The sequence below is a fragment of the Chiloscyllium punctatum genome, chromosome 17, assembly GCF_047496795.1.
Source record: "Chiloscyllium punctatum isolate Juve2018m chromosome 17, sChiPun1.3, whole genome shotgun sequence".
NCBI classification, from domain to species: Eukaryota; Metazoa; Chordata; class Chondrichthyes; order Orectolobiformes; family Hemiscylliidae; genus Chiloscyllium; species Chiloscyllium punctatum.
In genome coordinates this window covers 103,282,044-103,409,690 of record NC_092755.1, presented here as the reverse complement: position 1 = coordinate 103,409,690, position 127,647 = coordinate 103,282,044, and the positions used below count along the sequence as shown (strand labels likewise).

At 41.5% G+C, this 127,647-nt stretch overlaps 1 protein-coding gene across 1 annotated transcript; it reads right to left on the bottom strand.

The window, feature by feature from the left end:
* Positions 1-22,929: 22,929 nt before the first annotated feature.
* On the bottom strand, positions 22,930-85,917 carry LOC140488193 (cytosolic arginine sensor for mTORC1 subunit 2-like). Its single transcript, XM_072588085.1, has 9 exons — positions 85,213-85,917; positions 72,911-72,981; positions 44,825-45,018; positions 42,828-42,960; positions 36,485-36,608; positions 36,075-36,182; positions 33,333-33,415; positions 28,093-28,187; positions 22,930-23,949 (listed from the first exon to the last, which is right to left on the bottom strand). The coding sequence occupies exons 1-9, from the start codon at positions 85,323-85,325 to the stop codon at positions 23,884-23,886; spliced, it is 987 nt and encodes a 328-aa protein (XP_072444186.1). The 5' UTR covers positions 85,326-85,917; the 3' UTR covers positions 22,930-23,883.
* Positions 85,918-127,647: the final 41,730 nt, after the last annotated feature.

The following is a 127,647-nucleotide window of genomic DNA, read 5'->3' as shown; positions in this document are numbered from 1 at the left end:
CCCCCCCCCCCCCCCCCCCCCCCCCCCCCCCCCCCCCCCCCCCCCCCCCCCCCCCCCCCCCCCCCCCCCCCCCCCCCCCCCCCCCCCCCCCCCCCCCCCCCCCCCCCCCCCCCCCCACCCCCCCCCCCCCCCCCCCCCCCCCCCCCCCCCCCCCCCCCCCCCCCCCCCCCCCCCCCCCCCCCCCCCCCCCCCCCCCCCCCCCCCCCCCCCCCCCCCCCCCCCCCCCCCCCCCCCCCCCCCCCCCCCCCCCCCCCCCCCCCCCCCCCCCCCCCCCCCCCCCACCCCCCCCCCCCCCCCCCCCCCCCCCCCCCCCCCCCCCCCCCCCCCCCCCCCCCCCCCCCCCCCCCCCCCCCCCCCCCCCCCCCCCCCCCCCCCCCCCCCCCCCCCCCCCCCCCCCCCCCCCCCCCCCCCCCCCCCCCCCCCCCCCCCCCCCCCCCCCCCCCCCCCCCCCCCCCCCCCCCCCCCCCCCCCCCCCCCCCCCCCCCCCCCCCCCCCCCCCCCCCCCCCCCCCCCCCCCCCCCCCCCCCCCCCCCCCCCCCCCCCCCCCCCCCCCCCCCCCCCCCCCCCCCCCCCCCCCCCCCCTCCCCCCCCCCCCCCCCCCCCCCCCCCCCCCCCCCCCCCCCCCCCCCCCCCCCCCCCCCCCCCCCCCCCCCCCCCCCCCCCCCCCCCCCCACCCCCCCACCCCCCCCCCCCCCCCCCCACCCCCCCCCCCCCCCCCCCCCCCCCCCCCCCCCCCCCCCCACCCCCCCCCCCCCCCCCCCCCCACCCCCCCCCCCCCCCCCCCCCCCCCCCCCCCCCCCCCCCCCCCCCCCCCCCCCCCCCCCCCCCCCCCCCCCCCCCCCCCCCCCCCCCCCCCCCCCCCCCCCCCCCCCCCCCCCCCCCCCCCCCCCCCCCCCCCCCCCCCCCCCCCCCCCCCCCCCCCCCCCTCCCCCCCCCCCCCCCCCCCCCCCCCCCCCCCCCCCCCCCCCCCCCCCCCCCCCCCCCCCCCCCCCCCCCCCCCCCCCCCCCCACCCCCCCCCCCCCCCCCCCCCCCCCCCCCCCCCCCCCCCCCCCCCCCCCCCCCCCCCCCCCCCCCCCCCCCCCCCCCCCCCCCCCCCCCCCCCCCCCCCCCCCCCCCCCCCCCCCCCCCCCCCCCCCCCCCCCCCCCCCCCCCCCCCCCCCCCCCCCCCCCCCCCCCCCCCCCCCCCCCCCCCCCCCCCCCCCCCCCCCCCCCCCCCCCCCCCCCCCCCCCCCCCCCCCCCCCCCCCCCCTCCCCCCTTCATGCTCCAGGGAAAACAGCCCCAGCCTGTTCAGCCTCTCCCTACAGCTCAAATCCTCAAACCCTGGCAACATCCTTATAAATCTTTTCTGAATCCTTTCAAGTTTCACAACAGAATTTCACACAATATTCCAACAGCGGCCTAACCAATGTCTTGTACAGCTGCAACATTACCTCCCAATTCCTGTACTCAATACTCTGACCAATAAAGGAAAGCATAGCAAGCACCGCCTTCACTATCCTATCTACCTGTGACTCCACTTTCAAGGAGCTATGAACCTGCACTCCAAGGTCTCTGTTCAGCAACACTCCAGAGGACCTTACCATTTAAGTGTATAAGTCCTGCGAAGATTTACTTTCCCAAAATGCAGCACCTCACATTTATCTGAATTAAACTCCATCTGCCACTCAAGACATTGCAAGTTCTAAAAAGGGTCAATGGTTCAGTTTGGTGGAGGCTTGAAGGTAATGACCTCAGTTAAGCCACTAACTGATCAGATAGACAATTAAAACACTTCTGAGAATCATGAAGCAGAGAATCATAGTTTATGGTTGGATTAACAGTGCGATAGCACAGCTTTAAACATTTCATCCATCCGTTCTCTGACTATATCAATCTGATCTATCTTAATACAAAACTGCTCAAACCTCAGAAAATTACCCTCAAATGATAAGGCTACATTAGTTGATAAAGTATTTCACAATAGTCCTTACACAGTCATTTTAAATCAAATTATTACAATCTAAGGAAGGCATTTCTGTTTCTGCAAAAGCATCACTGATTGATATAGCACAGAGGGCAGTCATTTGGTCCATCTTGTGCCAAGCTTGTGAAAGAGATGTCCAGTTAATTTATGTCCTTTCAATCTGTGTGCACATTCAAACCTTATGCTTCAACTACTTAATCACAGCCTGGATTACATTGATGGCCTTGGGTGGACAATGACAAAGGTGACAGAGACAACAACCAGCTAGAAGAACAGAAAATGTTGGAAATATTCAGGATGGCAGGCAGGTTCTGTGGAAGGATGGAGTTAATTTTTTTGGGTAGATGACCTTCTGTTTCAAATGGAAAATGTTGAGAGCTACAAGTACAGAGGCAGAGAAAGGAAAAAGGGGTAGTTAAAGAGCAAATAGGTGGACGACATGAGAGATTAAACAACGGAAATGAAAACTGTGTATTAAGCCAAAGGGAAGTGGCCGAGAGTAATAATGATGACTGCAAAGTGAAGTGAGGTTTCTCGAATTTTGTTGAGCTTCACTGAACTAGCGAAGGAAGCAGAGGTCACAGAGGATCAGGGTGGGAGTGAAGTAGAGAAAGAGTGAGCAAGTAAAATGCTAGCATTACACCGATTGTTGAGTGGAGTCATTCAGCAATTAAATTACCCAACTTCCATTTGGCCTTTCCAGCTATGGCACGTGAATATGCAAAGAATGGAGGGAAATGGACAGAGAGCATGTAGAGGGGATTAGTTTCATTTGGCATCACGTTTGGAACAACATCATGGGCCAAAGCCCCATCCCTGTGCTGTACTGTTCTAGGTTCTGTTTTACGTACTTTATTCAAAACAACTGCAATTAAATTGTTTCACTTGGGACTTGCAACTCTGGCTCTGGGGAAGGGACCACAGGAAAGGGGCATTGAACATGACGGACCAAGAGGTCATGAAAGGAGTGGCCCCTTCAGAATGTTGAAAGGGAAGGGCAAGATATATTTAATGGTAGCATCAAGCTGGAAGTAGCAGAATATGATCCATTCCGCTCGGAAGTTGGTGAAGTTGAAGGTGAGAACCAGGCGATCTTTATCATGGTCCAAGCAGGCACAGAATGAAGTGGACACGGTTGAGGGCCCCTCCTAATCACAGCAGTGAAAATCCTCAGCTGAGGGGAAAAAAAGTAATGAAGCGTTATCTGAATCACAGTTTTAGAAAGTGTCGTTGTCAGAATAGATGTGGCAGAGGTGGAGAAATTATGAAAACTGGGAGTTCTTGCAGGAAGCAGGATGGGGAGGATGAAAGCTGAAATCAGTTGTGGAGCTAAGACCTTCCATGCAACATGAGACTGCCTCCAGGAGCTGCTCTCATTCAACATGCTCAGCAGCCAAGTAGGTTTATTTTGAAGCGTAACCCCCACCTTTTCTTCCATTTAAATTGATTATGACTTTTATCCATAGATTTCTTTTCTGAATTTCCTTGATAAATAACCAGAGCACAGGATATTCAAAGGACAGAATTTTCTACTCCCTCGAGCAGCGTGGGTACTGACAGGGAAGTTGGGAAAATACAGTGGCAATCAGACTCCCCATGTGGAGAAAACAGACATTCCCAGTTTTCCCCTTAGGCTACAGAATCAGACTAATGAGTGGAGACTGCCTTATAAGGATTTGAACCTTATTAATAGCCCATCTACCTCATTTTGATGTAACTCCCAAGCCTGTCCTTCTGAGAAACTAGACGGAGCCAATTTCCACTAGCGGTGACCTAGCAGCAGCTAGCTGGCCGTCTGCTTCTCAAGACTTCCATCTAATGGTGTCCAACTCTAGTATTGTGCTCCATCTACACAGCTCTCCTCCACCGTTTTGTCCAAGTGGTGACAAACCAGCATCACCACCACATTATCGCATCTCCTCTCCAACCAACTCACTCAACACCTCAGTCCTTCAGAGCCTGACTTTGAAACTCAGAGACAATACGACCTTAGTGTTTCTGCCAGTTCACTTTGTCCACCTGGTCACACACACCAATCCCATGCATCTACACATGATGCATCTGAAGGCTCTGAACTTAATTTCCCAATGCTCACTCTTGTGCTAATTTGGAGGCTGCCTGGGTAACATTTTTCTAAGCACTGAGAAGTAAGGTAGCACGTTATCACAACTCAGAGCATTGAACAGTTAAGGGGGAAGTGGACATAATACTGCACTGTCAGTGTTACACCGACAGCATGTGACAAAAGCTTTGGCAGCAAACACACTACACTTGCTTCAACAAAATGGCCAAGCCCGAGAGAGAGAATCAAAAGCAACTACCAAGCATTTGTGGGATCTATGGTCTATCGGGGTCAGTCAAGGGTGGCTTGATTACAGTCCAGGGAATTAACCACATTCAGCCCTGAAGGTCCCCAAAGCTGCGTCAGTCTGAATGCTGTGAAAATATCAGTCTGGGGGGGACAGTTTTCCTGCAATGAGTCTGAAAAGGATGGACTGAGTATGAAGACAGTTTTTGGGAAGAGCAGTCAGTGATGATGTACCAACAGGAAAGGTAATAAGGAGCTCTCAGTGAATAAATATCAAACACAGAAGGCAGGGAGGGAGTTTGGGAGAATGAGGTGTGAAAGAGCCATTAGGTCAATCTGACACATGCAGGAGTGCAAGTTGTAGGCCATGCCTTGGTGAGAGGCATGTACAGTGAGTGAATGTCCTGTGTGTATAAGATAGCAGTGGGTAGAGAGTGCTATTTGGCCTTGCAGAAAGCACAGTATCATTAATCTTCCTGTTGCTGTGTATTGTGTTTCAACTGGAACACTACACTGATCCAGTCCGTTATCTCAGTTCAGGCTGACTGAGTCAGGTGCAAACACAGAATGCTGCAGATCTGGCAGCATCTATGGAGAGACAAACAGAGTTAGCATTGTTCACAACTGACTCTGGCTTTGGTGCAATTTCCTTCACCAATCAGCAAGCGACAGTAGTATCCTCTTCTCCACCAGCACCTCCAGATACCGGTGATAGACCGAGGACCTACCTGCGGTAATGGGACCGGACCATAGAGTGAAGGCCTTTCCCTGCAACATCCGAAATAGGTTTTAATACAGTGTGGGAGGCTGAACTTCATCAAATCCCTGCAGTGGCAAGCAGTTCTACCTTGACCTGCTGCACAAGTCCATGGGCTGGGGCTTCGAATGCTGGCTGCATAACTAATGAGCTGAAGAGAGAACAATTGCACGAGCAAAGGCAACATGAGCCACAACAGACCTCCTGCCAGGAATCTCACCCGAAATCAACACATTTTACTAAAAAAAGGAAACTCAGACCTAAAATGGCAAAGTATTTTACAACTATTAATGACATTTCAGTTGTGTCACAATAGCACACACCATCACTGTCAGTATGATATGACTCACATCTGAAAACTGTTGCCTTGAACCAAATTGATGTCACATATTGTTCCTATCTAAATGTTTATATTTAATAAGTGATCAGTAAATCTCACCACTAAATTCTTAACGCGTCAGCCAACAGCTCAATGTGTTAGCCACATTCTACACAGTATTTGAAGATCAAGTTTACCTGGTGTTGATTCATTTAGAATTGGATTGAGTGATGTCCCCACTCAAAGCATTTTAAAATAAATGGAAACTATTCATAACCTCGTGAAATGCTTTAACATACAAAGAATTTCCAAGATCTGCCCAACTGTTGTCTTTTTTTTTCTTCATTCTGATCAAATTATATTCTTCAATGTCCAAGTGAGAGGTTATAAAGTTATTCACATCAACCTTTGGGGCAGCACTATTCCAAAATTTGAGAATAATTATCAATGGATAATTATAATGGTGTTGCTCCAGGGTACCTTTGTTTCTCAAAATATAAAACTGATCCAAGATATCCATTCATATTACTTCCTGTCGTTTTTTTTCCCCTTTTCATATCCATATACACCAAACAGCCATTAACTGCAGCCAGTATTCTACATTTAAAACAGGCAGGTAGTGTAGACGTCCACTAGGGTCCTACTCACAATCAGCTTTCCATGTTGGGAGCTGATGAGGGCACTGATTCATCGGCAAAATGCAGTCAGAGAAGAGCCATGTTGTGGCACCAAAAGTGTTTCAGCTGTACAGACAGAGACAGGAAGGACAAACAACATTGAAGGGGGAGCAAATTATTGCAGATGCTGGAATCCATACCAAAAACAACAAATGCTAGAGAGCAAAGCAGGTCAAACGGCATCCATAGAGAGAGAGAGAGAGAGAGAGAGAGAACTCTGATGAAGACTCATTCAGACTTGAAATGTTATCTTGCTTGCTGTCTACGGATTCTGCCTGACCTGCTGTAATTTCTAGCATTTATTGTTGTCAATAGTGATGGGGGATTGATTCATTAGAGAAACAAACCAGCATTCCTGTGTTGTCCAGGATGACAGGTTGCCTCCCTGGGGCCAGGGTCAAGGACATCCCAAAAAACCTGCTGTTCTTCTGAGGAATTGTAAATGGCCAGAGTTTGTGGTCATTGTTGGTACTAATGACTTAAGCAAGAAGTTGAATGTGATCCTAGAATTGGAATGTAGGGCCCTAGGTAGAAAATTAGGGAGCATTAATCTCCAGATTACTCCCAGACCATGTAAAAAGAGAAGGCAGAAATGGGAAGTTAAGGCGAGTGACTGGAAAGATGGCACAGGAGAGAATGATTCCAAGGACACTAGGGCTGGATCTGGGGTAGATGGTACAAGAGCTGCGACTGGATACCTTGTGGAGCAATTTTCTAGTGCTGCTGGAAAGACTTTAATTGCAGGGAGATGAAAACCAAAAGAGAATATTCAAGTAGAACACTAGGGTTCACAAACTACTTAGAGAGACAGATAGGACCAGCATTGAAAACAATAAGTGAAGTCAGAGTACGGGAGAAAGTAATGAAATCTAAACACTACACAAACTTATGGAATGTAGTCAATAAAATAAGATTGGAGGGTTTTGGGGCAAGATCACCAATTTGGAAATATGCTGTTAAGGCAATAACAGACTTGTTCAAGGAAGGGCGGGGCCAGATGTTAGATGTTCCTGGGGGCCTGGCATTCAGCAAAGGGGGAAAAGGAATAATTGCTGGTACATTCAGCAACACTCATGTCCCACAATGAATATATAAATGTAAGGAGTGGTGGTTGGGGGGGGGGGGGGAGGGGAAAGTAGCTATAACCGGATAAGGAGTGTGTTGCAGCACTGCAGGGAGAGAATGCTTCAGCAGGGTCCAAGCGTAGACTCAATTTGGAATAAGCATGAAGGGGAAAAAAGAAAATCAGAGGTGCCAACATTATGGAACAGTTAAAGCCAAAACCAAAGTCATCCCAACCAGTTAAAAATCACAACACCAGGTTATAGTCCAACAGGTTTAATTGGAAGCACACCGGCTTTCGGAGCGACGCTCCTTCATCAGGTGATTGACCCCTTTGCTGAATGTACCAGCAATTATTCCTTTTCCCCCTTTGCTGAATCCCATGTCCCCAGGAACATCTAACATCTGGCCTGGCCCTTCCTTGAACAAGTCTGTTATTGCCTCAACCGCATATTTCCAACCACCTGATGAAGGAGCGTCGCTCCGAAAGCTAGTGTGCTTCCAATTAAACCTGTTGGACTATAACCTGGTGTTGTGATTTTTAACTTTGTTCACCCCAGTCCAACACCGGCATCTCCAAATCATCCCAACCAGTGTCATCGAGCTGCAGTATGCAGATGATGCTTGTGAATGTCCTCCAGACCATCTGTAGGGAGGCAGATGAGAGCATGGGTCTTACCCTGAACATCCACAAGACAAAAAGTTTCTCCACCTGGCATTGTGGACTGAACTTCTGATCAAGGTCTGTGGGAATGCCTTGAGAACGTTGACTACTTCCAATACCTGGAGTGTCCTGTCGGCCAAAGCATCTACTGAAGAAGAGACCCAGCACCACCTCCAGTGTGCTACCACAGACTTTGGTTGCCTGAGGAAAAGGTTGTTCCAGAGCAATGACATCAGATCCTACACCAAGCTCATGGTTTGCAGACCTATTGTGATTCCCACCCTCCTATATAGCTTGGAGATGTAGAATGTCTACAACAGACACAAGGCACTGGAGCAGAACCACATCCTGCAATTCCACTGGGAAGACAGACACATCAACACAAGTGTCCTTGATCAGGTCAACATCCCCAGCTTCAAGGCACTGACCATCCTTGATTGGCTGGGCACATTGGAGAAAGCGAGGACTGCAGATGCTGGAGATCAGAGCTGAAAAATGTGCTGCTGGAAAAGCGCAGCAGGCCAGGCAGCATCCAAGGAGCAGGAGAATCGACATTTCGGGCATAAGCCCTTCTTCAGGAATGAGGAGGCTGTGGCAAGCAGGCTAAGATAAAAGGTAGGGAGGAGGGACTTGGGGGAGGGGCATTGGGAATGCAATAGATGGAAGGTGGTTAAGGTGAGGGTGATAGGCCGGAGAGGGGTTGGGGGTGGAGATGTCGGGAAGATGATTGCAGGTCAAGAAGGCGGTGCTGAGTCTGAGGGTTGGGACTGAGAAAAAGGTGGGGGGAGGGGAAATGAGGAAGCTGGAGAAATCTGCATTCATCCCTTGTGGTTGGAGGGTTCCTAAGCGGAAGATGAGGTGCTCTTCCTCCAGGCGTCATGTTGCCATGGTCTGGCGATGGAAGAGGCCAAAGACCTGCATGTCCTTGGCGGAGTGGGAGGGGGAGTTAAAGTGTTCAGCCAGGGGGCAGTTGGGCTGGTTGGTGGGTGCAGGTATCCCAGAGGTGTTCTCTGAAATGTTCCGCAAGTAGACGGCCTGTCTCCCCAATGTAAGGAGACCACATTGGGTGCAGTGGACAAAGTAAAAGATGTGTGTGGTGACGGAGGGTCATACGATGTATCCGGAGGTGACGGATACACCTCCTTCCACCTATTGTATTCCCAGCACTCCTCCCCCAAATTCCCTCCCCCCTACCTTTTATCTCAGCCCACTTGGTACACCAGCCTCATTCCTGAAGAAGAGCTTATGCCTGAAATGTCGATTCTCCTGCTCCTCAGATGCTGCCTGGCCTGCTGCGTTTTTCCAGCACCACATTTTTCAACTCTGGTCTCCAGCATCTGCAGTCCTCACTTTCTCCTAGCATCAGTCTGCAAAGCCACCTACAGACTCCCCGAGAGTGGAAGATACTCGTCCTCATCTAGGAGGAACCATCAATGATGATATGATGTGATGTGATGTGATGGACCAGGTTCTTGGAAATGAGGTGAGTCAAGTCGCACATGAGTCAGTGGCAAAACATTTAAAATAACCTTTCACAAGAAACTGAACTGGACTTTCCATGTAAATAGAACATGACATCAGGGGTTAGAAATCCTGCAGTGAGTAACTTACCTCCCTATTCCTCAGAGCCTGTCAACAAGGCACAAGTAGGAGTATGAGCAGCTCCAATAACACTCTAGGAACTTGACAACACCCAGGACAAAGCAGCTTTGCTGGCAACTCATCCACAGACATTCAGTTCCTCCACCGATGGTCAGTAGCAGCAGCGTCTACCATTTACAAGATGCACTGCCGAGATCCACTAAGTCTCCTTAAACAGCATCTTCCAGACCCATGATACTACTACCTAAAATAACAAGAACAGCATATACTATCTGTTTCTGCTATAATGCAATAGTTGCATTCTTGTGCAACCTCATGTTGTAGAGAATCATGCAATAGAAATGACACGGCCTATGGGACAAACAGGGTTAGAGACAACCAGCAATAATATCAGTATAACTTAAAACAAAAATAATAGTTAGCCTAACACAAATGATGGCACTAAGTAAATGTTAAAATTGTATTTTAATTAAATACTGTAATAAATTTAACACTAAGAGGTTTCTGAGTTTGTTGAGTTACAGTACTGTATTAAGACAGGGAGGGTCATCAGTTGCATCATCATTACTTTCAGGTGCAATTCTGGATGCAGAATGACAACAAAAGGAAATATTTAGTCCAGAAGTGGATGGCTGTGGTTCATTGTCCACAGAGTGTTTTCTTGGAGGTTGGCTTAAAAAAGGCATCTAGTTTTTGCTGCTTTGACATCTTTCTCTTTCATGAAGAAGCTGTTCACAGGCTGCCAGGTAAGACTTTATGCCACAAACTGCTCTCCTGCTGCATTCTGCATTGTAGTCATTGTCTAAGAGCTGCAGCTGCTTCTCACCTTCTGTTAGGATAGAAGACAAAAGTGGAAAGTTCTCATGGTGCTGCATCCTGGACTTCACCTACAGTTTAAGCTTCCATTTCCCCCTGCAGCAACATGTTGTTGGAGATCAGTTTCCACTTCTTCAAATCCAACTTGTTTTGTAAGAGTGACACAATGTTCTTTGACTGCTGGAAGCTCCTCTAACAGTTCAATGTTTTTAAAATCATGAAAATCTGGGAGCAGCTTCTGCCAAACTGCATGCAAGCAGTCCTTACTAACATCACCCCAAGCCTCCACAATGATGTCAAGAGCATTCTTAATGTTAAAGCTCTTCCAACATTGAACAGCACTGTCCTCATTATCCCCCTCAGCAGCTACAATCAGCTTCCTGAATGTGCACCTTGAATACGAAGCTTTAACAGCTGCGATTGCACCCTGGTCCATGGGTTAAAAAGAGATGTTGTGGAAATAGCACTTTAACGTTTTCAGAAAGCTCAACAGTGGTGGGAGGATGGCTTGGTGCATTGTGCAGAATGAGGAGAATCTTGAAATCCAGATCTTTTCTCCTGCAATAATTTCTAAAAACATCCTCAAACATCAATAAGGTCAGAAAAAAATTGCCACGTCATCCAATCTCTCTTGCTTGACCTGAAGTAAACACCTAGAGTGGACTTAAGGTAACCGGGGATAGAATCATGTAATTGCCAATGGGAGTTCACTTTTTTTTTTAAAATTCCCCAATTCAACAATCACGTTACAGCCAAATGATGAAATACACATTATAAGAGAATGACCTGTACACAGAAACATCTCTATCTGCAAGCTCCCAACAAACCATTGGCTTGGAAATACATCACCATTCATTCACTGTCAAAATTCCCAAATGCCCTGCTTCCAGCATTGTGGGACAACCGAAGTAACATGGACTCATGTTCAAGAGGCAGCCCACCACTACTTCAAGAGCAACGGGGAATGGGTAATAAATACAGGCCCAGCCAGTGACCTCCATGTACCATGAATGAATAAGAAGGAGGATATTGCAAGAACATGATTAATAATATGATCTCAAAAAGGTTATCATAAAAGGTTTTGGATGATAACAGAAAATGACATTGTTGTTGCTTGGAATTGACCAATCAATTGGCAGAGAGCAGAATTCAATTGATGAGAAGGGAGCTAGATTGGCGAGATAAAAATGAAAAGGTTGGTGGGAAAAACAGTATCTGAAACAATGTACAACTTCCAAAATGGAGATCATTCAAGTGCAAACCATGTATATTCTTTCAAAAGAGAAATGTGGGACAAACAAATCCAGAGATCCCTTAATGACAAGGGAGATAGAAATTACATAAAGAACAAAAAGTGTTCTTTTTGAAGAATATATCAGCAAGAAAATACAATTCAGAACTAAGAAATAATGACACTGAACCATCAGCTTCATAGAGCACAGAAACAGGACCTTTGGTCCATGCCAACCAGGTTTTCCAAACTAAACTATACTGGTTCCATTTGCTTGTATTTGGCCCATGGCCCACTAAAGCTTATCTACTCATGTACCTGTCCAAATTTCTTTTAAATGTTGTACCTGCAGCGGTCTCTACCAGTTCCTCTGGCAGTTCATTCCATATATACACCCTCTGCAAGTCACTTTTAAACCTTACCCCGTAACCTTAAATCTATGCTCTCTAGTTTTGAACTCCCCTACCCTGGGGGAAAAGGCCTTTGCCATTCACCTCATCTATGCCCCTCGTGAAGCCAACATAATGGGATTGTCAAAGTCCTCTATGTGCGCATCAATAGCAAAAGGAGGATCTATGCAACAAACTGTGTGATTCTGGGCCATGTTCCAACCAACTAGTGGTACTGTGCTCAGAATTTACTGCTTTTTACCATTCAGTTACAGTATGGAAATATTAGATCCAGATTGGGAAGACAATAGCCATGTGCTGGTATTATTATTAGACTATTAATCCAGAGACCCAGGCAATATTCTGGTGACCAAGGTTTGAATCCGGCCATGGCAGATAGTAGAATTTGAAAAAAGTCTGGAATGAAGAATTCAATGATGACCATGAATGATCGATTGTTGGAAAAACCCATTTGCTTCACTGACGCTGTTTAGGGAAGGAAACTGCCATTCCTCTCCTGGTCCTGCTTACATGTGACTCCAGACCCACAGCAATGTGGTCGACTCTAAACTGGACTCTTGGGTGGGCAATAAATACTGGCCTAGCCAAGGATGTCCTCATCCCATGAATGAATATACAATTGAACAATGCAGTTGTACCTTCAAAACACTAGCGGTCTTTTCAAGATTTTTCTCCCCTCCTCCAACTCACCTCCGCATTTATTGTTGCTTCATTTTACTGATGCCCACATGCTGAGAGCAAGACTGAAGACCCAGGATATCTTTCCCCATGCCAACATCATAGTGGGGGGAGGGGGTAAACATGTGGAAGCAAAAATAAAGCAAAATGGCAAAAGGCACCAACCTAGTATAGGAATGCAGCCCCCTCCCACCTGAAACAGAAAGCATGGGTGAAACAGAAAGCTTCCAGGGTGGGGGCTGCGTATTTAATAACAGCGATTGTCGAAAACTGTCAATGCCCATCTCTGACCTTCCCCAAAGCTTCTGTTTCACTGACTGATAGTGACAGGTAGAGCTGGCAGTATGATGTTGGTTTTGGGACTCTCTGAAGTGTCAGATCAATCAGAAGTCTCCCTTCTCCTCTGTCTTTTAGTGGAACCGTTCACATGTTTCTGGCAGGAGGCCTGAGAGAAGAGGGGGAATGATGCCCCTGCTGGGTAACATGCAAAATAAAATGAAGAAGACTAATCTGCACTCTCCCTCTGCTGGCTCCAAGTGCTACCATCAAACAATGTATAGCTCACCAACTTCTTTAGTAAAGCTGCATGTAACTCCCTCTGGTGGCAAGTAATAGAACTTTCCAATGCAACCACATACTGAGGATTTGGAGATGCTGGTGTTGGACTGGGGTGTACAAAGTTAAAACTCACACAACACCAGGTTATGGACCAACAATCACCTGATGAGGGAGCGGCACTCCAAACGCTAGTGTGCCTCCAATTAAACCTGTTGGACTATAACCTGGTGTTGTGTGATTTTTAACAACATACTGAGGAAACACTGAAGAAAATGAACCAGTATCACAGGATGGGTTTTTCGTACCTTCACAAAGGGTCATCAAACATAGCAGAAACTTGCACTGTGATGGTATTACAGAGTCAAAGTGGGACTTTAACATTCATCTGTGCCCATGAAGTGATCAGTAAATAGCCAAAAGGTCACAAGGGATCTTAGGCATCCAAAAAATTACGGATATTTTGATTCAGCCTGTCCAGAAGCATGATGACATACCTCCTGAGCAGGTGAGACGGGAATCCTGGCTCAGGTGTAAGGACTCTAACTTAAGTAGTCTCAGAAGGAGACGAGTCCCTAGTCTGAGCACAAACAGGAACTGAATTACACTAGTCAGAACTACACGTAAACCATCTAGCCAACAAGCTAACCTGCTCCTCCTTTTTAACCCCTACCCTGATGAAAAAGAACAAATGGGGAAGCAATTACCTACCTGTGCTAAATGCGATAGATTCACATCATATCTGGCAGCTCAAAGAGGAGATAAACAAGGTGATGTAGGCCATCAGCAGTAGCAGAATTATATTCAACTACAGTAAGGGTGATACTAAGGCTGTGGAGGAATGGAAACAAGTTGAATTAATGGGAAGAATGTGTCAATTGGAAAGTGCAAAGTTCTCCACTTTGGCAGGAAAAGTACAAACGTTGATTTTTAAATGGTGAAAGACTGGTGGGAAATGTTTGCACTCAGAGGAACCTTGGACATGAATCACAAAGCTGACAAGCAAATGGTATGTGGGCCTTTAATAACTGGTTAGAGTGCAATAGTGCAACCATATCTTGCTACAATTATACACAGTATTGATGAGCCATACCTAGACAAATCAGTTTTGTCCTTCTTACCCAAAGAATTTGTCCGATAAAACATGCAAGAAAGGTTCACTAGATCAATTCATGGGATGTGGTAATGTCCCAGGAGGAGCAATTTGAGGAGGCTAGGCCTCCTTCTCTGCAGCACAGAAGAATTAATCCAATTGAAACACACGGATTTTTAAGGACTTGGACAGAGGCAACATGGTTGCTCAGTGGTTAGCCTCACAGGACCAGCGACCCTGGTTCAATTCCAGCCTCGGGTGACCGTGTGGAGTTTGCACATACTCCCCGTATCTGCATGGGCTTCCTCCCACAGTCCAAAAGATGTATAGGTTAGGTGAATGCCATGCTAAATTGACCATAGTGATCAGGAATATGTAGGCTACATGCATTAGCCATGGGAAATGCAGGCTACAGGGGATGGGTCTGGGCGGGATGCTGGTGTGGACTCGATGGGACAAATGGCCTGCTTCCATACTGTCGGGATTCTATCCTTAAAAAAGGATAAATGCTGAGGAAAAAAAGGTTTCCCCAGCTGGGGAATTCACAACAATGTTAGAGTTTTGGAATAAAGCCTAGCCATTCAAGACTGAGGAGAAATTTCTTGACCCAAAATGTTGTGAATCCTTGAAATTTGCCAGCAGCTCAAAAGGGTTTAGGAGACAATAATGTAATTGGTGATATCCAAAACGTCTGGTCACTCAAAAGTGTTAAGCACTGAACAATGTAGACTGATATTGTTAGGGGTGGCAGAAGCGGGAAATGGGAAAATGGAGTTGGGACCTCAACCAAATCGTCCATGATCATATTGAAAGCTCTAAAAGGGCGAAGGAGCCTATTTCCTGTTCTTACGTTCACAATCCTCCTATTCTGTATGCTCTGGCATACCTATGTTGGCAAACTGCACAGGGCACATCTTAAAAGAGCTGTAAGTTAATCAGTCAGTCAACATTCGAGTCTCTGGGTTCTTGTCCTGTCAGCACCAGAACTATGGAAACAATCTTTGCAGTTTTCTGGTGTCCAGGAAAAAATTCAGGTATTGTTCTTGAAGCCTGTACATAGCCCTGGGGGAAACACTAAGGGATTGGGAACATTGCTCACTGCACATTTAAAGCTCTCAACTACACTTTGGTCTTCTGTGTTACCTCTGCAGCCATCAATTTACACTAATATCTGCAGGTTTCATGGGGTAACTCCCATGAAAAACTATTACCCCACATGAAATAATACAAACCCTCAGTTAGAATGTACAAATTGAAATGAGTAAAATCTGTTTCATGTCATTCCAGATCAAATTTTAGAAAAAGACATTGATAGCTGCGATCAGTTGCATTTATACACCATCCCAGGGCATTTAAAATTCTACTGAAAAACTTTTTCCATGCTTTGTGTGCACACCCTTCTCCAGAAAGAGCCAGTGAACAGGAACTAAACATTGCCAACGTACAAAACTGCATTTCCATTCAAAACTGTGGCTTGGAATTTCCCTTCCGCATTGCGATGCATCTCCCAACTTTCCCCATTACCATGGCAATTCAGCCAAATCAGGGTAAATGATGCTAAATAAAAATTACACAATTTCAATCACAAATTACTCGCTGCAAATCAAGTTTCCACGATCTTTTGTGCCAGTGTAAAAAGCACCATGCTGAAAGTGATCCTGTCCACAAACGTTTTATTGAATTAATTACCAGTGGGAATTCCTGCTAATTGTTGTGGAATCACACCAAATGTTGGACACTAGATTCTGAGTTTTGTACGTATAGGCTACTTGAGTGCAGTCAACATTTTGCTTGTTGCAAACAATTGAAAGCATGGAATGTATGGCTTACATCCTGAAGTTCATTTCCACGTTAATTTTGTTTTGTTTTTAATTCATTCATTCATGGGATGTGCGTGTCACTGGCTGGACTGACATTTATTGTTCATCCCTAATTAGCCTTGAGAAGGTGGTGCTGAGCTGCCAGCTGAGAATCATGTAGTACGGAGGAGGCCCTTTGGTAATTGTGAACTTTCCAGGAAACTCTTAAACAAGGCACACTGTCATTCTTTTGTTAAAACTCAAAACCTTTTCAAGTTTCTTAAGAAACGGATGATTAGTCACTTGGTAATGCAGAATTTGAGTACTGTTCAATTAAAAAAGGACATGCTACAGAAACGTCTTAAGTGACAAATGCAAGAACATCAAATTCCACAGGTACCAAGCGTTTATACTGCATGAGGAAAAGAATTGCTTTTGAGAATGCACCAGGAAGCAATTCTCCCCAAGTTTTTGTTTAAATTAAGATAAAGGTTTGTTGCTCTCACAAACTCTGATAGATCTAAAGCTACTACTGTTCAACCTGAAAAGTGCCGAATTATCCCAAATTACTCTAATGGCAAGGTATCTCAAACCTGTGACTAACAGTGAAGCCAGCAGCAATGGGCGATATTCTCCACACACAGGATGCTGCCATCAAGCAAGTATCATCTAGCCCACAAACTCTTTCATCCAGAAGGACATCAAGTTCCTCTCGAATCCGCTTACCATCCTGACTTGAAAATACCTCACTGCTTCTTCAAATGTCATTCGTGAAAATCCTGGAATGGCCTCCATAGTGGATCTTTGAGTCTAGCTAAACCAAATGGATTGAAGCTATTCATGACTTGGCATGCACTGGTGAGGTGAGTAACCACACAACCTTTAAAAAGTACTCAGGTGAGTATTTGAAATAGCATAACATTTCAGGCTATGCACTGAGAGCTGGAAAGTTGGACGAGTGCACAATTACCAAAGGGCCTCCTCCGTACTACATGATTCTCAGGTGGCAGCTCAGCACCACCTTCTCAAGGCTAATTAGGGATGAACAATAAATGCCAGTCCAGCCAATGACACCCACATCCCATGAATGAATTAAAAACAAAACACAATTAACATGAAAATGAACTTCAGGATGTAAGCCATACATTCCATGCTTTTGATTGTTTGCAACAAGCAAAATGTTAACTGCACTCAAGTAGCCTATACGTACAAAACTCAGAAACTAGTGTCCAACATTTGGTGTGATCCCACAACAGTGCAGAGCTAACAGAATAATCCTGAATGTCTAAGAACTACACTGACAACCAATTTAAGATTGTCAGTCAAGTCTACAATGTCACTCACTCACCAATATGAACTAGAAGCTACATAAATTCATATACAAGGCTCTATCTTCTGCAAACATGGTGTCTTTCTTAATTAAACAAAAGCCTGTTTATTTCAGTTGGGGGGGGGGGGGTGAAGGGAGGTGGTAGTGTGCAGTGCAAAAAAGGGTGCTTTGCTTTAAAAGTTAAAGTCAAAGTCAGCTTGCCAACTCCCATCCCAAAGATTTTCTCACTGGGACAACAGTGTCAAAACTTACTTCTCAAAACATCAGTACATAATACAAATTACTACTTCTTAGACTCATTTACACAAACAAACTTGACTACAAACAGACAGAATAAATTCTATATGGTAAATAGAATAGTATTCTAAAACCTAGTTTCTAGGTTATCAGTAAAGCTCATTTCTGTCGTAACATGAGCAATGCCCAGGTAGAGCTTCAACAATAGAAGCATTTGTCAAACATATACAGAACATTTAGTGCTGCTATTTTCAAGGGTTCAATGCTACCCAGTGGCATGTATAGATTGAAATATTCAGCCGATTATAAACTCTCGTCACTGAAAATATCAGCGTCCTGCATTTGCAAAAGGATTTTATTTTTTATGAGGAACACTGGGTAACCTACTATTATTTCCAGCCAGTGTTAATTAGGTTCACAAAAAGTCTTAAAACATTCAAGGATGCGGCGTGTGGGGCTCAATAATTCTAAATCTCTCAGTATAAATAATTCCAGCACAAAAATTGCTAAAGATTGATCACAGAATAACAAATCCAGACCAGGAATCAACCTCAAAATATAGTGATTTCCTGCTCATGCTGGACTCTCATGCTATCTCCTTCCAAACGATCATCAGTATCTTATACACAAAAAAAAATGATGATTTGGAGATGCCGGTGTTGGGCTGGGGTTTACAAAAAGTTTAAAAATCACACAACACCAAATTATAGCCCAACAGGTTTATTAGAAGCACTAGCTTTCGGAGCACTGGTCCTTCATCAGGTGATTGAGGAGAAAAGATTGTAAGACACAGAATTTATAGCAAAAGTTTACAGTGTGATGTAACTGAAACTATATATTGAAAAGGACCCTGGTTGTTTGTTAAGTCTCTCATCTTTTAGAATGATCATGTTGATTAGAATCAGTCAGACCATTGTGGTACAGACAGCCTCACAGGGAGTTGACACCTTCAGTACCTTATCTGGGCCAACATGACACCAATTGTTAAAGTGCACTTGAGAATGTAATTTATAAAAAACTTTTGCAATTTACATATGAAAAAAGTGAAACCAACATGGTCATTCTAAAAGATGAGAGACTTAAACAATATGGGTCTTTTTCAATAAATGATTTCAATACATCACACTGTAAACCTTTGCTATAAATTCTGTGTCTTACAATCTTGTTCTCCACAATCACCTGATGAAGGAGCAGTGCTCAGAAAGTTAGTACTTCCAAATAAACCTGTTGGACTATAACCTGGTGTTGGGATTTTTAACAAAAAATGATCTTGGGTCAAAACAAAGCAACAAATGGCTTACTCCTGCTCTAAAAAGTTGTATGTTCACATATTGTCCCAGCTGCAAACTGCATCAATATGCTACTCTGTCTCACGAAAAAGAGAGAGCATTGTACAGTGGACATGTTCACCAGTTTCTGAAATTAGCTCAAATGAGCCCACCAAGCACTTGCCTGCTACACCATGCTCCAGACAAGCATTTAATTCACTGACAAACACTAGATGGGCTACAAATGGACTGAAAACAAAGTTGCAGCTCAGATGTATATGGTTACATTTGAAGAAATTATTGGAGGTGAAGAGTTGTCAGATCAGTAATGAATTTACAAAACACCTATAATCCTTAGCAAACAAGAAAAAAATGTACTTCATCCAGAATTATTGCAAGTCCTTTTAACATGTTCTCTTCTTGCACTTAGAGGAGGACAACTTTATGAAACTCTGCATGTGAAATATATTTAAAACTTACTGTCCAAAATATATTTCACACCAAAATTACATTGAATCCACAACACTGAAATGGACCACTCAAGCCAAAATGATATTTGTGAAATGTTACACTCTATGCAAGATTCCTTTGAGTCCAATTATTTTTTCTGAGCCAGCTCCCATGTGCTTTTACTTTCTTCTCCCTTATATACCCAAGTCTCCTCTTAAAATTAATCATTGCTTTCTCCTTCAAGCTCCAAATTCTGTATTAAAATAAAAACATTCAGCTGAAATTAGTCATGTGATTTTACATGCAAGGAAGAAACAGATGGATCAAGTAGTTTGACTGGACAGCAAAAGCTTAATGCAAACTTATACTAAATTGGGTAGCAAATGAGACGTTTTGAAACTGCATACTATGATGATACATGGTGTTGAGAAAGTCTTGAAAGCAAATAAAACATTGAGCATCAGTAATATCCTTCATGGAAGGAAATCTGACATCCTCACCTGGTCTGGCCTAAATGTGACTCCAGACCCACAGCAATAATTCTGGATGAAGTACATTTTTTCTTGTTTGCTAAGGATTATAGGTGTTTTGTAAACACAGCAATGTGTTTCCGACTCTCACATGTCCTCTGAAAGCCATTTAGTTGCATCAATCATTATGAAATTTCAATGAAGAAATTAAACCAGAAAGACCTGCTGGCATTGATCTCGACAGCAAAAATGACAATGGCAGAAACAGGCCTGTCAATCCTACAAAGTCATCCCTACTAAAATCTGAGAGCTGGTGTCAAAACCAGGAGACCTGACTAAAAAAAAATGCCATTCAATTTTAATAAGGCCTCACTTTATATAGGATATTGGGGGAAAATGGAGTGGAGACCACAATCAGATCATTTATGACATTAAAGCATGGCCAAGCAGGTAGGAGGAACCAAAGACCTAATCCTGCTCCAAATTTGTGTATTCACATGACTAGTCTGAGAGACAAGGTAAAAACAATGACTGCAGATGCTGAAAACCAAATACTGGATTAGTGGTGCTGGAAGAGCACAGCAGTTCAGGCAGCATCCAACGAGCAGCGAAATCGACGTTTCGGGCAAAAGCCCTTCATCAGGGTGCAAAATACACTTTGGATGGAGGATTTCCATGTCAACCACCAAGAGTTGCTCAGCAGCAACAGCAATACTGATCGAGGTGACTGGGTGCTAAAGGACTTCATCTGCGGCAGGTGGTGAGGTATCCAGCAAGAGAATAAAAAACACTTGACCTCATCATTGCCAATCTGCCAGCTGCAGATGCACCCATCCACATCAATAGCAATTAAAGTGACCACCACACAACTCTTGTGAAGACAAAGTCCCTCCTTCACATTGAGAATAAATCTCCATTGTGTTGTGTAGCACTACTACAGTGCTAAATAGGACAGACTTCAAACAGATCTAGCATCTCAAGACTGGACATCCACGAGGCAATGTGGGCCATCAACAGCAGCAGAATTGTACTCCAGCACAATAACTAACCTCATTGACAGCATATTCTCCACTCAACCATTACCATCAAGCCAGGACATATACCCTGGTTTGATGGGAGTGTGTATAAGGGCATGCCAGGAGCATCAGGCATACCCAAAAACAAGGTGTCAACTTGGAGATGCCACCAAACAGCACTACTAGCATACAAAACTTTTAGAATACACAATTAGGTTCTGGTCTCCCTGCTATAGGAAAGATGATGCTGTGAAACTTGAAAGGGTTCAGGAAAGATTTCCAAGAATGTTGGTAGGTTTGAGCTTTAGGGAGAGGCTGAATAGGCTAGGGTTATTTTCCTTGGAGCATCAGAATCTGAGGGGGAGCCTTATGGAAATTTATAAAATCATGAGGGGCATGGATAGGGTAAATAAACAAGGTCTTTTTCTCCAGGGTTTGGGAGTCCAAAAGTAGACAGCACAGGTTTAAGGGGAGAGCGGAGAGATTGGAGAGACACCAGAGGGGCATCCTTTTTGCATAAAGGGTGGTGCATGTATGGAATGAGCTGCAAGAGGAAGTGGTGGAGGCTGATACAATTACAACATTTAAAAGGCATCTGGATGCATACGTAAATAGGAAGGATTTAAGAGTGATACGGACCAAATGCTGGCAAATAGATCTAGATCAATTTAGGATATCTGGTCAGCATGGATGATTTGGAATGAAGAGTTAGACACCATGGAAACAGCCTCTATGACTGACCTTGCTGGTGTAAAAGAACTGTTAAAAATAAGATTTCCTAAATAAAAATATAGTTTGACATAAGGAGGAGAAAGTGAAGACTGCAGCTCAGAGTTGATAGTGTGGTGCTGGAAAAGCACAGCAGGTCAGGCAGCATCCGAGGAGCAAGAGAATAGTCGTTTCAGGCATAAGCCCTAAATCAGTAATGAAGGGCTTATGCCTGAAACGTCGATTTTTCCTGCTCTTCTGATGCTGCCTGACCTGCTGTGCTTTTCCAGCACCACACTCTACACTTGTTTGACACAATTCACCAGTTGTCAGATTGGAGGCACCTCCAACAAAAATATTAGAGATCCTCAAACAGGATGACATAAGAGGTTAGAAGAATAATGAAAAGGGGTCCATTTTCAAACTGCTTTGTGATTAAATGTGCATTTTTTTTTAAAAAGGGGGTAGTGTAGATGGTCTGCATATCAAATATGAAAAGTGGTTACTGAACGATAGCTTAACGCAAAGATATTGAATGTTTGAATTATGCTTGAACAATTAAGTAATTGTTCAAGCATAATTTAGCTTCAAACGTTTCATTTGAGGGAATCTATTAATATATGAAGTAGTTAACAAAAAGATTAGGGTTAATTAACTAGATTGATATAAAAAAGGAGGAAAATAGGTGGGAATGGTGCACTTTAAAGAACAAGACTGAGCTGTCCGTAAACTCCTTTCACAAAGAAAGACATCATGCTCTGTCTCACCACCTAGCTTGCATCCACTTTGGCATAGACAAATTATCACTATTCAACATAGGAAATCTATGATGATCTTTGAAGGCATCTGGATGGGTAATATGAATAGGAAGGGCTTAGAGGGATATGGGCCAAGTGCTGGAAAATGGGACTAGATCAATTTGGGATATCTGGTCGGCATGGACAAGTTGGACTGAAGAGTTGGACTCAACATTGCTGCAATTGAGCAATTTCATTCAGAAAGAAAATGAAATCTTGTGCTTACATTCACCATGTAAACAGTTTCACAACAGATCATGTTGATGGGGATATAATCTATTGAAGTCAGCTCGGGGAAGAAAGAAGTATACAATGACATTTTAATTGTCCTACAAATATCCACAGCTATTTCGCGGAAATGTCCATGTTAAAAAATAAAGCATTTTATAGGATCAGAACTAGAAGCTTCACCCTTCTGGAATCATTAACTAGGACAAAGCAGTTGGGGAAATATTATTAGCAGCACGTGGAAAGAATTACCAATGATTTTTGAACAACCTGCCGACAACCGAACAAGACTCACAATGGAAGCCACTTGAAGTGAGCATGTAAATAAAAGTTCGATTGCGTGAGTATAGGATTGAGGAGTAGCCAACATTGAAAGTACTCCACATAATCGGCTACTGCTTCCTTCAATGTTGCGCTGTACCTTTTTCTAACTGATTCGTATGTTCAGGAACCACACAGACACTTTGTTTTCACAAATTAGTTCTAATTTTAATAAGACTTAAACAATCCCAAAGAAATAAGTTTACAGTCAGCAACCAGATATCTGCTCAGTAATTAGCTTCACAGTTACAGCTTCAGTTCCTGAACTGAAAGTAATAAACTTTTAAATTTAAAATCACTCCTCAGCATATTCTGGTTGCCGTGTGACTAAAGCACCTGTTGAATGTTTTCATGAATAAAAACCACAAGATGCCAGCTTTCAAATTCCACATTCCTTGATCACATCTTTTTGGCCTTCAGAGATGAAGGAAGCTTGCTGTAATGCAAGAGTAGCAGCACCACTTAATTACAGATCAAGGAAGATTATAACTGCAAGTATATGAAAATACTTAGTAATGAATTAGATAAGATTTTCATGGAAAATTAAAGTATAATTCTTTGCAGCCTGCATCAGATTAAAAATTTATCCATGGACTAATTCCAATAGTTGAATAAAGCTTTTAGCGTCTTCCCCTCAACAATTCCCAACGTCCTCCAATTTTCTTCAGGCTTAAAGACAACCTTGGGTTGGAGTCTTCTAAAACTCAAATGTTTCAAGGTTTGTGACCAGACTTACTTGCATTATATGTTGTTTTAAACCATTCTGCACACAATATTCACTTTACCCTTATGAAGCAAAACAGGAACATTTTCCAGGTCTTTGAACAAGACCACCCACACATTGAAGGTCTTAGTGCAAAATGGTAATGCAAATTTTCATGGCTGTGCATAAGAGTTCAATCATTGAAGTAGTAAACAGAATTCAACTAAAACCTTTCTGAAGTAAATTAGCGAGCGTTATTCTAAGTAAATTGTTCAAATATTAAATATTGTAGAAAACCCAGTCTAAATGTCTGCCTTCTGCTGATAGCATAGGTTTTTGTGACACAATAATTTCTGGTCTCCGAAATTGACACATCAACTTGATGAAGACATTGTAAATATAACGTCGAGCAATCTCGGCTATCTTTCACCATTCTGACGTCTATGCAGCATAGTAATAACATTATCAATATCTTCTTCAGGCACCTGAGGGATAAGAAGAAAATAAGTAGATTAATCTGGTTGAACCAAAGCAGCTTAAAGGGAAATTGCCTTTATAAAAAGGCATCTTCCCAATGAAAACCTCAACTATGATTATTCCTCACCTGTTATGCCACCCAGTCCAAACCAAAATGTTAAAAAGGTAAGTGCTTGCAATCAAATGTATGCAATTTTTAGCATTACAGCTCTACAGCATGGAAACATACCCTTCGGTCCAACTTGTCCATGCCGACCAAATATCTTAAATTAAGCTAGTCCCATTTGCCAGCATTTGGCCCATTTCCCTCTACACTTTTCCTATTCATGTACTCATCCAGATGCCTTTTAAATGTTGGGATTGTACCAGCCTCCACCATTTCCTCTGGCAGCTCATTTCATACACACACCACTCTGAAAAGGTTGCCCCTTAGGTCCTTTTTCTATATTCCCACCACCCCCCTCACCTACGCCCTCTAAGTTTTGGACTCCCCATCTCTGATAACACCTTGCCTATTCACCCTATCCATGCCCCTCATCATTTTAGAAGCCTCTATTAAAGGCCATCTCTCAGCCTCCAAAGCCCCAGGAAAAACAGCGCCAGCCTTTTCAGCCTCTCACTATAACACAAACCCCTCAACCCTGGCAACATCCTTTTAAATCTTTTCTGAACCCTTTCAAGTTTCACAACATCTTTCCTATAGCAGGGATGCCACCCGAGTGGCCTAACCAATGTCCTGTACAACCGCAACTCCTGTACTCAATACTCTGACCAATAAAGGAAAGCATACCTAACACCTTCTTCACCATCCTATCTACTTGCGACTCCACTTTCAAGAAGCTACGAACCTGCACCCAAAGGTCTCTTTGTTCAGCAACACTCCCCAAGTCCTGCTAAGATTTGCTTTCCCAAAATGCAGCACCTCACATATATCTGAACTAAACTCCATCTTCCACTTCTCAGCCCATCTGAACAAGATCCTGTTGTGCAGAGGTAACCTTCTTCAATGTCCACTACACCATCAATTTTGTAGTCATCTGCAAACTTACTAACTATACCTCCTATGTTCACATCAAAATCATTTATATACAGGACAAAAAGCAGTGGGCCCACCACTGATCCCTGTGACACATCATAGGTCACAGGCCTCCATTCCGAAAAACAACCCTCCACCAACATCCTCGGTCTTCTACCTCGAGCCAGTTCTGTATCCAAATGGCTAGTTCTCCCTGTTCTCCATCTGATATAACCTTGCTAACCAGTCTCCCATGGGGAACCTTGTTAAACGCCTTACTTAAGTTGATATAGATCATGTCCACTGCACTGCCCACATCAATCCTCTTCATTACTTCTTCAAATTCTCGATCAAGTTGGTGAGGCATGATTTCCCACCCACAAAGCCACGTTGACTATCCCTAATCAGTCTTCATTCCAGGCTAATTTTCATCATCCGTGACTTCCAAATCCCTTTCCATGTTGACGTCCCATCTACGACCAAACATCTGGCTACTCTTCCTAATAGCTCCTTATTTTAGTCCTTATGTTCCGAAGGTAATACCCAATTTTTTTTTTTAAAAGATTTTTAAGCCAGCAAAATATATGACTATAAATGAGACTTGAGAAGTTAGTTCTGTTCACCTTGGAGTTGTTTTCATTTAAAGACATTAAAGGAGTGAAATATTAAAATAATAGTTGGCTAGATGGCTGGCTTGTAACGCAGAGTGATGCCAGTAGCACTGTTATCGACTGAGGTCACCACAAAGGTCCCACCTTCTCAGCCTCTCTCATCTGAGGCATAGTGGCTCTCAGGCTAAACCGTTTCTAATCATATTACTCTATGACACAACAGCGCTGTCTCTTCTGGGGCTATGACAACTTTACAGTGGGGTACATTCCTGTTGGTAGATACAAGAGTCATGCTAAAGAAGTCAGGAAAGGATTAAATTATCTTAGATTACAAGTAGTTTAGATTAGAGTGGTGTTGGAAAAGCACAGCAGGTCAGGCAGCATCTGAGGAACAGGAAAATCGATGTTTCGGGCAAAAGCCCTTCATCAGGACGGGCCCTTAGATTACAAGTAGCTCTTTGCTCTGCTGCCCCAACCATACAGCAGACCTTTGGACTCTGTACCTGTTAAAAAAAAAGAACTGGACCAGATCCAGTTGGAGCAGAGTTTACATCTTATATAAAAAAGGTAAAATGAGAAACCAAGTCATTCAAACATGACCAATGCAGACTTGAGTTAATTTTGTCAGCCCACAGAGGACAAGAGGCATTTTTAATTTTTTTTAAAATAGCTGATTCATTCTGGAATACACAACTTTTTACACAGTTGCTGGAGAATAGGGAGTACCTAAACTAAACTAATTGAGAAATAATGGATGGCTGATGAGGATAGTGCAATTAATGTGTGAACTTTCAAAAGATGTTGTTCGCTAAAAAGGCTCCTTTGTGATATTTCATCAAAGCTAGTGGGATGAAATGTGGATAGGAAACTGGTTGAGGGATAGAACACAACAATTTTGAACAGATTTTCAGATTGTAAGCAGGGTTCACTGGTGAGGTAATTTCTCCTTTTGAGTTACATCAGTGATATCAATCAATATTTATTCAGAAATATAATGAAGATGAGGAATTTAGGAATAAACTTCAAGACGGATGATTGGTGAAACAGACAGATACAAGACAGGTGAAATGTCATTCTGAAAAAAAGGTGAAATGATTCATTTTGACTGGAAAAATAAAGAACAAATTAGACGTTATCATGTTAATGCAGATATAAGAGCAAACATGTCCAAGAGTTAACATGTATCTTAAACAAAATCAAAATCTTGGATTTAATAAAAATATACTATGCAAAAAAAACTCCAAGGAATTAACACTTCTTTTTGAAAAAAAAAAGACTCAAAACTGGTTATGGCTCAGATGGAATATTTAGTCCAATTATGGGCACCACATTTTAGGAAGATGTCAAGCCCTTAGACAAGATGCTATATTACAATCATACCAGAAGAGACAGCCAAAAATGTCAATCTCGTGGAGATCAGAAAAACTGGGATCATTGCTTTTAAAGTTGATGAGACATGGCGATGCAGGCTAGGTTAATATTTGTTGTCAATCCCTAACGGCGCTGGAAAAGGTGGTCAACTGCCGACATGAACTACTGTGGTCCTTGGGGTGTAAGGACAATATGGTGCTGGTGGAAAGAGTTCCAGGATGTAGACTCAGAGACTGATTGAATAGGAGTAGTTCCAAGTCAGGATAGGGTGTGGCTTGGAAGGAACCTTCCAGATGGTGATGTTCCGTATATCTGCTGCCCTTTTAATCTGGTTGAAGAAGCCTTACAAATGAATGGTTAAACCAGTTGTTCACTATAAAATATTCCATGCTGAGGAATTTTAAGCCATTAAAAAAAAGGTTGAAACATGCCCTAATTTGTCAGTATAAAAGCACCTCCCAAAGACTTGTGAAAATTGGCAAAAAACATTTTCAAGGTTTAATTGGTTGAAAAGTCTACAAGATTCAGATACATAAACCACATTCTAAAACAGGATGATGTTATTACTGCATTTGATGGACAGATCTTCACTTATTGGGAGGATGAGAGAATTCGTAGACAGTTTATTCACTATTGGGTGACAATTCCATGATTGCTAGTGTTACCATAGATAATAAAAGAAATTACAAAAAAAAGTGGTGGGAGGAGGCTGAAAAAGAAGATTTTCAAAAGTCAGAATTTTAACCTTTGCCAGTTCTTCCCCATGCAACAACTTAGTTTTCCATCAGTTTGTGAGAATACTGTATATTCTTCCAGCAACAGGTCATTCCACAATGACCCAGTTCCACATCATCCAATGGTTCACGCTGATGCATTCCAAAAAGAAATACTGCAACTTTCTAAAGGAAGTGCTCATATAGCATTCAAGACAAAAAAAAAAATTCCTTAGCTAGTGCCAGTAACATAAACAGAGCCCACTGCAGAGAGGAAACAGTAAAATAAACTCAAGCACCAAGTCAAGTCAAGAAAAGTGACTATGCTCCACCCACTACTTTACAGAAAAACATCTTTGTTTCCTCAAACCAATAATGACCATATGCTCTTAAGCATATGGTCACCATATAAATGCAGACAGAAAAGAATCAAACTCTTACCAGCGCATGGTCAAAATTGAAGGTGCTGATATAGTACGCAGAAATGTCAGCATTTGCTAGAGGCTCGGAGATTTGTGCAACAATCCCACATTCATCTGAACAGACAAATTTAAATTAAATCAGGATTTGCATACAACAGATGGATTAAACAACCAACACTACTGCGCAGTAAATTTACAATAATTATCTTCACTGCATTATGCTTACATTCAGACAGTCCTTCCATTACATTAGGCCCTGGAAATAACCTGGTGCTCTCAGCTACAGCATTTAAACATGATACACAAGTGTCACCTTTGCGAGTGAAGGTCAAATAGATGAGGGGCTTCCCCTCTGCATTGGAGTTCAACAAGCTGCTAAATAGACAGTTAATGGGACTTTTTTAAAAAAACACAAAAATTTACAGACCCCCAACAAATCAGCCACACAGATTAGATTTGCACTAAAGAGTATAGAGAGAGACACAGTAGCATTCCAAATCTGAAATCTAAAGCCCAAATTGAAAGAGATCAGAATTGAAAAGTTGCCCTTTCCCCACTGGAGATTCATCTTGATTAGTGATGTGCTGCTTATTCAAAAGGAGTAGAAACAAACTGCAGCTGCTGGAAGAACACAGCAAGCCAGGCAGCATCATTCTAACTCGAATTAGAATTAGAATTCCTACTGTGTGGAAACAGCCCCTTCATCCCAGCAAGTCCACATCGACCCTCTGAAGAGTAACCCACCCAGACCCCCTTCCCCAATACTCTACATTTCCCCCTGAGTAATCCACCTAATCTACACATCTCTGAACACTATGGGCAATTTAGCATGGCCAATTCACATCTTTGGACTGTGGGAGGAAACCCGAGCACCCAGGAGGAAACCCACACAGACATGGGGAGAGAGTGTGTCCACAGTCGTCAGAGACTGTAATCGAACCCAGGCCCCTGGTGCTGTGAGGGAACAGTGCTAACCACTGAGCCACCATGCCAGCCAGTGGAGTCAGGAGGTGCAGAAGTCAACATTTCTGGGTGTAGCGCTTCTTCAGGATTGGGAGTGGGTGTAAGGGGAGCTGCCGATAAAGGGATAGTGGGGGAGGGGGAGGTCGGGATAGGTATACACAGGTAGACTGTATGGCCTGGTTAGTCAATGGGAGGAATGAATTTGGTTGGGAGCTGGAAGGAGGGGTTGGTCAGAGGAATGAAAGGGAGCACGAAGGGCTAGGAATGGGAGTCAATGGATGGGAAGGGAGTCTATTTGAATTTGGAGAACTCAAATGTTGAATCCTCTGGACTGTCGGCTGCCCAGGCGGAAGACTAGCTGTTGTTCCTCCAGTTTGCAGTCTGATTTGCTGTGGCAACAGAGCAGGCAAAGGATGGTTACATCGGAAAGGGAGTGGGAAGGGGAATTAAAACAGGCAGTGACTGGGAGGTCACGTTGGTCTGTGGGCCCGGTTGAGATGCTCAGCAAAACGTGCCCGGAGTTTACATTTGGTCTCACCGATGTAGAGAAGACCATATTGGGAGCACGGATATAGTAAACTAGGTTGGAAGAGAGACAGGTGGCCTCTGCCTCACCTGGAAGGACTGTTTGAGGCCCTGAATGGAGATGAGAGAAATGGTGTGCCAGCAGGTTTTGCTGCATTTTCAGTTCCAGGGGAACACACATAGGGGTTTTGGGGGGGGGGGGGGTTGGTGGAGAGTGGCACAAACCGAGGACTGTCTAAGGGGAATGGCCCTTGCAGAAGGCAGATGGGAGTGGGGATGGGAAGATATTCTTAGTGGTGGGGTCTATTGGAGTTGGTGGAAGTGTTTAAAAGGATAATACATTAGTTGTGGAGACTGGTGGGGTGGTATGTTTACAACTGTGGAGCAGGGAACGAAGGAGGTGCAGTGGAGGGCTCTCTGGACGACAGACAGGGGATAAAAGCACATTGTTCAAAATAGTGGACATCTGAGATACTTGGGAGTGGAATGTCTCCTCATCAGAGCAAATGCAGTGGAGGCAAAGGAACTGGGAAAACGGACTGGAGTTCTTGCAGCATACTGGGTGGGAAGAGGTGTAGTCCAAATAGTTAGGGAGTCTGTGGGTTTATAGTAAATGCCAGTCTGTAGACTGGTCACCGGAGATGGAAACAAGGAGTCAAGAAAGGGGAGGGAGGTGTCCAAGATAGGCCAAGTGAGGTTTAAAAGGCATCTGGACGGGTATAATGAATAGGAAGGCTTTGGAGGGAAATGGGCCGGGCGCTGGCAGGTGGGACTAGATTGGGTTGGGATATCTGGTCAGCATGGATGGGTTGAACTGAAGGGTCTGTTTCCGTGCTGTACATCTCTATGACTGTCAGTGAATTTGAAGATAGGGTGAAAGTTGTGGGTGAAGTCGATGAATTGCTCCAGTTCAGCCTGGGTGCACGATACAGCACAGATGCATTAAAAAGGATGACAGATAACTGATGGGCAAAAACAAAATCAGCTACTGATCTTTCGAGACAGAAATTGCACAAAAATCATGTCATAATATGCCATATAAAAAGGGACATTAACTCATTTAACCATACAATATGTAAACTTAAAATAAATGAGATGATAAGACCAATACAAGGCAGTGCAAAAAAATGTCCAGTATTTTAGGAAAATTATCTATTTTGATTCTACAGCCAAAGTCAATGAACAAAAACCAATCTAACCTGGAAATGAGCAAGTCAATCATCACTTGTTACCTATGACTAGTACAGTCTTCCAGAGGTGCAATTGAAGTATCATATTCCCCATTCTCACTTACAGACTATTTTCCTCCAGACATACAGTAGGCAAATTTGTATTTCACAGTTAAAAATGTCCTGGTCCCCATTTCTATCTAAAAGCCTGTCTGAATGACACACTGTATGAATCGTGTTGTTTAATGGGCAGCATTGAGGAGGTTTAAAGATTTAGCAATCCATCACCAGATGTGCTGAGCCACATGCAACTACATTGGTCCTCTCAATACTCCACAGAGTCTAACCCACCCTTATGCTAACCAGAACCTGCAGATCTCTGTGGTTTCACATCTCCCCTCATTTTGTACACCATCAGACCTGACCCCACTGCCTCGACTCCATTCCCAATGAAATACAAGTCAACAAGTCTCCAACCTGGATGCTCTTGTTATTTGGCATTGCATTGCCTTGTACTACTTCCTTGATGTGATCCACAGTCTGCTTTTATTTTGGGTTGGGGCGAGTGAGAGTTTACTGAAATTCTCTTCTTTCGGGGGTTCACATCCTTCTTGCTTCTAATTAGCCATTTTAGAAGTACTTGGCTTTTAATACAGTTATAGTATTAAACATGGATATTTATATTTTGTTTTACATATTGCAGACAAAATGTATGTATTTTCTTACTGCCCAAGATTAGATTTTTCCTATAGGGTGTGGAATTCAATTAAATAATCCAGCAGCAAGCTTTTGAAAGTACAAAAATAAAAAAAAAGGTTATTTATTTGCTCACACTTTAATCAACACAAAATGTCTCAAACATCTGAATTCAACACTATCTCAAACAAGATTCAACACCACCAAGTACATAAATTAGAATTCTCAGCCTTCAATTCATTATCTCTAGTCTGCCATGCACCCGTCCTGTAGCTTCTCAAATGACTTACATATTCTTAATTCAACTTGAAAGTGTGTTGTAAAGCAAGAAATTCTCAGCACACTGCAAAGATTTCGTTATCTAAATTTCTCAGATCGTTTCTCACAAACATGAAGTCAAAAAGTTTTGGTGCTCTAATGGTTTCAATAGTTTTGGTAGTTTTATCTGCAAAGGTGTTTGATTCTTCAAGGTCTTTAAGAAAATATGATGCCTGAAAAGTCATATGCTGAAAGACATTTCCAAGTAAGGGCCTTGCATTCATATAAATTCTAAGCCTGTGCTGTGCTATGGTTTAACCTTTGAAGAGTCAGTTTTCTGTGGATGCAATCCAACAGAAAGTTGATAGAATCTCTCTCTGTTAAATAGAAGGGAATAGAGTTTCAACATTCCCCTTTGTCTAGCATGAAAGAAGAGAGGTAGAAAATCTGAAAGTCAATGGTCATTTTGAATTGGTCAGTCCATCCTTAAATAAGAAGGTGCATGAATTCCCCAGATTTCTGTGGGTGTCCATATGAAAATAAAGTATTTACTTGAAACTTGGTTTGTAGCAGCCATTTTCAGAATATTTAAAATAGGAGTAATGATCATTATTTTAGTGTCATTTTCCTATGCAATACCCATTTCCATTACAATCTTTAATACCTAGAAATCTGTTATTATTGTTCTCTTGAACATAAACAAAATAACTGAGCAAGCAGGCAAGGTAACATTTGGTAATGTCAGCAGATCAATAATTATTTCCACACAGAACAAACAGAAATAAAATCAGAAAATAACCCTGAAACCTTTGCTTGCCACTAACTCACCATGGGAGGCCAACATTATAAGATTAGATTAGATTAGATTAGATTACTTTACAGTGTGGAAACAGGCCCTTCGGCCCAACAAGTCCACACCGACCCGCCAAAGCGCAACCCACCCATAACCCTACATTTACCCCTTACCTAACACTACGGACAATTTAGCATGGCCAATTCACCTAACCTGCACATCTTTGGACTGTGGGAGGAAACCCACGCAGACACGGGGAGAATGTGCAAACTCCACACAGTCTGTCGCCTGAGGCAGGAATCGAACCCAGGTCTCTGGCGCTGTGAGGCAGCAGTGCTAACCACTGTGCCACCATGCCGCCCTAAATAAAGAAATAGGTTTTTTCCTTAAAAATGAAACAGTGTCAGTGTCACCAAGAGAATACAATGGCAGAAAATATGGAGAGATACACTTCTAAGCAAATCTTACAAACAGCAGGTTAATTTCATAAAATGGGACTGTTGACCCCAGCAGAAACTGGACATCCTCATTCCAGTAACCCCAGGTTAGGAAAGCATTTACTGATTACTTTCCCTAGAGATAATCAAATCTTCTACAAACAAAGTTTCATCCCATTTATTTCTGATCAAAGTCTAAAGATTGTTATCAGTCATAATGCACTCATGTGAAAGTAAATGAATTTGTGATCAAATCCTGGCATTCCTCCACTGACATCAACCTGCACATCCAAAGGCATTTTGTAGGGAAATTAAAACCAGGATGATTAGCTCATTAAATCTCCAGTTTATCATCTCCCATCCAACTATTAATGCAAGAACAACAGCAAGCGCAAAAGTTGGCGGCATTCATACTTACCAAATCCCAGGGGCTGTCCACCTATCCGCACCATCCTCCATAACTCACTCGAGGCACTGGTGAGCAGCAGGTTGCTGGGAAACCTGTCAAGTGCAAACAACTGGTCAAGTAGAAATAATGCAAAAGGCTCATTTGGCCTGTTGAAAAGGTCACCATGACCCACATAACATCTCCCATTGTGGATCCAATCCACAACCACTTAAACAAAAATCACTCCTGAGATAAAAGAGCAGCATATAAAATAGGCAAATAATATCTCAAGATAAATCAGGCTTAAGTATACAATGTTCATGTATTCACACATTTGTATTACTTGGCCCTAGCTTATCAACTCTAGACAATTATCCATCCCAATCCTCAGCACAGAAAGCAAGAAAAGGCCATTCAGCCCAAAGCTAAGAATTTGGAGCTTATTCATCCAGCCCACTATCCACTGGACTCATTTTGCATTGTAAAGGAAACTAAAATCAGCCTAGATACAAGCAAAAATCAGGAAAACAGAGCTAATGAGTACATTGTCAAGATTTTGATGGAAGAAAGGTAAATAGAATTATTTAACAAATATTTAATTTGCATCAGCTTTTTAAGAAATACAAGTTACAATCAAGATAATACAAAACAAAGAACTACAGGTGTTGGAAATCAAGCAAAAACCAACTGTTGGAGAAACTCAGCAGGTCTGGCTGCATCTGTGGAGAGAAAGCAGAGTTAAAGGTCGAGTCCAGTAACACTGTCATTCCGAGTTTTTCCAGCAACTTCTGCAATTAAGAATCAGTTAGCCTGCCTGTACTGAAATATAGTGCCTCTCATAAGAAGAAATCAAGGCAATACAATGTTGCTGGAAAACAAGCATGCTATGCTTTCTTACGACACGGTTGCAGAAAGATCAAGACTAGAAATTTTAAAAGCTGCAAGGTATGTTATAATTACAAAAAGTGAAGGACAAAGGGAAAGTGGATTACAGCAGCTACACCTGTGAAAAACATCAGAACAGAGAAGGATGGTGGAGACAGGCTCATTACAATACAAAAATAAAATCCATGTGGTTGAGATAAAAACATAAGAAAAGCATTGATTAGGGTAATCTAGAGGCCACCTAAAATGGTGGAGGAAGAACTGTACAAATAGAATCAAAGAGATTAAGTAGCAGAATAATAATTATTAGGGGCAGAGGGATTTCCACCATTCTTAAAGTAAATCAACTGACTACGAGAGAGAAAGGACAGGAAAACAGGGAAATTCTATTATTGCTCCTATGATAACGTACAAGATTCAATTCTAATTTAAAGTGTTCAAGAAACCGAACAAAGAAGAGAGGATTTACTACTGGGACTAGGAATGGGGTAGCTAAAAGAAATAAATGTATGACCATATCTTATGCTTTTAGATGCTGCTTTCCAAACATCTTCCCACTGCGACCCCATATCGAAGTTTGAAAATGGTTATGGTTGCCAGTGAGAGCGCTGTTAGAGTGACAGCATTTCTGTTGTAACTTTAATCCAAAACTTAAACAAGAGTCACTAGAGTCCCAGATTTCACCACCCCACTTGGGGTTCTGAGCTCCACATTGCAAAGGCCTGCTTTAAGAACAACTACTGAGAAAGACATCATATGTAACAAAGAGCAGGATTGGGGAAATGCTGACCTCAAAAGGGGGCGAGAACAGAACTTGAAAAAAATAAAGAGGATGGGGATAATATCAGCAAACAACAATGTAGAACAGTGGGAAACATTTTAAGCACACAATACTTTAGAAAAGATTCCATGATGCTGCAGATTAGATTCAATTCCCTACAGTGTGGAAACATGCCCTTTGACCCAACCAGTCCACACTAACCCTCCAGAGGAGTAACCCAACCAGACCCATTTCCCTCTGACTAATGTACCTTACACTATGGGCAATTTAGCATGGCCAATTCACCTGACCCGCACATCTTTGGACTATGGGAGGAAACTGGTGCACCCAGTGGAAACCCACGCAGACAGAGGGAGAATGTGCAAACTCCACACATTCAGACACCGGAGGCTGGAATCGAACCTGGGACCCTAGTTCTGTGAGGCAGCAGTGCTATCCACCGAGCCACTGTGCTTGGCACTTATAAAGTCAGTTAAATAGAAAAATGAGTGAAGCTGGAATTATTTTCTTTACAGTAGACAGTATCAAGGGAGACTTAATACCTGTACAGATGCAAAAAAAAAAGGATGATAATTTTTGACTGCATAGCTAAGGGAGAAGACAAACTCAACAGAATTGACAAAAGAGACAGAGGAAAGAGGCAGAGGTTTTTTTTGCATTATGAGTTAGTGAACACAGAGCCTGGAAATACATTGAATAGTAACTTCCAAGAGAGAATTGGTTATGACGTCAAAAATAAATTTTTCAGGAGTATAGCTGAACAGAAATTGGATAACTCTGAAAGAGCCAACATTGGCAAGATGGATAAAAGGGCCTCCTATTTTACAAGTTTCTATAGGTCTAATGAGAAAAAAGGTAAGCAGCAGAAAATCAAATTTCATCTGAGGTTTTGAAGCAGCACAAGCCTCTGTGCCAATTTTTCTCTGTTTTGTAAGTATGGCAGCAAATTGTGACTGAGTGCAGTGCTCATTCTTTTCAGACAATAGTATGCATTGTTTGGGGAAAAAAAAAATCAAACAACATGTAAAAGTATTCCAAAGACTTTAGTATATTCCAAAATCCCGAATGTCACAAAGTTCTCTTAAAAGACTTTCAAGAACACCAACCTCTTCTGTGTCTGTGTGTCCACTACTATTGAAATATAGCCATCGATCAATGAAAAAGAAAAGAAACGAATGTAGTCAAGATCCTGATCAGCAGGCAGAGCTTTCAAACTGCAACAGAAGGATACATTAATTCCTGAGCATTTCCTTTTGAGAAGCAATCGCAAATTCATTTCCATCTTTTGCATTCTATGAAATCAACCTCAGTCAAAAATATATCAGGGTATTTTAGGGATGAAAAGGACTCAATGTTTTTTTTAAATCTGAGATTGATGTTGAATCAAAAAAGTACCACATGTACTTCCCCAAAGTTACTTTAACAGATTATCTATAAAAGGGTTCTCTGGATTACAGAATAAGCAATTACTATATTAAGCACCATTTATCAAAGATTTTTTAAAGAAGTTTGAAACCTTGCAGAGTAGAACATTACATCCATGAGAATAGTGGCAATAGTGGGAAGAGTATCTGGGTCCAAGCTCATTACACAGAATTGGTTCTTGGGACTTAACACTGGATGAACTGTGGGGCTGGCAGCTGTAAACAGAGAAGAATAAAGATTAGGTTCAGGTCAAAAGCTCACTGACAAGAATAAATCATGAAGCTTTTAAACTCCTCCAGGTCTCCGGCCATCAAGAAAAGTGTTTTTTCTGAGTGTCTTCTTCTTAAGTTTTATTTTGAAGATTCAGATAGAGATGTAAAGCATGGAAACAAACCCTTCGGTCCAACCCGTCCAAGTTGACCAGGTATCCCAACCCAGTCTAGTCCCACCTGCCAGCACCCGGCCCATATCCTTCCAAGCTCTTCCTATTCATATACCCATCCAAATCCCTCTGAAATATTGCAATTGTACCAGCCTCCACCACATCCTCTGGAAGCTCATTCCATACACGTACCACCCCTCTGCATGAAAAAGTTGCCCCTTGGGTCTCTTTTATATCTTTCCCCTCTCACCCTAAACCTATGCCCTCTAGTTCTGGACTCCCCGATCCCAGGGAAAAGACTTTGCCTATTTATCCTATCCATGCCCCTCAATTTTGTAAACCTCTATAAAAGGTCACCACTCAGCCTCCACGCTCCAGGGAAAACAGCCCCAGCCTGTTCAGCCTCTCCCTGGCTACATTCTTGTAAATCTTTTCTGAACCCTTTCAGGTTTCACAACATCTTTCCGATAGGGAGGAGACCAGAATTGCACGCAATATTCCAACAGTGGCCTAACCAATGTCCTGTACAGCCGCAACATGAATTCCCAACTCCTGTAGTCAATACTCTGACCAATAAAGGAAAGAATACCAAATGCCTTCTTCACTATCCTATCTACCTGCGATTCCATTTTCAAGGAGCTATGAACCTGCACTCCAAGGTCTCTTTGTTCAGCAACACTCCCTAGGACCTTACCATTAAGGTGTATGTGTCCTAATAAGATTTGCTTTCCAAAAATGCAAAACCTTGCATTTATCGGAATTAAACTCCATCTGCCACTTCTCAGCCCATTGGCCCATCTGGTCAAGATCCTCTTGTAATCTGAGGTAACCCTCTTCGCTGTCCACTACACCTCCAATTTTGGTGTCATCTGCAATCTTACTAACTGTACCTCTTCTGCTCGCATCCAAATCATTTATGTAAATGACAAAAAGTAGAGGTCCCAGCACCGATCCTTGTGGCACTCCACTGGTCACAGGCCTCCAGTCTGAAAAACAACCCTCCACCACCACCTTCTGTCTTCTACCTTTGAGCTAGTTCTGTATCCAAATGGCGAGTTCTCCCTGTATTCCATGAGATCTAACCTTGCTAATCAGTCTCCCATGGGGAACCTTGTCGAACACTTACCGAAGTCCATATGGATCGCCTCTACTGCTCTGCCCTCAATCTTCTTTGTTAATTCTTCAAAACACTCAATCAAGTTTGACAGACATGATTTCCCACGCACAAAGCCATGTTGACTATCCCAAATCAGTCCTTGCCTTTCCAAATACATGTACATCCTGTCCCTCAGGATTCCCTCCAACAACTTGCCCACCACTGAGATAAGGCTCACCGGTCTGTAGTTCCCTAACTAGTCTTTACCGCCCTTAAAAACAGTGGCACGTTTGCCAACCTCCAGTCTTCCGGCACCTCACCTGTGACTATTGATGATACAAATATCTCAGCAAGAAGCCCAGTAATCACTTCTCTAGCTTCCCACAGAGTTCTCAGGTACACCTGATCAGGTCCTGGGGATTTATCCACTTTTAACCGTTTGAAGACATCCAGCGCTTCCTCCTCCATAATCTGGACATTTTGCAAGATGTCACTATCTATTTCCCTACAGTCTATACCTTCCATATCCTTTTCCACAGTAAATACTGATGCAAAATACTCATTTAGTATCTCCCCCATTTTCTGTGGCTCCACACAAAGGCCTTTGCTGATCTTGGAGGGGCCCTATTCTCTCCCTAGTTACCCTTTTGTCCTTAATATATTTGTAAAACCCTTTGGATTCTCCTTAATTCTATTTGCCAAAGCTATCTCATGTCCACGTTTTCCCCTCCTGACTTCCCTCAAGTATACTCCTATTTTCTTTATACGCTAAGGATTCACTCGATCTATTCTGTCAATACCTGACAGATGCTTCCTTCCTTTCTTTTCTTGACCAAACCCTCAATTTCTTTAGTCATCCAGCATTCCCTATACCTACCAGCCTTCCCTTTCACCCTGACAGGAATATACTTTCTCTGGATTCTTGTTATCTCATTTCTGAAGGCTTCCCATTTTCCAGCCGTCCCTTTACCTGCGAACATCTACCTCCAATCAACTTTGGAAAGTTCTTGCCTAATACCGTCAAAATTGGCCTTTCTCCAATTTAGAACTTCAACTTTTAGATCTGGTCTATCCTTTTCCATCACTATTTTAAAACTAATAGAATTATGGTCACTGGCCCCAAAGTGCTCCCCCACTGACACCTCAGTCACCTGCCCTGCCTCCTAAGAGTAGGTCAAGTTTTGCACCTTCGAGTAGGTACATCCACATACTGAATCAGAAAATTGTCTTATACACACTTAAATTCCTCTCCATCTAAACCTTTAACACTATGGCAGTCCCAGTCAATGTATGGAAAATTAAAGTCCCCTACCATAACTACCCTATTACTCTTACTGAGATCTCCTTACAAGTTTGTTTCTTAATTTCTCGCTGACTATCAGGGGGTCTATAATATAATCCCAATAAGGTGGTCATCCCTTTCTTATTTCTCAGTTCCACCCAAATAACTTCCCTGGATAATATGAATAGATAGTTATTCTCACCTTTAATAAACTTCAGTTTCCAGTGAATTTCAATTACTATTTAATTCATTGGATTGAGGATGCCATCATGGGATTAAATGAAATTTGGAATTAAGCCCAAACATGAAACAAAAAGTCTTGTTTGCCTAGCTTGCCCTCTCCAAATTTCTGGCAGTGATCCCTGATACTGGTGCCTTTACAGAGTTAGGAGAGCCTACAAAATTCCTCAAATCTACATGCTCTTTATTTTGTTTTAAAACTACTTTTAAACTGAATTTCAGTTAGACAAACACTCTCAAATGCAGAGACTTATTTGTCGAAACTCGTTTTCTGATCAGGTCTAAACATAAGCAAAACAGCCAGGTTCAAAGACAAACCAGTAAATTCTTAACACAGAAAAATGTAAAAGGTGAGTGAATTAGCTCTTTTTTTTGTCCATTCCATGATAATAGTACAGGGCTGTATTGGCAAATGGACCCAATTCCTTCTAGTTACACAAGTCTTGTTTCAATCAAAATATTTAATCACCCAGATTCCACTGCTGAAGAAAGTAGGGATTGCAAAGGTGCCTGAAAGTGAATGCAGCTCTGAAGGTGCTCACAAAGGTCAAAAGTGACAAGAACTAAAGACAGCAGAGCAATCTGAGCAGAAGCAAAGTCCTTCTGGGAGGTATCGTTTAGAATAGGGCCTGGTCTTTCCTGCCTACAACCACACTATTGGTCCTCGAAGCTTCTGGATTTGATGGACAACCTACCCCATCACTCACAGGTTACAAGTGACCACCTTCATTAACCTGGTGGCCCCCAGGAGGTAGCAAGTATCCACTTATACCCACAATGTTGACAATGCCAGAAAAAAAAATGTTACTTGACTGTCCCTCCGGTTCCCCAGTCATGCTTGGGAAACTTCTTAGGTTGACAGAGAATCAGAGCTCAGCTCTGGCTTGGATTTCTGGCCCCTCCAAACCCAGCCTCAGAAGGGTCACAAAATTAAGACCTTCAGAATTCTAAGAAAGGAAAGACATTCAACCTGAATGGTCATGTATTCTCTGCACAGGCCTCCTTCCACTCCTGTAAGATTAACTTCTATTCCACTCACTCCATCCCTCACTAGCTTCCTTTTAAATGTATCCATGCAAGCTGCTTCAATTGTTCCTCGTAATAATGAGTTTCTCATTCTTACTGATCTCTGGGTAAAGACAATTTGCCTGAATTACCTATTGTATATAACAGTGACTAACATATACTTATGACTTCTGGTCTTGACCCTCCTCTCTGCATATGAAAATAAGACTTCTTTCTACATCTATGATGATCAAAAAATGTGATGGTATAAAGCCCTTTTATCAGGTAATCCTAAAGTCCCTTTTCTAAACAAAGGAGCTTCAGCCAATTCAGCCTTGATCCTCTCAGTTTTGGCATCATTCTTGTGAATCTTAGTCCTTCACCAATGCCCCCACATTCCTTTTTAGACCATCCTACCTGCTGACTTCCAAGTGTCGTTTACTTTCAGTACAAATTCAACAAAATGGTTCTGCCTTTCAACTCTATTCAAAGCTTATTTTATTTAAACCGGTGATTTGCATTTTGTACTTCAAAGATTCCTTTGCTCTTCCAACCCAATCAACCTCCTATCTATCAAGCACCATGTCTTCCCTTATATCTTCCATATAAAATGCACCACTTCAAAAACTTAACCACATTGAGCCTGAAATTGGAAAATTAACTTCAATCTAAAAGTTTTGCGAATGTAGAAGAACGTGTGAAATAGGAGCTAGAGTAGACCACTTAGTCCCTTAAGTCTGCTCCTCCAAAGATCATCATTGATCTCCATGTAAATCCACTTCCCTGCCAGTACTTCAAGGCCCTCAACTGCCTTGTAGGTATAAAAATCCTGCCAGCTGAACCATGAACATATTAAAATGACCTACCTCCCACTGCCTTCTGTATTCATGGAACTATCCAAAGGCTAATGGCCCTCGAAGAAAGAAACTTTATTTCTCATTTCAAGACATAAAAGAGAGACCCCTTATTTTTAAAGGGGTGCCTCTTATTTCCAGATTCATTATTCCAGAACATCCTCCCAACATGAAACCTACCAAACTTCTTCTGAATCCAAAGAATGAAAAAAAACATTCTTACATCATTTCTCGCCTAAGAAAACCTCTTCATTCCATGACCTAATGAAATCTATTCTAAAAACTTTTATTTATTCATGAAATTTTTCTGGCTGGGCCAGCATTTATTGCCCATCTCTAACCTGTGAATGGAGTGGCTTGCTGGGTCAGTTCAGAGGACAGTTAAGAACCAAGTGCATTGCTGTGAATCTTAAGCCACATGTAAACCAAACCAGGTAAGGATGGCAGATTCTTTTCCTGAAAGGAGATTAATGAAACAGAATAAAAACCTGAAAGGACTGCAGATGCTGCAAATCAGAAGCAAAAGCAGCAGTTTAGCAGGTTTGGCAGCATTTTGTTGACAAAATAAGAGTTAACATTTCCAGTCCAGTCACCCTTCCTTAGAACTGTTCTGGCGATGGATCACTGGACCAGAAATGTTAACTCTGATGTCTCTCCACAGATGCTGCCAGACCTGCTGAGCTTCTCCAACAATTTGTTTTTGTTGGTGAAACAGAATTATTTTTAAAAATAGCCACCAACAATGGTTACTGCCGCCAATACAAGCATATCCTGCACAAGGCCAGAACTGTACATAGTATGTTAGCCACAGTCATCTCAATATCCTGTATAACTTAAAAAAGACTGCTTCCTCCATTCTCCTTGCAATAAAGGCCCAGCATTCCATTTACCTTGCTAATTACTTGCTGTACTGGCATGTTAATCTCAAATGAGTACATCCAGATTCCACTGTACCACAGCATTCTGCAGTCATTCTTTCCATTTAGATTAATATTCAGCATTTCTGTTCTTCTTGCCAAGGTGGACAACTTAACATTTTCCCAGTTTAATACTCCATCAGCCAAAGTTTTGCTCACTCACTTAACCCATCTCTATCTCTTTGCAGTTTCTTCTTCTCCCCCCACTATCCATTCATTTTCCTACCTACTTTTGCAAGATTAGCAGATCTGGCTATAAAACGGTCAGCCCCTTCACCAAGTCATTAATACAGATTATAAATAGTTGAGGTCCAGCCCTTGACACTCCATTAATTAGTTTGCCAACCTGAAAATGACCCATTTATCCCAACCCTTTGTTTCCTGTTCTCTAGCCAATCCTTCATTCATGCTCCTTTACCACTTCCAACACAATGTAATCTCGTGTTACAACCGACGTGGCATATTGTTGAATGCCTTTTGGAAACCAAATAAAATACACTCATCTACAGGCTCCCCTTTATCCATACTCCTATCCAGTACTCAAGTATTGTCAAATTCTTCGATATTACAGCCGTCATTCAAATGACAGTCTCACAAGTGGCCTGTACTCATCATCATGAGACAAACAACAGTTATGAATCAAGCCATTTTACCTTACCAGTTTTGGGTTTTATAAAGCCATTTGTGACATTGTTACAATCCACTGAGACTGATTCACCATTCTCCTCTTTGAAGATACTGAATTCTTCAGAAAGGGTGTGAACAACCGCTGGTAAATCACTTTCCCGTACCTGACCATAAAAAGTGAAGAGAATATTAAACTTACAGAGGACACAGTATAGATTTCACACAGAAGTGTTACAGGCTCTAGATGAAATACATGTGCACATATTCAAATCCCAGGTCTCAGTAAGCATCAATCCACGATACTGCACAACATAGTAATTCATAGTACTAACTTTTGGGATGGCACAGTGGCTTGCACTGCTGTCTCACAGCACCAGGGACCCAGGGCAACTGTATGTATGGAGTTTGCACATTCTCCCAGTGTCTGCGTGGAATTCCTCTGGGTGCTCCAATTTCCTCCCACAGTCCAAAGATGTGCAGGTTAGGTGAATTGGCCATACTAAGTTGCCCACAGAGTTTTCGGTGCTTTAGTCAGAGGGAAGTGGGTCTGCGTGGGTTCCTCTTCAGAGGGTCAGTGTGGACTTGTTGGCCCAAATGGCATGTTTCCACACTGTAGATAATCTAACTTAATCATTGCATCAAGGGACCAAGCTTAAGATGTGAGTCAGTGTACAGAGGTCAAAACCCACTGTAATGTAGTGGGCTGGCTTTTGTTCCTGATCAGTTCTGCATGCTTATTTATAACATACCCAAAAATGCTTGGTGCTAACACCACATATATAATTTTAAAAAGGGATGGAATTCCCAAGAATAAACACCAAGCAGTGATTAATACAACTTGAGAAGCATGCATTTTTTTCTCCCTACGTTGCAGCTGGTAAATGGAGTATTTTTTCGATGTCTTAGAAATTATCTCAAGACGGTGCAGCCAAATTTGGCATTCTAGGCCTGACCACTTGCTTGACTTTCCTTCAATTTCACAGGTCGGTCTTTTACGAGGGAAAATGTACTCTTAGATCAAATATACGATGATTATATGTATATAATTCACAACAGAGCCGCATTCAAATTTATAGCATTACTTAATATTTCAGAATCCCTACAGTGTGGAAGCAAGCCATTCGGCCCATCAAGTTCACACTATCCCTCTAAAGAGCATCCCATTCCCCCTACCATATCCCTGTGACCCTGCATTTCACATGGATCATCAACCTAGCCTTCAAATCCCTAGACACTATGGGCAATTTAGCATGGCCAATCCCCCTAACCTGCACATCTTTGGACTGTGGGAGGAAACCCATGCAGACACTGGGAGAAAATGTGCAAACTTCACACAGACAGTTGCCCAAAGCTAGAATCAAATCCAGGTCCCTGGCACCTGGAGGCAGCAGTGCTGACTACTGAGCCAGACTGATACTCACCAATTGCCTAATTGAAGCTACAGACAAAATAAAACTACCTCTTTAAAAAGAAAAAGGACCATGTTAAAAAACAAATTTTAGATTATGACATTAACAGATTCATAAAATAAAATGTGGGGGCATCTTTCTGGTCAGTCTTAATCAAATACTAGTACATTTAGACAACTTCTACTTTCATTGAAAACCTAAATTTATGAATGAATAATTTGATACCTATTTTCACATGAACATCCAAGATAATTTCTTGCAAATGTATACCTGAGACAGCATCACCCCTGAATCAATTTACACTAATATCATGTTGGCTGACTAGATCATTATCCTCGATAATAAGAAACTTTACAGCAATTTCTAAAAGGGCATGCTTTAATGATAAAGCAGGTACAGATCATGAAAGCTATTAAACCCAAGGCATCAAGTTAGATAACACTAGTATTGTGTGTACGACACGATCATGATACTGTACACCTGAGAGAAACACTTGCACTCCAAGTAAACTAACATGTCCGCAAGCAGACATTCCCTCAATATTACGTTGTGGTTCAGTACCACCTGCTGCAGGAGTCACATGAAAAAAGATGTTGAGAAAGACAGATATTGTGCTCACCAGTATGAAATCAGTCTGGTAGGTTGACAATAGGAATACAGAAACATTATGTTGGGCTAGGGGAGCGATCACTGATTTTGCTATCTTTGTCACTCCAATTGTCTGAGAACTGGTTGATGAATGGCCATTGGACACAACATTCAGGGCCAACCATGTTGCTTCTGCCACTTGTAGATAGTCCGTCTGAGGCAATTCTGAAACCAAGGGAGAGGAGGAAAGGGGAGAGATTTTTAGGCTTCCAAAACAGACCAGCTCAAAAGAGTTCCACTTTTAACCTGTTGGACTATAGCTTGGTGTTGTGTGATTTTTAAACTTTGTACACCCCAGTCCAACACCGGCATCTCCAAATCATGTCAATCAATCAACAATGACCACTTTTCTTTCTACAGGTCATATACAAATTCAAATCCAAGGGAGGTAGGAAACCACAAGTAAAATCTGAGAACTAAATTCTTTTCCAAAGGAAACTAGACCGTGTAGAAAAATTCCATGATTGCCAACGATTTTAATGAAATGGAAGATCTGGAGATCAAAAGGATTTTCAAAAATGATAACTCAGAAAGGCAACAGGAAATAAAACAAACAGCCGTGAGAAATTCTAAATACTTCCGTGACCAGCTGAAGACCCAACAATTTATATTTCTCGAAAGCCTTCGATGTAGTAAAACATCTTAAGACATTGCACAAGAAACTTAGCAGAAACAATTTGCCACATACGGCGATAATAGGATAATACATTACAAGTCTGGTTCAAAGGAGTAAGTTTTAAAAAGGAGAATTTTTTTTGTAAATATATTCATTAGCAAATTTTTTTCAACTTTACAAACATATAAAATTGAAAAATACAATCAATAACAAATATCAGTATAATAAAAAGAAAACAAACAAAAACAATACAACTACTGTCTCCTAACTATTAACCTACCCTCTAATACAAAACAAACCCTAATACTGTGCAAAGCAATACCAAAAAGAAAGAAAAGCAAACAGAAAAAAAAAATTCAGAACAGCTATGCTCGGCGCAAAGCTCCCAAACAGAGGAACGGGAGCATTGTATATATACCTGTATTAACTCAGGAGACCCACTCCAGGGCCCAAGGCTTGACAAATCTAACCATCCTGGTTAACCAAACACCCTAGTTAAGTTAGCTGACAAATCAGTTTCCAAATAACTCAGGTAGGGCTGCCATGTCTGTTGTGTGGTGCACCAGGTTTGTAAAAAAGTCCAAGGGAGTGTGGTCCATAATTAATTTCTGCCATCCCAGCAAGCCCGGTGGGTTCTCAGACACCCAGTCCATCAGAATATTCTTCCGTGCACAGAATGCAAGAATATTAAATAGTTAATATTAAATACCCGTCTAAAGATGGTAAATTTGGTAGACCTAAGAGGAGAGATAGCGGGTCTACTTTGACTTGTCCTCAATACCCTCCCTATCTTTCCCGCCACAGCGCTCTAGTAATCACTAAGCCTGTAGCATGTCCAGAAGCAATGAGTAAGAGTACCTGCACTTATTTTACATTTGGGGCACACTGAAGATGCCCCTTTTTTAAACTTCGTCAGACGAGTCCTGTGCAGAATTTTTAAACTGCATAGCCCATGTCCTATTACAAATAGAGATCTTTCGAGTATTCTCCCATCTTTTAGAAGAGATCTCCACTCCTAGCTCTTGCTCCAAGACCTCTCATAACCGGTTAATATCCTGCCTGGCCCTGCCAGCCAGCAGTCAATAGAGGGCACTAACCGAAAGGGTGCTTGTGGAGCGTAGCAACAACCTCTCTGTATCGGGTTTATAGGACTTAGTGAGGAGCGTAGTCTTTTTCTGGATGAAATCCCTTACCTGAAAAAAAAACAGAAAAGGTCTCTGCTGGGTAACCCGTATTTGCAGCTCAGTTGCTCAAAAGACATCATGACCTCCCCCTCAAACAAGTCTCCCAAACTAGAAACTCCTCTCGCTGCCCATAATTTGAACCCTGAGTCCAACATTCCTGGTAGGAACCCTGGCATGCCAACTATAGGTGCAAGTGGCGAAGTATTGGATAAGCAACCCTCACCTCTGACGCATCGCCCTCCATGTCTTGACTGTACGAATGACAATAGGGTTCCGGCAATGGTCCATAACTGTCCTCATTTTATCCATGAACAACAGGTTAATTAAGAGGGCACTTTGCTTGGGGGCCTCAATATCCAGCCATATGGAGTTGGGATCGTTACCTACCCAATCGTAAAAGACAGCAGGGAACTCAACTGATACTTTCTGATGTCTGGGAAATCAACCCCTCCCCCTCCTTGAGGCAACTGTAATTTAGTAAGTTTGATGAGGGGCAGCCCACGATGCCAGACAAAGCAACCAAAACCACCCCATAAGCTTCCGCAGCGTTGACCCGGGAAACATTATGGGAAGCGTACGCATGGGATAAAGCAAACGAGGAAGAACATTCATCTTAATGATTGATATTCAGCCCAGCCATGAAATTGGAAGAGCCTCCCATCTCTGGAGACGTCACCTAATATTGTCGAGCAAGTGAGCAAAGTTAGTCCAACATAACAGATCAAACCTGGGGGTAATGAAAATGCCTAGGTACCAGAACCCTGCCCGTGACCACTTAAAAGGGAACTTAGGGCCACCTTCAACTTCTGACACATCCTTAAGGTTCCCCAAAGGCATAGCCTCCAATTTTGCAAAGTTAAAGTTAATCTTATATCCTGAAATAGCCCCAAATGAATTGATACGTTGCATCAAATGGCGTAGAGAGGTCATCGGGTTTGATAAAAATAGAAGGACATCATCCGCATATAGTGTAATCTTGTGTGTCCTCATTCCCACTTCCAGAGCAGTTATGTGGACGTTCTGACGAAAGAGCCGCTGGCAGAGGCCAATCACTAACGTAAGCAACAGTGAGAGGAGGCAGCCTTGCCGACTACCCCTACCAATCATAAAATTCCCAGACTTCACCCAGTTGGTGATGACCGCGGGAAAAAGGGTGGTAATATAAAACCTCCACCCACCTAGCAAAGACTCCACCAACCCAAACTGTTCTAAGACGTAAAGAAAAATGGCCATTCCACCCCGGGTCAAATGCTTTCTCTGCATCGAAGGAAATCACCAACCCCTGAATTGATCGTTGCTGACATGCTTGGACCACATTCAGCAACGTTTTATTATTATTAGAGGATCTACAACCCCTTATAAAGCCTGTGTGGCCCTCTTTAACAATATGGGGCAACACCCTTTCCATTCTCAGCGCCAGGATCTTCGACAGAATCTTGAAATCCGAATTTAATACAGAGATGGGCCTGTATGAGGCACAATCCTCAGAACCTTTCCCTTCCTAAGGAAGGAAGGAAGGAAATATTAGCTTCTCTCAAAGAAGGTGGTAGACATTCATGCATATAGGAGTGATTTAAATCTCCAACATAGGCCCTGACAGAATCCCTATAAACGCCTTATAAAACTCACCTGGAAGACCATCAGGGCCAGGCACTTTCCCACTCTGAAGCTGCCTAGCTGCCTCCTGTATTTCCGGAACGGTCAAGGGGCATTAAGGGGAGACCCTGTTCCAAGGTTACCCCTGGGGAGGTCCTGGTTCTTAAAAAAGGTCTCCATTTTAGCCCTCCTGTCTTCGCAACCTTCAGATCGATACAATTCAGAGTAAAAGCTCCGAAAGCCTCATTAATCTTTTTAGCATCGTATGCAAGGACCCCAGCACTGTCTGATTGCAATAATGGATTGGGGAGCACGCTTTTTCCTCGTCAAGTACGCTAAATACTTCCCTGGCCTATCCCCATATTCGAACAGCATCTGTCTCGCAAAAGCAAGTTTTCTTTGTGTTTTGTGTCAGTATTGAATTCAAAGCAACCACCTGCTTGGCCTGCGAAGAAATAGTTGGGGGCCCACAAGGCATCCTGTCCACTGTCCGATCCAAAAGAATTAAAATCCCCCTCTGTAATAAATGTGCCGTGTTCCAAAAGCACTCAAACTTAGAGAAAGCACTAATCAAAAATTTGAGGGGATGCACTGGAGGACAGTAGACATTTAAAATGCCATCTTCCTCCCCATGTATCAGGGCTTTAGGCATCACAAACCGTCCATTCTCATCTTTCACCTGCTCTAATAATGTGAACAGAAAATTTTTCTGGATAAGTACTGCCACTCCCCTACTTTTAGTAGTAAAGGATGAAAAGAATACCCGGTCATAACCCCTCTGTTGTAATTTCAGGTATTTCTCATCATCAAAGTGGGTTTCCTGCAACAAAGCAATATCAACCATTTCCCTCTTAAGGCTAGAAAGCACTTTTTTTTTCCTTTTAAACAGGCGAATGACTTCCTTTAATATTCCAGGTGCACCATTTAATAAGACACTTAGCCATATTTCCTTTCAGACACCATTGAACCCCTCAGAGGGAGAACACTGCTTACAAAGCACTGAACATAAGTAAATAAAGACTCAGAATCGAAAAACTATATATACACCGAAACTACTCTATCATAACTATAAACAACTATTACTACCAAAAAAAAAACTCTAAAGAAAACCAACTATAAAACCTTGAATGGAAGACTCTTCCCCCTGCCCATAGGGGGCACTCACCCTATGCACCCCCTCCTTCATAGCTCCTTCAAACCCAGACTGTGCTCCAGTCTTAGGTCAGAAAAAAAACAAGGAGAGGATCGTAAAATCAACAGGAAAAAAAGACACAGTCAGGACGAGTACTCCACCCATCCCTGACTTCATGTCACCCCTACTTGTGACTAAAAGAGAAACAGAACAAAAAATTTCAGGCCTAGGCTCCTTTGGCATAGCATCACTTTACATACACACTATTATTAAAACAGCATACATTTTGTGTAGGGATAGAACATAGAACATAGAACAATACAGCACAGAACAGGCCCTTCGGCCCACGATGTTGTGCCGAACTTCTATCCTAGATTGTGAAGGGGTGCCATTAAAGATGGATTTGAAAGTACAAAAAATTAAAATTTTTAAACAAAACAAAAAAAAAAGGCATTGCCAGTCTAGGACCCAACATAGACAGTCTCGATACAAGGATTTAGGTCTGGATCAAGTCAGGATGACTTAGGAGCTCTTTAAAACTAAACTGGCAGCTTAGTCCCAATTTGGAGATTCCCAAATCTCAGGAGTATCTTGAGAGGACATGGACTGCTTCAAGTTATGAGACTACACCATGCGCTCCCAACCTGGCCAGCTCCACAGCAAAGACAAACAGTCCTCTGTAATTTTCATGGAGTCAGGTCAGCGTTTTAAAGAGCTGTGGTTCATGGTACCTCAGACATCACGAGCCTTAGTCTACACAAGGCAACATTTTGAAAGACAAGTTCTAAAGATCTCCTCAAGCCCCAATGCCAGGACACGCCCCCACCATTGCAATGTCATCTATACCAAGCAATGCAACTGCCATGTCCATTTGGCATGTAATATTCTGGATAAAAATCAACAAACACAAGATAAAAGGTTTAAAAATAAGCTTTGTTTAAAAAATAAAGTTGTTCATTTTTATTTTAAAAAATGATGGAAAGTAAAGTCCTTTCTTTCCAGGACAGTGGAAGTAATAGTCAGTCAGAGTCCCTTTAAAGTATTAATACCAGGAACTCTAAGCAATTTAAACCTCTTAAATTTGTGTAAATACTGTACAATTGACAGCAGGGATGCAGAGTATCCCTAACAGGTTCATTCTTCTCCAAAATACAAATCCTGTCTCAAGAGTCTTCTCCATTAATTTCCCAGCACTGATGTACTTCACAATTCCCTGTATTATCAGTGTTGCCCTTCTTGAACAAAAAGGAACAACATTAACGATTCTGCAGTCTTCAGGGACCTTGTCTGTGGCTAAAGAGGAAACAAGGATCTCTGTCAAGGCCTCAATAGTCTTCTCCCTTACCTCCTTCAGTTTTCTGGGATAGATTCCATCAGGCCCTGGGGGAGTGGTTTATCTTAAATGTTTCTGAAGACACCCAATTCCTCCTCCTCCTTAATATTTGACATGCCTTAGAGCATCAACAAGCCCCTCTCTAATCTGATCATCCATGTCTTTCCCCTTGGTGGATACCACTGAAATACTCATCAAGGACCTCACCCACTTCTTCTGGCCTCAATCTATAAATTCCCTCCTTTGTCAGCAAGTGATCCTACCCTATCCCTTGTTACCCTCTTGCTCTTTATACATATAAAATGCCTTCGGATTCTCCTTAAACCCTACTCAAGTGATATTTTATGGCCCCTTCTAACCCTAATTTCTCTTTCATGTTCTTTTCTGCTTCCTTTGTACTCAAGGGCTTTGATTTCTGTTTCCTAAGCCAGATATATGCTTCCTTTGTCTTTTCAACGAAAAGTACATCTCTCATTATCCAAGGTTCCCAACCTTACCTTCCTTATCTTTTATGCTCACCATGCTGGCCCTGAACTCTGATCAACTGGTCTTTAAAAACTCCTACAGGTCAGATGTGGATTTACCTTCAAAACAGCTGCCCTCAAGTCAACTCTTCCAGTTCTTTCCTTACAAAAGAGAGACACAGAGAGACAGACTGAGGAAATTGAAACTTCAGGGAATACTGGGCCAAAAGGAGGAGAGGTCATTACATTGAAACTTAAAATTCTTACAGGATGTGGCTTGTGAAGACAGATGGGATATTTCCCTAGCTGGTGACTTCAGAACCAAGGTACATAGTCTCCGGACAGGGAAAAAGTGCTATTTGAGACTGATGAGAATGCCAAAGATTCACCACCCTCTAAAGGGCTATGGATTAAGTAGATTCAAGTCAGAAAAAGCAAGAAATTTCTGGAGACCAATGGTATTAAGAGACATGACAATAGTGTGGTAAAGTGGCATTAAAATGATGATCAGCCACTAGCTAAAATGGCAGGGGAGGCACTATTGGCTGAATGGCCTATTCCCATGCTCCAATGTTAACATCGAAATCCTAAACACAGAACTCAAAAAAAATAAATTTGGGGTTGGGATGCTTAGGGAGGTGTAGAGTGAGCTATATTGGAGGTGGTTTAAAAAATTAACTCAAAAATCATATGAAGTGGGTGTGTTACAGAGAGTACAACATCTCACTTTAAATCTGACACTAGATTCAAATCCAGCTTATCCCTGGAGGATGGCTGTCTCCTCAATCCACTTAATATCAGTGTCACTAGTGATAGTGTAGGAGTGTGATAAGTTTCAGACAGGCTCCAGGTTGGCAGAAGTCTACAGCAATGAAGCTGCTGATTTCTATTCCAATGCAATAATCTCAAAATAAAGCCACAAGGGCAGGTGAGTACCAAAAATATAGGGAAAGATTCATGTTCAAATAAGCACTGAAGGCAACCTTTTTATTGACATTACAAAATCTGTCACATAATAAACAATCCTCCTTCTCAGCCATACCCCATCAACTGATTTATTGATCTTATCTGGATTGACAGAAAAATGCTTGGTAGAGCTAGACAGCGTACATACACAACGTATTGGGCTAATCTACGATTTCTAAAAATGTTACAATGTTACAAAAACGCTTTAAAAATGCCAAGGTGTAAATATCCAGAAGAAAATTAAACAGCAGCAATTCACTCCATCTCTGAGCATTCTATAACCTAAAGTAACAAGCATTAGATAACTCACTGATTTATTCCCCACATACTGCTATTGTCGAACGGCTTTTATCTTCGCAATCAACTGGATTTACAATGTAATGATAAGATGGTCATAATTTACTGCACTGTGCAGATTGCCACTAGGGCAGAATAACATGCAGCATGCAATAAGATAAACTTTTCTTCAAAGAGTGCACACAACATAAAGAACACAAGATTAGTTAGTCTTACTTCTGTGGTAGGCAAAGTAATGGAAAGGGTACTGAGGGATAGGATTTACGAGTATCTGGAAAGACACTGCTTGATTAGGGACAGCCAGCACGGATTTGTGAAGGGTAGGTCTTGCCTTACAAGTCTTATTGAATTCTTCGAGGAGGTGACCAAGCATGTGGATGAGGGTAGAACAGTGGATGTAGTGTACATGGATTGTAGGAAGGCATTTGATAAGGTTCCCCATGGTAGGCTTATGCAGAAAGTCAGGAGGCATGGGATAGAGGGAAATTTGGCCAATTGGATAGAAAACTGGCTAACCGGTCGAAGGCAGAGAGTGGTGGTAGATGGTAAATATTCAGCCTGGAGCCCAGTTACAAGTGGAGTTCCGCAGGGTTCAGTTCTGGGTCCTCTGCTGTTTGTAATTTTTATTAATGACTTGGATGAGGGAGTCGAAGGGTGGGTCAGTAAATTTGCAGATGATACGAAGATAGGTGGAGTTGTGGACAGTGAGGAGGGCTGTTGTCGGCTGCAAAGGGACTTAGATATGATGCAGAGCTGGGCTGAGGAGTGGCAGATGGAGCTCAACCCTGCCAAGTGTGAGGTTGTCCATTTTGGAAGAACAAATAAGAATGCGGAATACAGGGTTAATGGTAGGGTTCTTAGTCAGGTGGAGGAACAGAGGGATCTTGGGGTCTATGTACATAGATCTTTGAAGGTTGCCACTCACGTGGATAGAGTTTGTAAGAAGGCCTATGGAGTATTATCGTTCATTAGCAGAGGGATTGAATTCAAGAGTCGTGAAGTGATGTTGCAGCTGTACAGGACTTTGGTTAGGCCACAGTTGGAGTACTGTGCGCAGTTCTGGTTGCCTCACTTTAGGAAAGATGTGGAAGCTTTGGAGAGGGTGCAGAGAAGATTTACCAGGATGTTGCCTGGAATGGAGAGTAGGTCGTACGAGGATAGGTTGAGAGTGCTAGGCCTTTTCTCCTTGGAACGGCGAAGGATGAGGGGTGACTTGATAGAGGTTTATAAGATGATCAGGGGAATAGATAGAGTAGACAGTCAGAAACTTTTTCCCCGGGTACAACAGAGTGTTACAAGGGGACATAAATTTAAGGTGAAGGGTGGAAGGTATAGGGGAGATGTCAGGGGTGGGTTCTTTACCCAGAGAGTGGTGGTGGCATGGAATGCGCTGCCGGTGGGAGTGGTAGAGTCAGAATCATTGGCGACCTTTAAGCGGCATTTGGATAGGTACATGGATGGGTGCTTAATCTAGGTTAGAAGTTCGGCACAACATCGTGGGCCGAAGGGCCTGTTCTGTGCTGTATTGTTCTATGTTCTATGTTCTATGTTCTATGTTCTATGTTCTATGTTCTATGTTCTAAGATTATGATCTTGTCTTAAAGAACCATGATTTTAATGACTCCTTCATTTGCCTGGTAAATCCTGGCTTTGCATGTAGTTGTAAACCAAAAGAAGGATAAAGACAGGAGATACTATCCAGGAGATACTAAATGCATTTACTGGAGTTTTAATAGAGAGCTCTCAGTGCCCATGTAAACTCAAAACTTACTTGCCATTTTAAAAGTGTGCAAGTATTTGTGTAGAAGAGGTAAGTTGGGATTGGTCTTAAATACAAATACATAGTGTGTCAGCTGTGGCTCTGTTGGCAACAGTATCACATCTGCAGTTGCCATGTTCAAAGTTCAAATCCTACTTCAGGGACTGTGCACAAAAAGCTAAGGAGGATGTGAAAGTATTGAATGTATGCAGATAAAATTCACAGGAATGGTTCCAGGTCTGTGTGAAATATCTGCCCAACTGGAATAAATAATCAAGCACCAGCGGACATTGATGAAGAAGGTGAAAAAACAAACGAAGTGGTGATACAAAGGAAAACATTTTTTTAATGCAGCTAGTAGTTGCACTGCCTGAGGAACGTGGTGGGGACAATTTAACACAGAGGCCTTTTATAAAAAAAGGCAAACTAAGAATTATTTGTAGAGAACGAATGCTCATGGTGACATGGAAACGACCAAATGAATGGGACTTACTCTTGCAGATGCTTACCATGGACGTGAAGGCCTAACACACACAGTGCTGCAGCCATTCTATGATTGTAGGTGACATGATATTTTTAGCTTTCCTTTAAAGTTGCTAATAAGCTGGTTTAAGCAAACCAATCTGACTGAAGCTTTATGCAAGAAGTTCATAACGCTCAAATCAGAAAAGAAAAAAAAAAGATTGGATTGGGTGAGACAAAGGAGGAAACGGAAACACATTATGGCATATAGAGGCTGCACTGAGGATTATATTAAATTTCAACAAGAAATGCCATGTTTTTGGAACTTCAGAACCAAGAGTTACCTACAGCACCTTTCAATGCCTCAGGGTGTCCTAAAGCACTCTCCAGGTAACAAAGTACTATTGTAGTATTGTAGTGCAGTCATTGATGGAACAAAATGTGCCAGCCAATATGCTCTCAGCAAATAGCACTGAAGTATACAAGTGTTGTATTTTTAGGTGCAAGCTTGAGAAATAAGTGCCGGATGCCTTGCTTTTGATCAAACAATGCCAGGGTTCTTCCACATCACTTGAAAAGACAGGCAGTGTCTTGTTTTCTTGTCTCATCAGACAGTCAGAATCTCCAATAAAAGCAAATCTGCCTTCAGTACCACTCCAGAGATCGGTGTTGAAAATCTAGAAACCACAACCTTCGGAGAGTGCCATAGCTCAGCCATCTTTTTGGATGGGGATAATGGGGTGGGCGTTACTGAGTTTCAGGCAGCTACCAGGTGTAGCATGCCGGTTACCCAACTGCCAAGGTGGCAACAAGGTTTCCAGAATTAGAGACCAGGACTTCATTAGCATTGGAACAAAATGTTCCAGGCTAAAGTGGCATTCTAGTGCCCATGATTGGCCGTTATTGCACCACCCTCATTGCTGGTGGTTGGAAGTGACAGGATAGGATTTGGGCAGGCAGACAGGTGGGCAGTGGAGTGGGTTATTACAAACTTACAATTATTAGGCCACTTGGTCGCGGCCCTATTGCAACTGATTACACAGAGTGCTCACTTGCAGTTGTATTTGCATTCATGAAAACCACAACTTTCAAGTGAACCATAGGTTCATACAGTAGTCAGTACTAAAGCCTAGGTTTGATTATTTCAGACATTGTTCACCTGGAAAATCAACACACAATTTGAACTAAGATATAAAACAGGTGCAGCATTCTGTACTCTTTCCACTTAAAAATAAGTCACTAACATTAAAAGCAATACTGCATTAATTGGTGGGAAAAAAACATTGCAAGTCATATAGTAGAATTAAAAATGGACACATCTGGTAACTCAGTGGGTAGCACATAGTGTGTTGCTCCACAGCAGCAAGACCAATCATAAAAGCGCTAAAAGCACTTGCTTTTGGTTCGGTTTGTTCCCGAAGAAAAAAAAAAGTGGTATCAAGGCGAGGGCAGGGCAGGGGAAAGGGTCAGAGCCAAAGCCAGACAATTGTAGAGCACAGAAACAGACTTTTCGATCCAATTCATCCATGCCAACCAGAGATCCCAATCCCATTTGCCAGCATTTGGCCCACAACCCTCTAAACCCATCCTATTTATGCACCAATTCAGATGCTTTTTAAATGTTGTATTGTACTTGCCTCCAACAATTCCTCTAACAGCTCATTCCATACACACACCGTCTGCAAGAAAAAGTTGCCCTTTACGTCCCCTTTAAATCTCTCCCATCCTTAAACTTATGTCCTTTAATTTTGGACTCCCCCACCTTGGGGAAGAGACCTTGGCTATTTACCCTATCCATACAGGTTTATAAAAAAAAAGGTTTATAAAATCATTACCCGTCAGTCTCTGATGCTCTGGGGAAAAAGCACCAGCCTATTCAGTCTCTCCTTTTAGCTCAAACCCTCCAATCTCTGCTACATCCTTGGAAGTCTTTTCTGTATCCCCCCCAAAAAAAAAGGAAAAAAAAACTGTGCTGAAGGTAGTTGAGTACAAATAGTTAAAATTTTCTCCCTTTGAACTTAACATTTTATAGACCATCGACTCAAAATTCACATCACACACACGATCATATAAAGCATAAAATTTAACATTTACAGAAACATTTTCATTTTATATTTCTTACCTTTCAAAAAAAAGTGTTGCATTCTAAAATGTAGTAGTTTTCAGGTTTTACACACATTTGAAAATTGGGAGACTCCAATTCTTTGGATGTCCTTAAGTTTGAAAACCTTACAGCTTTAAGTCTCTGGAACTATTTTATTACTATATCTAACATTTCTGCAATAGATCCTGATCAACACTGGTATAAAATTAAAAAGGAATGTTAGGATGCCAGAAAATTGTGGGAAATGTGTCAAAAGTAATTAATTTCTGGAAGAGGGCCAGAATCTCTGATGTCTCTCTCCTCCGCCACCCTCCAACATGAAGCACAGCTCATCACATTCTCAAGGCTGCATAAAACTAGATTAGCTCACAAGCATACCACTGGCACTTGCCAAGACTGCATTGAATTTCTGTAATTAATGTGACACACACGTTATATCCCACAATGACCACCAGTTGTGAAAGTGCAGCTTGGTGACATTTTGTCACCATTTCCCCTCCTGGTAAACTGTAAACTCAAATCATTTGAAATGATGCATTGCACATATTGATCTTCACAAAATGCCACTGTACTCGACTAGGTTATCTTAAAAACTTAGCTGCCTCTAAAAACAAGAGAATTCCCATTTCTTCATCCTGAGGGCTTCTCAAGCCAAAATCTCTGGCAGCAATAAGCATTTAAATGACATTAGGAATTCCGGTTCAGTGCTCCTTCTGGTTATCTTCCAAGCACAAAATGAATAATGAAACCCAAACTGCAATGGCATGCAGGGATTGAAAAACAACTTGCTCAGCAATTCAATGTCTCCGAAACATTTGACACAGCTTCATAAAAGTTAAAAAGCGAAAATCCAAAGCATTTTTCATGGAGAAAAAATGTTCAAAGTTCAGATTTAGTAAATGCCCCTCATCTATTCCAAGTCACAATTCTCTTGTCCAAAATGAAGACTTCATTCAACACCAAAACTTATTTTGCCACAGGGAGAACAAAAGGAACTCACCAGCACCAACTGTTACTTAAAAAGTGTTAAATGTTCCCTCAAACTCTCAGGTTTACAAAATTGGTGAAATCTGCCAGCTGTTTCCAAAAGAAACCTTTTACAAAATTTTCTGACAAAATGCCATTTCTCAATAACTAAAGTCATTCTGTCCTGTGCATCAGTGATGTAGATTTCCTTTAATATGAAGGACTTGCCAAACACTGCTTAGAAATGACATGAGCCGTGAAACCCAAACACCTTTGTGTAGTATCACAAAGCTGGCAGAGGGATAACATACTATTCTTATTAGCTACTGTCTCTGCAGAACGAGGGATGTCAAAATAGCACAGATTATATTCCTAGCAATTCTGAGAAGCATGCCCAATTAGCAATATTCAGGTACTTGAGGAATGGCAACCTTAAGTGTTGAATGGAGATTGTCGAAAGTACTAATCTATTTTAAAACATAATCATACACAACTTCACACATTCAATCCCCTCCTCTATTGGCCTATTTATCTTTCAGATTAAGCAGGGTGATGGTGTAAAACACCAAAAAGGAAAGCAGGAAAATAATCAAAAGCACAGAAAGGGAGTGAAATTTTTTGCAAGTCAATAACACATCTGTTCTCTGCAACAATGACTAGCATACAAATTGGGAAGACTCTCAAATGAAAACAAAGAGGGTATGCTGCAACAAACACTGATTTTTTAAAAAATTATTTCATGGGATGTGAGCACCATTGTTAAGGTCAGTATTTGCTGACCATCCCGTATTGCCCTATAACAGAGTGGTTTGCCACATTACTTCAGATACAGTTTGTGGATTTGGAAAAGACAGGACTTCCTTCCCTGAAATTATATTTAAACCACCACCCCCTGTCTGATCATTTATCATAATCGAAGATAGTTTCTTGGTCATCATTGCCAAGACTGATTTTCAATTCCAGATTTATTCACTCAACTTAAATCCACCAGCTTCCCTGGTGGAATTACGTCCCCTTTAAATCCTTAGAGCATTTTATTACTAGTACAATGACATTACTACTATGACACTGTCTACCCCAAATTAATAATCTCTCCGTACCAAATAAAGTCAGAAGGAAAAGCAAAAGCTTACACTGTTGTAGCTGAGCATAACCGTTTTTTAAAAAACACAAGGAGAAAGTGAGGACTGCAGATGCTGGAAAAGCACAGCAGGTCAGGCAGCATCCAAGGAACAGGAGAATCGACGTTTCGGGCATCAGCCCTTCTTCAGGAATGAGGAAAGTGTGTCCAGCAGGCTAAGATAAAAAGGTAGGAGGGGGGACTTGGAGGAGGGGTGTTGGGAATGCGATAGGTGGAGGGAGGTCAAGGTGAGGGTGATAGGCTGGAGGCGGAGAGGTCAGGAAGAAGATTGCAGATTAGGAAGGCGGTGCTGAGTTCGAGGGATTTGACTGAGACAAGGTGGGGGGAGGGGAAATGAGGAAACTGGAGAAATCTGAGTTCATCCCTTGTGGTTGGAGGGTTCCCAGGCAGAAGATGAGGCGCTCTTCCTCCAACCGTCGTGTTGCCATGGTCTGGCGATGGAGGAGTTCAAGGACCTGCATGTCCTTGGTGGAGTGGGAGGGGGAGTTGAAGTGTTGGGCTACAGGGTGGTTGGGTTGGTTGGTCCGGGTGTCCCAGAGGTGTTCTCTGAAACGTTCCACAAGTAGGCGGCCTGTCTCCCCAACATAGAGGAGGCCACAGCGGATGCAACAGATGGTGTGTGTGGAGGTGCAGGTGAATTTGTGGCGGATATGGAAGTGTCTCTTAGGGCCTTGGAGGGAGGTAAGGGGTGTGGGGGGGGGGGGGGGAAAGGTGTGGGCGCAAGTTTTACATTTCTTGCGGTTGCAGGGGAAGGTGCCGGGGGTGGAGGTTGGGTTGGTGGGGGGTGTGGACCTGACGAGGGAGTCACGGAGGGAGTGGTCTTTTCGGAACGCTAATAGGGACATATTTCCCTCCCCGCCCCTGGTGGTGGGGTCCGTTTGGAGGTGGCGGAAATGACGACGGATGATATGTTGGACATGGAGGTTGGTGGTGTGGTAGGTGAGGACCAGTGGGGTTCTGCCCTGGTGGCAGTTGGAGGGGCGGGGCTCAAGGGCGGAGGAGCAGGAAGTGGAAGAGATGTGGTGGAGGGCATCGTCGACTACGTCGGGGGGGGGGGGCGGGGAAAATAGTTTATAAACCGACCGACTCCCACAGCTACCTAGACTATACCTCCTCCCATCCTGCCCCCTGTAAAAACACCATCCATATTCCCAATTCTTTCGTCACCACCGCATCTGCTCCCAGGAAGACCAGTTCCAAAACCGTACCACCCAGATGGCCTCCTTCTTCAAGGACCGCAATTTCCCCCCGGATGTAGTCAACGATGCCCTCCATTGCATCTCTTCCACTTCCTGCTCCTTCGCCCTTGAGCCCCGCCCCTCCAACCGCCACCAGGACAGAACTCCACTGGTCCTCACCTACCACCCCACCAACCTCCATGTCCAACATATCATCCGCCGTCATTTCCGCCACCTCCAAACGGACCCCACCACCAGGGGCGGGGAGGGAAATATGTCCCTATTAGCGTTCCGAAAAGACCACTCCCTCCGTGACTCCCTCGTCAGGTCCACACCCCCCACCAACCCAACCTCCACTCCCGGCACCTTCCCCTGCAACCGCAAGAAATGCAAAACTTGCACCCACACCTCTTCTCCCCCCCCCCCCCCCCTTACCTCCCTCCAAGGCCCTAAGAGACACTTCCATATCCGCCACAAATTCACCTGCACCTCCACACACACCATCTGTTGCATCCGCTGCGGCCTCCTCTATGTTGGGGAGACAGGCCGCCTACTTGTGGAACGTTTCAGAGAACACCTCTGGGACACCCGGACCAACCAACCCAACCACCCCGTAGCCCAACACTTCAACTCCCCCTCCCACTCCACCAAGGACATGCAGGTCCTTGAACTCCTCCATCGCCAGACCATGGCAACACGACGGTTGGAGGAAGAGCACCTCATCTTCTGCCTGGGAACCCTCCAACCACAAGGGATGAACTCAGATTTCTCCAGTTTCCTCATTTCCCCTCCCCCCACCTTGTCTCAGTCAAATCCCTCGAACTCAGCACCGCCTTCCTAATCTGCAATCTTCTTCCTGACCTCTCCGCCCCCACCCCACTCCGGCCTATCACCCTCACCTTGACCTCCCTCCACCTATCGCATTCCCAACACCCCTCCCCCAAGTCCCTCCTCCCTACCTTTTTATCTTAGCCTGCTGGACACACTTTCCTCATTCCTGAAGAAGGGCTGATGCCCGAAACGTCGATTCTCCTGTTCCTTGGATGCTGCCTGACCTGCTGCGCCTTTCCAGCAACACATTTTCAGTTAAAAAAAAAAACACAAGATTGTCATGTGAAGGAGCCATTCTTAGAGCATACATTCAGAACTCAAAAAAAGGTGAAAAAGCCAACATGCCAAAAGCCAAAGAAAAACTACAGGGAAAAGTGACCATCGTCAAGGCCATTGCCTCAAATGGCAACTGATTTATTTAAATTCCTTTTCATGGTACAGGATTCACTATGTCCAACAAGTTTTTAGGACCACATTCCACAAATTAGCTGTCTTTTGTTTTCTGCGCAAGCTGAAACCAATGACCTCTGCTATGCACTACTGTAAACTAACCTCCAATGGCATCTGTTCTTTTCAGGACATCATGCACATCTCAAATGAACGAACATTGGAAACCTTGGACACATGAAAATATTAGGAACAAAACAGTAACAGACGGTGTATGGTAATTATCTGGCAAGAATTTGAGATAAAACTTCAACATTTGTGGATCATGTTTGATTTCCTGATGTCAATTATTAAGCCACACATTAATATGTATAAATTTATGCTTTCGATGGTTGAGGGCTATTACTTTGTTCCACTGAGCTGTGTTATTATTATTGACATGATTTATTAGTTAGTTATGAAGTATTTATGTAATTAGTGGGTTTCTTTATATAGTTTTGTATTTGTCGCAATACTCAAGTAAATTGTCTCCTTTTAAATAAAAAAAACCTTATGCCAGTTGCCAACAATTTTTAAAAAAAAATTATTTCAGATTTCCAGCATCGGCAATATTTTGTTTTTATTTATTAAAATATGTTGCTCATGACCTGGAGGAAAAATCTACGAGTACAGTGCAAGTTCCCACTTTAAGAAGTGAAAATAGAACTCAGACCCAGCACTGAATTAGAAGCAAGCCATCTGACAAAAGTCACAGTTCATTGTTTTATGCCTTCTGCATACATTGTCTATTATTAGAAGTAACCAATTCCTGTCACCATTTCACACCAAGCATGAGCAGTTTGGCGACTAGACACCATTTGTTTGTAGTGACTTTGTGATCAAATAATGATGTCTTGGTCACCGTCAGCACTTTAGCAAATTGGGGAAATACATGCCAAAGCGCGACATCAAACCCTAAAAGAGCAAGGGCAGCCTGGAGTAGAGCCAACATGGTCTACCATATCCCAAAGTTCTATGCCACCCTGACTTGCATCAACAACCTGGAACTCACTAGATTTACAGCAATGAGGGATTATCCATAACATACTGACTGCAGCTCACCATCACCGTCTGCTCACGGTGAGAGATGGGCGATAAATCCTGAGCTTGCCTGTGACACCCACATACCATGAACCAGTTTTTTTTAAAAAAAAGAAATCCTTGGAATAAAAACACTCATCTGCAACAGTGACCAACATTGCAGTTTTGTTTATCAATCACAAGTTGTCCCAGTTCTACATTCTCAGATACTGTTCTATAAAATTATGTGTTGCATCAATACCAAAACATCCTGCCCTATTAGCTAAACCTTCACAAAAACACAGGCTGCTAAAGCCAGTTAACCTTGCCTTCGTCGGAAAACTAAGTTTCTGTACGCAGCTAATAAGCAAGTATTTAACATTTTCACAAATTTTCTAATATTATAGGTCACAAAGAGAGCTGGCCTATTTACAAAGTTAAACTATAGCTTTAAAACCAGTCATAAACATCACTGTTTACCTTACTAGTCAAAAAGAAAAAAAAGCTAACCATTACAAATCTATGTAATTCTGATATTTTAGCTTTAACTAAATGCAAAACTCATCTAGGGTACAATAATCATAGCTTGGAAATCAAAGTTATTTTTCTTCAAATTATTAGTTTGAAGATGTTATTCTTTTCTGGCTATAAACATTTCCACAGATTTTGCGAACTCAGAATTTGGTGGCTGATGTAGAGATGAAAAAGAGCGTGGAACCCGGGTTCGATTTTAACCTCTGGTGACTGTGCAGAGTTTGCACATTCACCCTGTGTCTTCACGACTTTCCACTCGGTGCTCCAGTTTCCTCCCACAGTCCAAAGATATGCAGATTAGGTGGACTGGCCATGCTAAATAGCCCAACGGGTCCAGGGTAGTGTCGGGCAAGAACAGAGTTGGGCAGGCTAGACAAATGAAATTTTGGCAGAAAAGAAATCAACTGAAAAATGGGCTACCTTCTGAAGGGTAAAGGAAGGAGGAGAAGTAATCTAGAGCACACTCTGGATGAACTTAGAACAGGTGTCAGGTAGAAAACACAACTGAGAACCAAGAGGAATGCAGAAGATTTGGAGGAGAGAAGAAAGTGCATTTAGGGAAGCCAAAAGGATTGAGAAAAGGCTGGTAGCCAACAGAGGAATTCCAAAATCCTCTAAGTATATACATATTAAGAGAACATTAAAAGGAGTAGGGCTGATTCACAACCAAAAGATGACTTGCATTTCGAGGCAGTGGACATAGCTGCAGTTTTATTTGAATACTTTGCATCTGTCTTTATCAAGGAGGTAGAGTTATCCAGGTCATGGTGTCAGATGAAGATGGTTACTGGAAAGGTTGAAAATGGAGAAGCAGGAACTATTGGTTAGAATTTTGAAAATTAAACTTGATAAGGCACTGGGACTGGATAAGATGCATCCAAAGATACGGAGGGTGGGCGTGGTGGGAATAGAAATTGCAGGGGCACTCACCATAATCTTTCAGTCTTCCCTAGACTCTGAAAATACCTGAAAAAAAGTGCAGACTGCAAATTTTATGCCCTTGTTCAAAAAGATTGCAAGGATAAGGTCAGCAATTACAGACCTGTCAGTTTAAAGTTCAGCTGTGGAGAAGCCTTTATTCAAAATCACAAGAGGGCTAAACACAATAGATAAGAGAGACTGTTCCCACTCAAAAGGATCAAGATAGCACACAAAATTAAAGGTGATTTGCAAAGGAAGCACATGTGATGAGAGACCAAGAAAAAAAGATTCACACGAGTGGTTCAGGTCAGAGTTGTACTGCCTGCAAGTGTGGAGGAGGCAGGTTCGATTGAGACCTTCAAGGAGGGTATTAAATAATGATTATTTAAGTAGCAACAACCTGCAAGGGTATGGGAAAGGCAGGAGAATGGCAGAGTCATGATGGTCAGTCAGAGAGCAGTGCAGACTTGGTTGGCCAAATGGTCTCTTTCTACAGCAAAGCACTTCTGTAATTCTATAAACATTGACATCATTGGAGTACACAGGAGGAGTTCAGAAGGAAAGTAAGTAATTTCATTCTTTAACAAGGTCAGAAAGCCTGAAGAGGTTCAGGGACAGAACAGCAGAGTGACTAGAAAGGATAAAAGGTGGTGGCTATTGCAGTGAAATAACAATCAAATTCCCATAGGAATTAGGATGTTGAGTAGCAGAGCAGTACAATGACAGTACACACTAAGTAATATCAGGGCAAGTAATATCTAAGAAAAGTGAAGACTATTGATCAGATGGTAAATGTCTAAACTTAGTGCTGTAAACTTTAGCCAGTCTGACAAACAGATGCACGGCAGGCTTCTTCAGTCCCATGGAATGGATAACCACATTGGCAGATGTTATTGGGAAAATTTAATCTAACTCAGCAAGATAGGAGAAGCAGAATAAAGCATTACAAAAGGAAAATTGAGGTGCACAAAGCTCAGATAGACAAGTACTAGTGAAAACATTAATAGTAACACTAATAGACCACAGTAAGTTTTAAAACAAAAATCAATACACAGGAAAGAATTGAGAGATCAGACCAAGAAGTGCAATGATCCCAAATTAAATTTCTAGCAGAGGTATGCAAGTGCACAGATTGGCTAAATGCTCACCAACCTTATCTAACAAATGTCTGGCAATAGGAAACATGGCTTTATAACATATAGGGATGAAAGTGTGGTGCTGGAAAAGCATAGCAGGTCAGGCAGCATCCAAAGAGCAGGGGACAAAAAAAAACGATGTTTCAGGCAAAAGCCCTTCCTGGCCTGACCTGCTGTGCTTTTCCAGCACCACACTCTAATCTCCAGCATCTGCAGTCCTCACTTTTGCCTCTGGAACATACAGGACTGTGAAGTAAATACTCCTGGCTACAATAGTTCAGCAAAAATAGCAAGGAAAGAAACAAAAAAGGAGAGTATGAAATATTTCACTATTGGAGGATAGAATGGCTTAAGGGGATCTGGGACAGTACCTATTTGGTTAAAGTTAAACAATAAAAAAGGTAATATTACACTCTTGAGACGATACAATAGGCCATTAACCGATGGAAAATATATTAAAGGGCAGACTTGTAGGGAAATCAGAGAGATGTAAAAGCTATGAACTAGTGAGGCACTGGCAAAGTAGTATTTACACTGATCTAGTAATCCAGAGGCTCAAGCTAGTATTCCAGGGGGATAGATGCATATCCAATCATGGTAACTGGTGGTATTTAATTTTTAAAAATCTGGAACTGAAATCCAGTCTCATTTAAACCGAACATCACCAATTGTGTGAAGATCCATCTGGTTCACTTTTGTCCTTTAGGGAATAATACTACCATTCTTATTTGGTTTGATCGAATCTACGTGATTTCAACCTCCAGCGGAGTGGTTGAATCTTAACTGCCCTCTATGAAGGCCCAACAAGGTTCATTAGGAAAGGGCAACAATTGTTTGCTTTGCCAGTGATGCCCACTGCCCACAAAAAGAAGAAACTTGAATTGTCTGAAAAGAATCTGGAAGGGGAACAGAGGAATACAAATGGGAACGGGAAAGGGATATAAGCGAAGCAAAAAAAAAAAGAGCATAAGAGAATGGCAGATAAACAGAAAATCAAAATGTTTTATACACATGTAAATGAAAGGGTGGAAAGGAAAATGGCTGGGGCTGACTGGGAACCAGAAAGACTATATTCTTGGAAGCAGAAGGCAGAGGTTCTTGGCCAAAGATATAGTCAAAGTCATTACAAAAAGCAGTTGAGAAATTGTAGGGCAAAACATTTATGAAGTATTCATTATGTTTACAAGTAAAATAAGGTTGGCTATACATAGGGTTGATGAGTCACCAGAGTCAGATAAACTGCACCTGAGAATGGAGGGAAGGGTGGAGGTTATGAGTGTACAGTCATAGCCTTCCAATCCTTCTTGGATACCATGGGAAGAGAGGTGAACTGTATTTCTTGCCAACAGTCAGTGTTTCAGGTATCCAAGATATTGGCATTGGCTAACAAATCAGTGCACAACAAGCTCTCAAAAATCAGCACTGCTATTAGACATATGTTCCTTCTGAAACTGACCAGACTGAAAACCTTGTCTTAAGTACGGTCTTTATTGTGCTCTTTAAGTACTGTGCTCTTGGCATCCCCGATCCTCTTTGTCCTAACAGTGTGAACTGTGCCTCTAGCTGTCTTGACCATAAGACCAGAAATTCTCTTCAGGTTGCTCTCTGACCTCCTTCAAAACAAGCTTGATGACCAAGTTGCTCCTCCAAATACCACATTATCATAACCCCTCTCCACATCCTCAACACAGCTTCATTCCATTTGACCCCTAACCTTGTATTTTAATACAACAATGGTTGACAGATTAGAATGTTTGGAAGCACATATTTTAATCTAGAATAAACTCTTACGCAATACAAGACGGTGTTGTTATAACCCGGATGGATCATAATGTGATAAAATGATCTATATTTTCAAAAGGTCAAGCTTCCCTGGAAATGAACCAGAATGTTTATATCATTGAAAGTTTAGATTAAAAACCTGCAGGTTTTAATGTTATTTCAATAGGTTTCAAACATAAGGAATAGAATGCTGCATGTAATCTGCAGGTAGACTGCAAACGTTCTTGCACTACAAGTGTCAACATTTCAGGGAATTGGTCAATTTGTCTGACCGTTGTTGTCAAACGCAAATTGCCTTGAATGAGGGGCTTGTTAGGCCAAGTTAAAGAGCAGTTAAGAGCCAGCCACACCATTGGGGCTCTGGAGTCACAGGTAGGCCAGACCAGGTAAGGATGTAAAAACAATGACTGCAGATGCTGGAAACCAGATTCTGGATTGGATGGCAGATTTCCAAAATGGAAATTATTGAATCAGGTGGGGTTTTTTTTGCAACAAATCAGCAAAGTTTTAATGGTCATCATTAGAGAGACTAACTTTCAATTCCAGACTTTACCAGCTGGAATTGAAAGTTATAGGATTTGAAACTATATCGAAGGGCACTGGTCTGGTCATCTGAATGACAGGCCTAGTGACATTATCATTAGTCATTGTCTCCGTAACTTAACACATCTTTAAAGAAGTCTACATGAAAGTCTATGAGAAACTTGCAAACAAATTACACAAAAAGCACATGGAAGAAACAGCTGGGAGTAAACTTTTTTTTCCCCCACACTACCGCCTAAATGCGATAGTGCTTGTTTTTCCCCAGCACCCATGGTGTGTGTGTGTCTGTGTGAGTGCACGCACGTGTGCGCGCGCAGGTGTGAGACACAGTGAAAGACACAAAGTGCACGAATCCTTATTCAATTTCTGCCACCAGGAAGATAGGAAAATACCCGAGTGACCAGTGACAAGCACTGCCCTTCACATCAAGTAAACTTTTTCTTTGTTTATTTTTTTTTCTTTTTAAGTTTTTTTTAAACCCCCACACTACCGCCTAACTGCAGTAGTGCTTATTTTACCCCAGCACCCACGGTGTGTGCGTGCAGGTGTAAAACACAGTGAAGGACACAAAGTGCACGAATCTTTATTCAATTTCCACCACCAGAAAGATAGGAAAAGCACCCAAGTGGCTAGTGACAAGCACTGCCCTTCACATCAAAGGGCAATGCTGTGTGAGCAAAACAGTGGAGGGGAGGATAAGGACTAAATCAAAATAGAGTTGGACGGGGAAATAATACACTCCACTCCATGCGGCGCCCACCTCTCCCTGAACAACTCCAGGGTGTTGGTGGACACCGCGTGCTCCTTCTCCAAGGACACCCGGGCTCTAACGTAACCCCGGAAGAGGGGCAAGCAGTCGGCCGGCCCTAACGACCCCCTCCACGGCCCTCTGCCTGGACCTGTTGATGGCCAGTTTGGCCAGGCCCAGGAGCAGACCCACGAGGAGGTCCTCGGACCTGCCCTCCCTTCTCTGTACCGGGTGCCCGAAGATCAGGAGCGTGGGACTGAAGTGCAGCCAGAAACAGAGGAGAAGGTTTTTGAGAAAATCAAAAAGGGAGTGCAAACGCCCACACCCAATATATACATGGTCCACGGACTCCACAGCGCCACAGAACAAGCAGTTGGGCTGGGAGTCCGTGAACCACCGCAATCTGCGGTTGCAGGGGACTGCTGCGTGCAGCACCCTCCACCCCAGATCTCCGAGAGAAAGGGGGAGGACTCCCGCGTAGAGAGCCCTCCACTGGGGATCCCCACCGCCCGGTGGCAAATGGGCACGCCAAGGCGTGTCCGGACGGTGGATGAGGGAGAAGAGGTGGACAGTGTGCAGCAGCAGTCGATACAGGGCCTTCCTTTTTATGTCCCTGAAAGGGACAAAATTAAAATTCCGGAAGCGGCTCAGGTTGTGGGGCACAGGCTCCCGCGGGAAGTACGGGACCCTGGGGCCAATGTGAAATTCCGTCCGGGCTGGGGTGAGCGCGGACGGGATCCCACCACACACCTGAGCGTCCTCCAACCAGTGCACTACGTCGGGTCCGAGCACCGCCGTTTTAAGGCGTCGGATGGCGGTGGCCACGTACCGGACGTCTACCGCTGCCCTGCTCGCTATGTCCTGTGGCAGCGTCCAGCCCAGGCCCCCGGCACCCAGTACGTCCCCGACCCTGGTCGCCCTCGCCGCCACGGCCCTCCCCTCCGACAGCCACTCGAACCCGCGAGTACAGAGGTGCGGATTCCTGAGCAACGGCTCCCTGACGACAGCCGCTACTCCAGCCGCAACTTTTTCATTTGTAATTCAACAAAGAACCAACAGGTTGAAGTAATTGGACTAATCATTGCATTTGGACTTGACAAAGTTGCAGCACAGGCACCTCAGGCAGATTCCCATGTGACTCATTAGAGACACTTTGGTGGAGTCCAGTTAATAAAATGAATGCCTCAGTATGATGAGACTGTACAAAGAAATTACTTTTCACTCTAATGATCAATGACATTTGCACTATCCTAACTGATAGTTTAAGAGATCAGAATCTCAGCCACCTGGCAACAAATCTCTACTCAAATTTTCCTGATGAATCATTCAACAACAGGGCTCTTTACCAGTTATTGTACTTCATCTGGAATCATTCACACAGTGCATTGTATTTTTAAGAAGGATCAATGTTGCAGTCAACTTTCAAATCTCCCTACATCATGAACAGAATGAAAATAGTTCACATGGACCAAAAAAAAGTAATTGCATGCAACAGAATGACATGAGCCTGAATTGTGTGGTAAAATTAATGGGAAGGCCCTAGTACTCACTATTATTGAGAATTAAGCTAACTTCTGGCAACACAAAATCAGAAAGGCACTTTGTCAGTTGCCTAGCACACTCAAGCTTCACTATACTGGTGTCTTGCCGAGTATCTGGATTCAAATGCGTGCAATGCAACATAAGTCAGGATCATTAAGTGGCTACTCCCCACTCTTGACAAGAATAGTTAAAGACTCTTTCAAATTTACAATTATTTTTCTTTCAGCTCAAATTTTGAAATCTTAATTATTAAAACCTTTCCAGCACCAAAAACAAAACAACTTTTACAAGTACAGTTCTCTTTCAGAAACTAAATTACAGTTTGAGATTACATTTTTTAAAAAATGTAATCTCTTAATTGAATTCCACCTTTAATTTACATTTTGTGCTCGACATTGTCACTAATACTTCCTGGTTAAGTCTTTATACTGCTCAGTGATTTTTCAACCCAAATGACGAAAATGATATCTTCAGACTTCTTGTCCAGACCTCTCTGACAGAGTGCTGCAGACTTCAGGATTTTTTAAATTAATCAGAGCAACAGCTAGTGCAGAATTTCCCAAATTACAGCACGAGACATGTGTTCAGGTATGGGAGAAAAGGGAGCATGCAGGACATATTTTCTAAATGTGGATATGCTCACATGCCTCAGATTGCACTCTCCCCAACATGTTCCCATTCTGCAACAACTTGTCACAAATTTTCATTAAAGTCAGGAGTGGTAAGTTCAAGTCACTAGTATTGATGGCACTATGAGCAATTAAATAAGATGACTTCAGGGTTCGCTGGCAGTATTTAGACCATAAGACCATAAGACATAGGAGTGGAAGTAAGGCCATTCGGCCCATCGAGTCCACTCCGCCATTCAATCATGGCTGATGCGCATTTCAGCTCCACTTACCAGCGTTCTCCCCGTAGCCCTTAATTCCTCTAGACAACAAGAACCTATCAATCTCGGCCTTGAAGACATTTAGCGTCCCGGCTTCCACTGCACTCCGTGGCAATGAATTCCACAGGCCCACCACTCTCTGGCTGAAGAAATGTCTCCGCATTTCTGTTCTGAAATGACCCCCTCTAATTCTAAGGCTGTGTCCAGGGGTCCTAGTCTCCTCGTCTAACAGAAACAATTTCCTAGCATCCACCTTTTCCAAGCCATGTATTATTTTGTACGTCTCTATTAGATCTCCCCTTAATCTTCTAAACCTCAACGAATACAATCCCAGTATCCTCAGCCGTTCCTCATATGCTAGACCTGTCATTCCAGGGATCATCCGTGTGAATCTCCGCTGGACACGTTCCAGTGCTAGTATGTCCTTCCTGAGGTGTGGGGACCAAAACTGGACACAGTACTCCAAATGGGGCCTAACCAGAGCTTTATAAAGTCTTAGTAGTACATCTCTGCTTTTATATTCCAACCCTCTTGAGATAAGAGGTTCATCAGGTTTAACATTTTTCTTCAGTTGAGTTACCATTTGCTTTATCAAGTTAGTCTAAAATCAAAAGGAGACTTGAAGTCACAATCAATTCCCAGGAGACTACCATTCTGACATTGCAAATCTGCTGGAATAGGAACATAAGAAATAGAAAGAGTAGGACAGTCAGCTCCTAAAGTCTGCCCTGCCATCCTGAAAAGTCATGGCTGATCCTCAACTCCTCCATACTCCAAAATTTTCTCTTTAAAATTGATTTTCTCTTTAATTTAGTTACCTATCTCCACAACTCTATAGAATAGAGAATTCTAGACACTCACTATCCGCAGACATGAAATTCTTTCATGAATCAGCTTTAAACAAATGTCATCATATTCTGTTACTGTTACTATGTCCCCAGTTCAAAACTCCCCCACTAGTGGAAGCATCTTCTTAACATTTACACTCAAGCCCACTCAGAATCCTCATTCTTCGAGACTCTAAGCAATTAAAAAAAAACTAACCTGCCATAACCATTCTTGATAAGTTAACCTTTTTATTCCAGTAATTAACCTAATAAGTGTCTTAGGATATATTGGTATTGGAGCATACCATTTCATAAATACAAAGAACCAAAACTATACACAATTCACCAGATACTGCCTCACCAATACCCTGCTCTCTATTTTTAAACTTCAATCTCTAACAATTAACGTGTCAGACTCTCAGAATCATCAGGGCATATAATCAAAGACATTTAAACCATCAAGCTCAAGTTAGATCTCGGACAGGGAATTCCCTTAGAAACCCATCAGTATGTTAAATACTTGAACAAAATGATTAGATTAGATTAGATTAGATTACTTACAGTGTGGAAACAGGCCCTTCGGCCCAACAAGTCCACACCGCCCCGCCGAAGCGTAACCCACCCATACCCCTAATCTACATCTACATCTACCCCTTACCTAACACTACGGGCAATTTAGCATGGCCAATTCACCTGACCTGCACATCTTTGGACTGTGGGAGGAAACCGGAGCACCCGGAGGAAACCCACGCAGACACGGGGAGAATGTGCAAACTCCACACAGTCGGTCGCATGAGGCGGGAATTGAACCCGGGTCTCTGGCGCTGTGAGGCAGCAGTGCTAACCACTGTGCCACCGTGCTGATGTTTCAGAGACCTAAGTACAAGCAGCATGTTGTAGAAATCTACTTTATACACAGTATCAGTTTAGTTCAGTGGCATCACCCACACCTCAGTAGAAAGTATATAGGTTTACGTCTAATGTTAGGACTCCAGTACATCCAGTGAACAATTCAGTACATTACTACAGACTGCTTCATTGTTTGAGTGCCATCTTTCTTACAAGATGGCACAGAAACCTCTTCTGATCATTCTAGAAACATGAAGATCCCACAGCACTCTGAAGAAGTGGGAGTGGGTTATACTTAATGGTCCTTAACCAACATCAAAACGTAGTTTCATTGATCATTCATTTTAATGCCAACAGGGGCCTTTGAAATTAACAATCATATTGGACATCACAAAGAACATTCAATACATTTCAAAACAAGTATTAAAAGAATCCTTGACACTGTACTAAAGGAGATATGCCAATTTAAAATTTGTTTCATTCAGACACTGACTACCATGGAAACATTTAGCCATCTATTTAAAATACGTTCACAAATGAGTTAAAACAGGAGATAGGACAGCACATAAATGTCCACCATGGGAAAATTAAACAGGTATTTAGGATATTAAGCTTATTAAGGTCATGCCAAGGAGCTAAACTTATAAACATTGCTCAAAATAAAAATGAAATTCACCATTATTTAGTACTTAAACTGTTATACCATCAGTAGGAAACTCTACTACAGGGATGGTATAGCATTTCAATTGAGGTAGTGAACTGAAGATAAACATTTCAGAAAGAGAGGTGCATATTTTTGAGGTTAAGGTACCTTTAAATCCCTCCTCATCTAACACTAACGTGTAGTCATCAGGCATTTCGGTCAGGCTGAAAAACTTACACCTGTTGAAGCAAAAGATAGGAACATTAGTACAATGCAATGTAAGCAAGACAGTTCAGAATACATCCCAGCTGAAAAGAAGAGGAAAAGGAAAAGCATGGTCACAGATGTTCATTTCAATTTTCAATTCAATCAGCACCAAGAATGCTTAGACAGTAGGAAACCATTTCAGTCAGTGTTTTATTTTAATGAGTTTGTGTCTCTCATATAGAAACATTACCATTCTGTAAAATACACCAGCAGGGCTGCACAGTGGTTAGCACTGCTGCCTCACAGCGCCAGAGACCCGGGTTCAATTCTCCCAGGGTCTCCCTGGGTTTGCTCTGGTTTCCTCCCACAGTCCAAAAATGTGCAGGTTAGGTGAATTGGCCATGCTAAATTGCCCCTCGTGTTAGGTGAAGGGGTAAATGTAGGGGAATGGATCTGGGTGGGTTGCGCTTCGGCGGGTCAGTATGGACTTGTTGGGCTGAATCTAATCTAAATCAAAGTTCTAATGTGAGCTCATGTGTATAATAATCCCCATCATTAACCAATCACAATATTGTCATAATATTCTTAGATGAGAGTTTAACAAGAAACCATATTACAAACCACTTGCTTTCATCCCTCAAATGGGCAATAATTCTGAAGCCTGCACAAAAAGACCAGTGAAAATGTAGCAGGTGCATGTCACTAACAAAACTATGAACACAAAATTGAACTTAAAGAAATTCTTAAAATTGGTGCAGCACAAATTTATACTATTCTTGCCAAATGTTTGTTTCTATGTGAAATTACCCCAGTTTAGAACCTATCGCAACATTTCTTAAGCTAACTGCAAAAAAAGTCACCTTTGACTGTAGCCTTATAGACTAAAAACTGTAAACTGATGTAAAAGATCAGACACAGGATTCACTACAATGAATGTTTTTATTAATTCTACTATCAGGGTACTTGCATTAAAAAAAACTTTTGGTTTAAATAGGTAATATTACCCTTTATAAAAGTGACAAATCTAACATTCAATCTCTGCAACACAATCCTCAACCCATGCATGCTTTTGTAAAATTCAGATGCAGTATTCTAAGCTCTGCTGGCCACTGAACCAACCTCCACCCTTTAAAGGTTTGAGCACATCCAAACTCTTCTGCACATATCAAACTTGTGATGAACCAGTCAGTCATTTTTCCTGTTCTCACTAACTTACAATGAGTGTCCATTAAAGGCAAGGCTGGTAGATGTAAGGAATGCTGGAGATGACTAGAGAAATTGAGGGGCTGGTTAAGAAACAGAAGGAAGGTTATGTCAGGTACTGACAGGAGAGATAGTGTGAATCCTTAGAAGAGTATAAAAGGCAGTAGGAGTATACTTAAGAGGGAAATCATGAGGGCAAAATGGGGACATGAGATAGCTCTGGCAAATAGAGCTTAAGGAGAATCCAAAAGGGATTTTATAAATATATTAAAGGACAAAAAAGGTAACTAGGGAGAAAATAGGGCCCCTCAAATATCAGCAAGACAGCCTATATGTGGAACCGCAGAAGTTGAGGGAGATTATAAATGAGTATCTTGTGTCAGCGTTTACTGAGAAGGACATGGTAGATATAGAATGTAGGGAAATAGATGGTGACATCTTGGAAAATATTACAGAGGTGGTGCTGGATGTCTTAAAACACAAAAGTCGATAAATTCTCATCAGGTATACCCAACTACTCTGTGGGAAGCGATTGCTGGGCCCCTTGCTGTGATATTTGATCATCGATAGTCACAGATGAGGTGCCAGAAGACTGGAGGTTGGCTAATGTGGTGCTATTATTTAAAGAAAGGTGGCAAGGACAAGCCAGGAAACAACAGACCAGTGAGCCAGGGTTAGTCAGCATTGCTTTGTGCATAGGAAATCATGTTTCACAAATTTGATTGAGTTTTTTGAAGAAGTAACAAAGAGGATTGATGAGGACGAAAGGAGGTTTCCTGCAAGTAGAGCAGGATCTTGATTCTGATGGGCCAATGGGCTGAGTGGCAGATGGAGTTTAATTTAGAGAAAACGTGAGGTGCTGTATCTTGGAATGGCAAATCTTAGCAGGACTCACTCTTAATGGTAAAGTCCTAGGGAGTGTTCTGAACAAAGAGACCTTCGAGTGAAGGTTCATAGCTCCTTCAAAGTGGAGTCATAGGTAAATAGGATAGTGAAGGTGGTGTTTAGTATGCTTGCCTTTATTGGACAGAGCACTGAATATAGGAGTCAGGAAGTCATGTTGCAGCTGTACAGGACTTTGCTTAGGCCACTTTTGGAATAGTGTGTGCAATTCTGGTCTCCCTCCTATCGGAATAATGTTGTGAAACTTGAAAGAGTTCACAAAAAAAAATCTACAAGATGTTGCTAGAGTTGGAGGGTTTGAGCTACAGGGAAGGCTGAATAGGCTGGGGCTGTTTTCCCTGGAGCATTGGAGGCTGAGGGATGACTTTATTGAGGTTTATAAAATCATGAGAGGCATGGATAGGATAAATAGGCATGGCCTTTTCCCTGGGGCGGGGGTGTCCAGAACTTAAGGGCACAGGTTCAGGAAGAGGGGAAAGCTATAAAAGAGACCTAAGGTGCGGCTTTTTCATGCACAGGGTGGTGAGTGTATGGAATGAGCTGCAAGAGGTGGAGTCTAGTACAATCACAACATTTAAAAAGCATTTGGATTGGTATGTGAATAGGAAGGGTTTAGAGGGATACAGGCCAAGTGCTGGCAATGGGACTAGATTAGTTTAGGATATCTGGTCAGAATGGACGAGTTGGACCGAAGGGTCTGTTTCCATATTGTATGTCTCTATGACTCCCAAATACTAACATTGTGATTTTACACCCTCTCATTCAAATTCCTCCATGGTGTTGCACCTCCCTTAACTATGCCAGGTTTCTCAGATACTTATGCAGCCACTTCCAACTTTCCAAGATTATCACATTCTTCCAATTCCAGCTTCTTATGCAAGCTTCACTTCTTTTGCCTCATCAACTGTGGAGGCCGTAGGCTCCAGTATACCCTCAAAACATTCCAATTCACCCTCCATGAAAATGCATCTTCTTGCCCAGGTTTTTTGACGTTAAATGAAAAAGGAGACGACATTAGGAATGGTGATGATAAGTTCCTGATTAGACTCTTAGGTGGTTTGGGAGTCTTTACAACGTTTAAAAGGTGCTATATAAATTTGAATAATTGACATTAGAACTAGGTAGAGTAGGCCATCTGGCCCTTTAAGCCCACTCCGCCATCCAATAAGATCATGGCTGATCTTTTTGTGATTTCTGCTCCACTTACCCACCCACTCACTATAACCCTTGATTTCTTTACTGTTCACAGCATTATCTTAGCTTTAAAAAGATGTACTGTGGAAGCCTCAACCATTTCACTGGGCAGGAAATTCCATAGATTCACAACTCTCTGGATGAAGAAGTTCCTTCTTAATTCAGTCTTAAATCTGCTCCCTCTAATTTCGAGGTCATGTCCTCCTGTCTAGTTTCACCCGCCAATGGGAACATCCTCACTTATCCATTGCCTTCATAATTTTTATAATGTTTCTATAAGATTCCCCCTCATTCTAAATTCCATTGAATATAATCCCAGTCTACTCAATCTCTCCTCATAAGCCAACCCCCTCAACTCCGGAATCAATCTAGTGAACCTCCTCTGCACCACTTCTACCACCAGTACATCCTTTCTCAAGTAAAGAGACCAAAACTGCACACAGTACTCAAGTGTGGCCTCACCAGCACCCTATACAGCTACAACATAACCTCCTTGCTTTTAAAATCAATCCCTTTAGCAATGAAAGACAAGATTCCATCAGCCTTCTTAATTAAATGTTGCACCTGCAGAACAACCTTCTGTGATTTGTGCACAAGGACACTCAGGTCCCTCTGCACAACAGTATGCTGCAATTTCTTACCATTCAAGTAATAGTCCTTTTTACTATTATTCCTACCAAAATGGATGACTTCACATTTATTAACATTGTATTCCATCTGCCAAACCTTTGCCCACTCACTTAAACTATGTCCCTTTGCAAAGTTTCACAGTCCTCTGCACACTTTGCTCTACCACTCATCTTAGTGTCATCTGCAAACTTTGACACACTATGTGGTTTCCCCAACTCCAAATCATCTATGTAGATTGTGAATAACTACGGTTCCAACACTGATCCCTGAGACACATCTGTGGTCACTGATTGCCAACCAGACTAGCTAATGTATTCTCACTGTCTGCTTCCTGTTGGTGAACCAATCCTCTATCCATGCCAATACATTGCCCGCAACACCTTGCACCTCTATCTTATGCAGCAGCCTTTTGTGCCACACCTTGTCAAATGATTTTTGGAAATCTAGATACCCCACATTTACTGGGCTCCCATTGTCCAGTGTTCATAATGTCTTCACAGAATTCCAAAAAAATTAGTTAAGCATGACCTGCCCTTCACAAACCCATGCTGTCTCCCCCCAACAGGGAGAATTTCTACCTAGATACATTGCTATTTCTTCTTTGAAATTAGACTCCAAGCATTTTCCCCACTATAGAAGTTAAGCTACCTGGTCTATAATTCCCCATCTTTTGTCTACCTCACTTTTCAAACAGTGGCATCACATTTGCTACTTTCCAGTCTGCTAGAACTGTCCCAGAGTACAGTGAATTTTGGAAAATTACCATAAACACGTTTGCTATTTCTCCTGCAAACTCTTTTAGCACTCAGATGCATTCCGTTAGGGTCAAGAGACTGGTCTACCCTTAGCTCCATTAGTTTGCCCAACACTATCTCTTTCATGATAGCAATTGTTTCCAGGTCCTCACCTACCTTTGTCTCTTTGTCAACTACTGGCACGTTATTCATGTCCTCCTCCGTGAGGACCGACACAAAATATTTATTCAATGCCTCGCACATTTCCTCATATCCATTACCAAATACCCCTTCTCATCCTCTAAAGGATGAACGTTTACTTTAGCCACTAGTTTTATATTTTTATAGAAACTTGCTATCTGTCTTTAAATTTGAGCTAGTTATTTCTCATAAATGTATCTTACTTTTCTTTACAGCTCTTTTTGTGGCTTTCTATTTACCTTTAAATCAGTCCCAATCTTCTAGTTTCCTACTGATCTTGGCCACTTTGTATGACTTATCTTCATATTTGATAGCCTCCCTTTTTTCCTTAGGCACTCATGGCAGATTGACATTGAAGGTAGAACCCCAATATAGCAAATTTATTACTGAAGAAGTTACAGATCTTGCCACACCCAGAGTTTTTATTAAAAATTACATTGTAAAACATTGCAGCTATTGGAAATCAGAATAAAAACTGGAAGTGCTGGAAAAATGCAGCAGCTCAGGCAGCACCTGTGCAGAATGAATATTAAATGTTTCAGGTGGATGTCCTTTTATTATGAAAGTCCGGAGATACTGTCAAATCACTAAGGTTTTGTGAAAGGATGCACTGTGGAAAACCGTAGTCTGTAATCAATTAGAAATCCCTAAATGAGTAAGAACGCACCTCCTTACAATACAAGGCTTACTGTAAACAAAAAAAATCCCTGAAAATATTTGCTTTATTGGATGATTGGTCACTGGGATTTTAATGGGGTGGTGAGTTTATGATCACTACGGGACAAATGTTGCATGCCATAAAAAAAAATTTAGTATTGGAAGCCAAAATTTGCCTAATAGAATAAAAAATGTAGTAAAATATAAAATTGTAATAATTATGGTAATTCAATACACATCTATCTTAAACCCACATTCAGGTGCCAATTTCACCCAGATTTATTTAAATGCAAAGATGTAGTTTACTCCCTGGTTTCTTGCCTATGAAAGTGTTTCAATATGATCCCTGGCCAACCTGACGCTGGATCCAGAGATCCCCTAGTCTTGGCACTAAATTCAAACACGCATCAGGAAAGAGGAAACCCATACCACAGAAATCGTTACATCTTTGTGGGCAGCTGCGAGAACAATGGTAAATACGAACACTTCACAGCCGACAGAGAAGCTTGGATCAGTACCTGCTACTCCTGCGACTGAAATGTTATCTGATAACTACCAAGAGCAGCTGCATCACATCTAACCAGAAATTGTTAAAGGAAAGATAACGTAACAAAGTGTTCTATTCATGATAGATAGATCTTCTACAAAACTTGTTTAACCAACTAAAGATTTTATCCCAGGCAATCCCTGTACGATCACAATGGAATCCAGTTGAGTAAGCTTAAAAATGTAAAACTGCTTTCTCTATATGCAATGTTCAGAAATAATAGTGAACATATAGGAACTCATTAACAAAAACACTTGAGTATCATAGGTAATTGAGTATTTCTGCTAGTTTGCAGGGAGATGTGACTTGGTAGATTTCTTATGCAACTCTGGAATATATTTATGCCAGCCATAAACAGGCCTGACCCCAAGGTACTGGGTGCCATGCTGATGTAATATTTAGCCTATCACATCCATTACTTCAAATTACACATGAAGCTAGTTAAAGGGAGGAGAATTATGGAGTTAGGTCATGTAGATACCTAAGCTATGGCACTAATGTAAGCATATTTGCCTCAAAAATAGGCATATTATAAATAAAAGCTTTAACATAATAAAATGTTCCAAAGTGCTTCAAAAGAAACATAAAACATGAAATGACTTAAATATTGGAAATGGTAATAAACTGACCACAATCACCCTTCACATTTCTCTCCATGATTAGATGAACATTGAAGCAATCGTGTTCCAGTATAGACCAAGGAAGTAGCTGGTAACACATACTTGTGAATCATTTGCATAAAGTACCTTCATCACAGCTTTAAAATGGTATTGGAAGAATTTGGCAAAGTTTCTAATAGATGCATTTGGACAAAATGGGTACGGCTGAAACCAATAAGTGCTTCTATGATTACCACATAAACTGACACAATCAATAATCTGCCATACCATTCCCTATACTGTTCTTGGGTGATCACACCTACAAAATATAATGACCAGAACAAGATGATTTTGAATAAACAACACCTTGATTGCTAATAAGCAAGACGTAATATCTAGAACTACGAACAAACTGTCCTAGCTGGCCTGTTGTAAAACTAAAATACCACTTAATGTACTATAAAAACAGGAAATGCTGGAAACACTTAGCATATGTGGCAGGAGCTATGGAGAGGGAGGAAAAGTCTCAGGTCTGAGTTCTGGTGAAAAGGTCACAGCTCTCAAACATGTACATTCGTTCTCTCCCCAGATAGATATTGCAAGACCTGCGGAGCATTTCCAACAATATTTTTTTGTTCCAGTAGACTAGTGGCTAAAAACTTTAACAGCTAGAATCAAAACAAAAACTGGACTTTATCAAATAGTTCTGTAATAGTTCTTACTGAATCTGTGGAATTCACTGCCCCAGAGTGCAGTGGAGGCAGACTCAAATTAACAACTAAAAAGAAAGAAATAGATATTTTTCTGATGAAGAGCAGGAAAAAGGGTTTGGGGAGGAGGCAGGAAAGTGGAGTTGAGCCCAGGATGGCAGCCATGATCATGTTAATTGACTGAGCAAGCTCAAAACGGATGAATTGCCTACTCCCACTCCTAAACCCTATGTTCCTATGTCACTGAAGATTTCCTGTTTATGTGTCATTCCTAATTTAAAAAGGACTTTAAATATTAAGTTCCCTCCCTATTCAAATGATACACCACCTCCAAGAGTTCTCTTAACTCTTTCCCTATTGATCTACATTGTGCATTCTTAGGAACAAAATATATTCAACTGCCTCAAATCTCACAGGAGCTACAATGCAAATAATGTATTATATGGCATCATTTACTATTTAAAACCACCAAGCCTAAGTTGACTATTAAATACCATGGGTCAAATAAAACATTTAGCAAAAGCAGTTGCATGCATTTGGTCTACAGACCTTTAAGAGTCTGCAGATATCCTCTATGCTAAATATCCCGAATTCACACTGAATGCCTCTCAGAAAATGAAGCAGTACACAAGGTTTTGAATAGAATGGTGAATGACGATTTATTTCCATAAATGATGTTAATTTTATTAGGAAGACAACATTTCTACTTTTTAGGATTATAGATTGCAGAATTTAAGAGAGACACTAAAAGAGAAAGGACTCTGGAAAAACAAACTTAAATTTATGTAGGACATTTCATGAGGCCGAGGTTCAAGTCCACCTTGTGTATAACAACTTCTCTGGACAGGTTGATTAGAAAATATTTCACAGTGACATACAGACAGTAAATTACGTTTTGGAATTGTAGGTACTATTGAGGATAAACAACAGTCAATTTGCACACAGCAAGGCTACACAAACAGCAACCGGATGGATGATCAAGCGATGGAATCAATTACAGGCTTAAGAAAGGACAGATGGGCCTTTCAGTTTAACATACATATCCAAAAGATGGCAACTTTGATAGTACAGTATTCTGTATGGCATTAGAAATGTCAAATTTGCAAATTTCCCTTTCATGGCATATTTAATTGCACTCATGTAAACCTTGAAACCTGCACTAAAATTTGAGAACAATTGCCTGATTTAACGTACAAGTTCTTGACAAAAACTTGTGTTATTCATTACTCTTGCCAATTATAATGGAGTCAAGAGTAACAAATTGAGAGAGTGTATGAATAAATTAATTAAATTCAATGCAGAAGTTTCAAAAACGAATTTTAATCACCAAGTACATACTCAAGATCAGTGTATTTCAGAAGACTCCATTCAGTAAAATGTTAAAATTAAACATTTCATAATAATTTGTTTGACTGTATTGTTACTCCAGAGGAGGATTACACAGACTCAAAGTCTCTCAAAAACAAACAAACGAACAGTCTGCACAGAAATGCTTGGCAGTATTATTGTTAGGTAACATCATTTTGCTCCAGTCTTTTGGGGAACAGCCAGAAATGGGAAAAAAAGCATACTTAGCACTTAGTCTAGAAAACTCTGCATACTGTTTATTATTTCTCTTTATAATGATTGAATTTCAAAATTTACATTATAAAGCTCATTACATGCAACAATTATTTTACTTTCCTGCTGCTTCAGCAACCTGTTGGAACCTTCAATCCCAGAGTCAATCCTAAGAGATTAAATTTCAATACTAGTCAGTCTTGTTTAGGAGCTTTCAAACAGGTGTCTAGGAACAGAAGAGATATTGATCCAATTCCACAAACACAGTCAACTTGCTCACAAGCCAACTATTAAATCAACAGAGTGGCTCCCTTCCAATTAAAGGTACAATGCATCAAGTTTCCAGCACTGCTGGCTGAAAAATGTGTAGTTCACTGATCACATAGGAGCATCACGATGGCACAATTCACACTAAGTATTCCTCCAAGATGGTGGGCTCACTTAGCATAATTTAAATCTATTTCCCACCACAGCCAATGAAACAGTGAAAGTCTTGCATGTCCCTCGTTCCTACCTGATTGAGGTATGGGTGGGACAAAACAGATCAAACAGATGGTCCTACTGTTAAAAGGAAGAGAGAAGAATTATAGAATTACCAAAAAGAGGTCTCACTAGGTAGAATTAGTAAAAATCTTTTGATCTTCTCTAGTTTACTGAAGAAGTCTTGTGAGCAGTGGGTGGCAATTCTGCTGCTGAGACACAAGCTCTGGCTTCATTCCCAATTCCAGATGTATTGGCTAAGAAAGGTGCTGCCATAGTTCAGCACAAGTAGATCAGGGTTTATCATCACCCAAGGACAGGTGGTGAGAGTGGAGCAATTATTGATAAGATAAGGGAAAACATGACAACCCTGGCTCCCACAGATGAACAGAGGGACCCTGCATGTACACCAGTCCAGGAGATTTTCAGGACAGATGGAAAAGCATCAGGTTTAAGAACAGTGAGGTTATGCTGTAACCATATAAAAATGTTGGTTCGACCACAGCTAGAGTATTGTGCGTAGTTCTGGAATCCACATTATTGGACAGATTTGACTATACTGGAGAGGATGCAGAGGAGATTTACCAGGATGCTGCCTGGGCTAGAGATGTTCAATTATGAATAGAGATTAGACAGACTGTAGTGGTGAGAATCTGTAACTCACTGCCTGCAAGGATCAGAGATGCAGAAACTCTCATAACATTTTAATAGTATTTAGACGTGCACTTGCAATCCCATGGCACACAAAGTTACAGCCCAAGTGCTGGAAAATAGGGTTAGAATGGTTAGGTGTCTGCATCTGGATGGTGCAGACTGGATAGGCCAAAATGGCCATTTTCTGTGCTCTGGCTACACAGGAAAAGGCCACAACATGTTTACACATGAAGTTGCAGCTAGCTATACTCCTGGAGGGCTTGTTGTGTGGACAGCTGGTGTTGATCTGATTGGTGACAACAGCATGAAACTCCAATACTGTTATGGTGGACATGGATTTGGGATCTGCCTCCTTTCCCTATCCTTAGGATTAGATTAGATTCGATTCGATTCCCTACAGTATGGAAACAGGCCATTTGGCTCAACAAGTCCACATTAGCCCTCTGAAGAGTAATCCCGCCCCCCCCCCCCCACACCTACTACCCTACCCTATGTTTACCCCTGACTAACGACTGTGGGCAATTTAGCACAGCCAATTCATCTGACCTGCACATTTTTGGATTGTGGGAGGAAACCGGAGCAAACCCCCACACACACACACAGGGAGAATGTGCAAGCTCCACACAGACAGGAATCAAACCCAGGTCCCTGGTACTGTGAGGCATCAGTGCTAACCACTGAGCCATCGTGCCACCCCATGATCCTTGATGGAGATCATTACGCTGTGGGTCAGACTTGCCTTTGGGTAGAGAACATATTGAAATGCTGTTTAAAACAAAAATCAGTTCACCCACAAGGGTACTGTACAGTAGGCAGTGTTAAAAGCATAGGGTTCACCACCACTGAAAAGTGTAGTCGGGAAGCCTTAAAGATGACAGGTTGAAATTGTTGTAGCATTGCTTTTCAGCGTTTTCAATCTATGCATTCTTAATCCACCTTACAAACGTAACATTATTGTGAGTGCCCTGCTCCCCCATTTCTCAAGGTGGTTTTAAAAGATCTCACAACTACCTTCAAAGAAAAAAAAAGGGAGGAACAGAACTATTCCAAAATGTCCTGGCACGTGCATCTTACTGCAATACCATAAAAACAATATTAATCTTAAATGAAGCCTCGGTCAGCTAGTGGTTAGAATGAGAGAGAAAGCAAGGGAAGGATATGTGAATACAGTTAGATGAAGGAGTGTGGGAAGTGGCTCTTGTACAGCATAAGCCTCAATACAATCCAATTGATTGGAATAGACAGTTCCTGTGCTGTAAATTCCATATAAAACTAAAAGAGGAAACTATGTTAAAACCTGGGGTTCTCCACCATTGGGAAGAAGCTGAGTAATCAAGCATCTTAGATGATATCTTTGGTCTTTTTTTGGCTGCATGCATTAAATATAAACTGCCTCTACCCCACAAGACAGTAAAATCTACATTGTCAGACATAATACAGCCAATCTCAATGATATCCCTGCTGAACATCTTGATATTTAAGAGTTTCTGACCAACTGTAAAAACAAACAAGACCCCAACGACCCCTTCCCTTCACCCTGTTCACAGGGGTGAACTGCAAAATCCCATTCCAATACCTAATTAAGATCATCTAACAACTGGACAGGCCACACAAAAATCCAGGGCCTTCTGGAAATGTGCTGTACTGACTGCCAGAACTTGCCGTGTGCTTGAATTAAAACAAAAAGATGACTAAGCTCATGAAGCCAAGTAAAATAACAAAACTCAGGTTTAACAAAAGGGAGATTGTAGAACTCACGGCAGTTTATGAGCATTACTTGACACGCCCATGAGACTATTTAATACTGTACAAGACAGATAGGTCTACTTTAAGATGTTTAAATCAGGGCACATAAACTAATGATTAACAACACCCATTTTCAATTTCTTTAAACTGTCAAATCTGTTGAAGTAGTTGTGCCCTTGTGTTTGAAATGTAAAAACAGCCTGCCACAATACATAAAGCCACGGCTAGAGTTCCCGAAAACTAATGATCTCAAAGTTAACAGAATAAAAAGGGTCAGTTCGCAGCTGGTTTCCTACTCTCCATTTAAACTGAGTATCAGACATTGAAATAAAGAGTTTCTGAATTCTTAAAAAGACTAACAAGCCTCCAGAAGAACGGACCGTTGGGCTGGTTTGGTTTTTAACACATGCCCCGGAGGAGTTGGTCAGTGTCCGAGCGCCGTTACCTGGTCTTGTCCCGCAAGAAGACGAGTTTGATGAGTCCGTGGGTGTACCGCTCCAGGCCGGCTTTACTCAGGCTGGTCACCCTGAGCCGGTGCTCCAAAATGTGAAGGTCCATCTTTTATTTATAATACCTTCCTAACCCCCCCGCCTCCCCCTCGGAGAGACACACACTGTCCTCAGCTCCCTCCCTATTCTCTTCCTTTCCCTCAATCTCCCTCCTTCCCTCCCTCACTCGTAAATGCAATTTTTTTCCCTTTATCTCTCTCTCTCACACACACATTATTATTTTGGTTCTTTTTCCCTGCCTGTGTGTATTTGTTTCTCTCCCCCCCCGACACACTGTCAAGTCGAATACAATATCCAGCGGTGCTCAGTGAATCGCCTTTGTCAATGTACAATACACTCTGAAGGCAGTAAGTCGTTAGCGGAGAAGGAAACACTACGCTAACTGCCAGCCCAGTTACATTAGGGCCCGCTGTTCCGGGCCCTGCCTCCCTCTTACATTTAAACAGGCAACACTTCAGTGCCACGGTGACTTCTGTTTGAATATTCACAGGCCCCTCCCGCTAACATTCCTCTTTGTTTTGCAGTGAGAAAATCAAGGCGCACAACTGCCTTGGTCTTTTGAAAATCACACGACGCGATGAAGAGAACCGAATATCTTCGATTCTGTCAGATTGGAAAGGAGTTCAGCTCATTGGGAAATCAACCCGCCGTCTTTTCTACCTGAAAGCGGACCGAGTTAAGTTGTGAGGATGACATGGGTCCTACAAGCGAACATACATGCGCTTTTCCTCCTTTAATATTTCTCAGCACTTACAGATCATTCTAATGGTGTTGACAACTTTGTTTTCCCTGAGGACTCAGTTTTGCCAACGTCAAAAATTGCATTCAAAACGTGCCTACAGTACATAGGAAAGTTTCTTGCCTGCCAATCGTTGTCTCGGACAGTGAGATAGAATTGCAGGATTTCTGGGCATATTTTCAGATTGCAGGCACCACTAAGGGTTACCAATCCAAATACTGTACAGTGTACAAGACACAACCATCACCAACCCTGGGCATGCCATGTCACATCAGCAGAACAAACTCACCACTCTGTCATAAAATATGGATGAAGTTGCCCTGGGAGTCCTTGTTAAAAATCACACAACACCAGGTTATAGTCCAACAAGTTTATTTGGAGGCATTAGCTTTCAAGGTGCTGCCTCAAAAGCTAGTAGCTTCCAAATAAACCTGTTGAACTATAACCTGGTGTTGTGTGATTTTTAACTTTGTCCACCCCAGTCCAACACCATCACCTCCAAATCTGGGAGTCCTTAACATTGATTCCAGATCTCATGAAGTCTGGTGGCATCAGGTAAAACATGGGCATTTAAATCTCCTGTTGATGACCAGATAGCACCCCCTGCCATGTAGGACTACAGATGCTGGAAAGTCAGAGTAGATAAACTGTGGAGCTAGAAAAAGCACAGCAGGTCATGCAGCATCAGAAAAGCAGGAGTGTCAGGGTTTCAGGCAGGACCCTTCACCAGTCCTGATCAAGAGTCCTGCCCGAAACATTGATTCTCTTGCTCTTCTGATGCTGTTTGATCTGCTGTGCTTTTTCTAGCTCCACATCTTATTGCCCCTCACTCTCTTCCCCTCCCTCCTCCATTGAAGAATTAACATGCCTCCATGTTAACCACCATTTGGAGGAAGGCACTGAGGCAACAAAGGCACAGAATGTACTTCTTGGTGGGGGACTTCAATAAGCATCACCAAGAATGGCTCAAAAGAATCACTGAATGAGCTGGCCAAGTCCTAAAGGACTTAGATGCTTCACTTGGTGTGTAGCAAGGGGTGAGGGAATCAATTAAAGGGAAATCTTACTTGACCTCATCCCAATCTAACTGTTGCAGGTGTGTCCATGACAGTATGGATAGAAGTGACCACTTCACAGTTCCTATGGAGGCAAAGTCTCCTCTTCACATTGAGGACACCCTCCATTCTGTTGTTTGCGACTGTGTTAAATAGAGACAAAAAAATATGGCAGATGCAGGAACCCAAAGTAGACAAGCAAGAGGCTGGAAGAACACAGCAATCCAGGCAGCATCAGGAGGTGGAGAAATCGACGTTTCATTTTCCTGAAGAAGTTATACCTGAAACATGGAATTCTCCACTTCCTGATGCTGCCTGGCATGTTGTGCTCTTCCAGCCTCTGCTGTGTTAAATAGGACAGACTTCAAATAGCTCTAACAACTCTAGACTGGGCAACCATTAGGCACTATGCGCCATCAACAGCAGCAGATTTGTTGGATCGAAGGGCCTGTTTTTCTGCTGTATGACTATTGGATTGAGCATGGATTTACTAGGGAAGGACAACAAATGCTGGCCCAACCAGTGGTGCCCACATCCCATGAATGAATAATGGATGGTTGTGGTTATTGGATGTCAATTATCTGAGTCTCAGGAAATCACTGCAAGACTTCTTCACTATAGTGGGTCCAAACATCTTTAGCCTTTTTTATCGACAATCTTCCTTTGGTCATAAGGTCAGAACTGGGGATGTTTGCTGATGATTGCACAGTGTTCGGCACCATTCTCAACTCCTTGAATACTGATGCAATCCATGTCAACATGCAACAAGTCCTGGACTACATCCAGGTTTGGACTGATAAGTGGCAAATACCATTTGTGTCATACAAGTGCCAGGCAATAACTATCTACCCTTAACATTCAATAGCATTATCCCATCATCCATCCTGGGGTTACCATTGTTCAGAAGCTCAATGAGAGTGGTGGAGGCTGGTACAATTGCAACATTTAAGAGGCATCTGGATGGGTATATGAATAGGAAGGGTTTGGAGAGATATAGGCCGGGTGCTGGCAGGTGGGACTAGATTGGGTTGGGAAATCTGTCAGCATGGATGGGTTGGACCGAAGGGTCTGTTTCCATGCTGTACATCTCTATGACTCTATATAAATACTACAGCTACGACAGCAAGTAAATGGCTTCTGATTCTTCAGTGGGTAACTCACCTTCTGAGGTTAGATCCTTAGAGTTTAGAAAAATAAGAGGCTTCTTGATTGAAACATATGAGCAGTTGAGGGGCCTTGACAGAATCTATGTGGGAAGGGTGTTTTCATTTGAGGAAGAATCTAGAACTAGGGACCACAGTTTAAAAATAAAGGATCGCCCATTTAAGACAAAGATGATGAGAATTTCTTTTCTCACAGACAGAGGGTCATAAATCTTTGGGACTGTGTTCCTCAAAAGGCAGAGTCTTTGAATATTTTTAAGGCAGAGGTAGACAGTTTCCTGATACACCAAGAGGTGTAATATTATTGGAGATAGGTGGGAATGTGAAGTAATCAGGTCAGCCACGAATGGAAGAGCAGGCTCGATGGGCTAAGTGGCCAATTCACGCCTCAAATGTACCTGCTCATGTGTATGTAGGCCACTGCTGCAAATCAGAAAAATCATAGAACTATTTCAAACAGTGTTTTACACAATTTATTTGAACAGAGAATTACTAGTTATTTAAATATTGCAGAATGGGGAAATAACTGTTTGATCGACAGTCAAGATTAATCTAATTAGAAAACAAAGATCACTTGTTAGCCTAGCATCATAAGGCACTGGAACAATTAATGTGTAGAGTAACTGGAAATTGCTGCATGGGCACAGTATAGTCAGAGGACATGAGATGAAACATCCAATGACAATACTGGCACCACTGGGGTCCTGTGATAGAGGCTGTAACCCCTGTAGAGGCCCCAACTGACGATGTCAGCTACATTGTATTTCACCAGGGGAGGTTTTGTGGTAGTATCACTGCCTTTGAACTAGATGTGTCAGTTTCAAGAAACACTGTAGAACTTGGCCAAGTGGAGGCAATGATAAGACCAAACAGTTTATATCTCAATCTGCAGAATTGAAGCTAATAATTTTGTGACAAAATGGTTGGAACGATTTGATCAATTGGTTTTAAGGAACCTGATTTTTGTGAATAGAAATCTGAAGAAAAATGGAGTTCAATGTTTGCTTGGTTTTCTGCTAAGATGTCTTCCAATATGTCTTAAAGCATGTGATTTTCCTGGTCAACAACAACTGTGTGATAGCTGCAGTGCAATGAATTCTAATTCATGGCAAGAATCTAACATGCTTCAAAGGTCTACCAGAAGAAATGACATCAAGAACTGCTGCAAGAAAGGAGCATTAAATCACTTACATTCAAGAGGAGATTCACATGCAAGAGCTAATATCCTGCTTTCCTGTTTCAGGATGACCTGCACTGATTGTGCCAATTATTTATATGGAACCCCCTTACTCTCTTGAAAAACTCAAGAAAAATTAAGCAAACTGACATTTTTGCACCAAAATTATTACCTAAAAAGCAGGAAGCTAGGCAGCAGAGTGTAACACAAATTCACTGACTGAATGTTGGCAGATATGCCTTTGCAGTTTTAATACAGCAGTTCTGTCTTTTCAAATTTGAGTCTTTTGAAGATGAACATCTCTGTCTCTTTCTAACTCTGTGGAGAACAGATCTCAAACACTCAGCTTGTGTCTGAAATGCACCCAACTGCCTTTCAGAACAGTGGCCAATGCCTAGCTCTGATTGAATTAATTTTAAAGAAATTTACAGTGTTTATATTATGTCACACCTTTCAAAAGGTGGCACACCTTTCAAAAGATGTCACACCTGGAATTTAGTCTCAAAAGAACCACCTTAAAAATCACAGCTCCAAAGTGTTATAGTTATAAGAAATAAAACAATGATTAGTACAAATGGCCACTTATTATAAATCAAAAATGATTTCGCTGTCAGTGAATTACAAAAATAGCTTATGATACCAAAGAGAAATAAGCAGCTAGCAGAAAACCAAACAACCAATGAACTCAATTTTTTTCAAATTTCTAATCAAAAACATCAGATTCCTTAAGATCAATTGATCAAATGGCTCTAATCATTTCCTCACAGTATTATCAGCTTCAATTTTCCAGGTTCACTGATATCAGTTACATCATTAGAATAATATTAGCTATAAAATAAGTTACATCATTTTAGATGAAATCAACAAACTTGGTTATTTAATGGTAGAGATTTCTATCTGCCTCTTGTGTCTCAAACCTTTGTTTTTGAGTTCAATATTTAAGTAAGCCTTCATGATGGAGATTTCAGCTGGTGTTATCAAATGTTGTTTATGTCTCTCCCTGAGTGATGCATTATGGGAATCATAATTTTGTTCCAATCTAACTACATCTCCCAGAGTGCACTGACAAGCAAACGGAACATTTTCCGTGAAGAATGAAGTACTGTTAGTGATGATTTGGAGGTGCTGGTGTTGGACTGGGGTGGACAAAGTTAAAAATCACATAATACTAGATTATAGTCCAACAAGTTTATTTGGAAGCACTAGCGCTTGAAAGTACTATTAGTGAAGCATCATTCCAGCTCAAATAATTTAACTTTCAAGCTTCACACTGATTATGTCATTTAATAAAACTCTTTAGTAACCAAATTAAGACCTCCTTTATCAGGGCTTCCCAGTATATTTTACATTGGGGATAACAACAGTTTTTACCGTATGTGTGGCAGTGCAGTAACCTCAAACATTAAAACCAAATAAACTCAGGCTTTCAAGTATTTTAGCCAAATACTTTGCTTTTTGGGCAGCAGCAGGGTCATTGATAAATGAAGATTGCCCACATACATTTTGAAACTAAAGTATCTCCTCAACTTCCTTTAGTTTCTTTTTTACTGTTGGTATTAGAATTTTCATGCTTTTGATAATAAATTCCCAGGATCTGGAATTTCTAGCAAGGCCAGCATTTATTGCAAGCCCATCCACTTTGTTTTGGAGAGGGTGAGCTGCCCTTTTCAGCAGCTTATGTGACTGGTCACTAAGAATTATGCCCTGCCGTAGGTTATTTGTTGTTACAAACAGACCAAAGTAGCAAAGGATGAGAAATTTCCTTCCATCAAAGCCATACTGGACAAGATAAGATTTTACAATGGCCTAGTGGTTTCATGGCCAACATTACTGATGCTTATAATTCCAGATTTATTTATAATTGTATTCAAACTTTCCAATGCAATGATGGGATTTGAAGTCATGTCTCCAAGTCATTGCTCCATCCGTTGAGATATCCAGAAACATAACCACTTTGCTACTGTGCTGCAGTTTATAACCTCTGTTCATTTGTAGTATCACCAGTCTACAGGGGAAAAATGTTTGTACAACTTTACAGACCGTTTCAACAAGTCTAACACAGTAGGCTTTGGAAGAACAGGTGCTGTAGTAAGTCACATCGCTGCACTTTGGGTAGCTTTTTGATTTCCTTTGGTATTGAATTTCGTGCTCAGACTTGTGGCTTTTTCTCCTTTGATAATGTTTAATATTGCAGTCAATATTGAATGGTGTAAACTGAAACTTCACTCCACTCAGAGGGAATTAAATACAAATGGTAACTGGACCTTACACAATTTGCTGTTTACTTTTTGAATTCATTGATCATGATTACAATTGACATTCAATGCAAAGTAATATAACCTGATATCAGTTCCAGGTGAATGTATACAAGATCAATAGCTTGAACTACATCGTACCTTTAAGGTAGAAAAATTAACCAAGTTGCTTCACCGAAGCATGTTCAGATACTGAGCCAAAAAAAGGAATTTGTATAGATGAGTAAAAGCTTTGTCAAACATATAACTTCATGGATAGGATCTTAAAGAAAGAGGTGTACAGATACCAAAAGATTTAGGAAGAGTATTCTGGAGTTTAAGGACTAGATGATTAAAGGCACGGCTAACAGTGATTAGATAATGATGGGGATACAGAAGGAACCAGAGTTGGAGTAACATAAAATCTGTGAGGTTGCATAGGTCACAGAGATAGAGAAAGGTGACACTGTGGAAGGACTTGAACATGAGGAAGTGAATTTCAAAGTCAAGGCATTGATGGTCAGAATTAATGTCAGCCAGCAAGCAGCTTAGGTTTCTTCTGGACATGTCACCATCCCAATTGCTGCAGCTTTAAGACAGTGCAATCTTTCAGGAGGCATTCAATGAAGCAGGTGTTTCCAGGATCACCACCCAATTAGCAAATGGGTGATCTTGAGAATGGGGCAGGCCAATTCAACATGTGAAATTGCAACAGTGTCAGACAGCCTTCATTGACCCCAATTTTCTAACAGCATCAATCACCAACAGATTGCTGCTCTCACTCTTACTTTTCACATTACAACTGCCCTCCAGATAGGATTTCCAAATCTAGCCTCTTCAGAAATGCAAAATGTACCTGATACTGAAGTCTTTCTTAGTGGAACAGAATTATCAGGGGAAGCCAAGTCACACTTTCTTTCCACAGCATTAGCTGCCATACTCAGATATTCCTTCATTCACAAATACATTGAAAAGCCTTGAACCTTTTAAATAGTTTTTCAATGTGCTATTCAATGAGTGTGAGTGGTGTAAGTGCATAGGGTGGGAAGTACAGTGGAGGGAGCAGGGTGATGAGGTCAGGTGGGGTTAGGTGAGAATCAGGGAGGGGGTCAGAGTTTTGGGAAACTAGTCAGTAGTGAGTCAGTGATGACCAATCAATTGTATAGTTTCCAGGAATTAGACTAGATTTTAATCTGGATAGCTATTCAAGTAAGAAAATCAAATACCTCCAAGTCTCCAGCTCTAACTCATTCATTCAGGATTCCAAGGAATTGGGGAAATTGCATTCTGGAAGTTTAAACTTCCTGGACAATTCCCATGGAGTCAGTGTGTCAGGACCTCAAGGAATCCTGACAGGTATCTCCGGGGTACCTTCAGTCTCCAACAATCTGGAGGTGTGAAAATCTGGACCATTATTGTATTTATTTATTGTGGGATTAAATGGCTGAGAGAGAATTGGATGGAATGGAGAAGTAAAGTGACACACAGAAAAGCAGCGACTTCTTTGCCATCAACATTACCCAGGCTGTATTTCTCCAGGAAATAATCATGCGAGTTAGCAACACTGCAAGAGCCCTGTGTGCTGTGAGCAAAACTCCATCAACCCTTGGAATATGCCTACTAGTTGCTTCAATAACAAATTCAATTGCTTTGCAGCTTCTGCTGCTGGGTAAGTTGCCAGAGCACAGAGGTCACTTCTGGGAAAAGGAAGAGGAGTGAATACATTGGCATTACCTTCCAAGAATGTTTTTTTCTAATTTTTCTCATCCCTCCAGCACCCCTTCCCATTCCCACACCTGTTTTGAGGCCATAATAACATTTGGTTTGCAGTTTTGGTTTCTAGCCAGTAGTCCATAAAATACAGGAATAGAAGTAGGCCATTCAGCCCATCGAGTCTGTGGCACCAATCGATCATGGCTGATATGCTTCTCAACCCTAATTTTCCTGCCTTCTTCCCATAAACTTTGATCTCCTTACTAACTCCTTACTAATCTATCTCTTTCTTAAAAACAGTCAATGACTTAGCCCAAGTAAGTAGTGGGGACCCCCAGGTCATTTTTCTCCCTCTCTCTCTCTCTAATGAGGGAATAGTCCTATGGTCCTCTATGACTATGACTTTACATTTACCTTTAGTTTTGTGAAGCGAGCTGCTGTTTTGTTCCTAAATTCATTCCCATCCAGTATATAAAAAAGAATTGTACTCATCAATTGACACTGTGCAATACCACAAACAACTTATTAGAATTAGAAGAAAATTGGTATGACAGCCTATGTTCCCTCTGTCAAATTTCAGGCCCATGTTCTGACAGCTCACTGCAACACTATTGCAAATCATGTGGATTTCAGTGTAAGATTTGAATGTGATTGGTTCCTATTTCATATTCCTCAAGCTCACAAATCACAAGTGAACGTGTATTGATCATTGCCATTCAAAAGATAGCAAGAGAGTAGCAGTGAGTCAAAAAAGTGGCTCACCACCACTTTCTCAAGGACAATTTGGGTAATAAATGCTGCTTAAGTCAATAACGTCCACATCCAATGATCAAATACATGAGAAAAAATAATTAAAACATTGCCAATAGACAAAAAAATACAGTTAATCAGCAACAATAAACAAACAGCATGAGCAGGCTGACTAATTTTCTCCAAATACTTTCAATACCATTTCTGTTCTCATTTTCAATCCTTATTACCATTGGACTTAAAGATTGCTACATACTAAAGCCAGAAACAATGATTACATTTGCTCTTTCAACAGGTTTTTTACTTACATAAACATGGTTTTCATTGGAGGCCTTAGTTAATCTAAAAATATGGAATTAATTGATTTGAAAGGTCAAAGTCTACCAGGAGTTCTCAATACGCACATGCTGACGATTTATATATCTTGCAGTCAAAACATGAACACAATAGAGGAACTGGTTATGGTAACTTAATATTTACACAGAAAATCTCTGTAGTGGATACTCTCTAAAAAGTAGAAACACCAAATTTGGGGGAGAAAAACCCATTATTTCTACGTAAAAAAGATTTTTATTTCTCCCAAAAAACCTTAATATGAATTAAGACATGATAATTCTATGTTTTTTAGAAATTTTTTGACAAGAAATTTGTTCTTTTTGGGAATTATTTACTTACTGATAGGGAGGGAAAAACATGAGAAAGTCAATAGAGAGTTAGAAGAAGGAAAACACACAGAAACTGAACATGATAGGCTAAGGGCACATTTACGTTACAAATTTCGCATTGTTTTTAAGCATTATTCTGTGTAATCAGTGAAAATCCATGGACCCAAAGGATAAAAAGGCTATAACTGTTTGTGGACTGGATTTACTTTATAATTATAATACAATGTGAATTGAAGAGACTTCATAGTTAGGTTTTTGTTGTTTTACAAAAGAGATGTTTACCAACAGCAAGGTTTGTTTAAACATAATATTTACTTCTAACTTTTCTGGCTTGCTTTATTCCCTGGAGTGTTTTATTAAGTGCTACCTTTAAGTTACTTAATCTTTTCTAAGTACCATTGCATATTTGGATTTTTTTCTGATCACCTCTCTCTCGCAATAAACTGTTTATCCTGACTGTAACAGAGTCATGAGACACAGAATACCTGTTTCCACCATTGAACGTAATGATACCTTCTTTCTAAAACTTGCATATTTTCTCACTCTTCCAAATGCTCCTGTGCCTCACTGCTGGTTGCGAGCTTTGTTTCCACTCGTGATGCTCATCAACCCATCTTGAGCCACATTATCCAGTCTTAGGGCTTGATTTTCAATGGTAAGATGAGTACTTCAAGTCCAGAAATTTCATGATTTGGCAGACACACCTCTGTTTAAAAGGCCCCATTAGACCTAATTTTTGCCTGAGGCAAGCAAGGCCAAGCCCATATCAGGCCTGCTGATCCCAAAACCAGATCCTAGGTGGTCATAAGGATGGACAAATGCCAACGCTGGTGGTTAGAAAGCTCACTTCACTCTTAGATATTTTTTGACATTGTTTGGCCCTCAGCTCTTCTAGCTGTGCATGCTCCCACACACTCCAATGGCCCTTTATACCCATGTGTCATCTCCATGCCAACTTCTGCCCCCATAGTCATGCCACCTCTATAGCTACTCAACTAGTACCTATCATGAACAGACTTTGGAGATTAAAATATAAGATTTAACAATCCAAAACCTATCTGACTCAAGCAAATGATAATTGGTAAAATTGCTATTCAAGAAACCCAGTCAAATTTTTAAGTCTGCTCAAGTAGTTAATGAAGTACAACAAACACATTTCAACTTAAAATCCACATAAAGGCAGCTAATCATTTAAGAGCCTTTTTAAATTGTCAAAGTATTTATCAACATCATCAAATATCACCAAATATTACAGCTCCAGGCAAAGATTAAACCAATTTAAACAAAAAAACTATGATTACTGACAACTTTCCATTGTCCTGTTTACAACTCTACTGTTGATCCCATAAAGTTTCACATTCATCCCAAGTCTGTTGTGAGGAGGGTGATTGTATGTTTTTTTTATGAATCAACTTGCTATGAATTAGATCACATGTCAATACTTGCTCAGGTCAATGAAAGGCCCATTGTCATAAATCTTTACTGATTTCAATATTTCTAATGTCATACCGAGTAAACATTAGTGATATTACCATTATAGAAGCAAGCCAACAAGATTTTTATGCTGATAATTGTGCTCCTTAATTGTTTCTATAGTTAAAAACATTTTGGAATAATTTGCTACTTCCCAATCTTTTGGTACCAGCAGTGTGTCCATGAGTAACAAATAGTTAACCAATTCCATAGGAACTTACTGTGAATGTTTTGAACTTGCTTGATGCAAACCTACTGTTCTACATTTATTAATATTTTAGTTTTGTGGCATTTATAGAGCTCTTTCTCAGAGTTCCTCTGGGTAGACAAGTTTATAATTAATTTCAAGGATGCCAAGCCGCTGGATCAAATAAACTCCAATTTAAAGGATGAATCAGTATAACTGGAAAATGCCCATGTACCTCTTGCATCTACACATAAAAAATTGTTGGTACAACCAATACAAAATGATGTTGTGACAGCCATTACATGAGTACTGCACTGTCACTGGCAATAAGATCACAGGCACTGCAAATGCATGGGTGGTGAGTGTGCAGCCTGCAGCTGTAGCGGCAACAAACACAGTTTTACTGAGTAGGTCATGCAAAAGATGATCATAACCTTGCCAACCCCTTAAGGTCACTCCAAGATTCCACTGATTCCTCTTTTAACCTATACAAGAATCATCCACCAGAGGTTCTTTAAGGATGCATATTGAGTACTGAAGACATCCAGTCAACATAGTCAAGTCCAGAAGATGCTTCAAAAGAAAATTGTTGCTATTTATTTGAAAACTTATCTTGTGGGTTCAGAAACAGGGGTAAAGTCATCTTTACCCTTGTCTTCCCTCCAACCTCTGACTATGCAATACAACTAGAGAGGTACTTCTGTGCTGGGATGGGAGTCATTCGTTTAGATGTCACAGAACCCTCTTTTTCCTAACCCTTTCCCAATGAGGCAGCCACCACATCCAACCAGTTCAGGGCACAAGGCCAATGGTCCTATGCAGACACAGTGCAGGAAATTAGATCTTCTAGTCCTTATGCTGTCAAAGTCACAATGTTTTATCAACCGTCTCAAATCCTACACACAGTCCTTTTAGAGTTCAAATCAAGGGATTATTGACTACACTGGTGTTGCCAACAGAGATGGAGAGATAAATAGCTGTAGTTAGCCTGTGCTGCTCTGAGGCCACTAAACCTCATTCAACATTGAAGCCAGGTTCTGGGAGTGATGATCTTGATGTAGACCTTCTCAGTAATTAGTATTGAGGCCTGCGCAATGGTATTCTTGATACAAATGCCATCGCTCCGCTTGTCCTGTCTTCCTCCACCAAGATCTCGATCCAGAAGGTTTCTAAACTTCACTTCAGAGAGCACAGAAAACTCACTTTAAGATATGCGCTCTCACTTAATTAGGCCTTGGGCGGCTTGCCTGAGATTGCAGAGAGCAACTGGGCAGGATGCTCATTTCCTATTTATGATTGGATGGAGAGATAAACTGAAAAGTGGCACATGATGGTTCAGTAAATTGTAGTGTTGTCTGTTAGGCTACATAGCAGTAGAGTATTGAGTACAGGAGTTGGGAGATCATGTTGCGGCTGTATAGGACATTGGTTAGGCCAATGTTGGAATATTGCGTGCAATTCTGGTCTCATTCCTATCGGAAAGATGTTGTGAAACTTGAAAGGGTTCAGAAAAGATTTACAAGGATGTTGCCAGGGTTGGAGGATCTGAGCCTCAGGGAAAGGCTGAACAGGCTGGGGCTGTTTTCCCTGGAGTGTCAGAGGCTGAGTGGTGACTGTATAGAGGTTTACAAAATTATGAGGGGCATGGATAGGAAAAAGAGGCAAAGTCTTTTCCCTGGAGTCGCGGAGTCCAGAACTAGAGGGCATAGGTTTAGGGTGAGAGAGGAAAGATATAAAAGAGACCTCAGGGGCAACTTTTTCACGCAGAGGGTGGTATGTGTATGGAATGAGCTGCCAGAAGATATGGTGGACGCTGGTACAATTGCAACATTTAAGAGGCATTTGGATGGTTATATGAATAGGAAGGGTTTGGAGGGATATGGGCCGGGTGCTGGCAGGTGGGACTAGATTGGGTTGGGATATCTGGTCGGCATGGACGGGTTGGACCGAAGGGTCTGTTTCGATGCTGTACATCTCTATGATTCTATGACTCTAAAAGGGAACTATTCTTGTGACTTCTTGATACTTTGAATTCTCAGTCTTTGAATTCTGCAAACTCTGGATGTTTCCCAAAAGCGATGGATAAAGATCATAAAGATTTGCTTTGTTGTCTTTAAGGTACTTCACTGCCATCTTTGGAGTGGTATCGAGAGTAAGGCCTAGTGATAAATTGTCATTAGGACCCCGCTGACAGAGTCTTTTCAGAGGAAAGTCATAAAAGCACTTCAAATATTGTCTTAGGAGAAAATACAGTTTGAACAAAGGTAGTGTCAATCATTACACTGCTGTGGCTGAACATTTGATTTTTACAATAATCTTCTTGGATATCTGTAACCTATAAAAAAATTAGTTGAGAAGGCTCAGTTCTTTCAGCTGGAACTATTTAATGAAACAAAACAACTTGAATATATCTTAAATATCTTTGAACTCACTTTCTACACAGCATTGTAGGTCTGCCTTTACCACATCTCTGTAATGGCTCAAGAAAGCAACTCAAGGGCAATTAGAGATGGGCACTAAATGCTGGGCTAGCCACATAAAGTCATAGAGTCATGCAGCATAGAAATAGATTCTTCAGTCCACGGCCACCATGTTCCCAAACTAAACTAGTCCCACCTGTCTGCTCTTGGCCCATATCAGTCCAAACCTTTCTTATTCATGAACTTATCCAAAAGTCTTTTAAACATTGTAACTCTACCTGCATCAAGCACTTCCTCCGGCAATTCACTCCACCCATAAACCACTCTCTATGTAAAAAATTGCCCCTTACATTCTTTTTAAATCTTTCTCCTTTAAAGTTTTGAAATCTCCTACCCTTGTCATTCACCTTATCTATGGCCCTCATGATTGTATAAACCTCAATAAAGTGACTTCTCAGCCTCCTACTTTCTAGTGAGAAAAGTCTATGTCTTTCCAACCTAGTTTTATATCTCAAACCATCCATTTCTGGAAACAACCTGGAAAACCTTTTCTGAACCCTCTCTTGTTTAATAATATTCTTCCCATAACAGGGCAACCAGAACTGAACACGGTACTCCAGAAGAGGCCTCACCAATGTCCTGTACAACCTCAACATGACATCCCAACTCTTTAATCAAAGGTCTGAGCAGTAAAACCTGGTGTCTCTGTGACACAAACTTCAAAGAGCTATGTACCTGAACCCTAGGTCTCTCTGCATCCCATGAATGAACAAACGAACATGCCTTTAATGTAGCAACATGTTCAAAAGCATTATAAGAGTCTTACAAAGCAAAATTTGACACCAAGCCAAGAAAGGCAAAATTAAGGCAGATGAGCAAACATTTGGTCAAAGAAGTAAGCTTTAAGAAGCATCTTAAAGGAGCATATTTTTAATGATCTCATGGTCTTAAAGGAAGAGAGGAAGATGGATTACATTCTGAGGCTATTCCAGAGTTTAGGACTATGGCTGCTGAAGGCACAGTGGTCAATAATGGAGTTAATTAAAATCAGGGATCCTGAAGAGGTTAGAAGTAGAGGATTGCAGATTTCTGATAAAGTTATGGGGCTGGAGGAGAGTACAAACTTAGGAAGGTTGGCACCACAGTGGGATCTAGAAAGAAAGGTGAATATTTAAAAGTTAAAATTTTGCTTAAACCATTCACAATGTAAGTCAGTCAGTACCAGATGACAGGTGAACGGTAGTTGGAACAGAATCTTCTGCTCCCACAGGTGATGGTTCTGGATGCAGGAAGGTCAATTAATTAAGTAGGAAAACTGCATCCCAGACTATGGTCACTTGCTATCTCTGCCTGTATTATGTACTGGGCTGGAAGGTTCAAGATCAATACTGTCCCACCATCAAATGAAGCCATGAAATAGTAATAATGATCAAAGTTTGGGAGAAGATTTGTAGCTCGGTTGCTCGTTGTTGTGGTTCTGTTCGCCGAGCTGGGAATTTGTCTTGCAAACGTTTTGTCCCCTGTCTAGGTGACATCCTCAGTGCTTGGGAGCCTCCTGTGAAGCCTCAGGATGTCACCTAGACAGGGGACGAAACGTTTGCAAGACAAATTCCCAGCTCGGCGAACAGAACCACAACAACGAGCAACCGAGCTACAAATCTTCTCCCAAACTTTGAACACCTACGGGCGAGAGACGCTAAGACAAGCCAGGAAATGGGAATCCTGTGCCAACCGCCTAAGCGCCACAAACAAACAACTCCGGTTCCTGCATGAATGCCAGGCTTCACAGGAGGCTCCCAAGCACTGAGGATGTCACCTAGACAGGGGACGAAACGTTTGCAAGACAAATTCCCAGCTCGGCGAACAGAACCACAACAGTAATAATGATCAATTAAGAAGCCATTCCCACCAAAGATGCAATTATCTCCATTCCAAGCAAGATGATAAAGAGCCAGCCTACCTCACTGGTAAACCAGTGCAGTTAAGAGCAGGAAGGGGTTATTTGAGAGACTGACATTTAGCAGGGGTGATAGTTGCTGGAAGTCACATTCCTGTCCTTACTTCCCCTCTCCTGTGACCAGAAACCCCACAATACCTGCCCTCACAAAAAAAAGCACTTAACTGGCATGTTGGTCCATGAGGTGTTGGGTATTCTCCTGGAAGGCTCCACAGTTTTCACATGGCGCTGCTAAATATAAGAGTTGTCAACCTCTGACTTGCTGGTAGTTCTGATTTAGCAGGATTTCACCTCAGGAGACTTGAATTCAGAGAAAAGCTCACCATGACCATTTAGACTGCCTGATTAGAGAAATGAACAGTGGGAAATCATCTTGGGTGTCATGCCAACTTTTCAGCAAATGTGTGAAACACATGACAACACCAAAGAATTTCAGCTATGTTGTGATTTAGTAGATGAGGAGGCTGAGTATCAGCTAATCTCAAATTTACAGAGGGTGGCAGATTAAGGTGGGTCGGAGTAGTCAAATCTAAAGATAACAAAGGCATGGCTTAATGTTTCAGCAGCCGATGTGCTGATTAGTACTTCATTTTAGAATTAAGTATGACGCCATGTTTGCAAACAATCAGATTCAGTCTCAGACAGTTACTGAGGAGAGGAGTGGAGATACTGGCTAGGGAAGAGAGTGCCTGGTGAGAACTGAAGATAATGGCTACGTTCTTCCTAATATTTCATTGGAGGAAATTTATACTCATCCAGTTTCACATATTGACAAGCAGCTTGACAATTCAGAGACCATTTAATTGTTCAAAGAGTTGGTGGTGAGCTGGGATGAGTTACTTATCTTATTCAACTTGTCTGCGCTTGTGTGAAACCAGGACCTGCAGATAAAAGCTTTCTGCAGCATCTTTCTTACTAATTTGTTTTTCTTAATTTCAGTTTCTTGTATGGTTGCTATATCAATTGTACAGTGCACTGGGTGGAATGGCCATATGTCCCTTTCCCAATACATACTCTGATATATATGCAGCATAACTACACATTACAGTTTCTGAATACATATTCTGGGGGTTGATTTATAAATAATAAATAGCATGTACTTGAATCTGACTAATACATATAAACCACCATTTTGGTCACCTATCCAAATATTTCCATCTTTGTCTTGGAAGCTAGTTCTTGTCTAAATACACTTTTGTTTGGCACCTTGCGATGTTTCTCCATGTTAAAGGTGCTATATAAATGAAAGTTGTTGTTTACACTGATCTTGCACAGGAAATGAAAAGCCTGAAATTCCAGCCAGAGCAAACAGCCTAAAATTAAAGACCTTTCATATTATATTAAGTCATAAAATAACTGAAATGTATATATTTTAATTACTGAAGAAGGATCACATTAGCATATGGAGCTCAACTACTTAAGTATTCTCAAAGCCACAAAAACTGTGATAGGAAAAGATTTACAGACTTGCATTTAGGAAAGCCTGCCTGATATCTTCAAACCCACCCCCTTCTGTGGACTGTCTTATGTGACTAAGCTCTGTTCCTGTACTCTTCAAGTCTGAATGTAAACTGATTGCAAACTGACTCATTCTCTTTAAGAACAAAACAATAGTATCAAGAACTTTTAAAAAAATCACTCAGTTCACAAGTAATTGACTCATGCCTTACTTGCAACTGTACAATAAGAGATCCCACCCAATTTTGTGGTGTCATCAACATTTAAATAGTATGGAAATTCTCCAGTCCATATTTGGCGACTTACTGGGGAATGCCATACAAGAAATCATAGGTGAGCATCTCTTAAAAAAAAACTCTCTTGACCAGCAAAGTGGAACTAAGAAGTAGAAAGCGTGAAAAAAATATCCTTGATCAAAAGAAATGCCACACATCTTATAATAAAACTTCTTAAAGTCCTGCAGTTCTGAACCCTCAATTTATACAGCAGGTTAGATGTTTATCAAATTAAATAATTCAGATTTGATTTCTAATTCATTCCAAACTGATAAGACAACACCAAAGCACTGTGAATGAGAAACTGGAATAAAACCAGAAACCAGAAAATATTCAACAGGTCAGACAGCATCTGTGAAAAAAGAAATGGGAAGGACGTGAAATTGAATTTTGTTGATAGTTGATCAAACACAAGAAAATAGAAAGTAAATAAAGGTGAACAAGATAGAAAGAGACAAATGAAAACCCATGGGCAATGAAGAGTCATAGACTTGACATCTTAACTCTGTTTTGCTGTCCACAGATGCTGCCTGAATTGTTGAGTGTTTCCAACATTTTCTGTCCAAACATGTGGCTGTCTGCATTAACTGTACAGAACTTAACCAAATATTAGATAAGGCATGAAACAGTTCAAATCTTGACTAATATTTATTCATCATAATTGCAATTGGTTATGAGCACTTTATGCCCATTTATTGAATGTAGCTGATTTGAAAAAGTACACTAATGTCTTTGTATCAGAAATAAACACCACACAGATGCTATCAAACTTTCCACGCTTGTGCTAATTACAGGAACTACGTCTTAACTTGTTCCCAATGGCAATGATATAGATACTGGTTGCTATCTTTCATTTCTGAGTCTGCAATTTAAAGATAGCTGTCAACAACAGTTGTACGTGTATCCTCATTGCCATTGCATTCTCAGTTAAAACTCTGCATTTTTTCTTATAGTTATAAAATAAAACATATTGTTATGATTCAAATGTCCAATTATTTCCTAGCAATCAATTGCAAATTGTGTATAATAGAACAAGCTGTGATAACAACACTATCATTCATTATTCAGCATGGATGACCTTCCACAAAAATAATGTGGGTTTGAGTACACAACCATAAGCATTCACATCTGATACCAAACACAGATCCAGAAGAAAATAAAACATGACATTCTATACTTATACACTATAACTAGATCTTATCTCATACTCAGATAATTAAAAACAATTTTAAATTGTTTTTGTGGTTTATGATATCAGCTCAGACTACTGTTCTCTAACACTTCTGTTCTCCATCATTGTATGGATTTTCACATCTAGTCTTTATTTGGATCATCATTTCTTATAGATCTCAAACATCAAAGTATAAATTTAAGGACTACATTGAAATCAAAGATAAACAGAATCACTAGCAAAATATTCTTATGAATACTGCACCTTAGTCTCACTGAACAAGTGCTGATATTTTTCTCACTAACAAAAAGCAACAAACTCTCAAGCATTTCACTTCTTCCAAGAAGTCATGATATGGAGATGCTAGTGTTGGACTGGGGTGTACAAAGTTAAAAATCACACAGCGCCAGGTTTTGGTCCAATATAACCTGGATTATAACCTGGCGTAGTGTGATTTTTAACTTCTTCCAAGAAGAGTTTTCAAGAGAATGAAAATATTTCTGAAACTCGATGGAAACCTTCAAGAACAATATTTCACATTCTTCATGATCAAACTGTAATAAAAGGAAAACCTTTCAACGTCAGTTAGGTCCCTACTTAGGTATAATTTACATTTTTCTTTTAGCCATTAAGTACTGTCATTTTTTTCTTTCCAGGAATTTTCAAATTTCTGTACATCCATTCATCACCTGAATTGATCTTCATATAGTGTAAAACACCTTATGTTTCTTTTCACTTCTTAAAAATCTCTAAAGAAAGTATTGAACCCATTTGCAGCTATTTTAAGAAAATAGTCATAACAGTTTTTGGTAACTTGGCCTCTTTATTATTCTCCTATTTTCCCCTTCTCTTCCTGTGCACATCCTGACTTGTCCTCATCAATCTTGTAAAATCCAGTCTTCAGGTCATTTTGCAAGTTCTGACAAAGGGTTATGCATGAAATTGAGATAGCTTTCCCATTCAGATGCAGATTGACTATATGAGACATGCTCTGAAACAAAAACTAGATGCTATCTTTAATTGAAAAGAGAAAATCCTGAAAGGACTCAGCAGGTAAGGCAGCATATATGGAGAGAGAATCAGAGTTAATGTCCCAGGTTGGTGACCTTCCAGCAGAACGCAATGGCATTTCTGTCTCTATAGATATTGGACAAAGTTTCCACTGACTAAAACCACAAGTATTGGTGAATCAGAAGGTTGAAGAGAACCCATCATTGACTGAGGAGAGTGACTTTATGGACTGGTCCATACCCACAGGTGCAGTTTGATTAATAGTTGGACTGTCAGTTTAGCCACAGCAGCAGCTAATTTTGTGCCAGGAATAAGGGTGTTTGAGAGGTGCAGCGGCTTTAGGAAATGGATGGCCAACCAGGGGAGAGGGTGAAGGTCACAACACAGGGGGCTGCCTAAAAGAAAACTTGCTGTCACTTGAGGGCAGTGGCGTCAGTGGTGGAAGAAGAGGAGGTCTGGGGCCCCATGGTGGGGAATTGGAGAATTCAGCAGAGCTGATGATAGGAGGGGACCAATAGTGGAGACTGTTCAGTTGGTTACTTGGATCCTGAAGGTAAATGTGGATGTATGGTTGCTGCCTGGTGAACAGACACTTTTGGGGAATCTGGACAACTGTTGTCAAATTTCAAAACACAGCATAGCAATGAGACCCAATAAACTGAAAATGGGGATGGATTTGGGAAACATATTTCTGATAATAACTGCACTTTTTATCTCAGTTAAAATTCAAGCCATTATCCAAATTTGTTCCTGATTTCAGTATTTGATTATTTTTAATGTCTAATAAAGGAACATATACTTGCTTCATTGGTTTTGGAAAAATAATGCATCATAAAGGAGTGGCTTTGGTTTAAATTGACAGAAAGCCTTTTTTTTAACGGCACATCATTTACAGTTGTCAACAAAAGTCAAGAAAGGACAGAAGGAAGCTCACAATGAAACTGCATCCTTTTGTGCAGTTGTCAAGCTCCAATAAAAAAGTGAAGCGATCAAGTTGTGACTCTAGTTTCACCGTGACAATAATATCTGCCCAGCGTCTCCTGGAAACTAATGGTCTAACACACAGTGCATCATGGAATTTCTCATCTATGTAAACAACATTATTGGAGGAAGCATAGTAAGGGCAGGCAAGGGGGTCTGGAATATTTCCTGGGCAAAATCTATGGTTATAAATCACCAATGTTTTTTAAAAACTCACCTTTGTTTTCAAACTATATCTTCATCATGGTTATCCCAGGAGACTGAAACAAAGCACCACAAAATGAAATATTACAGAAAGTCAATTAATTTTGGTTTGAGAATAATGCAGCCATTAGTTACATTAAATATCTATTTTATTGTAAATTTTATACAATAATTTTCCTTTGGATTCAGGAAAATAACAAGATGTTCGGAATTTCATCACCTCGCTTATCCTGTTATCAAAGTCATATTTATCCTTTTACTTCATCACCATTGCTTGATCGAAATCCTGGAATGTCCGATTTAATATTATTCTGGGAGGTTCAGCATCATAAGGGCTGTAGCAATTTGAAAGCCCATCATCTTTCTCGGAGAATTTGGGGTGGACATTAAAACTAAAAATGCAGAACTACCATAAATACTCAGCAGGTCAAGCAGAATCCAAGAGAGAAAGAGAGTTCTGATGATATATTGCCAATCTGAAACAAAAACTCTTTTTTTTCCTTTCCTGATGCTGCATGATTCTTTAAGCATTTTCAGTTTTTATTTCACACTTTAAGCAATGAATAAAAATGGTCAAAAAATGTGGTTCTCAGCAATATCCATATCCTTAGCACAAAGAGAATAACACTCTGTGGGTGTCAGGAATTCCATGGGATTTATAAGGTTTTAGTTGCCTACAAAGTCTCTCTTCACTGTCATGAGTTAAGACAGCCTTAACCCAATTCATACCAACAAGCTCACAAAGCTCAAACCTGCTTTTGTTTGTCACCTCAATCTCAGTCAGATTAGTTTCAAGGTTGGTATTGTTGTACAAGGTAATGGTTCTGAAAGGGTTAATGTTAGACACTGCATTAAACTGTGCTAATTTGATGATATCATACAGTCTCGGGAAAGGAAATCAGGGAAACAGCTTTGGATCTCAAAGGGATATATGTGTCATCTATGTCTCCCAATAGTCTTAATAACAGTGTTTAACTAGCAAATGTAACGTGTACCTAATTGCTTTTAAGCAATAGACTACATCTTGTTAAGGCAAAAGCCTCTTTTTAAGACTCACCAATAGTTATTCTTATACCACTGTAAACCAGATGGGTCGTTAAATCTAGTCAAAAAAACATGAATAGTGACAGCATGATCCAAACCACTAATGTTACACATTTCTGTTGAAATTAATATTGTTAAGATACTCCAGTAGGGGTCCTCTAGTGCTGTTAGTTTTAAGACATTTCTGGAACATTTGCTCTGTTTCTAACACGTAATATATCTGAATTGGGAATGTTTGATACTGAGAACAAGGCGCCGAAATGGCAGGTATTTTGTTCCTCAACATTTGCACTACCATGCATAAGACTGGCCAAGATAAACCTTACAGACACAAATGTAATTTAAAACAATGGGTTGAATTTTACCAGCTTTCAACAAGATCTTGATTGCAGGCAAGCTCGTGGATAGTGTATTTCTATGGCGCCCCACTTGCACTACCTTACATTCACAAGTGGCAGGAGAACTTGCCGCTGAAAGGAAGTGATGTCAGCCAATGATACCCATATTCCATGTGTAAATGTTTCACAGATTTGCTGATGCTGAAATCTTGACAACCAAGAAAGAATAATTGTCATGTTCCATAATGCTCTCCCATTACCATCACAGTGAACATATTCTTAACATACTCAAATTTCAACCCTAGTTTGGCGACTTATTCTTTTTTGTTTATTAGTGGCATCTGCACAGTCTCTGCCCTCAGAAGAGTGGTGTGAAAGACATAATCTTCCATGAGGGACTAGAGACCTTGATTCACTCCAGGTACATCTTCCTCACGTGGAGGAAGATTGGTGCCAGGTGTGCAACTGCTGGAGATACCACATACAGGTCCTCCAGAAGTTTACACCTGAATAGGACTTTGTGAAGACTTCCAACCATTTGTAATTTTACCCTTCATTAAATAGCATGAACCACAGAGGAAGTTTGAATCATTAAGTTGCACATGCAATTTGGATTATGTAGGGGATGCTGGCCTCAGCAACATCAAAACATTTCACAATTAGTGAAAGATGACTACACATAACTCAATTCCACTGGGTGATGTTCACAAAGTTTGGGCCAGCAGTGATTTGTCTCTAAGCAATTATTTGTAGCAGAGATGCCTAGGATCAAGCAGAAACCTCTGTCTGGACAGTACTGGCATTGTTATGGACCAGGCCAGGCCAGACCCTCTCAAAACATTTCAAGAAAGTAGTCCATACCTTAACTTTGCTCGTTGTTTTAAGCTGGTGTAATGCGGATATTCCAGGAGGATGCAGTTGGTCAAACCACGTAGGTTTAAACAAAACAGAATTTATTTATGAAATTACTGAATGAAGCACAAACAAAAGAGAACATAATACCAAATACCTTAATCTATCTGAAAACCCAAAAGATCATCCCCACTTAATGATGCTGTTCCAAATACTTATAACAATCTCCATAAACGAAAGGTAAAATCAAACACAGGGTTTTACAGGAGAGAGAGATCAGCTTGGACCTGCTTCTTTGGGATGCAGCAGTTTTTTCAACACCATTGCTAAAAACCAACCCAAACCAGAGTAAAGCTGAGCTGGGAGAACTGGCCACTCCCCTCTCATTGTACAGGCTTTTTTTAACTTAAAAGCCTTTTATCTGAGACAGTATCTGTTAGCTATAATCAAACTGGCCCTAAAGCCCTTCAACTTAGATTTTTCAGAGTCTGTGTCCTCTAGTTCGGCACTCACCCATTAGCGGAAACATGTTTCCTGCCTCCAGAGTGTCCAATCCTTTAATAATCTTATAAGTCTCAATCATATCCCCTCTCAGTCTTCTATATTCAAGGTATACAAGCCCAGTTGCTCCAGTCTTTCAGCGTAAGGTAGTCCTGCCATTTCAGGAATTGACCTCGTAAACCTACGCTGCACTCCCTCAATAGCCAGAATTAACTGCCCCTGGGCAATTAAGGATGGGCAATAAATGCTGGCCTGGTCTCATCCCATGAATTAATTAAAAAACACAGTGACTCAGTGGCTAGCACTGCTGCCTTACAGCGTCAGGGACCTGTTTCAATTCCAGCCTCGGGTGACCGTCTGAATGGAGTTTGTATTCTCCTTGTCTCTGCGTGTGTTTTGTCTGGGAGTTCTCGTTTCATCCTACAGTCCAAAGGTGTATAGCTTAGGTGGATTGTCTGTAGTTTCCAGGGATAAGCAGGCAAGGTGGATTAGCCATGGGGAATGTGGGGTTACAGGGATAGGGTAGGAGGCTGGGTCTTGGTGGGATGTTCTTCAAGGGTTAGGTGTGGACTTGATGGGCCAACTGGCCTGCTGCCACACTGTAAGTATTCTATGATATCAAGAGGGCAAGCTCCAAGGCAGGGATCAGCACCATCTTTGCTTGAGGTCAATAATCCTCCACAATATCTTTGACTTCCAATGCTGCATTGTCTCCTCCCCTTATATGTTGCATTGCCCCCCTCTTAATAATTATTATTCCCTCTTCATCCCAGCATGCTTCCTGCAATTCACCCCATTGAGGTCCCAGTGCCAATGCAGCAGTGGCCCCTGATAACTCCCTGTCCCTTGACTTTCAGTGGGCAGACTCCCAGGACTGACCTTAGCACACCTCGACTGACTTCAAGGGTGAGATTTTTTTTCTCAACATTGAGAATCTTATTTCTGCCAATCTTGCCATATTTTCCCATCTTACTCACCATTACCCATGTTTTTCAGTTTCTGGGGATATTCCATCCAGTACATTTGATTATATTCAAGCAAATTTCCAAACTGCTCTGAAGTCTGCCAGTGTAGTATTTCTTGATATCTGCAGCTCGGGCTATAAGTAACTTTAGCTGACTAATCCAATGGGATTTTCAATAAGTTTAAAAATCCATCTTCATGAAACTCACAGCCAAAATTAAGCATAATTCTATGGAAGTACAAAATAAGGTACATATAAAATGTTTTCAAAGGATGGAGCAATAGCATAGTAAACATCTTTGTGCTCATTGAAATAACTTACCCATCACACGAGAAACTTACACCAGTTATTAGCTTTGTTGTTTTGTAATCACTGCCCTGACCCCTTTAAAAATGGATTAAGGTAATACCAAAAGTGTTTTGTTCTATTTAACCAGTTGACTGTAACTTAGTATTATTTGAAACAGTTATAAGTGCATGTCAAGGACTCTCATCCATATTTAACACAGCAATCATCGCTTTAACAAGCGAGAAAAGAAGTGCTGCTGCATTTCGACTGAAAAAAGTGCCTTCTCATATTTTCTGGCCATGAATGAATACAAAAACAAATGAATGTAAAGTCTGTACCAGTTTGCTGTGATGGGATTTGAACCCATGATCGAGGGCATCAGCCTAAACTTGCTATGCCAGTGATATTATGATTACCACTGTGCTATCCATTGCCCTGATGACTGCAACTCACATTACTTATATACTGAATACCGAATCAACTGCAGCTCCAGAGGTCCAGGCAGCATCGAATTAGTGCTTCTGAGACTTAAGGGAGTTCCTGAAATAAGGAAGACGTGACCTCTGGACTCAGTCCGGGGTTCTTGACTGGCAGCCTATGGAGAGAGAGGTTTTGTCAGCAAGACTAGGAGTTACAAAGATCCCAGAGGGGCTGCCACCAGTGCGCAAAGAGAACTCCCAAAGGAGGCAAACTGCTCCCTTCATGCCCTCTCATCAAATGTATTGAAAACAAAACTGTCTACACACTCTAACCCATCTTTTACCAGCCAGCATATCATGATGCTGGAAATGGTCTGTGGGCCAAAATTGCTCACTGAAGGGCTTCAATAGGCATAAGTGTAGAGTGATTTGTTGACCTCCATATTATGGGAACCGGGACAGGGATGTGCAGGAAGGCTGTGGGTTACACCCCAAATTCTGTTATATGCCTCCCATGGAAATATAATCAAGGAGGCCATGAAATCCACATGGTGTAAAATCTAACTCAATGTCTATGATTGATATTAGCATGTTATTATTACATGGTGAGGATATTCCATATATATCACATAAGCTATTACTCTTCAGGACTGTAAGGTAAGGGTCTGTTTACCATTTTTTGCCATGATAAAGCTGGTAGGTAAACTTGTAGTCTATTATTCTGTCCACATCTATTACTTGCAGTTTTGTATAATGTATTGAGTTAAGCTGGAAGTTGCCTGAAATTCACCCCATATCTTCAGATGATTTTGCCAATGGAAAGCCAATGTAAATGAGAAAAAGGAGGAGGTCAAGGATAAATTTTTGGAGAATTCTGAGATCATGGTGTGGGGTGGAAATGAGTCCATTGCCGCCAAGTGCTCTGGCTAAAATCAAATAGTTAAGAATGGACCCAAGCAAAGGTAATCACACTGAGCTAGACAGTGGAAGAGGTCAATCATGTCAACAGATGAAGAAAGGATGATAAGGGATAATTCACCATAATCACAGTCACAGAGATATACTTGTGACTTCACTTGCAGCTGTGTCAGTGTTGTGGTAGGACCAAAAATTTGATTGAAGGGATTCATAGTCATGCAGATGTAGAGTCACACCCTTCATTCCAACTAGTCCACGCCAACCATGTTCCAAATTAGTCCCATTGCCTGCATTTGACCCTTTTCCACCAAACCTTTCCTATTCATGTACTGACCCAAATGTTTTTAAATGCTGTAACTGTACCTGCATCTCATTTTTCTGGTAGTTCATTCCACATGCAAATCACTTGTATAAAAATGTTGTCCCTCACATCCTTTTCAAAACTTTCTCCTTTCATCTTAAAAATAACAAACATGCTGTATACCTCGATGACTCTATTTAGAGTATCTGTGACGGCATTAGCATTTGGACAACCGTCTGTAATTTCTATTACAGCCACATGATGGCACCAATACAACACACTGTTATAACTCAGTTCAGATCTACTGAAAGGTTTGATTTTCCCCAGTTTCTTCAAAAGATGGAGCACTCTTATGTCAGTAAATTAAGTGCCCAAGCTATGGATGTGGTAAATTACAGTCACTGACCTGATTGCATGAAAACATGTAGAAGAGTGTTAAGCACTGAAATCATCTTCTTTGTCATTTAACTAAAGAGATCAAGAGAGTTCTGGATTACATCCACAACATGATGAGATCTCAGGCTTCGGCTAATATTTATAGGTAGACACAAATTGGAGTAATTTGAAGGTTGTGCTGTCTCATTTAACCTTGCATCCTGTGCAGAACAGTTTGACTTCATCTGTGTTATTATCTGAGAATATGCTTGAGATTATACACTCACCACTTAAGAGTTGCCACAAAAATAGAAAGTCATTGCCCATCATACAAAACTTCACCACAATGCATTTGTTTTTAATTTCAGATTCATTTAGCAACAACCTTGGCTAGCACTGCAGTAACAGTGATATCAATAAATTAGCAGAGAATAAATATATTCTGTTATTAAAACAAGAAGATTTATGAAATTTGTAGAACACAAGACTGGACCTGAAACTAGAATTTTGATTTTCGTGAGGTTATTTTGTTGTGCTTTTATTTTTTAATTGAAGGATCAGAGTACACAATTCTTTGGTCAAACTTAAATCACAAACTTACTCTTGGTTGTGGGTGAACAGATAAAATTATTTCCAATCCAAAGTAAAGAGATTTTTTTTAAAAACTATCCAGCAATTAAACAGGGAAATGGTATTGTACAAATTGTGTTCATGACTTGAACAAACTTTTATCAATAGTTACTGCTGGAGAAACACAGCAGGTCTGCTAGCATCTGTTGAGAGAAAGTACAGAGTTAATGAATCAAATCCAATGATCTTTCATCAGTTTTGGATCACTGGACTCAAACCATTAATTCTGCTTTTTTTTCTCAACATCTGCTGTGTTGATCCAGCACTCTGTTTTCAATTCAGGTTTCTAGCATCCACAGTTTTCTATATTTAAACTTTTATCAATATTTTAACACAAAAATTACAATCAAAATCAATTCTACTTCCATTTTCTGTAATTGCTCTATGTGTGGTTTAACTCCTAACCTAAAGCGTTTAAAAATGTAGTGCTTATCATACAGTTTATGTAATCCAAAAGAACTCATGAGCAGTAATATATTATAAGGTTCAGGTAATGTTGTACATCGAGAGAACAAATTTGAAAGGCCTATCAATGTTATCTGACCCAATCATCCATGATACATTATTGCTTGTAGCTGTATTCATGCCTCCACATTTCAATCTACTATATCAGTACATTCACTACTTCAAATTATTTCTGTAATATATAATTTATATCACTTGGAATCATATCCAACATGCATTTATGTACTTGTTTGAGCTTAATTCCATTTGATCCACAAATTGAATGTATTAACATGTTCAACTGGCTACTGCATTGATGGATGTCCTGGGGTTTTTGTATATTTATTTGCAGAAATCAAGGAAATTTTTCATTTTTTTATTCCCTTGGAGATTTAAACTATAGCTATTCAATTATTTCAATAGATTAAATAAATTATATACAGTCCACTGCTGGGAAATTTCCAAATAGTGTGTTGCTAGGAATTAACTTAATTTAGAAATTTGTTAGCAAGTTATGAATCAGAAAAATAACCCTAAAAATTGAAATATTGTCATGATATCATAGTGATTAACAATATTGATTAGGGACTGCAGACTGACAATCTTATCAAATTAAAAATCACACAACACAAGCAGCGCTCTGAAAGCTTATACTTCCAAATAAACCTGTTGGACTACAACCTGATATGTGATTTTTATCTTTGCTCATCCCAATCCAACATGGCATCTCCTTACCACGGTTATCCAGTATAGCCATACAATGATAATCATAGAGGAATACACCATGGAAACATGATATCCAATTCATTTTTGGTCCAACTCATCCATGCCGACCAGGTAACCTAAATAAATCTAGTCCCATTTTCCAGCATTTGGCACTCATTCTTCTTAATCCTTCCTATTTATATATCCATCCAGATGCCTACATATAGTTGCAAAGAATCTATGCAAAGTTCAAGATCTCAAGAAGGAAATAGGAGCAGGATTAAACAATACCATTCAATATAATTTTAGCTTCACTCCACTTTCCTATCTGCTTCTCATATTCTTTGGTTCCCTGAAAGACCAAAAGTTTCTCTATCCCAGCTTTTAATGTATGCAATGCTGGAACATCTATAATCTTCTGAGAGTGCAGAATTCCAATCATAGACAATGTTTCGGGTGAAATAACTCCTCCTCACTTCAGTCCCAAATGATCAGCCTCTTATTCCTAAACTTTGTCTTCTGTATTTTAGATTTTATGATCAGCAGAAATAATCTCACAGCATCTACCCTGACAAGTCCCTATAGAATCTTGTGATCCAATAAGATTGCTTTTAATTTCTCTAAACACCAGAAAATATACGCCCAATTAATTCAGCCTTTTCTCACAGAACAACCCACTTATCCGAGAGACCAACATAATGAACTTTCCTTGTACCACTTCCAAGTACAGTATATTCTTCCTTAAATATGAAGCTAAAAATTGCACACAGAGAGAAAGAAAATTAGTACAGACCAACCGACGTTCAGCAAAGCCATCCTGTAGCCATAATGCAGACCCGGCAACATTGAGGATTGGATATCCACCTCTCAGTGAGAGAAAAACCTGCCCTTAAGAGTTATCAGCCATTCTGATTGGGCAGCAGCACTACCCTAACGCCAGCAATAGAGGTAGTGCAACAAAGGTTCACCAGACTGATTTGGTATGGTGGGACTATCCTAATGAAGAGAGATTGCACAAACATGGTCTAGACTTTCCAAGAATGAGAGATGATCCCATTGAAACCCCTTCAAATACTTAAAGGGATGGGCAAATAGATGCAAGAACAAAGGGGTACAATTTCAAAATAAGGGGGATGCCATTTAGGACTCAGGTGAGTTGACACTTTTTACTCAGTGAGTCGTGAGTCCCTTGGAATCCTCAATCTCAGAAGGATGTGAAAGTGTTGTATTTAAAGTAGAAGTTAATAAATATTTGATTATCAATGGCATAAGGATTATAGGAATAGTAGTTAAAAGGCATTGAAGTGTTCAATCAATCCTGATCATGTAAACTGACGGAACAGGCTTAACGTGCTGTATGGCTATTCCTGTTCCTATGAATTCTTCACAGCTTACCTTTCTATCTAGTTTCGATAGGTTGCTCATTTTAAGCTAAAATGCCTGCATGCTAACTTTTTGTAATTCATGTACAAGGAAGCGCAGATTTGTTTGCACAGCTGGATCTTGCAGTTATTCTCCATCTAAATAAATGTTTTTTTTAATTCTTCCTTCCAAAGTGCATAACCTTGCAGTTTCCCATTTTATGCTGTTATGAAGATGGGGGCGTACTGTATCATTGAGAGAGTTAAAAGCTAGCAAAAACTACACGACAGCACCAAGTGTTCTGAAAAAAGAAACAATGTAACATGTACTCCAGCTACTGGGGTAGCTAGGGTAGCTGGTGGCCTGGAAATGACAATACAAATTCGAATTAGGTCAATCAGTTTAAATTATACACCAAAAAATACCAAACTCCAATCCAGTTTGAATTAGTATATTGAAAATCTTAAAAGCCAATTACACAATCCAATGCTTTGGGGATATAATATTGGGGAAGACTAAACGGTGGAGAGGAGAACTGCCAAGCTACCAGTGTGTAAAGACTGTCTGAAATAGCTCTCTTAAAGGTACCTTTATCAATCAGTAACCTATGAAGCAGAACCCCCAAAAAGAAGAAAAGAAGACAGAAATACAGAGAAAAATGAAAGCTGCCTGGTTTTGAGATAAGAAGTTTTGTTTTGTAAATCTTATTTGGGAGTTTTATCAGACTAGTAATGTAGAAGGAAAAGGTAAAAGATAGGTTAGAGGAAGGACTTATAAATAGGAGTCAGTTAATTATTCTCTATTGTACTTTAAGAAAACAATTGTTAATTTTTACTTTAAATAGTGCTTAACCGCTCGAATTTTCACAGATTACTGCAGCAGATAAATCTTTTCTATGTTGCTGGTTTATAGAAAGCAGGAGAGACCATGGTCTCTTATCTTGAACAATGACTTTTCATGTTGAGTGACTTCTTTGAAAGTAAAATTCTATTTTTTCCCTTTTTTTGACATCCTTTGCTGGTTTCTAAACTCTTCCCAATTTTCTAGACTACCTCTAATCTTTGCAGCAATAGATGTGTTTTTTTTTATTTTGATACTATCCTTAACTTCCTCCATTAGCTGTGGATGGCGCATCCTTTCGTAGTATCATTCTTCCCCAACAGAACGTATATTTGTGGAGACTTATGCAATGTCACGCTAAATGTGTGCCAAGACGTGTCTCTTTGTTTTTTAACACATTGTCCTAATTCACTGCAGCCAATTCTTCACACCCTTACAACTGTCTTAAGTTTAAGAAGCCAAATGATTTTACACATTAGTGTTGGGCTAGAAGGTATTATGGCCATTGTCAAGATACCAGCCAAAGATTCTTATGAATCCCTCTACACCATTTTACTGGTTGCTTCAGTTAAGTTGACAGGATATAAATGATGTGTGACTGTTTGAATGATGGTTGCAAAAACAGAGCTTCAGATAAACTGTCAGATAGTCACCAATATATTATGTAACACCATGACCTTCACAATCCTGGGCCAAGTGGCTTAAAATGGTGATCTAAAAATGAGACCTCAAAAGTAAGGTTGAGGCTAAATGATCCCACCAAACTTGGACCAAGAGGACAAATTACTCTGAGGCGCCAATGCAATGACAAGAATGGAGATTTCATGTTCCAAATCATAGATGACAAGCAAGCCACTCATCTCTGCCAGAGTCTTGAACTGGAAACCTTCAATATGTCAAAAACAAATTTGCAAAGGGTTACTGCATACCAAATCATTGATCATGGAACAAATTCTAGAGGAGTACGATAATGTTTACAGGTGTCTCCCAGGGTGAATCATCTCAAAGCATATGAGACTGAAGGATCAATTTGCCATCTTTCAAAGAAATTCCCAGCTACCCTGAAGGCCAGCCTGAAAGAAAAGATAGAGGAGCTGTGAAAGAAAAAAATGGGAATAATCAAGAAAGTGACAAATTCCACAAAATGGATTAGCAGAATGACAGCAATGAAACAATTGGGAAAGCTGAAAGTATGCATTGAGCCAAAGGAAATAAACAAAGACATCACCACGACAACGAACAAAAAAAATTACAGCACACAAACAGACCCTTCAGCCTTCCAAGCCTACATTGATCCAGATCCTCTATCTAAATCTGCTGCCTATTTTCTAAGGATGTGTATCCCTCTGCTCCCTGCCCATTCATGTATCTGTCTAGATATATCTTAAATGACACTATCATGCCTACTTCTACCACCTCCGCTGGCAATGCATTCCAGGAACCCACCATCCTCTGTGTAAAGAACTTTCCACTTACATCTCCCTTAAAGTTTTCCCCACTCACCTTGAACTTGTGACCCCTAGTAATTGAATCCCCTGCTCTGGGAAAAAGCTTCTTGCTATCCCCCTGTCTACACCTCTCATGATTTTGTAGACCTCAATCAGGTGCCCCCTCAACATCCATCTTTCTAATGAAAATAAGCCTAATCTACTCAACCTCTCTTCATAGCTAGCACCCTCCATCATCCTGGTGAACCTCCTCTGCACCTCTCCAAAGCATCTACATCATTTTGGTAACTTGGCGACCACATAAAAACCATTGAAGGAACCTTGTACAATTTACAAAGGCAAAAATCTTCAATACCTTAATTGCAAAGGATGGTTACTAACAAGTGGAGCTGGATGAAAGCAGCATCCTTTGAACTACATTGTTGATACTGTTCAGGATTTACAGACGGTTGTGCATGTCATTTGATATTTCCATAGTTACAGAGGGGTACCAATGCAGGCAGTATGAGGTAGCCAGTGATCTTCCCAGAAAGGGAAGGGAAAAAGGAAAGTGTATAATCTGCTAAATTTATGGTTGCAAAACATAACCTCAGAAGCCTTTGCTCATCATGATAAAAATCTAGTGCAACTGCTTGCAACAACTTGTCTGATGAACCTGAAACTAAGCAAGAAAATATTGCAATTAAAAATGTAGAAAGTCATGTATCATGGTCATATATTGACAGCAAAAGTTCCTTGTTTGGATCTGTAAAGGGTAAGAATGTTAGCAGCGATGTGGCAACCAGCAGGTATAAAAGCATTACAATGAGTTGTTGGGTTGATCATCTATTGGGCAAGCTCTTGCCCAATTTATCATCAGAGTGTGAACCATTACACAATCACTACCAAAGGTGTGCAGTGATATTGGAGTACGGAATAAGAAGCAGCATTTACTAAAATCAAGCAACTAATGACAGAAACAATGAATTACAATGACCTAAGTGATGAGGTCACTCTGAAATGTGATACCATTAAGGTAGGACTTGGAGAAACCCTGAAAGTTGCCACCCAGATTGACAGGGTTGTTAAGAAGCCATACAGTGTTTTGGCCTTTATTAACAGAGGGATTGAGTTCTGGAACCAGGAGGTTATGCTGCAGCTGTACAAAGCTCTGGTAAGGCCACACTTAGAGTATTGTGTACAGTTCTGGTCACCGCATTATAAGAAGGATGTGGAAGCTTTGGAAAGGGTGCAGAGGAGATTTACTAGGATGTTGCCTGGTACGGAAGGAATGTTTTACGATGAAAGGCTGAGGGCCTTGAGCCTGTTCTCGTTAGATGAAGATTGAGAGGTGACTTTATAGAGACATACAAGATAATCAGAGGGTTAGGTAAGGTGGACAGGGAGAACCTTTTTCCAAGTATGGGGACAGCAAACACGAGGGGACACAACTTTAAAGTGAGGGGAGATAGGTATAAGACAGATGTCAGAGGTAGTTTCTTTACTCAGAGGGTAGTAAGGGTATGGAATACTTTTCCTGCAACGGTAGTAGATTCACCAAGTTTAAGTGCATTTAAGTCGTCATTGGACAGGCAAATGGATGTACATGAAATAGTGTAGGTGGGATGGGCTTCAGGTTAGTATGACAGGGCGGCACAACATCAAGGGCTGAAGGGCCTGTACTGCGCTGTAATGTTCTATGTTCTATGTTCTAATACACCAAGGTCAACAGGTTGTATTTGCATTCAGGGTGTTAACACAAACGGAAGATCACTACAGTCATATCAAGGAAGAGTACTTAGCTATTTTCTTTGCTTGTGGAGATTTTCATTAATACCTACTTAGAAGAGACACTTGAGTCTGAAACAAGTCACTTCAAAGAATTTTCCTAAAGCTGCTACATAAAGTGCCCACAAAGAATAATACTCCAGTTACAGAGATATCGAATCAATATAACACACAAATGTGGGAAAGACATTCCCTATGAAGAAAATAGAGGAAGCTACAATGTGAATGTGAAACCATCCAGATCCAATGTGACACAGCAACACAGGTTCTGGGTGTCATCAGCCCAGCAGAGACATTGAATCTAACAGCTTTGCTCAAATCATACAAAGTACCCAAAAAGATGTAACTCTGCAAATGTTGCAAAAGATAGTTATGAAAGGATAACTTCAAAACATCAAGGACAGTCCTCTGATCACAAGAGTGTATTGGGCATACCGAGATAAATCAACAGGTCAAGATAGAACATTGTTTAAAGGAATTAGTCATTATCTCTGAGAAGTTAAATGAAAGCAACCAAGGAATTCAGCCAAACCTAAGGAAGGAGAAGAGAGCTCAATTGGCCAAATATAGCACTTAAACCAAGGACCACATCAGCTAGTGTAGTACTTGTAATGAATGCTAAGACAAGCAAGCTGGAGAGCTGCAGATGACACATTGTATCCCAGACAAACCATAGATAATACTAGCAGCAGATACCTTCACACTTGGTACTGTAGACTACCAATCTGACTAGAGGGAGGTAGACCAGCTGACTTCAATAACAACTGGTGAGATTGTAGTAAGTCTGGAAGAGCACTTTGGTCATTACAGCATTCCAGATATTGGGATGATCGACATGGCCCTCAGTTCATGAGTGAAGAATACAGCTGCTTCTTAAAGGTTTGGGGAATTTAACACCATATATAATCTCCAGTCAAACTGAAAGGGTGAGATGGCAGTGAAAATTACCAAAGGACAGTAGCAGACAGAGGGGTTGGTGGATGATTTTTTTTGGACTGGAGACCTGTGACCAACAGTGTTCCACAGGGATTCGTACTGGGTCCCCTTTTGTTTATCATTTATATAAATGTTGAAAAATGTGGTGCTGGAAAAACACAGCAGGCCAAGCAGCATCCGAGGAGCAGGAGAATCGACATTTCGGGCATAAACCCTGCTTCAGGAATGAGGCTGGTGTGCCAAGCGGGCTGAGGTAAAAGGTAGGGGGGAGGGAATTTGGGGGAAGGGCGCTGGGAATACGTAGGTGGAAGGAGGTGAGGGTGAGGGTGACAGGTCGGAGAGGGGATGGGGACGGAGAGGTTGGAAAGAAGATTGCAGGGCAAGAGGGCGGTGCTGAATCTGGGGGGTTGGGACTAAGATAAGGTGGGGGGAGGGGAAATGAGGAAGCTGGAGAAATCTACATTCATCCTGTGTGGTTGGAGGGTTCCTAGGCAGAAGGAATCATTTATATAACTGATTTGGATTAGAATTTAGGAGACATTGTTCATAAGTTTGCAGATGTCACCAAAATTGATGGGTATAGTGGACCATGAAGAAGATTATTTAAAATTACAAAGAGATCTTGATCAATTTGGTCAGTCGGCTGAGGAGTGGCAGATGGAGTTTAATTTGGATAAATGTGAAGTACTGCATTTTAATAAAACAAACAAGGATTTTTTTTTACAAATAATGGTTGCGCCCTGGATAGTGCTGTGGAACAGAGACCTCAGGGTTCAGGTACATAATTTTTTGAAATTTGCATCATGTTTAGACCAGATGGTTAAGAAGGCATTTTGCCTTCATTGTTCTGACCTTTGAGTATAGGAGTTGGGATGTCATGTTGAGGTTGTACAGGATATTGATGAGACATTTACTGGAGTATAATATACAGTTCTGTTCACCATGCAATAGGAAGAATAGTATTAAATTGGAGAGGGTTCAGAATAGACTTACCAGGATGTTGCCAGGAATGGAAAATTTGAGTTATAAGGCTAGGCTAGACAAGGACATTTTCACTGAAGTGGCAGATGTTGAGGGGTGACCTTATAGAGCCTTACAAAATCATGAGAAGCACAGATAAGGTGAATAGCAAGGGTCTTTTCCATGAGGGGAGGGTGTTCAAAACTGTATGCATATTTTTAAGGTGAGCAGAGAAAGATTTAAAAATGTCTTCAGGGACAGCTTTTTTACACAGAGAGTGCTTTGTATGTGGAATGAACTGTCAGAGGAAGTGATGGATGAAGGTAGTTTAAATGTTTACTCGGCATTTGGGTAAGTAAATAGGAAAAGCTTGGAGGGATATAGGTCCAATGCAGTCAAGTGGGACTAATTTGGATTGGGAACATGGTCAGCATGGACTAGTTAGACCAAAGGGTTTGTTTCCATGCTGTGTTACTTTGTGACTGTATGAATCATAACAAATGACCAAATCCAGAACGTATGTATACATGGCAATCCACAAGTGGAGAAACAATGACAGAAGACATATATGAAATCATACCAAATCTTTTCTTTCAATAGCAAAAGAAGCGCTTGAAGCCATAAGTAGCAACAGTTGTTTGACAAAGTTAAGGTGAAATGGCAGAAATCCAAATTTAAATGAACAAAACTGTCAAGCCATTGCCAGAGGTGAATATTGGAGAGCCAGTCAGAATACAAACCTTCAATGCTCTCAACAGGTGTCAGTCCAAATGACAATCTGGGACTTATATCGAGTTGTCAACTAAGTCACACATGATGGAAGTGAGTTACCAGATATCCTGTTGCAACCACAGGCATATTCACACAACAGAAGCTGTTCCTTCACTGCAAATGGCCAACTAGGAAGATGTGAACTTATCAACTGTACAGATCACAGATCAACAGCACTACTACTACAGATATGAAACAATAACAGGTAACAATAACTTACCAAGGAATGATACTCCCTGCAGAAGGAATAAAACTCAAATTAAAAGCCAATGAGAATCACAATAAGTACACATACCAGTAAGAGACTGGCATGAGTTAAAAGAGTTAAACACTCATGTACAGTGTATGTGCAGACACTGAAAAATTGCTAATGCATGAAAATAGTTGCCTGCATTGTACATAACATTGGTAACTCATGGTGTAAATCATAATGCGTGTAAATCTTTGTTTAATGAAAAGGACAATGCTTGACATAAGTTGTAAGGAAGTTGCAGGGAAGCTACAAAAAGATAAACGTTGATACACATTTTGTAATAAAAGAAAGTGCATTAGCTAAATGGTGAGATACTGCAGAGTTCTGAGATGTAAAGGGAACTGTGTATCTAAGTAGATGAATCACAAAAGGCTAGTATGCAGATACAGCAAGTAATCAACAAAGCTTGGAATATTACCTTTTTTGAGAGGAATTGAATAAACAAGTTATGTTTCTGAGAAAGTCGATAGCCTTAAAACTTGTCCTAAAACATTTAGACTAAATGTAATACTGAGTTATAGAACACATTTGCTGAACACTAGAAAATAAACAGGACAGGCAGGGAGGTGTCACGCCACAAAAAGGGGGATCCCAGGATATTCTTATGTAGCTGTTCTTGGTGTCAAGACGTTCTAGGGAGAATTGAAGGCAAGACATATGGCATCTGATGTGGATCTGTTGGTCCGATAGGCAAATTGGAGTGAGTTGAGAGAGTGTGGGTGTGTGCATGTGAGTTTGTACTTATGTGTCTGTGCATGAGAGAGTGTGTGTTTGCGTGGCTGCATGCTTGATAAAGTGTGTGTGTGTGAGTGAGTGAGATGAAATATAAGCCTGTGACAGGATGTGTGAGTGTGGGGGGTATATGTGTGTGTGTATGAGAGAGACCGTGTGTATGAGAGAGGATCTGTGTGAATGAGTGTGTATGTGTATGTGTGAGAGAGAGAGGGTGTATAGTGTAGTGGGTCACCCATAATGTGACATGAATACAAGGTCCTGGTTGAGTCCATCCTCATGGGTTCTGAGCTTGGCTATCAGCCTCTGCTCGGCCACTCTGCATTGTTGTATATCCCGAAGTCCACCTTGGAGGTTGGTCACCTGAAGATCCGAGGCCAACTGTCCCTGACCACTGAAGTGTTCTCTGACTGGGAGGGAACACCCCTGTCTGGCGATTGTTGCAGTGTCCATTCAGCCATTGTTGTAGCGTCTGCTTGGTCTCACCAATGTACCATGCCTTGGGGTATCCTTTCCTGCAATGTATGAGATAGACAACGTTGGCCGAGTAACATGAGTGTCTACCACGTACATGGTGGGTGGTCCCTATGTGTACTGGTGGTATCCATGTCGACACTCTGACATGTCTTGCAGTTGTTGCCATGACAGTGTTGTACAGTGTTATCCATGTTGTCCCGAAGGCTAGGCAGTTTGCTGTGAACAATGGTCTGTTTAAGGTTTGGCGATTGTTTAATGGAGAGTAGTGAAGGCGTAGGGAAGGTCTTGGCAAGGTGCTCATCTTCGTTGATAATGCAAGGCGTGTCAGATGCCGACATGGATACCACCAGTACACATGTGGACACTACCCACCATGTACGTGGCAGGTACTCATGTTACTCGGCCAATGCTGACTATATCATACATTGTAGGAAAGGATGCTCTGAGGCATGGTACATGGGTGAGACCAAGCAGACCCTGCGACAACAGATGAATGGACACCACAAAAATTGCTAGACAGGGGTGTTCCCTCCCAGTCGGGGAACACTTCAGCGGTCATGGACATTTGGCCTCGGATCTTCAGGTGACCAACCTCCAAGGCGGACTTCAGGATACACAACAATGCAGAGTGGCCGAGCAGAGGCTGATAGCTAAGTTCAGAACCCATGAGGCTAGCCTCAACCAGGGCCTTGTATTTATGTCACACTATGGGTGACCCCACTACACTACACACTCACACACACAATTATATACTCACACACCCATGCAGACCCTCTCTCATACACATGCTCTCTCTCAGTCACATATACACATACACCCGCCACACTCACACCCACGCACACACCCTTCACAGGCTTATTCTCTATCTCACTTGCACACACACTTTACCAAGCATGCAGACACAAAAACATAAACTCTCTCACGCGCACTCACATGCTCACTCTCACATGCACACACACACACACTCTCTCTCATACACACACACTTACAAGTCTATGGGGTGAGTTTACATTTGTAGAACTATATTTGCAAATACATTCTATTTTGCTCAAAAAGCGTACAATCTGCAGGCAGTCAATCCATGTAACATTTTATAAGTTCCTACTTTGGAAACAGAACCAGTCTGATTCAAGATTGGGATACAGACAACTCTAACCTCACACCTTTAATGCATTTTTAGATTAGATTCCCTACAGTGTGGAAACAGGCCCTTCAGCCCAACAAGCCCACGCCGACCCTCCAAAGAGCAACCCACCCAGACCCATTCCCCTACACCTAACATTACGGGCAATTTAGCATGGTCAATTCACCTAACCTGCACACCTTTGGATTGTCTGAGCTGAGATGTCACCTTCCATGATAAAACCTTAAGATATCCTGAGGATGTGATTTAAAAGAAGTTTTGGGCTTTACATATTAATGAAACAAATCCTGCAATCTATTCTAAAGGACAAAAAACTTAACAGCAATCTAGGTTTGTTCAATATATCATTTCAGTTGCATGACACTGTAATCTTTTCCTATAAATGCTGTGTCTTATGATCCTGCTCCACAATTAGCAGATTAAGAAGCAGCACTCCAAAAGCTAGTTCTTCCAAATAAACCTGGTGTTGTGTGATTTTTAACTTCATCCACCTCAGTCCGACACTGGCTCCTCCACATCATCACTTTATTTATGGAAGGAAACAGAAAATATTTACCAGACTAACACTGGAAATGGGCTGGTGTCTGATGAGAAATGGTTAGACAGGTTAGGCTTCTATCTGCTGGAGTTTAAAAACGTAAAATGGTGACTTGAAGAAATATATAGATCTTGACAAAGTAGACGTGGAGATATTCCTTTCAGAAGGAAATTTATAACCAGGGCTTACCGTTTTAAAAAAAATCACTCAGTTTAAGCTGATGAAAATGTTTTTGGTTCTCACAGAGAGCTGTGAGTCTTTGGACCTTTCTTACAGTCATAAAGCACAGAAACAGATTCGTTGGTCCAAATCATCTGCATTGATCAGTTCAGATTTGCCAGCAATTTTTCCATAACCTTCTAAACCCTTCCTATTCATACACCCATTCAGATACCTTTTAAATGTTGTACTTGTACCTTTCCACCACTTCCTCTGATGCCTTGTTTCATACACGCATCACCCTCTGTGTGAAAAAGTTGCCTCTCAGATCCTTTTTGAATCTTTTCCCTCTCACTTTAAATCTATGCCCTCTAGTTTTGGACTCCACCAACCTAGGAAAATGACTTTGATTATTTATGCTATCCCTGCCCCTCATGATTTTATAAAACGCGATAAAATCATCCCTCAGCCTCCCGCACTCCAGGGAAAATAATCCCACCTATTCAGGCCCTCCCTATAACTGAAACTGTTCAGTCCCAGCAAATATCTTTGTAAATGCTTGTTGTGCCCTTTCAAGTTTGATAACATCCTTCCAATAGAAGAGCAACCAGAATTGTTCTTGAAATGGAGGTGGAAGCAGTTTATTTGAATATTTTTAACCCAAAAATGTATAGATTCTTGATAAGCAAAAGGGTAATAGGTTATTAGGGGATGGTGGATTTAATGTTATAATCATAAGACCATAAGACCATAAGACATAGGAGTGGAAGTAAGGCCATTCGGCCCATCGAGTCCACTTCGCCATTCAATCAGGGCTGATGCGCATTTCAGCTCCACTTACCAGCATTCTCCCCATAGCCCTTAATTCCTCTAGACAACAAGAACCTATCAATCTCGGCCTTGAAGACATTTAGCGTCCCGGCTTCCACTGCACTCCGTGGCAATGAATTCCACAGGCCCACCACTCTCTGGCTGAAGAAATGTCTCCGCATTTCTGTTCTGAAATGACCCCCTCTAATTCTAAGGCTGTGTCCACGGGTCCTAGTCTCCTCGCCTAACAGAAACAATTTCCTAGCATCCACCTTTTCAAAGCCATGTATTATTTTGTACGTCTCTATTAGATCTCCCCTTAATCTTCTAAACCTCAACGAATACAATCCCAGTATCCTCAGCCGTTCCTCATATGCTAGACCTGTCATTCCAGGGATCATCCGTGTGAATCTCCGCTGGACACGTTCCAGTGCTAGTATGTCCTTCCTGAGGTGTGGGGACCAAAACTGGACACAGTACTCCAAATGGGGCCTAACCAGAGCTTTATAAAGTCTTAGTAGTACATCTCTGCTTTTATATTCCAACCCTCTTGAGATAAGAGACAACATTGCATTCGCTTTCTTAATCACAGACTCAACCTGCATGTTTACCTTTAGAGAATCCTGGACTAGCACTCCCAGATCCCTTTGTGCTTTGGCTTTATTAATTTTCTCACCATTTAGAAAGTAGTCCATGCTTTTATTCTTTTTGCCAAAGTGCAAGACCTCGCACTTGCTCACGTTAAATTCCATCAGCCATTTCCTGGGCCACTCTCCCAACTTGTCTAGATCCTTCTGTAGCCTCCCCACTTCCTCAGTACTACCTGCCTGTCCACCTAACTTCGTATCGTCAGCAAACTTCGCTAGAACGCCCCCGGTTTCCTCATCCAAATCATTAATATATAATGCGAACAGCTGTGGCCCCAGCACCGAACCCTGCGGGACACCGCTCGTCACCGGCTGCCATTCTGAAAAAGAACCTTTTATCCCAACTCTCTGCCTTCTGTTAGACAGCCAATCCTAAATCCATCCCAGCAGCTCACCTCGAACACCATGGGCCCTCACCTTGCTCAGCAGCCTCCCGTGTGGCACCTTATCAAAGGCCTTTTGAAAGTCTAGATAGACCACATCCACTGGGTTTCCCTGGTCTAACCTACTTGTTACCTCTTCAAAAAATTCCAACAGGTTTGTCAGGCATGACCTCCCTTTACTAAATCCATGTTGACTTGTTCTAATCAGACTCTGCTCTTCCATGAATTTAGAAACCTCATCCTTAATGATGGATTCTAGAATTTTACCAACAACCGAGGTTAAGCTGATTGGCCTATAATTTTCCATCTTTTGCCTTGATCCTTTCTTGAACAAGGGGGTTACTACAGCCATCTTCCAATCATCCGGGACCTTTCCTAACTCCAGTGACTCTTGAAAGATCTCAACCAATGCCTCTGCTATTTCCTCAGCAACCTCTCTCAGAACTCTAGGGTGTATCCCATCGGGGCCAGGAGATTTATCAATTTTAAGACTTTTTAACTTTTCTAGCACTATCTCTTTCGTGATGGCAACCATACTCAACTCAGCCCCGTGACACCCATTAATTTTTGGGATATTACTCATGTCTTCCACTGTGAAAACTGACGCAAAGTACTTGTTAAGTTCTCCTGCTATTTCCTTATCTCCCATCACTAGGCTCCCTGCATCAGTTTAAAGTGGCCCAATGTCTACTTTTGCCTGTCGTTTGTTTCTTATGTACTGAAAGAAACTTT

Coding starts and splice junctions, on each gene's coding strand:
- LOC140488193 (XM_072588085.1), bottom strand. CDS start 85,325: ATGGACCTTCACATTTTGGAGCACCGGCTCAGGGTGACCAGCCTGAGT. Junction 72,982..85,212: donor TTCTTGCGGGACAAGACCAG/GTAACGGCGCTC, acceptor TTGCTTCAACAG/GTGTAAGTTTTTCAGCCTGA. Junction 42,961..44,824: donor ACCAGACTGATTTCATACTG/GTGAGCACAATA, acceptor TTTTATGGTCAG/GTACGGGAAAGTGATTTACC.